The 133887-nt window shown below is 44.9% G+C and overlaps 1 protein-coding gene across 1 annotated transcript; it reads left to right on the top strand.

The window, feature by feature from the left end:
* The first annotated feature begins 53382 nt into the window (after positions 1–53382).
* Positions 53383–114261, top strand: SLC6A1 (solute carrier family 6 member 1). The gene is made up of 15 exons (XM_066195057.1): positions 53383–53464; positions 93545–93949; positions 95273–95404; positions 96773–96873; positions 98298–98407; positions 98525–98657; positions 99925–100059; positions 100177–100280; positions 100633–100757; positions 102737–102849; positions 105482–105613; positions 106619–106721; positions 107999–108099; positions 109538–109705; positions 111828–114261. The coding sequence occupies exons 2-15, from the start codon at positions 93715–93717 to the stop codon at positions 111930–111932; spliced, it is 1797 nt and encodes a 598-aa protein (XP_066051154.1). The 5' UTR covers positions 53383–53464; positions 93545–93714; the 3' UTR covers positions 111933–114261.
* Positions 114262–133887: the final 19626 nt, after the last annotated feature.

Here is a 133887-nt window from a genome sequence, read left to right as displayed (position 1 = left end):
TCCGTGTGGCACTTGAGTCCTCTCTGAATTTTTGGTTCTCAGCTCTGTATGGGGCTTGTTTCCACAGATGTCACGAACATGGAAATTCTGCGGTTTTTATTCTTTGGAGTATTCCAAGATGTCTCTAACTTCCATCCCTGGATTCTCCATTGGTCCAGCAGAGGATCCTCCCCCGAACACACACAAATGAAGACATTTCCCTACTTACGGGAGGCTCAGCTGAGAATTCCTCCTGCATGGCCTTGAGATGATGAATTTTCTCTGAAATCCTCCATGAGGCTGCTTGCAGTGTAAACACTCTTGTCTTTAGCTGGAGGTACACACAAAAATGCTTTGAGGAAGTTCCTACTGCTCCCGCAGCACCACGCTGGGAATATTTTGTGCTGTTCCCAGCAGATCCTTCTATTATTTCTGTAAATATTTGCTCGGAGGAACAGCAAACAAAATTTTGGAAGACTGCAAAGACTGCTATTCAAAATTATGGTTAATATTCAAGGAATGTTCTCTTGAGTCACTATCTGCTCTCTCCTGGCTGCCTCTTTTTATTTCTTGTGTGTGAATCTGAATTCAGGTTCTGCATCTGAGAAATACCAGGAGTCCTGATTTCTGTGTCTGGATTATGTGTAAGTGAAAAAAAAGTCATTTAAAGCATTCCATGCAGCCACTCTGTAACACATCGCAGAAGAGATCATCAGAGGTAAAAGGGGCTTTGACTTACATTTAGCTTATATTATTATTATATTATTTGCATATTATTAACTTATATTTGACTTATATTAGCTTTACCGTGATTTTTTAAAGTATTAGAGATACACGTACAAGCATGAAACTCTTTTCAAAAAGAAAACAAATTCAGTAGTTTCTATTTTATTGTCCAAATTCAAGTTTAGATGTAGAGCAAAAGAAAACCAGGTTGTGTCAGATGGGGTGATGCAGCAAAAGAGCATCACTGCTTGAATTACAAAATGGTGAATTCTCCAAATGGGCATCTTAAAAATTAGATGTTCTTAATTTTAACAATACTATTGGACTTGTTGGGGGACACGCTTTTTAAAGATGTTGCCTTCACACCTTTTAAATTGCAATTAGCATGATTAGAAATTAATGTCAGGTCTTTGATGGAAGCTGAGATTCCCTTGGCTCCTGCAGGTGAGCTTTCAGAATCATCCCAGAAATACAAAATTCCTGGTGCACCACGAGGCCTGGGAAGGTTTGGGAATGATCAGGGAGATCCCTGACGGCTGCTGCTGAATCCCATCATCCTAATCTCTTTGCTGGGAAAAACTCACGCCCAGTGGAAGGGCAGAAGAAACTTCAAGGAGTTCTTCCTCCTTCCGTGAAAACTGACACAAAGCTCTGCCTCGGTGGGATTTTTATCTTGTTTTCTGTTAGAGCCGGGATTAAATGCTTGAGAGACAGATTTTGTGTTCGGACTCAGATGTTTATTAATTCTTATCTATGTCACAGTCTCACAAGAGGTGAGTTCTGGCTAACAAAGTGAAAAACGGTTCTGTCTCTATCTTTCTACAAGGCTTTTTAAGAACTGTCCAATTAAGAAACGACACCTAAATTATTTTTACTTTTAACCCAATAACCAACCACCCAGGGCCCACAATGTGGATTTTTCTATCCAGTTACAAAATCCCACCCAGACCCATAGAGAAGAAGGCGAAAAAGAAGGACTCAGCCTGTGCCCTAAATCCTCCATCTTGCTTTACATATATATTACTATATTCTAAACCCTTAAACTCTAAGTTTCCCACCCTGTGCTATCACACACTTGTATTCAAACCCCACACCCACAATCCCAGCGCTGTCACTCAATTTTGGAGCCTTTTCCACGGCCTCAGGTCAATGCAGTGTTTGCCTGGGGGTCAGTGCCTGTCAGCACAGAGAGTCTGAAATCCTCAGTGCCCGGGGTTCCAGCAGACACGGGGAGCCAGGGGCGGGCACGGAGGTCACCCTTCCCTGGGGGACACCTTTCCTGGGGGCTGGATCCTCTCCATCCTCCAGGGAAAACACCCTGTGGGGTTGTGTCCATGTGGGGCACACACAGCTGGAGCTTCAGCAAGGACAAACGTCTGCGAGAGAAAACAAACTCAGAATTAAAGCTGGATAAAAGTGCAATGACACCACACGGAGCTAATCACCCTCTGCAGCTGCTGGGCCTTGGATGGCGACCAAGGGAAAGGCTTTTCAGAGGTTTTGCTTTTGGCATTTCCCTCCTCTGACACTAACCTGCTTCTGAAAGGAGGCTCCCACTTTCTGCCAATCATTAGGAAAAAAAAATAGGCCTGAGAGTGTTCTGTGCCGAGCAGGTAGCTCATTTCCATGCAGAATCAATATAATTGCAAATGGGATCGTTGCTGCTGGAGGTAGCTGGATTTAATGATGTGTGTACATGCAGAAATGTGTGTGGGCTTGGCAGAATCTACCCAGGGCTCAGCCTGACCCCTGGAATGGATCAAGAGCCCCTTTGTGAGCAGCAGCCTCTGTCAGACCTAAACACAGACACACACCACTGCGCACCCCAAACACCCTCGTGTCACATCAAAGATCCCTCCAATCCTGTGGCTGTCCCGTACAGATGTGCTAAACCGTACGGATTTTAGGTGCCTTGATTTTAGGTTCCTCGAACTGAAGGTTTTCTGAACCCACACTGACCAAAGGTCAGCTTTGTGTGAAATTCTGTGAATTCCCTGTGGATTCTGCGAATCCTCATGGCCCATTTGTGGATCCATCAAGAATGCTGCCCAGCTTGCTCAGCTTCCCCCAGTACAAACGCTACTGAAGGGTTAGGAATTGTGACTTCTCACCCCTTTTTTTGTCCCGTTTGTCACTTTCCAGCCTTGGGACAGCTACTCAGCACCATCAAAAGCCTCTGAAGCCATCCTGGCTATTCAAGGTGAACATATTTCACTGATCATTGCTCTCAGGACCCTCCAGTGGGAGATAACTCCTTAAACCTCTTAAACAATTCCCTGCCAGCCCTGTAAGAAAGGCTTTGGGAACAACAGGAAGTGTCTCCGCAGTGAACAACAGGGCTGCTTCAGCTTTTCTGTGATTTTACATTTAACCATGAGCTGTGGCAGGAATTCTTCACCACCAAGCAGCAAGATCTGCTCCACCAAAGAGAGAGGGCAACTCTGTCCACTAGTCAAAGTGGGAATAAATTTCTGTTCAGTTTTAATCCTGGAAAATGTTCATTCTGCTTCTAAAGTGGCTCTTCAAACGTTGTGCAAAGGCAGAGCCAGGCCTAAAGCTTCTTCCCCGCACCCCTGATCCCACAGGAGAGCAGAGCTCCTGCCAGGGGATGCAGCCACAGCACACAGGAATGCAGAGGGGGGATGCCTTTAGGCAGCTCACAGGAAATCCTGTAGGTTTTTATATTTTAAATACTTCGGTTTTCTTGTTTAGGTTTGGGTTTTTTTCTTTTTTTTTTTTTTCCTTTTTTTTCCTTTTTTTTTTTTTTTCTTCAAAGTGGAGGGTGCTCCGACAATCCCTTAGGATGCAATGAATAGAGCACTGCAGCACTCCTCCTGAACCTTCCTCAGATATTTTCCTGATCTTCCATTGGGAATGTTTCACCTTTTCTACCCCTCTTCCCCTGTCTTTTTAAGGGAAAATCTGATGTGATTAAGACCTATTCTTTGTGAAATTGTAATTGCAACCCTCAAATCAATTTTCAATAAGGAAAATCATGCATTTTGTCATCAATCACTTTGGAGTCTTGGGTCTGTGGTGATCCTAAAGCTGAGGATGAAGAACCATTCAAGGGAGAATTGCTGCAAAACAGCCCTGATTTTGCTCTGTGTTCATTTGAAGAGTTTTTTAGAGAATAGACATCATGCAATTGCAGAGGTCACATTTATCCCAGTTTTTTAGCTGGAGTTGCAAATAATTTTATGAGTTTTCCAGTCCAAAGGAGGGAATTGTTGTTCAGGACTGGACTCACACATTGCTGAGGGGATTGTACAGGACAGAGAGGGGTGGAAGCTGCCCATGGTCAGTGAAAGAAAAACAGAAACAGGTTCCTGCAGCAACAGCTCCTCAGACCTTAAAATAGACATTTAACTAATTGTGCTCCTCTGGGGTTCACAAATATTAATTCTAAACCTGTAGAGCCATTTAGTCCAAGTGCAGGCTTTGCCCAGGAGCTCATTGCTGGGCTCCCTGTCATCCTCACATGAGTTTTACATGCACGTGCCTACATCCCTGCCTAGATTTATAACTAGAAATGCTTAAAAAGTCCCTTTAAAGCATTTTTTTTTCTACTGGTCGTGGATCTATGGCTGTGTGAAGGATGGGGTGAACTTTGAGATGTGGGTGAACTTTGATTTTTAGGGCTCAGATTGTGGGTTTGGCTGAGATACAACACTGGGGAATGAATGAGAGCAAAGTTCCCCCAGTCCCCTCTGGCAGGTTTTCTGTAATTTTACATCCATCCATCCATTTTACTGCCTCCATCACATTCCCAGGAAATCCCCCAGGGATTACAACCGTGGAATACAACCACTGGATGTGGCGGATTCCGGTAGTATCCCTCAATTCCTTAAAATTCCATGGAGGAGAGCAAAGGCTTCACTGCCAGCTGAGCTCTCTGCTTGTATTTAACATCCAAAAATGATAGAAAGTCCATTTACTACAGAAAAAGGAGAGGGAGTCTATCTGCTCCCATCAAACATATTTATTGATTGACAAATATATAAATTGAAAATCAAGATTTAATTTAGTCAGGGGAGCAGCAAGTGCACATTTTCAATGCATGAGAAACGCTGACATAAATCAAACTTAGAACTGAACCCTGCTATTACTTGAAAACAACTGTCCAATATCTCTTTGATCTACAGGCAAGGAGCAGAAAGAAATAAATGTGCCTCTGAGGAATCAGGACAGCCCTAATTATCTTCTTGTAAAGAGTGTATTTCAATGCTGTGCAAGCAACACGTTCAATGAAACAAAGAAATGCAATCACTCCGTGCTCATTTATTTATTTATTTATTTGGGACTTACAAGAAGTATTTTGCAAAAAATTATGGTAGGCTTTTGTTTCTCAGGTTACCTGCACAGTCCCTTGAGTTAAACACTTAATAGCGTGGAAAACTGTCCAGAAAAACATCGGACAACCCTTCTGAATACAAATCATTTCATAAATATGCAAGTGGTGCCTCAATGTGACACTTGGCTTGTCTGAGGAACACTGATAGACTTTAAAAAAAAAAAATGAACTCCATCAAGTGTGAGCACAATTTAATTTCATACTTTTCACGTTGAAGGCAAAACTATGAATTTAGTGGGTTTATAATGATTCAACTCACAGATAGAATGGAATATCCATAGCTTGGCATAAACAGGGTCAAGGGCAAATAGTTGGGGGGAAAAAAAATCAAGATCAAGGCAAGGAGCAGATTCAATGATGTTGCCACAGTCAGAAGAAGGAGGAAAAAAAGAAAAAAAAAAAAAGGAAAAAAAAAAAAGAAGAAAGAAAAGAAAGAATAAAAAACCATCAGGTAAGGGGGCAACCAGTCCGGACTGGGTGTTTCACTTTGGTCTGGTTAGTTTAGAAATAGTGAGGAAAATGGATTTTTTTTTTTTTTCCCCTGAAGTTGAATGGGTGAATCATCCTAGGACAAAGTGCTGTGCACATGGAGTGGTTATCCCCATGGATCAAAGGCTGAGTGCCAGGAAAAACAACTTCAGGAAAAGGGGGGAAAAAAGAATTGCACTGCACTTTTAACTGTTTTCCAGAAATTAATGGATCAAAATCACATTTCGTAACCAAATCTCCCTCGAGCTCAACTTCTCCCCCTTGTATCCCTATTATTGTCCAATACACTCCCACTAGAAGTAATTTCCAAGGTTTCACATCCACAAAATTGCTTTGAAAGTATCAAAAATGACATTTTTCTGGTCAAGCCTTATTGGACTCTGAGCCAGATCCCTAACTTGGTGGATTATTTCTGTGCCCAAAGGCATTTATATCCTTCTCAATCTGCCGCCAGCTCTATAATTCCCTAATTCTCTTCTCATTTCTTGCTGGCAGCCACTACAGGACCACAGAGAGATGCAGACCTGTTTGGAAGGACTGACAGGAAATAAACAGTGAAATGTTCTCCCCTGCTCCAGAAGACAACTCAAACACACTCTGCAGAGAAGAGCACGCAGAAGATAGATATTTCAGTCTGATTATATGGCTTCAGATAGGATCATTTACCCCCAAATGAGTGTCCACAGAAGACCCCCTGTAGAAAACTGGGGGTTAAATGACTTGGGTCTCCATTCCTTGACATTTCTGAGCACTGGTGTCACTTTATCCTGGATCTGAGCTTGTCTTGGTTGAGAATTGGTGAGAAAGTGAAACCTCTGAGGTTTTGGGGGTTTTCTTTCCAACCATATTGCTGTTTTTTGAAGCGAAATGAGTTTTGGTTCAGGTAAATTTAGGTAATAAAAAAAAAGAACAACAGCAACAAAAAAGTGCCTGCAAAGGGCCCAGCAGGGTGAGGTGAGTTCAGCTGGTGTTGGGTCACGGTGTTGCCTTTTTCCCCAACCTGGAAATGAACCTGGAGATAATTTTAGCGAGGAGGTAAGAGAAGAGTGGATCTTTATCTGAAAGCTTCCAGGGAAAGGTGTCCTTACGGAAAGATGTCCACAAAAACCCATCCCCGGAGGGATGAGCACATTTTTTTATAGGTTTCAGGAAATGAGCAGAACTGATAAAATGCACCAATTAGGAGGACAAGTGGTGGTTTAATTTCTCCCCATGTTAAGGCTCTTCTCCGGAGCTTTCTTTCTTGGTATTCGTAGTGCTTTGTTTTTGAAAATGTGAAAAGAGTTGGTTTTGGCCTTGGTACCCCAAGATGGTAGAGGGGCTTTGTATTCCTTGGGGTTTGGAGTTCTGGAGTTTGGGGGGTTTTTTTGCTTTTTATTTTCCCCCCTTTTTTTTTTGCTTTGGGAAAGGCCATGGAAAATTAGCTACTACTATTAGTTACTAATAGTACAGTAGGCTACAGAGCTACAAATATATGTGTGAAGAATACAGGGAACATAGAAAAGAAAAAAGGCAAAACCCAAATGGCAAAATACCAAAAAGGCAAAAAACCAAATTACCAGGCTCTCCCACGAGTCACAAACAGCATCTCCAAAGGGATCCTGAGACCTGAGAGTGGCTGCTGATGGCAAAGGGTGATGGATAATTTCCTCCTCATGAATTTGCACGTCCGTGTTTGGCTGAGAGAAAGCAGGAATTCAATCCCTCACTCAAACCTCTGAGCACATCAGCTTAAACTCCTGGGAGTGACAGCAAAAATCACTTTTTGCACGTGGTGTTTCCAGCTGGAATTTCACATCAAGGGGACAAAGGATCTTTCGCCTGGTGCTATGTGAGGGTGGTTTGGTGCCAAACAGAGCGGACACTGATGTTTATCTCTCACCTGTTTGTTTGGTGTCATCACAAATGTGCTTTGGTGTCTGCTGTGTTGACTTACCTTGTAAAAACTCGAGATTAACCAAGCAGAAGACACAGCAGGTTTCTCTGAAATACAAGGGCCCCATTGCTGATAGTTTAGGGAGAAATTGAGCAGCAGACAGCTGGAAACTGGGATTTACAGCAAGGGGAAATTAATCAAACAGATCCAAATAACTCAGTGAAGCAGAAGATGAAACTGCACAGGGGGTTTGTTTAGGTGGGATTGAATCTGAACCTTCAGGGGTTTCAGTCAAATCAGTGGATGAGGAGTGTGAGGTTTTTATCTTCTTTTTATCTTCTTTTCTTCTGTTAGAGCCAGGATTGACACACAGGAGTCGCAGTTTTGTGTTTGGGCTCAGTGTTTATTGATTTCTCTCCATAGCACAGTCTCACGAGTTGTGAGCTCTAACTAACAAGACAGAAAATGCAGGTGTCTCTAACTCTTTCCAAGGTTATTTAAGCATAAATTATCCAATAACGAGATGACACCTCTATTATTTATACTTTTAACCCAATAACTGACCACCCAAGGTCTGCAATGTGGAGTTTTTCACCCAATTAGAAAAAAAACACCCAACACCAAGAAGAAGAAGGTGAAGAAGAAGGACTTAGACAATGCCTTAAACCCTCCATATTGCCCCATATATATTGCTAAATACTAAAACCTTCAATTCTAAGTTTTCCACCCAGTGCTATCACACACTTCGATCCAAACTCCACACCCACAGTCCCAGTGCTGTCACTCAATTTTGGAGCCTTTTCCACGGCCTCAGGTCAATGCAGTGTTTGCCTGGGGGTCAGTGCCTGTCAGCACAGAAAGGCTGAAATCCTCATCCTCCAGGGGTCCAGCAGAGGAGGGTGTTCAATAGGGATGTGCGGAATTCCCTGGCACCTCCCTGTGGCACTGCTGGCTCAGCTCTTGTTCTCATCATGCCTGAGGGAATTTCAGAGGGAATGAATCCTCCCCAGTCAGGTGATTTCCTTTGCAACCCCTCAAACCCAGGCCAGGTGAGTGTGTAACGCCCAGCAAGGTGTGTGAGGTGAAATTTGGACACATAGGATGTGAAAGGACGGGGATTTATTTCCTTTTTGACCTCAGCATACCTCAACACTTCCCTCAAACACCATGAAGTCATTTAGCAGTGTCACATCCCATTACGCAGCTTGCTCACTCTGGGACATATCCAGTGGCATTTCTTCCTTTTTTTTTTTTTTTTTTTTTAAATCTGGTTCAAAATCTCAGCACAAAGAGGATATTGGAAATTAATGCACAGGCAGAGATTTTCATTCTCAGCAGGTAAAAAATTACACGAGAACTTTAAAAAGCAAAATAAAACTGAAAGTTTTTACCAGAGTTTTCCTTTTGCATTCCTTCAAATCTAAGTGGGAAAAGGCTTCATTTACGTTGCTCTCAGCCCAAGTGACCAGCAAGCTTCCACAGATAAAAGCTGAAGGCTCTTGCATTTTATTGCAGATGTATCTGAATTTCTTTTTCCTTCAGTCCACTTTCTGCTGATTTAATCAAGTTGTCCTGCATCCTACTTTTGACCCTTTAAATCCTCCTTTGAGAGGAAATATGCTTTCCACCTCTAAATCATATAAGAGTGAAGAGCATTTTAAAATTACTTTTTTTCAGAGGCCATAAAAGCTTTGGAAAGCCATGGAGTTACCTATTAAAAATATGAATTAGCTCATGTGAATATTCTCTTCCATCCTCTAGAGAGACCAAGCCATCCTTATTTGTGGAATTGCTGCTGAAGGATAAGAGAAGTCAACCTTCAGAGCTGGTGGCAACGTAGAAATAATCAGCCCAGCCAAAACTAGTTATTGGGAGCCATAAGCCAAAGGAATAAATGTTGATTCATTTATTTATTTTTAGGAGGAGACATGCAACAAAGTGCGGAATATGAAAAGCATCCTGATTCTACCCAAGGGCAAACCTTTCCCTTCAGTGGAGCAGCACAGGAAGATGTCCACGGGGAGAAAAACACAAAATTAAACAGAGGCAGCCAAGAGGAGGCTCCTTTGTGCTGCACCTCATGTATTTCAGAGCCAGTCAGCCCAGATTTCCTCCTTTATCTGCAGCAGCCTCTCACCAGGCAGAACTCTGGCTAAATGTGGTTTTTGGCAGGAGGAAACCAAAGCCAGACACCAAGCTTAGAAGGGCTCTTGAGGGTTTGGAGCAGCCAAGGTGCTCACACAGCAACAAAATCCTCTCTTTTTTTTTTTAGTTCAGTCTCAAAGAGAAAACTGATCTCAGAACCAAATCCCGGGGTGGCTTCACCCCTCACCAGCTCACGTGCACTGAGAGCCAGCCCAGATTTATGCTCAAGGGATTTTAGGGCTGGGGGGAATCTGGGCAAAAAGGAAAAAAGTGCTGCTGGAATGAACCACGGGGAATTTCAGTGCTCAGATGCATCCCTGAAGGACTTTTCATGGCTTGTCTCAGGACCACACTGCCAAGTTTTGTGTCTGGTTTTTCCTTTATAAAATCACCTCTTTGAAATGGTTCCCCTGGACAGGGCTCTGATCTCTCCATGGCAGAGCAGCTCTGATGCTTTTTCCATTCACTTTGGGGGAGTTTCTGGGATTTCCAGCAGTGCAGACATGGCAGAGGGCATTGGATGCGGTGCTGTGTAATAAACAGAGCACTGCAGAGATTTGTGCCGTCCAAAACCTACTCAGGACATTTTGCTCTCACATTTCCCAGTGAACTGGAAGGGAATTACAAGAATGGACACTGGCAAGCCAAATCATTCACCACAACCAAAACCTTTCTCCAGTAAAAGCACAGAATTGAATCAAACAGTCCATGAGAAGTTTTTCTGAACTGAGGGACACCTTTTCCAGCGGTCCCTGCCTCAGACAGTGCGCTGAGATTAAAAAAAAAAATATTATTTACAATGCAAGATATTATCTAGCAGTGTATTTACATAGAAGAATTCATTGCACTGCCCCAGCAATTCATTTCTCACACATAATTCCTGTATAAATGAAACTGCGTGAAGATTGTGGAAATATTGGTGAGAAAGTGAGAGCTCTGAGGTTTTTGGGTTTTCTTTCAGACCATATTGATGTTTGTTGATGAAGAAAAAGTTTTGGTTCAGATTAATTTAGGTAATAAAAACGAAAGAAAAAAAATTTGCAGAAATCACTTTGGAAGCAAAGCCTGGCCCAAAAGTCCCAAACTCCTGAGACTGTTCCTTTATTTTTATTTTTATTTTTATTTTTATTTTTATTTTTATTTTTATTTCTATTTCTATTTTTATTTCTATTTTTATTTCTATTTTTATTTCCATTTTTATTCCCTTGGAGAATTGCCAATACAGTGTACATTTTGTGGATGTACACATGCTCAAGGGAGGGCAGAGGCAGCGGTGGAAACACATGTTTTTTCACTTTAAAATCGTTAAAACCTTTAGAAACTGCAAGCAGCAGCTGGGTAATGCCTAGAAAAAATCCTTTTACCTCCTTAAATCCAAAGCAATAAAGAAATAGCCCATAAAGGTGGTCAAAGATGATAGCTTAGTAATTTCTTAGGGACATTTTGGGATATAAAATTGAGACATTTTACAGAAAAACTCCACTAGAGAGTTTCATTTCATTTGCACTCCTGCTGGCTTGTTGTCGGAGGAGAAACAATACCTCAGACATTAAACTCAGCTTAGCTCCTCTAATAAACGAAGTCGCAGGAAAACCCCGAAATAAAGAAGGGAAGTCGGCAGAGCGGCCGCAGGTCCGGTCAATACGATCCCTGCTACGTTTCTCCTTTATTCCGTGTAAGATGGCAGGCTTTGTACGCTCTAGATAGTTTACACTTCCAGGTACATTCTCATTGGTACACGGCACAGGGAAGAATGCAAACACTCATTGTTTCATAAACTGTTTAAGGTGGCTGCTACGTCCACACCAATTACGATACTTATTAACTACTATGAAACCCTTTGACCCTTGGCAACACCTTAAGTGGAAATTTCTAATGCGACACACTCTTGGCACTGATATTTCCATCTGTGCCACAAGCCCCACAGGCCTCAGTGCCACGACCGAGGGGCGTCAGCACTGTGGCTCAGTCTGGATGATTCAAGTATGCCTCATCTCCTACAAATAAAACGAAAAATTCCAGACCTGACGGCCTCCACAAGGAAGGTTGGAATTTCATTATTAGACACAAACCCAAGTGCACTGGCAATTTCTTTGGATATGGCTGGTCCAGGGTGAACCAAGCACCACAAGAAAATGGCCTCATAAAAAGGTTGTAATTAAGAAAGCAGAGCATGAAAGAGGAGAATGGAGAGAGGATTTTGCTGAGTTCTTCTGAAAAGGAGGGGTAGAAGCTACAAAACCTCCACAAAATGATCAGAGCAGAAGGAGCCATGCTTTTGGTGCAGCCCAAGATGAAATTCCAAAGCAGAAAGCCCTGGAAGAGTGTGGGTCACAGCAGCAGCAGGAAAATCCCAGTGACCACCCCAGAGCAGCTGAACGGCCACAACCCTTCCAAGGTCTGCAAACTGAGAATTCCCTGCTCACTGTCATGGTAATTAGGAAAAAAAAAAAAAAAAAAAAGCCAAATTGTCTTCCAAAACGACATGAAAATCAGCAAAGGGATGTAAAAGGGGCAGTGCTGGATCTGACCATGGCTCTGGGAAGCCCAGTGTCCACTCTCTCTGCTGAAGAAAAACTTCCCTTGCAGAAAAGTTGTCCCAGTTTCCCCTTCAGGAGTACAGGCTTGGTCTTCACACACGTATCTCAGAGCTTGAATTGATGTCTCAGGACATTGTGGTCTTGGGGAAAACAAACAGAACTCTTTTCAGAGAACTGTTTCACTCCCAAAATCCAGAGCTCTTTTCCTTTCTGTCACCACCTCCTTGGTTCCTCCTGCTCTGTGCAGCTCCTGCACCCCAAAATACTGCAAAAATGAAAATAAATTACTGAATTCATTTTCATTTTGAAAAGAGTTTTGTGCTTGTATCTATGATACTTTAAAAATGATGTTTAAAGCTAAATATAAGTCAAAGCCCCTTTCATCTGTTACGATCTCTTCTGCAATGTCTCAGAGAGTGGCTGCATCGAATCAATAAATTCTTTTTTTTTTTCACTCACACATAATCCAGACACAGAAATCAGTACTCGTGGTGTTTCTCAGATACAGAACTGCATCCCAAAGCACAGGAACACAGAATTCCCAGTTTAAAAACCTGGCTGTACCCCCAGCTCCTGGTAAATCCATTAATGTGGGATGATTCAGTGTGGAATTCCAACAGTTCTGGATCTCCTTTCACCAACACCACATAGATAATTAACCTCCAGGTTAGCAAAGGGCCTGCTTTGATTTGGTTTTCCCCACCAAAGCTGTTTGGAGCATAATTGAACGCAACAAACATCTCAACCTGCTGCATGTTAACTCCTAAAGAATCAATTTGGTGAATTCTGCCCCTCTGCTGAGGGCTGATGTCCCCCATGTAGAACACAGAGCGACAGCCTTCATCTGCCCTGGTTGAAAAGCTTTTGGAATGAGGATTAATTAGCACGTTGAGCTCACATCTGGGGAGGAGCAAGTGAGCTGCAAAAATCACAAAGAGATTTCTGTGTGCAGGTCTCCTCTCAGCTTTTCAAAAAATCGCACTCCAGTGAATTCACTGAGAGTTTACCCAGGGCCTTCATCTCCACTGACCAATAATTTCCCTTTTTAGTTATTATCCAACAAAGGGAACTGACCTCCTTCGGTGTCTGCTGCAATTTGCCCTCTCAAAGAAAAAATTCTCTTGATGGTACCTGAACCAGAGCAATTCAAACCCCAGGAACTGCTCAACCCCTGCCGAAAGCTGGATGTAAAACTGACGGGAAGAGCAATTGTATTTGTTTATTCACATCGGGCGGCCAGTCATGAGCTCAGAGAACTTTTGCAGACCCAAAATTTTGTCAGGATGGAGAAAAGTCCTCCTGCTTGCAGATTCATGTCCCCATAAACAAAAAAAAACCCCAAAACCACAACAGGATCCTCTGAGCTCGACAGAGAATGGGCTCGGAGGCAGCCCAGGCTCTAAAAAAATGTTGTTAGAAGAGATTTGAATCACTTGGCAGGGAAAGGCTCCTTCATTTTAGCTCAAAATACCTTCCTTGAATTGTTTATGGAATAGAAAGACTTCTTTTTCTTTTTTCCCCATATTTGGATCCCCCCCCACCCCCCAAACCTAGTTCTTCATTTTAAGCTTAGTGAAAATAGTACCTAGAAAAGACACCTACGTGTGTCAGATTTTTGGTTTGGAGAAAAGTACATTTTTCTATTGATCTCTGATCTTTACCATGAGTTTGATTCTGCGGAATTGGAGCAGAATTGTGTAGTTTGACATAAGGATGAGCCTGGATTCAGGAAACCTTGCCTCTCTTCCTCACATTTAATATTTTAGGCACCTCAGACTGTTGTACAACGAAGGGGAGAGGATGCAGTTGTGTTTTCTGCACCAGAGGGTTTTCTCCCTCTTTCCAAGTTCTGTTGCAGGATATATTTAGCCATAACCGCATTAGAAATGAGAAATACTCCTACTTTTGGAATTTACTTAATTTCCCTCCCACACTGATGTAAAGAGGAATTACAAAGCTTGATCTGTGACTGAGGGCACATCCAGAGGTGACACAGCTGATGGCAAATGACACTGCTGAGGACAAGAGCAGAGTGCAAACCCACACATTCCTGTCCCTCTGCTTCACCTCAGAAATATTTCATACAGCAAAACTTTCCGCAGCAGAAGCACCATTAAGAAATGGAGTTTAAGAGCTTCGCTTCCTTTACAAAGGTCTTCCAAGCTACCACCTCCACAAATAAAATCGGAACCACAGATGTTGATGTTTAATATTTATTTAGCACGTGCATTTTGTTCTTTTTTGCCAGTCTGGAAAACTTGCAACTGTGGGATGGAAACTCTTCAGATCAGCTCAAAAAGCAGAGGAGAAATCAAATCAGTGGAAGAAAAACATTTGAAATCACTCACAGCACTTATTTATCCACAGAAATTATTCCCCTTTAATCTCGGAGTGAGAATAACAACAGAGAGAGACGTAATTCCAGCTCTGAGTATGGACATGGAAAATGATTGTGCTACCAGAGAAAGCGGTGGTGGGGCAGAAAACCCTGTGGGGCTGTTGCTGTGCTGAAACGCACACAAGGTCCATTGTCCTCTCTCTCCAACTTTAGCTGAATTACTCCTCTGATATTTTGCTGCACTCCCCAAAAGCCTTTCAAAGCAGGAACATTGCTGGAATATGTCAGATAAGAATAGAATCACGAGCAACGCTCAGCGAGGGTGGGCAGGAACAGAAAAATCCCATTGTCTCATTGTTAAATCTATTCACCAGGCTGGGGAAGGTGTCAGAACGCTCAGGAGAACTCATCCCAGCAGCAGTGCTGCAATTAGGGAGACACTCCGAGGGCTGGGGAGAGACAACAAAATGGGAATCACAGATGGGAGTGAGGGAAAATCCATTTAGGGTCCTAAATTCTGTCCCCAGTTCTTTGTCCCAAGAGGGATGCTCACCTGCCCAGGTGGGAGTGAGGGCAGTGTGGCCAGAAAGGATCAGGAGAGGCCTCAGGAAAGGGAATGTTTGAGAATTTAGATGGATCCCAACCTGTTTCAAGGAGAAAGTCAGAGGAAACCAGGCACTGAGGATTTCAGCCTTTCTGTGCTGACAGGCACCGACCCCCAGGCAAACACTGCATTGACCTGAGGCCGTGGAAAAGGCTCCAAAATTGAGTGACAGCGCTGGGATTGTGGGTGTGGGGTTTGGATAGAAGTGTGTGACAGCACAGGGGGAAAAACTTAGAGTTTAAGGGTTTAGAATACAGTAATATATATATAAGGCAAGATGGAGGATTTAGGGCAGAGGCCAGTCCTTCTTTTTCACCTTCTTCTCCATGGCTCTGGGTGGGATTTTGTAATTGGATAGAAAAATCCGCATTGTGGGCTCCGGGTGGTTGGTTATTGGGTTAAAAGTAAAAATAATTCAGGTGTCATTTCTTAATTGGACAGTTTATCCTTGAAAAGCCTGGGAGAGAGATGGGGGCCATTTTTAATTTCTTAGGTAGAAGTTCTGTAGAACTCATGGCTTGTGAGCCTGTAACATAGATAAGAATTAATAAACATCTGAGTCCAAACAAGAAACACCGTCTGGAGTATTTAATCCCCACCCTGGCAAAAGAAGATAAAACGTGACACTCTCTCCCCCAGGAGGTGACTGAGCTTTGCTCCACAGCAATCACAGTGCAACGCTGCCACCCTGATGTCACTGCAGCCAGGGGACAGCTCTGGGTGTGTTTGGTGGCCCATGGAACCGGTGAGGCAGGGGCTGTGCCCCTCGGGCTGGGAGGGAGGCACTGGTGGCACTGGTGGCACTGGTGGCGCTGCGGTCACAGGGCTCAAGGGACAGGAGTCAGTCAGGTGACAAAAGGTGATGCCATCACCTCAAAGCAGAGCTTGGAGCAATTCCCTTCTCCTCACCCGTCCTGCCTCACTTTCCATCCTGGCTTTCTACCTCCACATCCATTCCTCTCTTCAGGCCGAACCCTATTCCGTGGTTTTTGCAGAACTCTGATGTTTCATGGAATATTAGGGCAGATTTAGACCAGATATCAGGGAGAAATATTTAACATGAGGGTGGGGAGACCCTGGCACAGGGTGCCCAGAGCTGCTGTGGCTGCCCTTGGGTCTCCGGGAGCGTCCAAGGCAAGGCTGGATGGGGCTTGGAACTACCTGGGATTGTGGAAGGTGTCCTTGGGTGGAACTGGATGGGCTTCAATGTCCCTTTCAACCTAAACCATTCTATAATTTTATTAGAATCTCCTTTAAAAAGAAGCTTTAAAAAGCTGCAGGGAGGTTTTTTTCCTGGCCTCGTTTTGGGCTAGGAAGGTCACTGAACTCATTAACAGCTCTCAACCTCAGAGCCTGCCCAGGTTGTTTTGAGCACTTCAAGTCTTTTGAGAATATCAGTCAGACTGAAGCAGATGAAGAAGCAGCAGTCCCGGGGTCCCATCAGGTCCCAGATGTGAGGAGCATCTTGTCCCCATCACCAAAGTCCCCCCACAAGAGCTCAGAGATACAACTTTCCCCTGCTTTTGGTACCCAGAGAAGTCCTCATTCCAGCTTTCACTGTGGCACTGTGGGGGCTGCCAAAGTGACAGAGCCCGTGGAGTTACCCAATTTTCTCCCGCATTGATGGAACTTGTGCAGCTTGATGTCCAAGCAGTGCAGCAGTTGGAAGGAGTGAACTTGGCAGTCAAGTCCTGCAGGTTTTTCCAGGGGTAACTCTCTGACTCTCTCAAATGCTGTGTTTTTCAGTTCTTTTCACATTTAATGAGGTGAGAGCTGCTTTAAAAAGCTCTGTCATACTCTGGGATATTCTGCTGTCTCCACTCTGTCTTTTAAAGCCACGCTTGCACTTCGCTCACCCCACCCTTTGTCTTTGTGCCTGTGAAATCCCGGCAGTGCAGAGCAGAGAGCAGGACTCCATTCTTCCCAGACAGCCTGTATCAGTAAAAATATGGTCATTTAATGATGCTCTCATCGCTGAGCAATTTTTTATTATTTCAAACTTTTGCTTCAGCTCAGAGCACTCCACGTTTTTACAGCTCTTTTGTCAAGTGAACTGCTCAGCTCAACCCCCGCTGCACTGACGCTGGGATTCACCCACTGCTCATTAACATCTCATTAATCTGCACCCCAACAGTGGCTCTCTCCTCACTGCTGGAAGGACAAGCCTCTGGAGGAGGACTCAGACTTGCAGAGCTCCACTTGTGCAGTTGTCCTGGATAAGGAGAGCTCAGAACACAGCAGGGACATCTCCCCGGCCCAGCTGGGCTGGCAGGGAAAAACACAAAAACACAGGCACGAGACCAGGCACAAAACCAGGCAGGGGCAATTTGGGGATGGTCAGAGACTCACTCAGAGCCTGGCATGAGTAATTACTGGGGAAAAAAAGCCAATTGAGGTTTCTCAGGGCATCTTACTACATCTAAATGAATGCCTTTCCTTCCACATTTCAGCTTCTCCTATCTTTTCATTTTGGCTGTTTCTAAATTTCATTTGGGCTTTTTCTTTTCAAAACGTTTCAGTTAGAAGCTTCAGTTACATTTGTAAAGGGTGCTCAAAAAACCCCCCAAGACCACCCCCCCCCCCAAAAAAAAAAGACCTTCCCAGAACTAAAAAACCCCAGTTTTCCACCCTCAGAGGTTGTTTGCATTTGTAACATTAAAGAACATCATTAAACAAACAGCATTGCCAGCATTAAACACACGTCAGGGCAAAATGCAGCGAGAAAAGCAAAGGCACGGGACACTGACTTCAAAATCTACCTCAGCACCAGAGAGCAGAGGAATATTTCCCTCCACTTCACTCTGACTTGATTTGACAACCTCATTTCATCCCGATGCCACAGGAAATCACAGTCTCATTTTCCCGTGGCACAGTGTTAGAGGCAAAGAGCCCTCTGTGTGTGTGTGTATGTGTGTGTTCTGCATGTTTTGCTTCAGAACAGAGCAGAGTTAACATTTCCAGGGGCTGCCTGGAGCACCAGAGCTGCCTGTTAAGTCCCCTCCCAATTAAAACACAAATGGAGAGGTTTTTACTATTCCTGTGTTCTTTTGCCTTTTCACTTGGCTGAGCATTACTGGATGCTGTCTCTCTGTCAGTCACATTTCATCTTATCCCTTCGCCTCCAGCTCTTTCAGTCTGGAATTGATTTTTCTCACCACTCTGAGCAGAAGCTGTGAGGTCTGAGGATTTCTCAGAGCTCTGTGCAGTGGTGGCAGTGGGCTGCATCCTCCATGCAGCTGCTGAATGTCTTTATTCCCCCTCTGGAAGGCAGAGGAAGTCGCAGACACTCTGATTGTAGCAGGATTTTTTTGCATACTCAAATACATTTTTGATGCTTCTGGCAAGTGTTTTGCATGAATGTCTATGGATAAACCCATGGAAATGTGGGCAGGCTTGTTGTGCATCCTGCATGTAGAGATGCACATGTTTTCTGACTGGAAAATTCTGCCTGATAAATAAATTTGTCTCTCAGCCACAGGGAAAAAATATTAAAAGCTCTCGATGATTTAAACAAAACTTATCAAAACTGCATTCCAATCATATTCTCTCAGTTTATTTTCTAAATAACTGAAATAGCCTCTGATTTAATGCGTGATGGGACTGGAATGACTGATTTCTGCACCAGCCTTGGTGTGAGTGGCTCCAAGGCCCTGCACTGCAGCTGTGTCTGCTCAGGTGAACGGTGCCTGAGATATTTGGGATGCTCCACATCCTCCTGGAGACCATTCCCTTCCCCCAGGACAGCCAGGCATTATATGGTTGTGGCTTCCTTTGAGAGAGAAGCTGTGGGAATTGGGGTGGTTTGGGACACAAAATGCTGCTCTTTGTAACTCTGTGTTTCCTTGGGTTGGTTCAGCATCTCAGTTTGCTCATTGGAGCCTTCCCCCAAAATCTGACCCCCTGTGAGGGTTTTCTTCTTTCCCTCCCTTCACTGTGCAAGGGTCACATTAACCTGGGTGGGATTTCTGTCATACCCAGCACTTTTCCAGCATTTGATTTCTCTGAACAAACAAATATTTGAAGTATTTGATTATTTGAATTGTTTGTTTCCACCAGAAAAAAAAAAAAAAGTTAAATCAGAAAAAATGGGTGGAGTTAATAAAAGAGATGAAGGAGGAAAAAAGATGAGTTAATAAAGATGAAGGGGAAAATAAAGGTGGCAAAGAGCCACCTGAAAGAGTCCTAAACCAAATTTGAAACTGCTTGTAGAGGCTTTACCCAGCAATTCCCAAAGTTTTCTATAAAGACTGCTGGTTCAGTGAGCAGATTTATTTTCTGGTGTTTGTTGAATGTGAGCTGGTGGGGCTCAGCAATCCACATGCCCCCACCTATGGCTGGGCTGCAGTTTAAAGCCCCAGTGGGCTCCCCATGCCCACAGCCCTCCAGAGCCTCTCCTGGGAGCCAGCAGCCTCCAAAGCAAACGAGGAGCTCTAAGGAATGGTGATTAATTCATAGAGCCAACAAAGCAGAAAGCTGGAACTCCCTGAATGGCTCATTAACCATCAGCATATTAAGCTGCTAACACTAGTTAAAGTCACATCTAATGGGGACTGGCACTGACTGGCACATTCACCCCGTGCTCACTCCCCAGTGCCTCAGCTCAGCTGGGCAGGGTGCAGAGGCTGCCTGGGAGGGATCCCTCAGGAAGGTGGAGGGACCCAAATTCCCTCCCATCCCTGCAAAGTGGGGATGCCTTGGAGCGGCTCCCTAGGACAGAGGCTGGGCAAGGTTCACGGAGTAAAGAGGGGATTTATTGAAGGCCTCCAACAGACACGCCTTGGGCAGTCAGGGGCTGCACCCAGCGTGGACAATGGTCATGAATTTTTCAGACAATTTTAAGTTTGATATACAATATATAAGTCTATATACATATACATATATATATATATACAGTATATATAGATAGATAGAATATATAGATATAGATATATAGATATATATAGATATACACCCCTATTTACATATCAGGGGTTAATCCTCCAATTGCAGCTTCAGGTAATGAAGTCACTGACCCCCAGTTTGCTCCTCCCCATTCATTTTTTTTTTTTTTTGTACTTTTTGGTTCCTGAGGCAGTGAGGTGTTCTTGAGTTCCAGGCCTGGAGAGGAATTGTCTTATCTGAATAAAACCTGAAGAGAGTAACTAGCACTTTATGGGGAGTTTTAGTTGTACCCTAAAGCAGCACAGGAATTGAAAAATATAAAAGCCAAAATCCTAAGGCATCAGTGGAATCATCAGAGCTGCTGGGGAGAGTGGCATCACCAGGATGGAAACGGAAATCACAAATCAGGAATGGAATCCCAATGGAAACCCCCAGAGATCAACTCCCCTGTGTCTAACTCAGCCTCACCCAGGGCTTGAATTAAAAGCCTGTGAGACCCTCAGGGCATTTTTGTGGCCAGAGCAGGCAGGCAGAGCTGTTCAGCTGCATTCACCAGTGATTGCTGCAGTTGCTCTCCATGTCTGTGCTGGCGGATCCAAAGCTTTGCTCAGGGCACAGCGCCGGCTCTGCTGCAATTATTTCTTTACCAACCTCGTTGGCAGCTGAGCTGAAACTGGAGTTGACAAGTGGGAGATACTTTGGGTGCGCGACTGAGTTGAAATGCAGTTGGAAATAAATCCTCCCAGAAGGCCACTTGGAGCAGATTCTCGAGGTGTTTTGGGGCTGTTTCTGCACACACCTGGATCTTTGGGACAATTTCTGCGTTTATGTTTGGAATCCTGGATCTTTGTCTTCTGTGCCTTGGGATAAACGTTGCTTCTGTCATGAGGGAAATGTGAAAACGTTCCTTTTTCTACTTCTACTTTTTTTTTTTCTTTTGGAATTTTCGGGGGGGAAACCCAATTACAAATACTATTCTTCTACTTTTTTTTTTTTTTTTCTTTTTGAATTTTCTGGAGGGAAACCAGTTACAAACACTACTCCTTTCTTCAGCTGTACTGGTTCATTGTATCCAGAACGAGGTTCGAGAGTCCCATCAGTGCTAACAGAATATTCCCACCATAAAGTTCCTCCTTTCCCACCCAGCTGCAATTTGTGCTGTTCTTTTTTGGTTCCTCCTGCCCACAACATCTTTGCTGTGTTGTTCGGCATTCCAAACCCCAGCCACTGAAGCTGAGCAGTTTACTTGCCATAGTTAAATCAAATTTACAGCTACACATGCTTGTAGTTTGCTGAACTGCATGCAGAATTCTACTATCTTTTTTTTTTTTGACATATTATACTGCTTACATTAGCAAAATCCTTGCTGTCACAGCACCACTCACTCTTTCTAATACTGATTATTGCCCCCCCCCCTTTATTTTTTTAATCTTTTTGTCTCCTACTCTCTGTTCTGACTAAAGCAGAGCTTGCTTTATTTTACTCTTGCCCACCAGCAGAGCGCATTTACATGGGGAGGACACGGGGTTTGTTCTCATTTTCAGCTAAAATAAACACAAAGAGTGGAGTTATCAGCTGGCTCTGAAAGGCTGGGGTTAGTTGTGTGCCATGTCCTGGTTAGCAGGGCTGTGCTCACTGCCTTTCCCTGGCCACTTGTGAGCACTAACTCACCTGTGAGCAGCATTTCCCGAAATCCATCCCCATTCCTGTAATTGTCAGTGTTGGGAGGGGCTGGAAGCTGCTCCTCTCTCTCACTGATCCAACACCTGCAGCCTCACACAGCCTGGGTGGGTTTCTTTTCCCCCAGCAATTCCCAGGAATATCATCCTCAAGGTAAATCTGTGGGGGCTCTCGATGCTTTTTAACTGGAATTCTTTGGCCTTTGAGCAAGAGAAGGTGCAGGTTGAAGCCCCAAGCTGCGAGGGAAAGGAATTGAAGGTTCCCTCTGGTTAAAGGCTGCTGAAAGATGAATTTCCCTCTGTCAGTCATCAAAAAAGCACTGAGCAAGACTCAAAGGAGAAAGGGACAAACAAAACCAACATCTGGATCTAATTACCCCGTGAAAGCAAAAGGAGTTAAAAAACCAAACTGCACGGGAACATCGGCTCTGCTGCTTTTCTGTCCTTGTTTGCCCTGCTAGAGGCAGCTCCCCGGCAGCTCCGGGGGATGGATGCTGCCTGTCTGCAAAGAATGGAAAATGCAAACGTGGCTTTCAGTCCCTCTGGACTCCCGTGAACCCCGTGGGGACCCTGCAGCCCCCAGGGAACAGGGGCCCCTCCAGCAGGAAGGGTTTGGAGGCGGTTTTTGGCAGCTTTGTCCTCCCTCCAGCAGGGCTTTGCTCTCCGCCGGCTCCAGGTGTGCCTCTGGAAAAGGAGAGTGTGGAATCCACAGGGATGGATTTTCCCCTCTCACCCCCCATCTTTGTCTTACTTTCAGCCCAGAGGAAAGTGCAAGATGCTGCGCTGCATCACGCAGCTTCCAAATCTCCGATGTATTCCCAATTTTCCAATAAAATTCAATCCAGCACACCCCGAGGGCTCGGCAGGATCCCCCTGGGCCATAAATGGGACATGGGAGGAATAAAAGCTCCAGGTCACCTGTACCGTGTGGCAAGATGTGTTCAGGTCTAAGGAGAAGGGTGGGGGAGATCACTCTGCAAGGATTTGGGAAGGAAATGTCATCAAGCCACATTCACAGGCAAAATATTAAAAAAAAAAAAATAAAAGAGAAAAGACTACTGAGCGCTGCTGATGGCAGATGCTGGTTGAGCAGGATGCAAATTGCAATCAACCCCTTACAAAAATAACTGGAACAGACTTTGTCTTCTATTTGGAGAATCATCTTTTTGCATTTGCTGCCATCTTTTTTTTTTCCCCCTCCTTCCTAGGAGATTTTTTTTTCCAATTTTTTTTTTGTTTCAGGATGATCCGTGCTTTCACAGGTCAATTAGACAAATGAAGGCAAAAGTGCAAGTGTGGTGATTTGTCCACTCTTCATATTCACTACAGAGTGAAAAAGAACCAATCCCCTTTTCTTTCAGCACCTGACCCGACCCAATAAATGAAATTAGAAGCACTGAACAAGAATAAACAAACTCCCAACAGGTGGACATGGAAAGTGTAATTCTTCCAACAGAAAGGCAGAATTTGAACCTGAGGTCTCATTTCTTTAATTTAAAAGGAGAAAAAAAAAGGAATTCTTCACTTTAAATGTTTAAAACTCCTATTTTTATGCACAGAAATGTCTGATTTGCTGACTTGCCAAATGCATCTTATTTCTTGCTCCCAAAGTATTAATTCTGATTTTAACTGCTGAGCTATGGACAGGCAAGACTTGTTCCATCGGATCTGCTTGGGAGTGCCCTGCTCAGTCTAAAGCTGCTTGTAAATTTGGCATCAAATTGGGCAAAGCAGATGAGTTTTTCTTCCAGGAGTAAGAGGAACTGAATTCTGTCAGTGTCGTAAAATTTCATTTGGATTTTTTTTGTTTCAAAATGTTTCAGTTAGAAGCTTTAGTTAGATTTGTAAAGGGTGCTCAAAAAACCGCCTAAGACCATCCCCCCCCAAAAAACAGACTTGCCCAGAACTAAGAAAAAACCCAGTTTCACCTAATGCAGACTCCACTGAGTAGGGCAGGTAATAAGTCAGAAATCCCTTGCAGACTCTGTGAGCAGACAGGACCTCTTCACACCCACAATGCAGCACCTTTAGAGAGCACCACTTCGGGAGAATTAAAATCCTTTTTGCCAAAATATTGGTGATATCAGCGGATGGCAACCAATAGCAAATGATGCTGAGTGAAAGCAGCTGCCTAGGGAGGAGGGCAGAGCAAAGGGAATCTGAAAATCAAATTCTCTCCCCAGCTCCTGTCACACTGAGGCTTCCAGCCAGCACCTGGATAAATAAAGAATAAATAATTCTCCATAATAGACTTGGGAATGTACAAAAACATACGTGTTTTGGGCTTCTATTTCTCTATTCCCTCTTTAAGTACCTCGCTTAGATGGTGGTTTCTTGCTGAGTTTTTTCTATTTTCTGCGTTAAAAGCACAGAAATTGCTCTCACTCTCAATAGGAACCACATGCCACGAAACTTCTTGGGCTTTCTAGGAAAACTTCTTCCAACACAACTTCTAAATTAGCAAAAAAAATAATAAAAAATGTAGGAGTTTTGTATTTTCTCCTAATGGAACGTGCAGCCTGCTTTTGGGACTTGACAGTGGGTTGTGAGTGCAGGAGGAACGACAGGCTGGACCCCCTGATATTTGATCTTTGATATTTATACAAAGATTTCTACCTGCTCCTGGTGCCTCCTGCAGCATCCCAGGCTCCCAGCACACCTGACAGGACGTGCAGGGATCACCTCCATGTCCGTGCAGTCATGGCAGGAGAAAACCCAAGTGCCTGGGCTGGCAATTTGTGCCAAGTGGAAACGGGGAGAGCGACTCACAAGATTAAACCCCGCGAACTTTATTGATGTGAGCAATTCTAACTGCTCCACAGCCTCACTTCTCGCCTTGCTGCCTTAATCACAGAGTGAGCCTTTCTCTGGGCAACAAAAGCAGCTCCAGAGAGAGAATTTCGGCAGAAATTCTGTCTCACACAAGTCCTGAGAGCCCTCCAAGGGAGGGGGGGTTGCAGCATCCCTCTCCTCCGCAGCCATTTTGGGACCATCCTTGGTGCTCACTCTTCCAGCAGGGAATGGTTTCTCTCCTGGCTGTTGGTTTCGCTGTGCTTGTGCACAGTTTTGTTTCCAAATGGAGCTCACAATGTGGAATTGAAACCCAGTGTTGTTGGGAATGTAGGGCAGGATGGTAATTTAAAGGCGAGAAAAGGTCTGGAAAGCCTGTAAGGGAATATCAGAGAGGAGAAGTGGTTTCCATGACAACAAATCCACCAAAAATCTTTGCATTCATATTGATTCTAGTGATGGATGAGTCAATTTGGGGGCAGGGAAAGGGAGGGAAAAAAAAAAAAAAAAAAGAGAGAGAAAATTATTTAACCCTGATGAAGAATGCATAATAAATGATGGAAGTTTTTCTTCCTGAAGTCCTCAAGTCAGACCACAGCTAGATGAGCATGAATTCAAAGCCTGGCTTATTTCCCTGCAGCCTGGCCCACTTTGGAGGGGGTTTTGTTAATTGTGCCCCCCATCCGTGCTAGAAAAAGGAGAAAGGGTAGCACAAAAGGGGGCTGAATGAAATTAGAGGGGATTTATCTTCTCGGGGGGTGACAGAACCCAGCACACAGAGGAGGGAACAGGGCAGGGCTGGGCTGGAGCAGCCTCAGGACACCTCTCTGCTCTGTTCTGCTGGTCACAGAAGATTTTTCCCCTTCCCTCTCTGCTTGGTTTGCTGAGCTGATACCAGGCAGAGTGTGCCAGGCTCCCTGCACACAGCTCCAGTGTCCGTGTGTCTGTCATGCCCCTCTGGGCAGCTCTGAGGGGCTCCACACCCCAGCTGCTCCTGTGGCTCTGCCCCTCCTGAGTTCTGATGTCATTTATAATCAGACCCTCAGAGATTTTCACACATTTTGCTGCTTTTTGAAACCTTGCCTTTTATGAAGAGTGCTGAACTGAGGCTCAGTGGTGTCCGTGAGGGGAATGAAACAAAGGCATGGGGATCCATGGGGCTCCAGCCTGCAGAGAGGAACTTAAAAAAAAAGGTATTTTGGGCTGGGTGATCTCCTGTTGGAACCCCAGGCACTGAGGATTTCAGCCTTTCTGTGCTGACAGGCTCTGACCCCCAGGCAAACATTGCATTTGACCCGAGGCCGTGGAAGAGGCTCCCAAAATTGAGTGACAGCGCTGGGATTGTGGGTGTGGGGTTTGGATAGAAGTGTGTGATAGCACAGGATGCAAAAATTAGAGTTTAAGGGTTTAGAATATAGTAATATATATAAAAAGCAAGATGGAGGATTTAGGGCAGAGGCCAGTCCTTCCTTTTCATCTCCTTCTCCATGGCTCTGGGTGGGATTTTGTAATTGGATAGAAAAATCCACATTGTGGGCCCCAGGTGGTTGGTTATGGGGTTAAAGTAAAAATAATTTAGGTATCATTTCTTAATTGGACAGTTTGTGCTTAAAAGGCCTTGTAGAGAGAGAGAGATGGCTCTGTGCTTGCCTGGGCACCTCCTGCCCATGGGCAACAGCACCCTGAGAATTTGAAACTCAGTGCCAAACCTGTCCTGCTCCTGTGCTCCCCACCCCAGTGCAGGCCCAGCTTTTAGGGTCAGGAAAAGCCCTGTGGAGAAGCAGAGGATGGAAACATTCCTTGTCTGTGGAAGGGTTAACTCTGCTCCTTCATTTCCATATTTTGGAGGTCACACTGGCTGGCAGGCTCTGCACTTCCACAGCAAACGAAGCTTCAGTTGCAGCTACAAAGGAATGAGCCATCAGTTCTCTGATATAAATTCACAGAAGATTTATTCCTGTGGCAGGATGAATTTGTGATTTCGATGGAAATGTGCTTTATTTAACTTTTAGGCTCTTCTGAGACCCTCTGGAAGGCCTGAACATGATGTTATGTCAGCAGCTGGCATTGCCTCTGCTCCTCACAGCACAGCAACAGGGAGCATTATTCAGATTTAAGGGTAGAATATGTTTTAAGAGGCTCCTTGGAAAGTTCTCCCAAATCTTTAGACAGAGAAAAAAACTTTCACTCCACTAAAAGAGTTTCACACTATCTTCTGTGATAGTAATGGAAAAGAAACTAAGGATGTAGACGAGAGAACTGAACACCCCAGTGATAACTGAGGGCCAGTGTCCTGTTTTCACTGTCATTTTTAGGAGGAAAATCTTCCCCTTTGAGCAGGGAGAGAGGTGGGCTGGCAAAGCAGGCCCTAGGGACAAGAGAAGAATTCAAGCCCTGGACACCCAGTGTCTAAATAAATTTGTGAACAGCTTTTTTTTTTTTGCTGTCTCCACACGGAGAGTCACGTTCACCTTTAAGCAACGATTCCTCAGAGAGTTTCTGACTAAAGGCAGCCCAGAGCTGCTCTGCTCTAACTTGACACAGTTCCCTTGAAATCAGTGAATTTAACTGGATCTAACCCACAGTCGTAAGCAGTGCTTTGATATTCTCAAATCGTGCTCTTGAAATGGATACCAAAATCCCAGCTAGCCCTCCAGGGAGCAACAAAGGAAAGCTCGGGAAGGAATTGTCCAGTGCTGGAGCGCTTCAGCCTGGTGTGGAACTGGTTCTGAGCCTGTGTCTTCACTTAGGAAGACAGGTATCTGCCAGGGAAAAGCCAGAGCTTCCCTTGGAGTGGAGAATGCAAACCCCCTCCCTCTGAATTATTGTAATTTTGTAATTTGGGGCTTTCAGGCAAAGATATGGGAATGAGATATGGGAATGAGTTCTCTATTAGGAACATTAAAAATACAAATATAGTAGTACAAAAGTGTACTACATAATGTAGTAAATGTACTACAAAAATGTAGTATGTACAAAAAAAAAAAACCCAAGCAAACAAAAAAAAATAAATCCTAGAAACACTGACAGAGTCAGAACACCACCTGACACCCTTTTGGCCAGGGTGTTGGTGTCAGTCCGATTAAATCCTCCTGCAGTGACCGATGTGGTTCTGTTGGAGCAGAGATGATCCTGTAGGAGGGTGAAGTTTTCCTCTGAAGGTCCAGTGGTGCTGAGATGGGTCTGGTTTTCCTCTGGGAATCCAGTGCAAACAGGCTGTGCGGGTGTTCTGAATGCCAGGTTTGATCCAGGTTGGAATGCTGGGCTCCTCCCCCTGGGTGGAGCATCTCCCCATGGGATGATGGGATTGTGTCAGCCCTGCAGTGAGCCTCGATGGCCCATGAACAGCAGATACCCCTGGAGGGAGGACGGGTCCTGGAAGACATAAAGAAACACTGCCTCAATTGGTTTTAACAGCTACCCGTTAACAGAGGATTCCCCCTGGAATTACGAGGGACGGGTCATGGAGGAGATTAAAAAAAACACCTCCCAAACCTGTTTCAACAGATGGCAACAGAATACACACTGCTGGTTACATTTTGCAACCCAAGACAGCCTGCCCTCAGAGGAGCTCCACGGAAAAACGACAGGTTTGCCTCAAAGATAATTGTCCAGCTGGTTGTTTCCCAGCCAGCTGACTCCAGAAAGTGATCCCTGGTTGTGGTATATTCTGTTTATTTCTTCATCTTCAAATGAAACGTAGGAGGACTAAAGATAGGCAAATGTGGGAAAGATTTGGCCCTGGGGGATTCTGTCCTCACAAAGACAATACAGCTGTGTCCCTCACCAGGGCTGTGTGGGAAAGGGGAGGTGAAATAAGACAAAAATATAAACAGGATAATTTTAGACAGCCTTAAATGAGTGAAAAGCAGCCAGCAGAACCAGGAGGAGCTGATGCTCTTGGCTAGTCCTGGGATTAATTAGAGATGAGAGTAAATTGTCTCTTTTTAGGGACAATCCTAAAGCTCTCAGTTCTCACCTTTCTTTGCCAACTCACTCCAGGGAAAAGAAACCCAGAGGTAACTGCAGCAGGAACACCAAGGAGAGCCTGGAAGTCACAAAATCTCTCATGAAAACATGTGAAATACCTAAATAAAGGTACAGTTGTGCCAAAATCCTGCATTAAGAGTACAATTTTTATATTTATAGATATAATGCTGACTGACCATGTGATCCTAATGGTAAAATCCTAGCTACTAAATTGCTAAACTCCATTTTAATGCTAAAAGAATTAGTCTGGAAGAACTTTGTGTGTTTATAATTTAATGTAGACACTAAAAGTTCCTAACAGACCTATTTGAGGGGATTATGAAGTAATTTTTACTGTTCTGCACAAAATACGACAATATGAAAAGCAACCAACATCTCTCACACTAAATCCCAAATATAAACACAATAATGCCAAGCCCAACCTAATTAAAGCAAAGCAGATATTAAATCACTATTTTTTTCCAAGCTAAGTGCCAGTGGATTTGGTAGTTTTGCTAGTGGACAATGCTAAGTGGATTTTAGCACTGCTGTGGTTATTTTATTGTAATTTCAGTGCAGCAACATCTGGCTGAGCCAGGCTTAGCTGGGATGTGCTCTGTGCACACATTACACGCAGAGCGATGGGAGCTTTTCCTAAATAGTCAGTCCTGAAGCCAGCATGAATCTTAGGGAACGCCCCCTTTGTTGTGAAAAAAGGGGAGGAAGCAGCCTGAGCAGACTGCATTACCAAAAAGGAATGTACTGCATGTAATAAATACCATTTTTGAGACATAAAATAGCATTTTAAAGTAGGAAATCTATGGAAACAAAGCCTTGGATGTTGGTGGCGGTAATGAGAGGTTGTCAGAGGACAGTATTTTGAAAAAATGTGTCTGGAAATACTTGGCATTTCCTGTAAAAAGTGTGTGTGTGTGTGTGGTTATTTATAGTTTTTTGACATTCTACCACTGGCACATTTCAGAACCCCTCAGCAGGTGATATGTGACCATCCATGATTTCCAGGAGGCACTTTGGAGCAAAGTGCAAGGCCAATAGAGACGATGATTGCATTAGCACAGCAGATAACGTGAGAAATCTACCCAGGATTCAAATGATTTGAATGTGCTCATAAATTCCTTATGGAGAAGGGAAGAGCAAATCATGGAATCCCAGGGAATGCTGAAATCTGAATGTGGATAATAGATTTGTGAGCAATCTAACCAGGATTTAAATGATTTTTATGTGCGTCTAAATTTCTTACAGTGAAGGAGAAAGGAACAGCACATCGCGGAATCCCAGGGAGCACCAAAATTTTAACGTGGATTTATGAAAAATCTAACCAGGATTTAAATGGTTTTAAGGTGCACCTAAATTGCTTATGGCGAAAGAAACAGGAATGCCAGGGAGCATCAAAATCTGAATGTGGATAAGGGATTTGTGTAAAATCTAACCTGGATTTAAAGGATTTCAACGTGCACCTAAATTCCTTATGACGAAGGAAACAGCAGATCATGAAATCCCAGGGGACACCAAAATCCAAATGTGGGTAAGAGATTTGTGAGAAATCTAACTAGGATTTAAATGACTTTAACGTGTACCTGAATTCCTTTTGGTGGAGGGAACAGCAAATCACAGAAATCCCAGAGGGCACCGAAACCCAAGTGCGGCAACAGGATCGGGGCAGCTTTTAGGAAAACTGCTGTTTTCCTAAATTCCAGCTTTTTGCAATAAAAACCACAATGTTCCCAAACCCCAGGCCCTGAGCCCCCTGTAATTGGGCTGTAATTACCCCCCTGTGAGGGGCTCTAATTGGTGCCTTCTGTGCCCCCCAAGCTGAGGAGGGACCCAAAATGACACCGCGGGCTTGGGGACACAAATCCACGGCCAGACCCTGGCAGAGCACTTGAGTGGAAAGGCATTCCAGATGGGAATTTAAATGCTGCATTTCCTCTCGTGTTGTGGAGCTGGTTACTTTATCCCTCATTTGTTTGCCATCTGTCATTACTTCGGGAAAAAAATGTGTAACTCATCAGCCCACAAACCCAGAGGAGATTCCACCTCCAGTCACCAGGAGATGCAATTTCAGAACAATTACAAATGATAATGATGCAATTTGGGAGAAATTTGGGGGTTGCAGTTGTTGTTTCAGTTAGTAAAATCGGGGCTAACAGTCCAGCCCTGATTTTTTTTTGGTATTGTTTGGGTTTTTCCATTTCTGCACACACAACTGAGTGGGTACATCTGTCCGGTAAATCTGTGAGAGGAGCAGGTCATAACCAACAGGCACAAAAATGGACTGAGAATATAAAATATCCCTCTGCAAAGAGTGTTCTCAACTGCATTTGGGGTTTAATTTCCCTACAAATTGGGAGTGAGATTCTGTCGGTCAAACGCCAGCGTATGGGGATAAAGGGCAGCTCTTTATCTGCCAAAGAATAATGAGCTGCTCTTTGCTCACCTGAATTTCAGTAGGGAGGGAAAAGATGGTGACTTTGCTGAAGAGAAAAAGAATGGAAAACCTCAAAACCCAATAGAATAGAAATACAATGAAACATAATGTAATTTCTGGGTTTAGCTATTCCTCTACCAACAAAAATGAAATACAGAAAACATTAGAAATTATTGCCTATTTTGAAAATGTAGTTAAATAGCATAAGCATTCTTTTAATGTCCTTGTCTTTTTTTATGGAACAGCCAGGGAGGAGTGTAGTGTGTCAGACACTGGGGCCAGAGCATCTTTTCACATCTTGCATTCCCCCAATCCAATGTGGGAATCCTGCTGGATTGAATTTTGCTCTGGTCAGAAAATTCTATTCAATTTATAGGACCAGAGGGACTGTGAAGACAATCTCTTGGGGACTTCAATATTCCATTGAGTTGATTCTCACTATTTCTTGGTCTGCTGGGTTTAAAAAAAGAAAATTCTCAACTGGTCCATGGTCAAACTTTTGAAGTCACCAGGTAACCCCTGTGCTGCCTGACACACAGGAAAATGTTTTGAGTTTTTTTTAAACCACTCCAGTGTGTTCAAAGACAGAAAATCTCAGAGTTACCAGGAGCAATATTTGATAGCAGTCCCTTTGCTGGACACTGGGGAGGCAGCACCCCAAATCCTGGGGCAGGTCTGGGCCCCCCACAAGAAGGGCCTGGAGGGGCTGGAGCATGTCCAGAGCTGGGGAAAGGGAATGGAGCCCCAGGGGTGGAGCTGGGAAAGGAGCTCAGCCTGGAGAAAAGGAGGCTCAGGGGGAATTTCTGCCTCTGCACAACTCCCTGACAGGAGGGGACAGCCGGGGGGAGTCAGGCTCTGCTCCCAGGGAACAAGGGATGGAATGAGAAAAAACGGCCTCGAGTAGCCTCAGGAGAGGCTTAAATTGGATATTTGGGAAAAAATCCTTCACTGAAAAGGTTGTCGAGCACTGGCAGAGGTTGCCCAGGGCAGTATTTGAGTCACCGTCCCTGGAGGGATTTCAAAGACAGCTGTGCAGATGTGGCACTTGGGGACAGGGGTTCCTGGGCTTGGCAGTGCTGGGTTAATTTTTGGACATGAAGACTTTAAAGAGTCTTTTCCATCCTAAACGATTCTGTGATTCTAATTGGGAGAGCACAGTACAAGTGACAAAACAGAATTCAAGACTATTCACAAAATGCAGCTGTAGTGGGATTAAAAAAAAAAAAAAAAAAAGAAAAAAGGAGAAAAAGAAAGAAGCAGTGAGATTTCATCAGCTGCACTTGTGGGGGAACATTTGTAGTGGTTCACGCTTTGAAGGGCTCTGTATCCTCAGTGCTCCTGGCTGGGTTCAAGGGCTGCATGCTCAGAACTCATTTTCTCCTTGCTCCTGTCTGCCCTGCCTTGCTTTGCCTGCCCCTGGGACAATTCCACTGCTCAGCCTCTGAATTTCTGCCCTGTAATTAGTGGGGGGTGATTTACCCTGGGTTGTGGATTCCCCAGTCCCACAGGCAGCTCCTGCGGCTCACACCGAGGGCAGTCAGTGGTGGGGTTATCATTAAAATCTGGTTTTATGCTCTCTGCAGGGGATGGGCACATCAGGGCTGAGGCAACAGAGACTCGGTGCTTCCAGGGGGATTGATGGGCAGGAGAAGTTCAGCCCCAAATCCTTGTCTGCCTCCCACCATTTCAGCAAAGACACGACACAACCCCACAAATCAAAATTTCACAGCTTCTCGCTGGACAAAACCGCTTTGCTCTCTGTTTAAAAACATAACCAGGAGGAATTAATACTAGATTTGCAGGAGAGCTCCTGGGAGGAAATGCTGATCCTGCCATTCCTGTCAAACCCGAACTCTAATGTCACCTGATGTCCTTGGGAAATGAGAAATGGATTTAAGGATCAAAATGTGAGCCCCAACAGGCGTGTAGGCTTTGCCATGTCTCCTGAACCCCTCAGTGCCTCAGTTTCCCAATCTGCGCAGCGCAGGGTGACAAAATTTAGCTGGATCAAGCTTAAGGAATGGGACACAGCCAGTCCAGAGGAGGCAAAATAGAAATCCCTTCCATGAGGTTTTCTGTCAAGCCATACACATTACAGTAATTTCTAAATTAATTCTTGAACGGACAGAAAAGAGCTGATACCAGTTCAATCCACCCTGCGAATGGCAGGATACAGCAAAGGAGCAGAGAACCAGGTGGAAGGTGAAGTGTCTGTGGTTTCCTGGGAGCCGGCCACTGCACAGAGGGCTGCAGAGCCAGGGTGTTGTGTTATTGTGCAAATAAAAAGGCAGAGAGGGGGGTCTGGCTCGTAATGGAAACTGTGCTCGGGGGCCAGGCACTGCTGGGACTCCAGATGTCAGGAGTTCGCTCAACATACCACAAACCAACATGAAATGTGAAAAATGCAGCTGGAACAAAAGGTTAGGCTGCCTCTCTCCATGCTCCGGCTCCCAGGATGGGAAGAACAACAAAGTCCCCTGGCAGCTGGGGCTGCTCAGACCCCGCTGTCCCCACGGCCAAGGCCTTGGCTCACTACACAAGCAGCACCCTGCCACGAAGCAAATAGGGTTTTTCTCTTCCCAGCAGTGCACAAACAGCCCCCTGCCAGGGCAAAAGCATCCTCTGATTTTCCTGCAGCCTGCTCCATTCCCAGCCCAGCACCCCGGTTACACAACGAGTCCCAGGGCCATGAAGGGAGCTGAGGGAAGCATTGCTGAGTTAACAAACAGCCATGAGAGCTCTGCTTTGCTTCAACTTCCTCCAATTTTCCTCCATCTTCACATTCTCCACCCGAGGGCCAGGCTGGTTTTTGACGGGGAATGTTACAGGTGGCACCAAAGGGGGTCCCTGGAAGAGAAAACCTTGGGAGAAAAGAGCCTGCAGGGCCTGAGTGTCCACCTTGCGGTCCAGGTGCTCACCTGGGGCTGCTCTGATCCTCCTGGGTCATCCCTGCCAGGAGAACGCGGGTTATCCCATCTCCCTGCTGTTCTCACAAAGACTGCTCCCTGTCGGAACCCTGGAAACTGAGGATTTCAGACTCTCTGTGCTGACAGGCTCTGACCCCCAGGCAAACACTGCATTGACCTGAGGCCGTGGAAAAGGCTCCCAAAATTGAGTGACAGCGCTGGGATTGTGGGTGTGGGGTTTGGATAGAAGTGTGTGACAGCACAGGGGGGAAAACTTAGAGTTTAAGGGTTTAGAATATAGTAACATATATATATAAAGCAAGATGGAGGATTTAGGGCAGAGGCCAGTCCTTGGTTTTCACCTTCTTCATGGCTCTGAGTGGGATTTTGTAATTGGATAGAAAAACCTGCATTTCGGGCCACGGGTGGTTGGTTATTGGGTTAAAGTAAAAAAAAATTTAGGTGTCAATTCTTAATTGGACAGTTTGTGCTTAAAAGACCTTGTAAAGAGTTAGAGACAGAGCCATTTTTCACCTTGTTAGACAGAACTCACAACTTGTGAGACTGTGACATAGATAAGAATTAATAAACATCTGAGTCCAAACAAGAAACACCATCTGGAGCATTTAATCCCATCTCTGGCAGAAAAGAAGATAAAAAGCAAAACTCCCTAAAGCCTGGACCATCAGCATGGACCTAATTATTGCTAAAGATGCAGAAAAGACAGTATTGGGGATTGTCCCACTGAGAAATCAGGTATTGAGGTGAAAAGAGCAGGACGTGGATTCTCTGCTCTGAAGGACAGTGAGATTTCAACACTTCAGCTCTGCTTCTAAATGAAAAAAAAGCTTCCAATTTTTAAAAATCCTCTCCTGAATCTGGCTCTTTAAAAAGCCTGTTCTCTTCTAAGTCCAACAAAAAATAATGAAAAATCCAAAGGAGCACATTGAAAACTGTGAAATAAAAAATCAAAGCAGGTAAGGAAGGAGGAAATTGCAATAATCTTTATTGTACCAGCTGCCATTACTGGTAAACAACAGGGTTTGGGCCATGCAGCTCCTGCTTCAGGCCTGAAACAGGAACAGTCTTTGACTCCTTCCCAGATGGATCATCTGGGCTAATAAAAGATATTAGGTCTCCTAGCACGCCTCACCTTATTCTGTGGTTGGGCCTCTTCTGCTAGAATAAAAAACAGGAATAGGATATTTCTGTATGAAAATGACATTGCAACAGTGTTAGAACCCCTTTCATCCAAAAAGCACTCGAGAAAAGATACCTGCTTTTGTCAAACTCTCTTCTTCAGCAGGCACTGACTTTCATATTCTGAATAACAATTCAGTTGTGGGGAAATTATCAGTCTTCCAAAATAATACGTGAGTGTTGGTAAAACCCAGCGGTAACAACTTTTCTTTGGCAGAAACCAAAACTGGTTGGAAAAGGGTCAGAAAGAGGAAAACAGATCCGGCAGAGGCACGACATAAAGCCTAAGGTCTGATAACAGGCAGGGCTGAGAATAATGGTATTATGAGAGTCAACTGGCAATTTTTGCATCTACAGCTGAATTTGGACTCCCATATCTCTGGGCACAATCCGGTCACCAGCCGTGATCAGACAATGCTCAGGGAACTTGTGACTAAACATTAAAAAAGCCCCAAACTCAGGGCACTTCCCAGTTTCTGTCGGGTTGCTCTCCATGCTTTGAGAAGATCTACATTTATTTTCCCTGGGTTAGTTCACAGACAGGGCGGGGTTCTCTGTTGAGATCTGTTTCCTCTTCCTGACCCTTTCTTCTGACCAATCTCCCACATCAAAGCCTTGCATCCTCTTTTCTCCATCTGCAGCAGAGATCCAGGCAAACGTCCTGTTAAATTTTAACACTGCTTAGAACCAAATTCCAAAAAGTCATCAGGGCCAAAATCAACTCTCCTTCTGTCACCTCCTCCTGCTCATCTCATACAGCATCAAATAATTTCAGTATTACCCTCAGGTAGGCAGCAAGTTATAAATTATCTGTGACAGTCTAAGGAAATTGAAGATTATTATGGTTATTCATCTAAAATAGGAGTGTACATTTTGCTGAAGAGCCAGAGGACAACACTGACAACAAGAGACCACGTTTGGAAAAGGAAATGAGTGTGGAGAGAGCTGTTGGCTTTGGGAAAGCGTTTCCATTCCACCACTAACAGCAGAGTTGTGTCTCACGTGAAGGAGGGCAGAAAATGAAAACCACGTCCATGTTCCAAGACATTTCAGAGTAAAAGTGTATTTTCTGTATTTCTGTGTTTTCCGTGGCTGCAGTGTTGGGATGGAAGGATGGGGGAAGGACGGGCAGGGGACACAAGGAGGGGCTGTCCCCTCTGTGTCACACAGCTCACCCGGGGATGGATGCAGAACCACCAAGGATCAGGACAGAGGGAGGGCAGGACAGGTGACATTTGGTGGGCTTTGCTCCAGGCCATCTGCCCAGGGAGGCTCTACAGGAGCAGCCTCACCTTAAACCCCGGTCCTTGTGTGGGATTTCAGCCCAGGATCTCCTGGAAGGACACAAGGGTAGGAACAACCCTGGAGGTTTCTGGAATCACTGATGGGGACTCCCGTGGATGCTTTTTGGGGGCTACCTGAAACCAGAGGCCAGACAGAATTAAGGGAACAAAAAGCTGTTCTGTTTACTGAAGGGCCTTCAGGTACATTCAGGGCAGACAAAGCCCCCCAGGGGCTACACCCAAAAATGGACAACAGGTCACGGGTTTTCACACTTTGATCAGTTTGGTCCATTTGCACATTGGGGGTTAATCCTCCAGTTCCAGCTTCAGGTAATGAAGTCGTTCACCCCAAGTTTGCTGCCCCCAACTCACTTTTGTTTCCATCTCTGGGGCCTGAGGCAGTGAGGTGTCCTTGACTGCCAGGCCTGGAGAGGAATTGTTGTGTCTGCCCAAAATGGGGAAGCAGCAGCTCCCACTGTGTGTGGAGTTTGGAGTTCTACACTAAAGAATTACAGGATTTTTAAAACATGAAAAATATAAAAGCTAAAATCTCCTTCTCCAAAGGAGGAGAGGGGCTGGGCCTTGTTCACCGGTGGGAGTAAAGTGCAGCTCCAGGGCAGCCCTGGCTGCCATGTAAAGGGTTTTCCAAAAACAACATTAAACCAGCTTTTCCTTCCCTCACTCTGGTGAACATCCCACACCCTGTGTCTGACAGACTGAGCAACCCCACCTGCTTTCCCTTGCAGGGTTCAGTGGTTTTAGCTCCCAGATTTCTTCCTGATTGTTTCAGTTTCCAGTGAGTTTGGAGATGGCTTTGCCACTGAAATTGCCTCAGTGACTTCGCAGCAGCTGCCTGCTCGATGGTACCATGGGATCCCTGTTTAATGTTTAACCATAGGGTTCCTAATAGGATTTCTAATATCTCATTACTTAGGGCTTAGGACTGCATTTCCAGCCCCAGAAATGTACAGACAAGCAATCCTCTTATCCCAGAGCTTCTATTACAGGGCTCCAGACTGCACCTATTTCCTCAGGAACAACAGTAAAAGAAACTATTGACTCCAATTTTCTTTCTTTTACATATCAGGACCAATGAGGGTGAACATCCAGTTGGAGCAGGTGGAGTTTTGGCTTGTTCTGTGTTATCCCACCTTCAGATTTTCGTTCTGAGCCTCACAAGTCCCAAATAGATTCACTCTTTGAACCCTCAGTGCCTGTGAGGAGTCTCAACACCTTTCTGCATGTGCAGAACCCACGTTCTGATCCCTTGAGACTGGGGAGAAACAAAATCATCTGACTGAGCTCCAAAAGAGCTTAGGGAAAGTATCCTTTGGAAAGCAAGATATCCCCAGACCTGCCTTGCTTAAAGGAAAGCCCAAATATTCCCCTTTCACAGAGGGATCCAGCCCACATTACTGAGGAGCAGTTTACTAGTTAGATTAAAAATGGTATTTTGCAATGAATTTGAAATGGAAGACCATTAAATGCTTGATTGCACACTCAAAGAGAAGGATGAAGCACTGCTCACTTCCTTATCTGTGAGAGCTAGTGGAGAAACTTCCAAGACACAAAACCACATAACCTGCTTTAAATAATTCCATTAATTTGAATAGCAGATGCCTATCAAGCCTTTTAAGAGAGCTCTGAAAAATCCCAATTTCGAGTTCAGCACTTCGAATTTGCTGCAGCGGAAAATAAATTTCATGTCTCCCCCCCAGACCTAAACCAGGGTGTCTTCACCAGTCCTGCAAGAAGCCAGCACTAAAAGTGGTGTTTCTTTAGCCTGTGTTTTTGTTGTCTAATTTCACTGCTCTGTGTTTTCCCAGGAGATGCTGCGTGGGGACTGAATGAGAAGCATCACTTCCAAAACTCAGAGCAATCAGAACTCCATCCTCTCGAATATCCAAGTGCTTCCATGCTGCTGGGCACTTCTCCTGAGCTCCAGGAATGCTGTCAGGGTGCCAGGGGCAGCTTCCAGAGCATCTGTGCAGATGTGCCATCAGCCCTTCCCATCATTAGGACATCTCCATTGGAGAGCTGATGATTGCTATTGTCTCCAGTGCCTGGCAGCATCCCGGAATTACTCTTTATTATTAAGCCTTGTGGTTCTGCCTCTCCTTCTCCGCATGGATTTTCTTACTACAGTGATGCTGAATTTAAACATTCCTGTGTTTTCGCTCACAGCCCTCAGATTAGCATTTCTTGGCTGCTTCTCCAGCCATTTACACCACAGAAAACATCCCTCACCTTATTTATATCATGCCCCCAAGTGCTGAGACATCTGGAGAGGAATTCACAAACTCCTGACATCCAGTTAAAAAAAAAAAAAAACACCAAAAAAACCCACCCTCTCAACTATGACAACATTTATTTTTTTAAAACCTGCCACGTTCTCACATTTGTTTTTCCATCACACATGCACGTATGAGTGCATTTGTGTGTGCAGCTGCTGAGGTCACCGAAGGGGAAACTGAAATATTTTTAACAGCTGAATATCTCCAGTTCCAAATTCCTTGACTTAAGGAAACCAGCCCAAAAGATGGCAAAATAAAAAAGAGGCGAAGCAGAGCCTCAGCATTGCAGGTGACCCTGGTGTAGTGATGTCATTTCTTGGATGGACCCAGCCTCAGGACAATTTTCCTTAAGGGAAGAGCTTTCAGCAGCTTTTGCTAAAACTGGGTTGTTTCTTTTATCAAATAAAAATTTCATTAATGAGACTTGGAGCTTCATCTGAAATGACTCCTTAATCTGGGGTGAGCTCAGGATACTTCCTGCAAAATAATTACAGATGGAAAGAAATTTTAATAGTGCTTTGATTTTTGCTATCACGAATCCTGTTCCCTGTACTACTGGGAGTAGTGTAGCACACAAAAAAGTCTAAACCATGAGCAGGAACGTTGACTGGATGATATTTGCCAAGGTTTCCAGAGCAGCTGCACCTCTCACCTTCCTCAGATTCATCTCCAGAGCTCACAGTTAATAAAATAAAACCCACATGGAATCAAAGAGCTCCTCACGGGCACCTCCCACGAAAAAAATGATGATTTGCTGCAACTTCTTGTTTAAGAAGCTGCCACCACCTCTGTCCTGGCAGAAGGAAGGGTTTCCTTCTCCACAAAATCCTGTATGTTTGGAACTCCAGGCACTGAGGATTTCAGCCTTTCTGTGCTGACAGGCACTGACCCCCAGGCAAACACTGCATTGACCTGAGGCCGTGGAAAAGGCTCCAAAATTGAGTGACAGCGCTGGGATTGTGGGTGTGGGGTTTGAATACAAGTGTGTGATAGCACTGGGTGGAAAACTTAGAATTGAAGGGTTTAGAATATAGTAATATATATATAAAGCAAGATGGAGGATTTAGGGCAGAGGCCAGACCTTGGTTTTCACCTTCTTCTTCATGGGTCTGGGTGGGATTTTGTAATTGGATAGAAAAATCCACATTGTGGGCCCCGGGTGGTTGGTTATTGGGTTAAAAGTAAAAATAATTTAGGTGTCGTTTCTTAATTGGAGAGTTTGTGCTTAAACGACCTCGGAAAGAGAGAGAGACAGAGCCATTTTCTACCTTGTTAGCCAGAACTCACAACTTGTGGGACTGTGCTATAGATAAAAATTCAGAAACATCCGAGTCTGAACACGAAACTGTGTCTCTCAAGCATTTTATCCCGACTCTAACAGAAGAAAAGAAGATTAAAAAACCCCATAGGTGACCATTGCTAAAAGCAGCAAACTCACCCCAGGACTGGGAATTTGTTCTCTGAGCTTTTCCAGCACAGCTCCAGGGCAGCAGCACTGCAGCCACTCACATTTGCAGTGACATTCCCTGGCTGATGCTGCCACCTCTGAGGCCAGAGGGCACCAAAGTGAGCTCTGAGAAATCCCTGTCCAAAGCCACAGAATCCTCCTGATCCTGCTCCCCACAAAAGCGGGGTTAGCTTCCCAGTTAGCCCCAGGAAAAAGGGAAGCTGGTGAATTGATTTCATTTTAGGGGAGGGTGAATAATATTTAATGTGTTATGGGACTAGATTTCTCGACAGCTGGTGTTAGACATCATCCATCACACACTGAAGAGCATTTTTATGAAGTGGGAATAAACTCCTGCAGACATAAACCAAGAGGAGCAGGTGCTTGACAACATTTAGCCTTCTCAGAAAGCTCATGCATTTGCCAGGCCATTTTTTTATGGCTGATTAAGGCAGAGACAAGCAGGAGAATGGAGGAAAGTCAGCAGAGAATTAAAATACCAGCAAAATAAGAAGGTTTGAAAGGAGCCAAAATGATTCTGAGCTCCAAACATCACTGGACAGCAGGAGCTATAGGTTATTTATATGATATAAATATGATTTGTGTTCACTTTGGGTCTTTTTTACGAAGCAAGAAGGCATTTGCAGAAACAGCTGTGCTGCCTCCAGTCCCTTCCCTCATCCTCCCAATGAAATCATGAATCTTTTGAAGTTACAGCTTTGGGTTTACGTGACTTTTGTGTGTTCCTGCTCACTGGTAAGGGCACAAACAATTACAGGGTGACGCAGACCATGCTTAGCTCTCTGAGGGGTAGGATCAATCCCAAACTCTTTGACTTTCAAACCCAGAATTACATTGTTCGTTTTCATCTCAGTTATCACTCTTCAAACAAACCAGTCTCATGAGGATTTTATGCCAGCTCATAAAAAAAGTGAAAAACAGTTTGGAATCTCAACCATATTTTTGTGTTCAAGTTCGGTGTCCTTTTTCTTTACATGAATAGTTAATTAATGTTATCAGCTTTGGGTTTTTTCAACTTATCTCTTACCTACAGGACTTTTATTCTAAATGTTCTTATCAGAGCAAGGCAGAAATTATCATTACACTGGCAATCTCTGTAGTGGGGTGAAAACATTTCTGTTTTCCTGCTAAAACAATTTTTAGTAAGTTGTGCTCTGATTTCCTCAAACAATTCCTAACAACTACTTTGCATCTGAACTTTTGGCAAGTTCTTATTCAAAACGATGTAAAACAAAGACTGCGAGCCTTTTAAAGCTCTTTCGAAAATTACACGGGATACCTTTTCGGAAGAACTTGGTAATTCTGGGTGCTCAGTTTGAGAGACTGACCAGATTTCCAGAGCTCTGCTGCTCAGCATTTCCCAGAGAGAAATCCTTTTCCAGTTGATTGAGGACAGGCACTTGAAATCTCAGATTTCAGCAATCTCAGCTTTTCTATCTCACCAATAAATTCAGTTTGCATTACAGCTCCTGCTCCAGTGATGCTTCTCTGGCAAGAATTGGGATAAATGTCCATTAGTGATTGAAACTGGTTTATAGAATGGAGTAAGGAAAAAGTTTTAAGGGGGAATTGCTCCATCAAGTGTGCTTTAAGCCAGTGGAGAAGCTGCTGAGTAAATGGAGCATCCCCAGCGTGTCCCATGCCATGGAATTCCCGTGAGCTGGAGAAGTCATCTACCTGCATTGCTTGGGACCATTCAGAGGGACAGTGGATTACTGAGACTGCTGAAAACTTTGGAAATTCCAAGGAATTTCCATCCACGCGGCCCTTAAATCCCCAATGTGTGATGCAAACAATCCCAAACAATCCGTGCTCTCTGTGCTCGGGATTGTAGGAGCACGGTTTGGTGATTTTTAAACGACTTTAAAGTTGTTAATACCAGCAGAGCAGGGGGCACAGCTGCAAGTAGGAGCTGCTGTGTGTGAAGGGAAAAAGATGGAAAAGGCCTGGGAAGAGCTGGCTGCTTTTGTGGTGAAATTCATGGCATTGTTTGATGGTTTCTCTGGTCCTTAAGACATTTCTTTCCCCACATCCTCAGCTGCTGGGATACCCCCATCAAATCTATATTTGAAGTGTTTGAACTCCAGCTCTGGCTGTGCTGGGCGAGGCTAAGGGGGTTGTGTTGAGAATGAAGGTCAGGGAAAATACTCCAAAACTTGTGGGTGAGTTTGGAAGTGTTTTAGGACTGCTAAAACCAGGTTTACAGGGTTTACAGCCTCCAGCAGGGGTTGGACCTCGCTGTGCACAGCCAGTTTATGCCATGCTGTTCATGCTCCATGAGGTCTGCAAGGCACAGACACAAACATTTCTGTCTGAGAGTTTCAGTCAGAAGTGCCCTGGAACAAGCTCAGGGGGTCACTTTGGAAGAATTCCTCACTTGCCCTTCCTACACCTCCCAATTCCCGTGTGAGGGTGGGACAGTGATAAAGTGGTGCTGGGGAATAGAAATTTCCTTTTCCAAACTGCTACTGCTACTTTTCCATCTCTGCTACGAGGCTGGAGTGTGTGGAGAGCAAGAAATTACAGGGTAAGGACTGAAGAGACTTTTAAAAATTGATTTTTTAAATTTTTTTTTCCCCATCCATAGAAAAGCAGTGCTGGCTGTCAGTGTGCTTTGAACATTAACTCCTGCTGGGATATGTATTCCTGAGTGTGTGCATGTGTGGCATTTGTTTGGGGGTTTTCCAGCACATGAAATCATTTTTTAATAACTTCATACAAACAGCGAAATAGGTGACACTGTGCTAATGGGACCAAACAATCACCATCATCAGTAGAACACAACTCAACAGAGAAATACAGAATACTTGTTTATTCTCCTAGTGAAAATCAATTCTCTTGTAGCTGCTTAATTGCCTTTCCCCTCTCGCTCCTGTTCTTCCAGCTAAAATTGATTTTAGAACTGCCTTTACAAGGGGGCTCCCCTTTATCAGACACCCATGGCCAGTAGAAAAGAGATCACTGGAATGGTCATAAAATGTCTACAAATATCCCAATTTTGGGGGTTAGGCTTAGGTCCCAAAATAGACTGGAATTGAAAACCCATTGTGCAGGACTTCAATGTCTTTGCAAGGATACAGCCTGGAAAATTTCAGGGAAGGACAAAAAACACCGAGGCACGTTTCTGCAAAACGAGAGCGTCTCACCCTCTCCCCAGGAAATTAATCAGAGTGCAATCAAAATATATTTCCAGCTGCTGGAGTTCACTTCCTCCCTCGTAGATGTTGCTCACATAAACCTCCAACTCAAAGTGGTGTTGGCTGAGCAGCCGTTCTCAGAAGCTGCACGAAGTGGCTTTAAAGCCCAGTTTTATCCCTGCTTTGTGTGCTCCTGCTTGCTGGGACCTCCTCACACAGAAATCACACGAAAAACCACAGCACAAACCCCCCATTGGAGCTGATATTTACACCAAATCAAGCAGCGACTTCCTGAGTGTCAGTGGGAATGATGCCTCAGGATTTCAGCTTTTATATTTCTCATTTATTTGTAATCCTGCAGTTCTTTAGTGTAGAACTCCAAACTCCACACACAGTGGGAGCTGCTGCTTCCCCATTTTGGGCAGACACAACAATTCCTCTCCAGGCCTGGCAGTCAAGAACACCTCACTGCCTCAGGCCCCAGAGATGGAAACAAAAGTGAGTTGGGGGCAGCAAACTTGGGGTGAACGACTTCATTACCTGAAGCTGGAACTGGAGGATTAACCCCCAATGTGCAAATGGACCAAACTGATCAAAGTGTGAGAACCCGTGACCTGTTGTCCATTTTGGGGTGTAGCTCCTGGGGGGCTTTGTCTGCCCTGAATGTACCTGAAGGCCCTTCAATAAACAGAACAGCTTTTTATTGCCTTAATTCTGTCTGGCCTCTGTTTTTAGGTAGCCCAAAAATGCTAAAATGGATCCACCCAGTCCTCACTTGGAGCTGTGGCTTTTCCTGTGGCATTCCCACCCTGCAGACTGGGATCAAAGTGAGAAAAAGGTTGAGATAAAGATGGTTTCAGAGGGGAAACAGCAGCTGAGTGCACAAAGCAGCAGAGCAAGGAGTTCATTCCCTGTATCCCAGATGTTTGGCCGTTCCCAGCAAAGCAGAACTCCATCATGCACAGTTTTCATTGCGGAGAGAAACACCACAGCTCTGAACATTTCCCACTCCATTTCCTCCTTTTCTCTGGCTTTCCTTGCTGACCATGATGCTCCAGGACATGGAATATCCCTCTGGACAACTGGGATCAGCTGTCCTGGCTCTGCACCCTCCCAATTCCTCCTGCAGCCCCAGTTTCCCTCCTGGTGGGCTCAGGAGAGGCAGCCTTGATGTGTAAATATAAAAGTGCTGTTCACCAGTGATTGAACATCCCCGTGTTGTCAAAATTTGGCCACAAGTCCAGAAATGAGCCTCACACCAGGAGCTGTGAGGAAAATTAACTCTGCCTCAGCCAAAAACACGACATGGGGAGCAATCAGAGCTTCAGGGAAAACCCGGGGCAGGCAGAATGGGGCGGAATAAAACCAGAATTGTCGGGGCCTAATGTTCTCCTTCTTGTGAAAGGAAGAACAAAACCCACTTTTACCTCAGCGCCAGGACCTGCTTTGGCTTTTTCTTCAGCACAGCAGCTCCCAGGGCACTGCTGCCAGCATTTTAGTGGCCACAGGCTCCCAGGGAACTGGAGTTTATTGTTATTGGAGTTTCTGGTGTTTATTGCCTTGGGGGGAAAAGCCAAATCAATTCAGACACAAACCCCACGGCACAGAGGTGATTTTCTGCCAAACTTTAGAGCTCAGCACCATTGGAACAGGGGGCTGCTGGCAATCCAGAGCCTGCAGGTGAATTTAAAAGTTGTTTGCTCATCCTACTGGAGGAAAAACGACTCTAGAGAAGGAGCAATAAAAAGAAACATCCGAATATTGGAAATATTGCACTGCTGAGCTAGAACTAATGAATTTGCCTAACTATCCTGAACAGACATTGCAAACACACCACTGAGTGCAGTCACAGAGCCTGCAGAAAACACAAAACGCTGGCAGGCTCCTGAAATGGCAATAAGTCTGTTAAAGGGCTCTGCACACAAAGTCATTGTCAATATTTTAGTATTTTTGGACTGATATTAATGCTGACACGTGGATGAGGGTATCCAATCACTACAAGATGATGGCAGAACTTCCACTGGGGAAGGGTTTGTCCTGCTAATTCCAAGGCAAGGCCTGAATTAAATCTCTGATGGTTTTTAATCTCTGTCCAAAGAGATATATGGGTGTGTTTGGTTGGTAACTGAGGGTATTTTTAGCATTTTTAGCATTCCTCTGAGTGTCCAGCATTGCTTTGAGTGTTACTCAGTTCTGCCCATCAACAAGTTCACCCAGCACAGCTCCTGTGGGCTCTGGGGAAAAAGAGATTGGCAGAGATTCTTTACAAGAGCTGTTAAAGATTTGTGATGTGAGTGATTATTTTAAGTTGGGAGCTCGTTTAGGAGATGAGTGGGGGATGACATTACCTCAACTCTTTGTAGGGAAGGATCCAAGTTTTGTGTGGCTGAGTAACACTGACCTCACTGAGGATCCATTTATTGTCCCGGTTTCAGTTCTCTGGCACTTTCTAGAGATCTGCTCTAGAATGAGGTGGCAGAAAGGCTCCTTCTCATTATTCACACAGCTGCCCCAAACAGTGCCACAGTCCCTTAGATTTAATCCCTAGAAATCGCCCTGTCTCAGAAGATCAGTCCCTGCGCTTAGGTATGTACTTGGGGATACTCCTTCCAACAGAAACTCTGATATCTAAACTTTATAATCCTTTGCATCACCTGCCTTACTGTACCTTAAAAAAAAATAAAATGCATTGATGCTTTGAGAGGAGAACTCAATTCCTTTTTTTTTTTTTTTAATGTGTTGATATCCAGCTCCTCAAGGTGTGCAATCTGGAGGCAGATTTGTCAGTCATGAACAAACACCACCTTCATCTCCATAAACTTGGATGTAGAGAAGTGTTACGGGAATGAGGGGAGGTTTGCTTCCAAGGTCCTGGACAAAGGGAATAAAATGTTGATTCTTGCAGCCTTAAGCCTGTTCAAGAGCAGGTGGAGGAGGGATCTAGTGCTTCTACAGCCATCCTTGCAGGGTTTTAATGCTTTATTTCCCCTCTGTGTGAGCAAGAGAGCAAAACTCATTCACACCAGGAGAGCAAACCTCATTCACACCAAAAAATACATATATATATATATATACACAAAGTTGATATTTCTCCTCAGCAAATCACACTGTCTGAACACAGCTTGCTATCAGTTGCACAACCAGGAGGAAATGCTGATGGGATTCAATGAAGTGGTCCAAAAGAACTCACTCAATTGACTCGGTGCATTCCCGAGCCTATTTCCCACAGATGAGATCCAATAAACCCTCAGAGGACAATGATCAGTGGATTGAGCACAAAGCCCTTTGGGTCTCTCCAGTTCTCAGGGTCTGAAACTGTCGGTTCTGAAAGATTTTTTGGGGAAAAAAAAGTATAAAGAAGAGTCTGCACAAGCCCAAATCCTGGCACAAGCACCCTGCAATCAGGAGGGTTTGAAATATTTGAAATATTATTTGTATATTTCAAATTATGTGTTTTGTGTGGAGGAAGGTCTGAAGTCTCACTGATCCCTTTGTGATGTTCACTAATAACCTAAGAAGAAATTTAAAGGTAAAAGAAAAAAACCCCCTTTGTCCTCTCCTTCCTATGGCTTTGAGGGCTTTGAGGACTTTGAGTTCTCCCTGTACTGTGCCCATGAAGATTTTCTACATTCCTGCTAGAAACAAATTTTATAGATTTTTTTAAAGATTTTTTTTTTCTCCCCAGAATTTGTGTGTCACTGGGGCCCTGGGACATGTGGCTGTGGCCACTTTTGTATGACATCTTCCTAGACAGCAAGGTCCCCTGGCTTCCAAAAAGTGCCCAACACACTGTTCTGGCAGGAGGAGGAAAAAAAAAATTCGAACACAGCTTGTCCCAAACTAATCCGACATGATTTGCAGGATGAAAATAATGTTAACTGCATTTGAAAAATAAATCTCCTCGGCACATCAAGAAAGTGTAGAACCAGTCTGAAGGCAAGGGGCTGCTTTGAAGGAGAGTGTGTTGGAGGAGGAAATTTTGAAAACTTTTTTTGGCCAACAGGAAAGGCTGGCCTTGGCAGCTGCTCTCGCAGCCATTGTCCCTGCTGGAGCTGGCTTTTGCCACTTCCTCAGTCACACAAGGCCTCTTTAGTCCCTTCTCTCCCTTGGCTCAACGCTCTGATGAGAGGTTCAAGTCTTTTGTCCCTGCTATACTTAGTCCCTCTCCTTGTGTGCAAGTTTTATATCCCTTCCAGATGTTAGCAGAGCCCAATAACTGCTCTGCGGAGCCAAGACAGATGTAAGTTATTTTTTAAAACACAATCCAAGCCAACTTTCTTTCTTTGAGATGTAAAAATAAAGACAAAGCCTTATGAATGCCTTTTAATGCTATAGAAATGCAGAAATAAGCGCCGTAATAAGCATTAGATTATTTCTCATCATCTGTCGAGGCCAAATCAGAGCTCTAACAGAGCCACCGTGGCTGGGCTCCAGAGCACTCATCACCAGGGACCTGCTCCAAAGACCATTGTCAAAGTCAACAAGAAAACTTTCTCCCACTGAGTTTGGGGTACTTTGGATCCTTTGGTCTTCCCAGAGCCACAACAAGCACAGAGGGTGCTGCTGGTGGAGATGGTAACTACAGAGATCTCCACAGAAGTTTGGGCAACCAGTTCTAGAGAACAGCTCAGTTCTTTCCGTGTTACTCCCTCTGGCTGGGTCCCTTTCTGCATCCCCACCTCAGCAGCTCCAGTTCCTGCTCTATCCCAGCCCTAACAGGTGAGGTGATGGCAAGAAACCTTCACACGAGGGATGAGGAGCACTGTTGTTGTAGGACACGAAAGAAAGATGAGAGAGTCCAAATATTTCAGGGGGCAAAGAGCATAGAGAAAAGGCTTTTATTGTCTAATTCTTACTACCTTTTATCAGGTGTTCTGATACAGACTTAACGTGATTGGCGAATAGCAGCGACACCTCTCTAACCCCACTGGTTAAACCAGAGAAACAGCAAAACACCACCTGGAGAAAGATTGTTCTGAGAAAGGAGAGTTGATTGCCAAGACTGTTTTGAGAAGAAACTTTCTTGAGAAATTTTTCCTTGGGAAAAAGTCAGCAGCTGCTAGCAGGCTCAGATCTCTCAGACCCAGAAATATCAGGCCCACAGAGCACCAATTCAATTGTAACAACTGAAAAACCTCCACACCAAACCCACCTGTCCCAAAGCAGCGGAAAGATCTCATTGCTGCCTGACCCTGTGAACAGGGAGCTGTGGATGGTGACACACATTCCTGCTGGCTTTAATCCACAGATAATTACCAGCAAATTACAATCATAATAGCGTATTTCATCCCAAAGGCTCCGAGAGCTCTTGATAAGAAGTTGGCCGAATGCTGTGCTTAATTTCAAGATCAAATGGAGGTGGGTGTTCTTTAACCCCTGCAGGGCAGCCCTTCCAGGACAGAAGTCTGCACCTGAAGGAGAATGCCCCTGAAGGAGGAAAATTGGAAAGCTTGGTGCTGTTCTCCTGAGCACACCTCCCTGTGCAAGGAGCGGGCCGTGGGATAAAGACTCTCTGGAAAGTTCAAGGGGAATATTTGGCAATTATTTCTCAGATGGGAACTGTGTGAGTTGGAATGCTGCACAGATGGCATGTACAGGGCCTTGCATGGGAAATACTGACCAGGACCTTGGGATTCACTGGATCCCCTTCCAGCCTTCCCTACCAGCACCTCTCTGCTCAGCCAGCGGTGTCACAGCAGTGTCACACCTGTGGGGTGACATCCCTTATCCAAGTCCTGGCTAGCCATGATCTCACTGAGCTCACATCTGAGGACTTGCAGCCCACAATGACCACAAGCCTTGACAATTTAGCAAATTATCAGCAGCAAAGGCTAATGGTTGCTGCTTGAATCTGGTCCATTATTCAGGGTGTGATCTTTATCTGCTCTGAGTAAATTCCTGTCTGATCTCCAGACATCAAAAGCAGCAAAAATCAAAACAACAGAAAGCAAAACCAAGAAACAGCCACCACTGACCACAAGGACGTGTTTTCCTTTTGGCAGGAAAAAAACAGCTACCTTTTGGGATAAGAGATGACACTCTGGAATTGTTTCAGCAGCTGACAAATGGAATGATCAAAGCACCAGTCTGTTTCTGTGCCGCCTAGAACAGCATCACAAGCACAGCACTGGAGCTGGGGGGGTTCGGCAGCATTAAAACTGCTGCAAACACAGAGACAATAGTCTGGGGAACACACTTACTGTCACAATGGGGAATAAAATAGAAGTGGATTTTCACTGGAGTCATTTACTATATTTAGGTCTAAGTTAAGTTATATTTCAGTATTCTGTTGATGCTGGTTTCTGTATGGTTCAGTTTAAGTTTAGACCTGCCAGAACCAGTGCTGAGGTGCTTTGTGCTTGTCAGAGCCACTGCTCTCTTCCTTCAGGCCTGCAGGGAGCAGCTTCCTGTCGGGTTTTTATCTTCTTTTCTTCTGTTAGGACTGAGATTAAAGCACAGGAGATGCAGTTTTCTCATGTTCGGCCTCAGTTGGTGTTTATTAATTCTAATCCAAAGTACAATCTCACGAGTTGTGAGTTCCAGCCAACAAGGTAGAAAATGGCTCTAACTCATCCCATGGTCTTTCAAGTGCTAATTACCCAATAACGAGATGACACCTCCATCATTTATACTTTTAACCCAATAACTGACCACCTAAGGTCTGCAGTGGGGAACTTTTCCACCCAATTAGAAACAAACCACCCAAACCCTTGAAGAAAAAGGTGAAAGAAGAAGAACTTAGCCAACACCATAAATCCTCCATATTGTTCTATATATATTACTATATACTAAACCCTTAAACTCTAAGTTTTTCACCCTGTGCTGTCACACACTTGTATTCAAACTCCACACCCACAATCCCAGCGCTGTCACTCAATTTTGGGAGCCTTTTCCACGGCCTCAGGTCAAATGCAGTGTTTGCCTGGGGGTCAGTGCCTGTCAGCACAGAAAGGCTGAAGTTCTCATCCTCCAGGGTTCCAACAACTTCCAGTTCCCAGTAATTTTTCAACTGGGAAGATGTGTAGGGTTTCAGCCCTCAAACCCTCAATATTACCTCAGATTGCTGGACAGCGCCTGGGTGACGTTTCCTGCCAAGCCTGTCCAGGTGACACTGAATTCCTGCTCCCCTGAACAGCCCTGTCCCACATGGAATCTGAGGGATTTTCACTGAGCTGACAGTGGGATGCTCCAGACTTCTCCCTCTCTCATCAGCACCTGCAGCCAGGCCAATGCCACCCCAAAAATGTCCCTGAGGGGCGCCAGCACCCAGTCCCACCCCACAGGAGCCAGGGTGCCTCCATATCCAACAGATTCCCGGAGTTTTCTGCTTCTGAGTCACCAGCTTGCCAACACAGCAGGAGAAGCCTGGCACATTTATAAATAATCTGGGGGAAACTCGGGGGAAACCGGTGTTTTCTTCCCTCACAGGAGCTGCTTGCAACAGGAGACAGATATCTTTCTTTTTAGGTATTTTTAAAGAACCCAGCAGCACACAAAGCAATTCAAATCAGGATATTAGGGGACAGGCAGGGTTCCACATGTAGGTACCAAGCGCAGCACCAGCCTGTGCTGAAATCCATGCCATGACTTTTGTTTAAAGGGAGCTTGAACACTTCTCTGGGCTTTCCAAGCCCCCATATCTCTGAGTTAGAATGGAAGAGCTGCAGATCTTTCTCAGTTTCAAACAGATCTTTCCACCGGACCGTGTCACAGCTCTCCTCACAGGTCAGGCTGACAGAGAGATTATGGCACTGCCTCCAAAACTCAGCACAGGCTTCTTCCTTTCCAAATTCCTCCCTGGCATGACTTGGGACTGTGTCCTCTTGTTACTTGGGAAAAAGGACTGACTTCCATCTGACTGTGTTCAGGAAGTTGGAGAAAGTGTAAGATCTCCCCTGGCCCTCCTTTTCACCAGGCTAAACCAGCTCCCTCAGCTCCTTCTCCTAAGACTTGTTCTCCAAGTATCACAACGACAGGATTATTTTAGATTTTCAAACCTCTCATGGACCAGACCAAAATGAATTCAGGTGATCTTGAAGTCTACTGTCTTACTACAGGTGCAGGGCTGAAATGCAGGTCAGAACTGGCCAGGAAAATTTGGGACCCACAGTTATGGTTTGGGGGGTTTGTTCTGCACTTTGGTGGCTGTTAATGTAATTTATTTCCTTAATTCCCTCACAGACTTGATTCCCTTAATGTCAATTCATTCTGCAGAGCTGGAGCTTTCCAGTCTAAATACATCTAGGCTCAAACACTGCATCAAAACCATGAGAAGCGACCTCACCAGTGGCTGCCAGTGCCTCGGTCAAGTAGGTTTGACCTTTTTCCAGGAAATTGTCACCGAGGCAGAAGACAGCCAGCCCCACTGCAGTGTCACCAGAGCTCATGGCATGGCCAGGCCCAGAGAAAGGCACCTCTGCTGCTCCAGATCCATCAAGGGAAAATGCAGAGTCCGACTGTGCTGCTCTGAGGGCAGCTCTGAACAACCGAATATATCCTGTGTTTCTAAAAAGCTGAGTCAATCAGCACCAATCCTTAACCAAAATGCAAAGGCAATGTCACTGTGAAGACAAGGACTAATCAAGTGCTAATCAGTAGCAAAATCTATAACCCTGAGGTAATGATGGGAGTTGCTCATTGCTGCTATAAAAATCAGCTCAAATACCATTTTAGCTATTACCTTTTCAAGCCACGTGGGCAAAGAAAATTCCTGATTATTATGGTGGATTACAGGGCAATCCAATTATTATTCTCAGCATAAATACTCCTTGTAATTAATGGGCAACAAAGTTAAACTCTGCTGACGTGTTTTCTCCATTAAAACTTGTGAGCAAGTCATTGAAGATTTTGAGCACAATTAGCTGGGTTTGGAAATGGTAATTAGCCCATTTTTATGGGATGTAGCCTCCTGATCTGTCTGTCCTAATAAACACCAGTGTTTATGTTCCTGTTGCTGTGTGGTTATCACATGTTAAACATTGGTTCATGTATCATCCTTAAATGCACGCTGAACAATGGAGACATAGAGAAAATAAATATCTGGGATGGGTTCGTGATGGGTTTGTGGGGTAAATAATATTCAAAACCTCTTTCAGGCCTGTTGGGATGGAAAGGAGGAGGCCAGACCCTCTTCACTCAACAAATGTTGGACAGTGTAGTTCATGCGGCTGGTTCTGTTACCAGCTTGGTGCAGTTTTAGACAAAATTTGTGAGTGTTCACCTTCTAAGCTGGGTTTTCATGCCGTGAGGCACAGCACAAGACAAGACAGAATCCATCACTGTGGTGGCACCTTTAATCCTGCTGCAAGAGGAACCATCAGGCAGCACCCTCCAGCGGGAGTTCCCCAGGGCCTGCTGTCCCTGCCTGGGACACTCCTGCTCAGGTCCATGTTTCCTCTCCCTGCTCCTCACCTTCCCTGGCTGCCTGGCCTCGGCTTGTCCCTGGGCTGGCTCAGGTGACCCCACCTGTCCCTGTCTGGCTTTGATCTTACTGAGGGACCACCAAACTGGGCAGGACCCCAGAAACAATACCGTTCTGGGCCACATTTTTGAGGATGCTTGGGAACACATCTGTGTCTCCACGCGTTCAAAACACAGTTCCAAGCGTTCCTGCTTGAAATAAATTCCACACTCGTGACCCAGACCTGGCCAGAGAGCTCCCAGCCTCCAGCAGCTCTCCAGACTTGCTGTTCTCAACCTCTCTGGTCAACTTTGGTCCACTGGGGCCAGGGCAGAACCAGCTGAGGGCAACACATCCCTGGTTTGGGTCTGCCCGGCAGGATCCTTGATCCTGCCCGGAGGAGGATGAGGGGAAAGGGGTGAGCTGGTCACAGGTGTCACCTGGCCCTGTGACAACGGCCCCGAGGGGACCTGCGGGTCACCAAGGGGATTTGCCAGCCCCAAGGGGACCCACCAGCCCCGAAAGGATCCATCAGCCCTGCGGGGGATCTGCCGGCCCCAAAGGGGATCCATCAGCCCCAAGGAGCATCTGCCACCCCCGAGGGGACCCGGCGGTCCCGAGGGGGGTCTGCCACCCCCGAGGGGACCCGGCGGTCCCGAGGGGGATCTGCCAACCCCGAGGGGACCCGGCAGTCCCGAGGGGGGTCTGCCGGCCCCGAGGGGACCCGGCGGTCCCGAGGGGCGGTCCGGGGGCGGGCGGGGGCGGTGCGGGCCCGGCCCCCAGCCCGAGCGGGCGCTGCCGTGCGGGGAGGGCGCGGCGGAGCGGCGGGCGCCGAGCTTTAAATGAACATTAATATCGCTTGGGGAGGGCAGCGCCGGTGGCTCGGGACGGGCGGCTGCGGCGGCAGCGGCACCTCCAGCTTCTCTTCTTCCTCCTCCTCCTCGACCGCGGCGGCAGGTAAGGCTGTGCGCCTTTGACCGCGGAGTCCTGCCCGTCCCCGAGCCCCGCGGGGGAAACGCGCCCTGCGCGCCCGGGATGCTGCGGGATGCAGGAATGCTGCGGGATGCGGGGATGCTCAGGGGTGCCCGGGGATGCGGGGATGTCCAGGCATGCGGGGATGCTCAGGAATGCTCCCGGGGCGCAGAGGAGGACGCGGCGGCCCCCGGGGGACGGAGGCTGAGCCGGCGTCTCCTCGGAGCATCGCTCCCCGCGGAGCGGCCGGAGCGGCGGCGGAGGCGATGGCCGGGAGCGGCCGCCTGTTGCCGGCTGTGGGAGCTCGGGGAGGCGCTGAGCCGGTGCTCGGGGGCCTCGGGCAGCCGCGCCGGGCTCCGCGGAGCCTCCGCCGGCCCCCGTGCGCTCCGTGCTGGGCGGCAGAGCCGGCGGTGCGGGGTCCGGGGCTCCGCGGACGCCCCCGGCAGCTCGGGGATCTCGGAGCCGTGGAAAGCCCGAGCGGCCTCGCCCCGATAATAAAAGTTCTTTGCAGAAGGCGGAGTGGTTTATTTTTTTTCGTTTGCTCCTCAAACGCGTCCCGGTGCACCGCTCGCCCGTGGCGGAGCGCGGCTGCGGGAACACGAAGTGTCAGCCCCAGTGCTCCGTTTCTGGATTGTTGGTAATGGATTTAAAGCTTTAGTTAGAATTTCAGTGCATCTGAGAGCTCCGCTCGGTTGCTTTAGAACTCGTTTAAAACTGTATTTTCAACGGAGACGAGTGAACTTTAAAGAAAATCAGGTCAGCCATAGATTCCGGGCATCAAACCCTTTCAGGTCCCAGAAATAGCCACAGAAGTAGCGTGACCAATTCTTTTTTCATGCACAAAGCTTTGTCTTTTTTTTTTTTTTTTTTTTTGGTTGGTTGGAATTTCTGACGGATACCGGAGCTCATCAACTGGATATTTTCAGCTTACTTTAATGAAATAAGCATGCTTTCTAAGCTTGCATTTTGATGCAATTATATTAGTCTCCCTCGACTATCCGAGGTTTGAGTTTCTGATCGAGCCTGTAGTCCTTAGAATAATAAAGTCTATTTCGCAGGAGGTTTTTCTTTGTGAATTTTTAGGGTTTGCGTTTATGGGAAGGTGAGGAAGAAGATGACTGAGAGGGATACATGGATATGAACTGTTATGGGGTAAAGAATACGCTTGGATATGAATGGAAAAGGTTCAGAGGGGACGTTTTATTTCAAATATTCTGCACTTCAAACAAGGCTGTTCGTAAGTTTTTGCATCCCTCCTAAAGTCTGGAATCCAGGATTGACAAATATTTATCTTGCAGTAAGTGGGTCAGATGATAACATCTTCCACTGGATCTCTCACTTCTGTATTGGACGGCTTCGGTTGCTAAGTAGCTCTGAATTGCTAATCCCAAAGTCAATGATGTCATAATGACATCATCACATCCTTTCACCTGATTGACTCTGAGAAGAGAACAGTAATGAGATTTGATATACATGTCCCATCTCTTTAATATTCTTCCTCTGCTTCAGGGGATTTCCTGACCTGCCTGGCAAATTCCAATGAATCACACTGAGCTCTAGTAAAAAGACGTTTCTTTTGGAGACGAGGTGGAACATTAAAGGGACAGTGGCCGCTCCTGGTCTTTTCAAAAGCTGAGGAACTTGGCAGTTTGTGTTTCAAATGTGGAGTTCTGGATATGGCGGGCAGGGATTTAAAACTCGGACTGATTAAATCCGCGTGCAGGTGCGAGAGTAGCTCGGGTTTCAAAGAGGATCAAGTCACTCAGTGTGTGTGAGTCTGAATGCTGGAGGTGCTGCAGGGGGCACGGAGAAAACAGGAGCAGTTCCAGCTGCCAAAATAAATTGCAGCTCTAATGGTAAATGCATGAAATCTGTCAGGAATTGCCACGTTAAGAATGGTATTGAATGGTACTGAAGACAGCTCAACATTTATTTATCTTTCTAATTAGGCAACATAATTGGGAAGTTTGAAGGATTTTAATAGCAACGCTGCCATCGCAGGGAACTCCTTGCAAGAGTGTTTTAAACCCTTAAAGTGAGTGGAATATGTTCAGAATTGATGGGTTTGCTTTCTTCTGAGGTTAAAGGCAAAAACTGGTGTCATTTGCTGATGATCGGCAGGGACTGCTGGGTTTTACAGTTGGTTTTTATTGTGCGTGTCCATTTGAGCATGGTCCGCGTGAATTTTAGGTGTTTTCCTCCACAGCAGCTTTGTGATCCTGAATTTCTCCACAGACAGCAAGTTTGAAAGACTCCAGACAGGGCAGGGCATATTTTAGGTGTGCAAACCTTCCTGCTTCACACGTGGAAAAGGGAGAAACGAAGCAATTTCCATTTGCTTTGTGGAATGTGTGGTTCTGTTTGGCAAAGCGAAAAGCTGGGCCCATCTCAGAACATTCAGAGGCTGCACAGACCAGTCTCGTTTGCTTGATAAATATCGTGGGTTGCTAAAACATATTTCAGAAGTAAACAATGATTTGTTAGCGTGGATGAGTTGGTGTTAATATATTTACTGAAGGCACTGATTGCTGATTTTATTCCTGCTCCAGAACTGCAGTGTTGATGGCACTATTAAGACTAACAGAGTAGTAATTGAACATGAGGAGTGGGAACGAGTGGGAAGGTGGTGGGGGAGGATGTTTTTGGCTGTGTGTTTGAATCTATTCACCCTGTAAGTGCAATCCAAGCTCCAGATGCAAAAGGAAAATTTCTAAATAATCTGTAAGAGTTCTGCACTCCTCGTACTACACGCAGTGACAAATTTCCACAAGCTTTAGATCCTTTCTGGGATGACTCAACTACGAACAAGTGATTTGGAAAAAAAATATTATCTCTGAAGAGAATCCTTGGTGACAATTTCTTTTCAAGTTATCTTAGGATTTTCTACTTACCATGATTCCTTCTAACTCCTGCCTGCCTTGAACACTGGAGACGAGAAATGAGTTTGGACTTGGCCATAAATCTGTGCCTTCCAAGTGCACGTTAGAGGGTCAGCTGTGACATTTGCATGGTCGTGCTTGGGACGTGGTGACACATTTGGTTACATAAAACGCAGCACCTCAGAGCTGGCAGGGCAGGGGTGATGCTGCAGCATCCCTGACCTCTGTGAGCAGGTGACAGAGAGGGACAGGGCTCACATCAGGACAGCGCTCACACCAGGACAGAGCTCACACACACAAACGCGGGCTCAGCTGGTGCAGAGCCTCAGCACAGCTCAGACCAGGCAGCTGAGCCTCTGCTTGTGGCAACAGCAATGAGAAATTCAATTCTTAGGTTTTAAAACCACTATCAGTCCGCTTCAGAACCTGATCGGGATGTTTTGCCCCCCTGCTTCCAGTCGTGTGGCTGTCAGGGGAAGGAGAGGCAGTGTTTCAGCCCCAGCTTCTGCTCCCATCCTCAGCTCTGCGTGAGGACGGAACGAGACACCGACTGGATTCTTGGATTTACTTTCCTGCTTTTTCAGTGTAGATCTTCAAGGGGAAAATGAGGTCTGTATCAGCTTCACAGACCACTTGTGTGAGCCTTTTAGAAGGGCAAGGCTTGCAGTTGGAGATTTGAAATGTGTAGTGGGATAAATGAATTGATCTACAGCTGGATCTTCTTTACTGAGGGAGAAAAACCTGACAGAACATGGACGGGATCTGTTCCGTATAACTGGGAAGTAAAATAATTTATAATCCCAGTGATTTGTAGCAATCCCATCCCAGTGATCTGCAGCAATCCCAAAGATCTGCAGCAATCCCAGTGATCAGCACCAATCCCAATGAAATAAAACACCCCCTGAAATGAATAGAATCATCCCAGATATTGTAGCTAACATTATCCAAAAGCTATGAAAATTCTATTTAAGACTTAAATTAAGCAACCTGAGGTGTCAATTTTCCCAAAAATTCTTTTCCACTCAAAGTTGGTTCTGAAAGGATTCGTTGTCCAAAAATAGAAGTTATTTGAAAATGATTCCTACAGTGAATAGTTAAGCTAGAAGATTTTGATTTTATTCCAGTTTTGATCTTTATCTATGAGTTATATTTTGGAAGGAAAGTGATGCTGAGAGCAAACTCAGTGCTGATTTTAGTCTGAAGTGCTTGGAGTAACCTCTGTGTAAATGGAATCTTTTCTGTGCAAAATAACAATTACTTCAATGTTTCATTAGAGTGATGTCACAATGAAAAACGTGCAGTGAAAACTCAGCACTTTTTATACCAGTTGTATTCAGGAGTTTATCAAGTGATGCCTGCACAGCTGAGGTGCATTCTGTAGCATTACAAAATTGTGTAAGAGACTAAAATCTAGGATGGGAGACAAAGCTGTGTCACGGGTGCCTAAATACAGCAGAAAATTTTCTTTTGAAAAACAGATGCTTTCATTTACCAATCAATGTATTCCTTTCAATACAAACTAAAATTCCTAAGGAAATTATCCCGATCTGATCCTGAACCCCACTTGTGCAAGAAATTAGGAATTTTTTTTCTCCCTGTCCTTCTGAAGTAAAGCAGACAAAACTCAAACTGCAAACTCTTTTCCCAGAGAGGTTTACTGAGTGTTTTCACCACTTCCCAGCAGTGGGTGAAGTTTATGGGGACACTTTTCACCTGAAATATGACTTCTAAGGCACTCTGGAAGGCAAAGGGCACCAGCAATAATCCAATTAGTTACTCTGAGTTCTGTGCTAAAGCTCAGGGAATCACTTTGCTGTTGGTTGCCTGAGTTTGGGTTTTTTCTTTTCCTGGCTGGAAAGAAGTGGAGACTCATCTGGAGACTCCTTTTTTTTTTTTTCCCTGGATGAGTGGAGACTTCTCTGCCAACCGCCAAGGTGCCCAAAGAGAAGATCCTCTCTTCTGCCAAGGTGATATTGGCATTTAACCCCTCCCTAAATTCCAGCCCCCCTCTGCCTCCCCCCAGGCCTGTTTGCCCAGAGGAGCTGGGATGGAAGGAGGCAGCTGATTGAAACAAGGATCCCAGGAATAAAACCCAGCCTCCAGTGGTGGCCACAACAAGGGGGGCACTGTTTGGTGTTCTTCTCCTCCTCAGCTGTTTTTTAAAGGCCAGCAGAAGCCTAAGGAGACACTCAGACAGTCAGAGCAGCACAAATCCCCATTATTGCACTGCTGCAGCCCAGCCTGGCTGCTGGAAATTTTGCATTCTGCATCTTTGTTGCCTTCTGTAAATGCTACAAATAGCAGGAAGGGATGGATAAAACGACACAGATGCTTTAATTATGATTTGATTACAGAGCAACCAGAGGAGTCTATTCTGAGGAATATGCAATTAGAGAAAATTCTGAGGACTATCTAACCTTCCGAAATTGAAATTAACTGGGATTATTTGAACGGGGTTTGAACATCTCTGAAAAAAGATCTCATTCCTCAAGGATCCTGCTGCTCTTGTGTGCTAGATCCTCTCTGGCTCAGCAGATGGGCTTCAGGGTAACACAATGTCATCTTCCTCAGCTGCACGGGCTGCTTCCTTCACCTCCCAATCCCATTTTATTCCCATTTTATTCCCACTTTATTCCTATTTTAGCATCCCTTGCTGATCTTGTACAGGAGGCTGACAAAGAGCCTGGAAGTGACCAGACCTCCCTGGGTTGGAGCACACAAAAAGGGTGCAGTTCAAGCAAAAAGAGCGGTTTAAGCATTCCTGGGTCATCAACAGAGTTTCTCCAACACGAGCAGGAAAAATGGAGCCGTGCACGCTTGTGATGCACATTCCAAAAGGGAAAGTGTGGATGGAAAATTCCATGCCTTTTCCTCTGGCAAATTATTTCACGGAAGGGAGCTGTATGATTAAATATGTTAAGCTTCTCTGTGGGCTTAAATGGCACAAATGGCCCAAATTTCATTCCATTGATTTCGCTGGCTGCCGAACATGAGCAAAATTCCAAACCTGTCCCAGGGCTGAAGAGCAGCTCCAGTGTAAAACCACAGAAATCTGATGGCAGCTCCACCCTGGCATGGGGATGACGGCTCTGTTCGCTGTCCCGAGCTGAGCTCAGCCAGCCGGACAGGCAGCACAGCCCTGGGGCCGGGCGGGCGGTGGGGCAGCCTGGCTGCAGGGCCACCAGCAGGCTCTGAGGTTGTGCCCTGCACCCAGACACAACCCCTGGCAGCAGCTGCAAACCACTCGTGTTGTGCTTTCCCTCAGTGCTTGACACATTCACCAGCCAGTGGAAAAAGGCTTGTGGGGTTGTTTTTTTGGGTTTGTTTTTTTTTTTTTGGGGGGGGGGGCTTTTTTTCTGGAGAAGTTTTCAGTGTTTATCGCTTCTGCTTGAAAATTGTGTTTGGAGCGTGGTATCAGCCTGGAAGAGCAAGACCTGCCAGGACCCCTCCTGGGCCCTGCTGGGGGTGGAATGTTTGCTTTTGGGGCTAGAGAGGGAAGGAGGATGGCTTCCAGCTCAGCCAGCCCTGTCCCTGCACTGTTTGAATCCGTGGGAAGGCAGGAAATTGGGCTTTGGTGCTCACTGGGTGCTCTGGGGAGGGATGGGGCTGGTGAGAGGGGCACAGGTGCTTCCCTCCTTCTCCCTGCTCCCAGCGGGGATGACTGAGCTTGGCTTTGACCTTGCTCACCTCCAGAAGACCCCAGAGCTGTCCTGACAGGGAATGCGGCTGTCAGAGATGCTGCTCAGCACACTCAGAGAATTCCTGCTCTTCCCAACAGGTGCTGAGCACGTTTAAGCTCAGCTTAATTCAGCAGCCTGTCAGTCTCCTTTGTCACTTGTAAGGACATTTGCTGGCATAGTGCCTCATTTATTTATTTCAACAGCTCTTTTTTAGCCCTCCAACTGTTTCAAACCCTCCAACTTCAAAGCATTTGTGTGTGTTCCTACTGACCCGTGTGTATTTCCCAGGGATGAACCTTGGGCTGGCAACTTATTGATGATTTGTCAAGGGTCGCTTTAATAATTGAGGTTATTTATTTTCTGCCTGAAATTCCCTGGTTGGTGACTAAGAGAAACTTTGTATTAAGCATAATGAGGTTTCTGTAATGCTTTGATGTGGAAATGCTTAAATGCCAAAAAGAGAAAAAAAAAAAAAGAAATTATGTTATTGATGGAGCTTGCTTAAGGTGTCTAGGGATAGTTTATATCAAGCAAATACAGATTATACTATAAAGATTATAGATTTTTATAATAGCCCTTTAAAACTTTAATAGCAGACATCATGAAAAGGTCAAAATCAAATTATTTTCCTGGAACATGGTGCTGGTGCTTACAAGCTGAGCCCTGTTTCAAAATAAAGACCAGTGTGATATCAATTATAGAGGCATTGCTGTTACAATAGATGGGTGGGGAGATCTTTATTTCCTAACGCCTATTCCAAAGCCGTTCCTGGTGAAAAAACTGCCTGAGCAGGCTGTTCAATTTGTGGAATTAAAAGGCTGGAGTGGATTTGCAGCACGTTAGTCTCGCCTAATGAAGGTAGTTACATAAGAGTCCCTTCCCCTTTAGCTGCTGGAACTGTACTTCCCATGCCACTTCTTCCTTCCCATGTTGCTGATAGGTTAGGAAAAAAAAACCCAAAAAAACCCCAGACTTTGCTGCATTTTCTTCTTTTTCTTCTTGTCTCTGTTCTTGAGGCTGATTAGCACAAAGTAGCTCTGAGCCACGGCTTGGGCACCAGAGATTCTGAGAGCCTCAAACAGCCGAAATAATGGAGTTGGATGAAGGATGCTGGTTGCCATGGGAACGGTGCATGTGCCACACAAGATAATGTGAGTGCTGTGGTGCAGGGATCTGTGCTGAATATTGATGGGAGATTTCCTGGATTCCTTGGAAGCGCTGGGCTTTGTGCCGGGTGTTCCACCTGGCAAGGCAAGAGCAGCTCCTCAGCTGGGCCGAGGCCAGGCAGAATTTCCTCCTCTGAGCAGAGCTGGCTTTTTGCACAGGATGGGAGAAGGGGCAGGAATTCCTGGGGGGGGAATTATCAGGGTCACAGCTTTTCCTTGTGGAGCTCACAGAGTCCTGGCTGTTGGACTGGAGTTAATGAAGAGTTGGAATTGAGGTGCACCAGGGGAGTGCCCTGACTTGAAGTGACAATAAAATGCCCCAGGAAGCTGAACTTGCACCTGTGTAATATTCCTTGTGGTGGTTGTCACCTGGACACCTGCACAGTGCCACAGTTCCCCTCAGTGTCCCGTCATTGCTCCTCTTGGTAGCACTGAAAAGTTCATTCTTGTCCCAGCTTGTCAAGGCTGAGTCTAATGAGTGGCAGAACTGTGCAAAATAGTGGGATTAATAAACATCGACCCACTGGCAGCCAACCATTATTATTAGGGCAGTGTTGGCTATTTCCCCGAGCTGAGGGAAGGCAAAACATGAATGTTTTAATTTGGGGCAAGGTAAAACATGAAGGTTTTAACTTGGGGGAAAGTAAAACAGGAAGGTTTTAATTTGGGGGAGAGTAAAACATGAAGGTTTTCATTTGGGGCAAGGTAAAACATGAAGGTTTTAGTTTGGAGAGAGGTAAAACATGAGGGCTTTAGTTTGGAACAAGGTAAAACATGAAGGTTTTCATTTGGGGAAAGGTAAAACGTTAAGGTTTTAACTTGGAAGAATTCTCTGTGAGCAGGATCACACTTGGTCCTGTTTCTAGGTGAGGCTGGGATTTTTGCATAAAAATCAACAAAGCAGGACTGGTTCTGCTGTAATTTTGCAGCCTGAAGTCCTGGCTCCTGGAATGACAAAGAAACTCTAATTATTGCTCCTCTAGCTCAGATCCTCAGTGAAAAAAAAAAAGCAGCACAACTTTCTCAGTGCTTTATCTACTTGGCAAGAGGCAGCTGTGTCCACTGCGGCTCGGGAGGATTGTGCAGATGAGGCAATGCAAATTAAATTCCTGTCCTTCTCATGTTTCCCCCCTGCGAAGGGTGATGCCACAAACTCTTGCTTGCCTTCAGCAGGATTGCTGGCAATTGGCCACCTGTTAAAGAAAATGTTGTGTAATTATTGACCTTAACGGGTTTTGGGGAATTATCTGTATTCTTTCATAGCTGCCTTGTGCTGTTTGGACCTCCTGGTGTCGTCTGAATCAGCCTTAAAAGTACTGGACCTTTAGGAAATGTGAATTAGAGAGGTTTTCTGTGGCAGCTCTAATAAATTGCTTTTCTTGAGGCAGAGATGGTGAACTTAAAAGGTATCTGAGGTGTTATTTGTCGGAAAAGTGTCTGGGAGGACAGATTTAGAAATTCTAGGCTGTTGTGCCCTCTGGGCACGATTTGCAGGTTTGTGTGACTTTGTTCTTCAGCACAGGACATGTCCAATGTGGTGCTCAGAGAGCCATTCAGTTTATTCTCTCCTGCTGGTTTTGGGTTTAAATCCTGCCACCACATCCCAGCAGAGTTCCCAGATTTATTGCCAATTCCAAAACCTGATCGCACGGGATCAGTTCCCCTGAACTTCTGGCGTTTTTTTGTACAGCCTGGACAAACTGAGATATCATTTGAGACATCTTTTGATAACCAGGTCACCTGCCCTGTAAATGTACAGGAAGTTATATTTTAGAGCACCTAAACACACTAGTGGACTTAGTTATGTTTATTTAAAGCGATTGAGGGGGTTTTTTGTTGGTTGGGATTTCTGGGTTTTGGTGGTTTTTTTTGGCAATGCTTTAATGTTTTCTGAGTTTACGCAATAATTTTGCGGGTGAAAATCTTAGTCTTTTTTAGACACAAAATATGTTTTGCATTTAGGAAGTGAACTAATTCATGAACTTGGACATTAGGCATGGCTTTAGATATCAGTAAGATTTCTGGCTGAGTGGAACCTGGCTGGTGGTGGAGCAGTGCCTCACGTGTCCAGTGATCCATCTCCCCTCCATGTGCAGCTGCTGTGCACAGCAGGACTGGGATTTCTGCCAGCTGGCAGGGATCGGGGATTTGTACATTTGTAAATGTACAAATCCACACCCCACCATCGTTTGTGTGTGTGAAAATGTGTGCACTCCATATTCCCCCCTTTTCCTGCGGCAGGGAGGCTCCTGCCCTCACCTGGCAGTGTTTCAGATGATTTCTGGGGTGATGAAGTTCTGCAGTTCAGGTCGAAGAGAACAGACTGAATGTCAGCTGGGGTTTTTGCTGTGGCCTGTGCTGTGCGCCCAGCTGGGAGTGGTTTGTCACCATAACGAGGTGACAGTGTCGTTCTGAGCCAACTTGCAGCAGTGGCACAGCCATCGATTGTCACTCCTCTGTCCTTGGGCTGTCTGGGCTGGTCCTGGGCTAGCAGCGTCTTAAAGAAAGCTCAGCTTTAACTGTGGGGACAAGCAGAAATGTCCATAACCACACACAGCAGCCTGGCTGTGTGCCTGTGGGGGTTAGTGGGGTTTTATGGGGTTTTATGGTGTTGATGTCTGTCAGCCTATTGCTCTGCACCCAGGAATTTTCCGTACCAAAATGGTGCTAAATCTGATAAAACCAGAGACTGTGTTTATTCTGTGATATCTCCTCAAATGCCTTTTTTTTTCTGAAAAAATAGAGGGGATAAATACCAAAGCCACGTGAAAGACAGGGAACCTGGTGCTGCTGTTCCATGGAAAACCATCCAAGTCACCAATTACTCACCTTCCCCCTGACCCCTCAGGTGACCTCTCCTGGCTGAACTCCTCTGACCCTGAGAGCTACCGCTGATTGCTGGGGTGTGATGCACATCATCCTCTAACTCCACCCTGTTCACTGCACAGAAACTGGGATCATAAACTAAATTATCTCCCTGTGGCTGGCTGAGTTTTAGGAGGGCAGGTGTGAGGGGAAAAAAAATGTGGCTGCTGCCCCCTCGCCAAACCCAAAAAAAGGCTCTGCTCGCTGGCTTGAACACAACATTGTCCCAGTGATCAGCCTGTGGTGCTGAGAGGGGAATAAGAAGGAATATTTCTGGAGAAAACAGCAGGAAAAGGAGCCAAGGGTGTACCTTGAAAAGGGCAGGGGCTTGAATAGACCCACAGGAGTTTGCCCTGCTTGTGAATCTGACCCTGGCACCTTGGGCCCTCCCTTGAGGAGCACAGGGAGGGTTTCCCTGCATCTCAAACACCAGCAAAGGGGGCTGGCTGTGGATTAGCACTCAGGATTCCCTTTGGAAGTGCTCACAGCAGCGTTCCAGAGGAGGCAGCTTTGCCTCCCAGTGCAGGGGCACATGGTAGGATTTCATCTTCGTGGCTGGCTGGAAGAGGAGATGATGGATGGCTGTTCTTCCCAGCCACCCTGGCAGGGCCGTGGGGGAAGATTGTTCTCCCACATTTGCATTCAGCCACTCCAAGGATATTAATTTCCACTGAGCACGAGGATGATTTTGTTTCCACACCACGAAAGTTTCCAAGGAAGCACTGGAGTGAAAAAAGCTGTTGCCGGGGGTCTCCAAGGCACTTGACAGGTTTATAGAGTGATGATAAACTGCTGGTGCAGTCCCAGTGGGAATTGGGTTTGATGGAAATGATAAAGAACTGGAGGTGCTCAAGGACATAGTTCGAAAGCAATTTGGAGAGGCCGTGGAAGATTTGGATTTGTCTCCGTGTGATTCCTCCCACAGAAGGGAGTTGAACGGTGACTGGTGGGATTTATTACAGCTTTAAAGCTTTTCATATTGAAAATTGAGCTTCAACACCATAGCCTGCTCCTGTCTTTATGCAGATGACATAAAAATAAATGGGTAGCTGATGGAAGTATTATCTCGGGGACAGGGAAGGTTCAAATGAAAATTCTCCAAGAATGGCTTTTATTTTACAGGAGCCTGTATATCTTAGCCAAAGTGGTTTAGTAATGGACAAATATGTACCTGGAGCATGCTTAGATGGGCCTTTAAATATGTCCCAAAATTTCCTAGATAGTTTTTTAAAGTCTATTTTAAAAAAGCCACACGCTCCATTATGTGCAGCTCACATCTGTGCTAGCACTGACAGTGGTAGAAAAGCAACCCCATTTAGCTTCTTTTGTTCTTTAGATAAGAACTTGCTGCCTTGTCAACACAAAAGCTGCTTTATTTCCAAGGAGCACACTTTCTCAGCGAACCCTTCAAGAGATTGTTTTCCCAGTCATGTAGACCACTAAATTTCCCTTTGGCCACTGTTTCTGAAGTTCTAGAAAACTTCGACAGAACTGCATTGCAAGGACAGAGGTGCTTGTGTTGGGATTTGCTTCAAGAGGTTAAAAAAGGGATTGCTGAGTCGTGCCTGAGGCATGGCAGGTAAAAATGTGAGTACACAAAAATGGTGGTTTAACCTGGAGGTTAAAATCCAATTGTGTTGTGGCCACAGGTGACTTATTTTCATTTACAGATGTGCTGATGTTAGAGGTGAGATGGAGGGGCAGAGCAGTAATCTGCATTTTTGCAGGCAGCACAGATGTTGTTTGAAATTCTTTCTATTCAGGCTCCCTCCAAAGCTTGTGTGGTTTGGTTTTGGCCACAACCTATTGTGAGGGTTGAGTTCATGTCAAAATGAGCTGCTTCCTCCATCCACGCAGACAAACTAAAATCCACATTGGTGATAATAAACAGTCAGTAAAGCAAGCAGAATAAAAGTGGGCAGATTTCTGGGCAGGTTTCTGGGCAGGTTTCCCCCTGGGGGTGACCCAGAGCTGAGCGAAAATTGCTCTAAGTGCCCAGAGATGTGTCAGTGGGGACAGGAGCACACAGACATAATTAACTCTGCAAAGGAATAGCCACAATCAGGGGAGTTCAGCATTATCCTCCTTGGGAAGCAGATGGGAACCATCAAGGCCACCCTCTCTGCCTGCCTTGGCTGACCACAGGAGGTTTTGGCAGCCGTGAGAGCAGCAGTGCAGAAATGTTTGCTGCTTGGTCCTGAATGAGTGGTTGCTCCCTCTTGCATCCTTTGGGATTAAAGAATGGCCAGGGAGCCAAAGCTTGGGCATCTTTTTTGCCCTCGTGCACCGTGTTATTCCACTTGTTCTGTTAATTTTTGGTCACAAGAAGTTCTGCTCCACGTAACCCAGCTCTCCCCAGCGGGTGCAGGGTTTAGGAGCTGGGTCCAAGAGAGGAGTTTGCAGCTGAAGAGTTTGAGCAGCAGCAGCAGGGAACAACCCCAACTTGCAGCACCTCAGTCTGCTCAGTGGTTGCTTCTGGATTAAGAGCATAAACAAGCAAAAAAATAAACTTCTGCAGGATGCTTTAACCATCTGAAAAACCCCAAACAAACCAGACAAAGAGCAAAACCCCTAAGAATTGTTGTTTAAGAGGACCCAAGAGATTACTCTGCCTGGCATCTGGCACGTGTGGCAGGGTGTGAAAGCAAAATAAATGTCTGTCTGCTGCTCATTTTGCTCACCAGGGCTGGGGTCACGCATTCCTGCACAGAAGGGCTGCTGGAGGGAGATTTCCACGGGTGCCATCCGTTCTGCTGGGCTTGTGTTATCAGTGATGATGCTGGGATGGTTTCTGTGGGAAGTCAGCCTGTGGATTTGCCACATTCCCTTGTCCTTTCTGCTGGGTTGGGCTGGTTAAGATCACACTGTCTGTCTGTTTATTTTTTTTTTTAAGGCATTTTGCTGTGTTTGTGTATGAATTGATCACAAGGGGTTGTTCTAAGCTCTATTCTGAACTGGAATGTTTGTTGTACAGCAGTTTTTTCCTGCATGGTATTCCTGCCTTCAAGATGGAGGGTTTGCAAACAGCTGCTGGAAATGAGAGGAAGCTCTTGGAGTGGAATTTGGGCAGCTGGAAGAGAGAGAAATGGGGTCTTTACAGAAAGCCATAGCTCCACTGGCCTGGATACTCTTCCAGCAGTGGACAATGCAGTTCTGTGCTTTTTGATGGTGATGGGGAGCATAAAATGTAGACTGGGTGGCAGCTGGGCTGCTGTGACTTTTTCTGTGGGAGGGTTCTTATTTTCCCCAGGGAAGCTGAATTGGTTATTGTTCTCTCTGGAGGCGGGGAATCACAAAAGAATGCTGCTTCCATTTATTCTCCTTACAGTTTTAATTCAGTTCCAGCTCCTTAATGTCACCGCTGCTTCTACCAAATGTTTCCAGTTCTGGAGCAGCAAATTAAAGTAACCTCCATCTAATTTAAAACACGGCTCTATATTTTGTGTGAGGTGGCAGCTTCCTTAAAATCAGAGTGAAATCCCATTGCTGGAATCACTCGGAAATGCCCAGGATGATTTGTGTGTGAGGGTGTCTAAACTGCCTGGCAAATAAATGTCTCCAGCACCACCACGGTTTATTTGTAGGAGCTTTGCTTAGCAGGAGCAGCAGTTCTCAGTGCCATGTAGCAGCCAGGATTCACAGCTTTCCTGCCAGATCTACTACTCCAGGAATAAAAGAGTTCCTTTGTTTACAGGAGTGCAGGGGGGGGAGAGGCACCCTCCAGGCTGTTGTTTCTGTCTCCTGACATGTGATAGAACACGAGCGTGCCTCTGCTTGTGGGATCTGGGATTGGCATCTTCACAGGGGAGGGGGGATCTTCAAGGGGAGCTGGGAGCTGACACTTTGTCATCTCTGTGCCGTGATGAGCCCTAAAAAGAGCTTCTGAAAGCACTGGAGGATATATAATAGGAGTGGAGTGCCAGGAGAGTTTGTATTCAGAGCTGAATTCTGTGGAGCGCTGTCTTGTGGGGAGCACTCGCAGGTACTGGGAATTTCTTGGCTAATAAAAGGCTTCAAGCTCTGGTCTGATGGATCTTAAAAGGGGTGTCGTTCTTTGTGGGTGTGATGGGCAGCTGTAACCCCTCTCCTGCCCTCACCCACATCATTCCCTCCCGAGTCTGAGCCAGCCATTAGACCAAAACGTAATTAAACCTGGTATTTCCGACCCAAACTTGGCATTAATCAGTCAGCATAGGGTTTTGTAATTTTTTTTAGGAGTCCAAGGCAGACAGACGCCTCAATCCCACTGAAATGCTCACGTGTGTATTTTTGAAACATTTAGTCATGCTATTTAATATCATCCAATGGTGATCTTTCATCAACACATCCTGAATTACATATAAATATCTGCTATGTAATATTCCCATTGCCCATATAATGTTTTAAAACAATAATGCTCCCAACAGGTTTTTTTTTCTCTCTATTTAATTTTACCACTTGATGGTATTTGATTTTGATTGATACATCTTGATTATTTGATTTATATCTTTGATTGATATTTGAATAGATTTGCTTTGATATTTCTCTATTTAATTTTACCACTTGATACCCACAAGTGGCTCAGGAGAACCCAACTTTCCTCAGCTTCCTCCTTGTCTCTCACTGAGGCAGGCAGTGAATTGCTGTGGACCACACAAGTTTTCTTACCCTGAACAAACCTGAAGGAACAGGACACTGTAAAAACGTGCAAATAGCGCTGGCCCTGCTGGAGGGTGATGAGGTTTTGCCTTCCTAAGCAATGTGCCAACTTTGCCCTGGGTGTTGTTATCCCTTTGGGATTATTGGGAGAGTTTGATACTTGTGCTGGTAACACAACATAAAAGGTCCTGTGGTTTGAAGACGGGAATGATGGAAGTGCAAAATTGGAGATATCTGAGTGCAGCCTCTCCTGGTGGGAGGCATTTCAGCCAATGTTTGCACCAGGAAGAAACAGTATTTGGAGCCCATTTGTTCTATTAATAAATAAATAAACAAACAAACCAACAAATAACCAAATAAGTAAAGGCAGGAGGATTTATTCTGCCTTCCCTTATGGAAATCTTCATCCACAGCAGCTGTTTCCATGGGTCTGGCATCCCCCAGGATCTCTGGGCCACATTAGAGGTGATGGACATCTCCAAAATTCATGGTGCACCTCACAGAAAATTTGGGAAGAGCCTCTGGAGGTCATCAGGCTTATCCGGGAATGCTGTGTGAGCTGGGTTTGGCTGTTTGTCGGCATTTGACTGGCTTATAGACAAATGGCAGTAAATCAATAAATTATGCACTTTCTCTGCTTCTTCCGAGCACCCAAATGTTTGTAGCTACAGGGTGATGAAGATTGCTCTCCTTACTGTAATAACTTTACGCCATGGTGTGCTGTCTGTTTGTTTAGGTTAAAACTCGCTCCCTTTAGTGAAATTAATTTTTCCTTCAAAGGAGCGCGGGCTCCCAGTGGAGGCTGAGGATATTCAGTGCTTTGCAGAGCCAAGGCCCCCGTTTGCACAATCCCTGCAGTCTGGCAGGATATTTGGAGTAGCTCCATTGCTGCTTTAGATTGGCTTAGAGCTCAATCACAAGGGAGAACTCTTAGCTCAATCTGTGCCATGCAGATAAGAACTGAGATTTTTCTGTGGAGAAATCAGACTTGTTTTGTTATTTTATTGCACTCACAGGGTATGGATTTAACTATAATGTGTGTTATCCTTGAGGAGTCCCCATTGCCTGGTTAATACCTGGAAGATGAAGCTCCAGAGGAGCAGGGATGTGTTGTTCCAACTCAATATTGTGCGATACAGAAAGATTTCTGTCCTTCTGGAGAGCCAAGGAATTTCTTATTGTCCAATGGACAGAAACACAATTTATTTTGATTTCTTTGGGGGAAATGCATTTTGGAACGGAGGTGATTAGTAAAGAATAAAGAAATGTGGAGTAATATAAAAGAGAGTGTTATTATTTCAATCCAGGTTTTGTGGTGTTGGGCTCTGGTAAAAAAAACAAACAAACAAACAACTCTGTGCCTTGGTATGAACAGGTGCAGCAATTGCTTTTGAAATGAGTCCAAGCAAGTAACATTAAGTCCTCATTTTACACCTCAGTGAATGCTGTGCAAAGAGCAGAACTTCCCAGCAGCATAAGGAGATATAATCCCATTGATAGCTTTGGCGCCGGGCCTGTTCACTTAAAGCAGCGGAGTAGTATCTGCTCACGCCTCAGTAAACAAAACCTATTATATTATATAGGTCAGGATTTGTTTTGGGACAGTCCTCAGCCTTTTGGAAAGCTTCCCTTCCCAAGGTTAATGCCGGGTTCCCAAAAGGAGCTTCTGTTCCTCCATCCTCCCGTCCCCGGGCCTGGAGGAACCGCGGGGCCAGCGCTGCCTCCCCTCGGCTGGGACATTTTGAGGCCCTGAACAATGGCAGCAGTATTTGGCTTCCAACCCTTCAGAACTTCCCTCCCCGAGTGGAGAGGGAAGGGCTCCCGGGACGGACGGGTGAATGCACTCCTGGGACCGGAGCCTGAGGAACACTTTCAGCTCCTTTAGAAAACGCAGGACGGCTCCGTCAGGCCACAGTGTTCCCAGCCTGAAATCCAGGGACAAAAAGGGTCATGGAACCTTCCAGAGCCGAGCACTGCTGAGGGGACACAGCTCTGCTGCTCCTCGGGAGGTGCACGAGCTCCTGGGGAATTGTCTTTAACTGGGGGATAAAGAAACAATTTTGGAAAGGAGCCAGTGCAGGGTTTTGCGGAGTCGTGGTTGATGGGGCAGAGAGGTGGTTTAGTCTCAAAGTTGTGACAGCCTCTTGTGAATGAGGAGCCGCCTTGGGATTCTCTGTGGCAGGTAAGAAATACATCTACTATATCTAATACATCTACTACATCTAATATGTAAAATATAGTGTGTATATATATATATATATATATATATATATATAAATACATACAATATATATTATATTCATAATATATTATATATTATATTTTACATAATATTCATTATATATACATATATACATAAATATATATATAATATGTTATATATAATATGTTATATGTATATAATCTATATTTTATATATACTATTCTGCCTGCTCCCTACTTCACTCCTTCCTTCTCTTCCCAACCAAGAGCCAGGGACAGTGGAGGGAGTGGAAGAGAATTTCCTTCTCTGTTCCCCATTCCTGTAGCTCTCCTCCAGGAGCTCTGCATGAGCAGGGCAATGCTGCTCAGTGCTCTCAGCATTTTTTTTCAGAAATGTTGGTACTGAATGTTTTTTTTACTGAATTGTTCTTTTTTGTTTTATTTTAAAAATTCATCCAAGTGAGATTTTATGTTGAATATTTCTCTCAGTGTTCCCGGTCACAGGACCCAGAAAAGTTCAGCGCCCACTGGGGTTCTCTCAGTTTCTGTGAAACCTTGAAGCTGTTGGGAACATCTCAGCTTTTTTAATGTTTTCCTTTTTTTAATGGAAGCATTTGTAGTGAGACAAATAAAAAAGACATTTCCAATAATGGAACCATCCCCTCCCCGGCAGGTTTCTCACGGAAGCATGGCTCAAAGTTTTCCTCCTGCTATTCAGCTAGGTTAACCTTCTGGGGTGTTACCTTAATTTCAAGCATCAATCTCATGGGTTTAAAGCAAAACTTATCCATTTTAATATAAAGAAAAAAAAAAGCCACAGAGCTACATTTAAAGAGGGAAAGCACGTAATTCTCATCAAGTGTTGATTAAAGTCTTGAATAAAACACATTTTTCCTGTGCCATCACTGCTGTAGGTTGTTAATAAAAAGAAAAGTCAAGCTCAGCTGTGCTCTCCTGGAGCTGGAGGAGGCAGCAGTTATTTGCTTCCCATTAGGAAGGTGACATTCCCAGATAGATGGCCTAGAAAATTGCTTCCAGAGGGTGAGAAAAATTAGTTCAGGAGGGTTACTGAGCATCCATCTCTCTGCTTTGCAACAAATGGGTACCTGGGAGTACATGGCACTGTGACAAGTGCTCAGCCTGCGGGGTGGTGGCAGGAGAGGGGATGCTCCAAACACCTTTTCTCTTTCCCATCCTGGCTGAGCTTGCAGAGCTGGCCTGCAGAATTCCCATGTTTGGGGCTTTTTGTGGACATTGATAAGCTGAGCAAGGATATTCCATTGGTGGACAATAAATATGGTGCCTCATCATAACACTGGGCTTGGGTTTCTGGGGGTTTTTAAGTGCTTTTGATAGCATGTTGTGCTCATTTTCAAATTGTATGAATTAAATGGACCCTAAAACACAGGATGGAAAGAAATTTGCATTTGTGGGGATTTCTGTAGCAGCTTTCATGCATGGTGGGATTTTTTTTCTTACCTAGAAGAAGGTGTTTTGCAATTGGTGTTTTGCAAATCAAATTTTTTTTGGTTTACTTTTGCTCCTAAATATGACTATGCACCTTATAAAACCAAATAAATCTGAATTCATTATCCCAAAACACATTTCCCTCCCCTTCAGATCTGTTTGTCAGTATTTGGCACTGTCACCCGTGTGGCTGTGGGACTCTCCCCATTCAGCCAAGGCTTGGAAAGTTTTAAATGGGAAGTAACTGAACACTCCCAAACTGCTGCTGCAGGGAGTGAGGGAAATGAGGTTTCATGTGTCATTTGTATTCCCCCTGGGTTTCTGACCAGCATTTCAAAGAGAAAGTGAGGAAGAGATTTCCTCCTGTGATTCCTATTGAGCCCAGCTATTGTGAAGGGATTGTGGGAGCTGAAAAGGAGCACAGAAATACCTGTAAGGACAGATCCATGAGAAAAATAAGGCTGGTAATTATGGTGCTCATTAGGAAGTTTGTTCTCTGATTTAACAGCTGAACCTGGGACGGACTCCCAGTCACATCTGGGATGGGATTCATCAGCTGTTTGCTAGGAAAGAGCTACTACAGGCCCACAGAATGCAATTACAAAGCTGACACTTTGCCAGGGCTCTGGATTTATTTTTCAGAAGGTGCCAAGGCATCTTTCACAGTCACAGATCACGACTCCCACCTTTTGGATGGGACACGAGGCCGGTTGCATTGGGAAAACACGGTTGCAGAAATAATTTGCCCGGTGTATAAATAGCATCTGCATGTGGTTGTGTTCCTCAGGAGAAGAAGGGGAGCCAGCTGATCTGCCAAGCAGCCCAGATAAATTGTATCTGGAAAAGAAAAGTATTGGTTGCAGGAGGACAGAGGTAATTGGGACCATATGTTGTTCCAAGCTTTTCCTCAACTGAGCAGTCATGTATTACAGGGCAAACAGCTGAAACTGCTCCACACTCAGCTCTGAGTTATTTCAGTGATGGCCTTGAGTTCTTTGGGGTTGTGAAAATCCAAAAATCTTGGTTGTTCCCTCAGCAGGAGCCCGTGGCTGAGGTGGAGAAACCAGAGCCAGAGGTGAACTCGGCTGGTGAGGCTGTGGAGCATCAGGGAGCCAAAAGTGCCTTGAGTATTGACATCCAATAGCTGCATAAGATTCAGGAGAGATGGAAAAAAAGGAGTTTCCTTCACTTCTGTGGGAAGGAACGGTGCTCCAAGACCTCTGGAAAGGGAATAGGGTGGAATGGGACTAGAGGCAGAACACAGGAATGCCAGAGGTGGCACAGGAGTGTGTGGTGCATGTGAGGGACTCTCCAGCTGTGCTGCAGAGAACACATTTGTTCCAGAGAGTTACTTGAGAAGGTTTTTAGCAGGGAGCAAGGGAATGTTCAAATATGAGCAAGTATTCAGATTATTCTATGTAAATTTGACCTCTGGCTTTCTGAAGGCCAATGCAGCAGGACTTTGCAAGGCCCAGGAGGCACATTAGCAGTGAGCAGCATCCAAATGACATTTCAGACACTAAATACAGCAACTCCCTCTCCTCCTATATCCCATCCGTCATTGTTCTGTCTATCTGGCTAAATTACTGGAGTCTTGTCATGTGACAATTTATTTATCCTCATCACAGACTTATTTCATATCTCTAAGGTTTCCAGTTTGGCCGAGGGAAGGAATATTGCTGCAGTGCAATTCTCCACTTGCCTGAGAGATAAGCTACCAAAATCTCCATGTGCTCCTCTGGAGCAGTGTGGTAGTACCCCGAATCAGTTCTTGACCCTGTGCCTTATCATCAAAAGCCACAAATCATCTGTCTTCCTGATCTGAGAACTGAGAGTCTGCTGTAGTGAGGGGTCAGTGTTGTTAATGCCGCACCTGTCCTGATAAAATGTTGTTCTATGATGGTAATTGCACATGTGGGGCAAATTTACTTTTGCTCCCTTTCCTTACTTCTTTGTTGCTGTTGTCTCATCACTGCTTCTTGTACACTTTTCCTGCTTGGCTTCATAAAATGAGATTCACAAGGGGCTGGAATGTTCCTTCCAGCCTGGAGAGCATGGCCAGGCTGGGAGCTGGCTGGGGAGAAGGAGCTGTTTGTGCTGCATGATCCACTTGGCAAAAAAATGCAACAGATGCTGCTCCTCTTTATCTGGAGATCTTCCCAAATTCAGCAAGAAACAGGGACAAGGCAGCACCTTTGGGGGAGAACCAACAGGTGAATAATTCTATTCAGGACAGTAAATTCATAATCCAAGGGATTTCCCACACCACAAAACACAAACTCTTAGTCCAGCATAAAGCCACCCCTGGCCGTGCTATCCCAGCACACGGGGCTGTCTCTGGACGTGTCTCTGCCTGACAGTATTGCTCCTGCTCCCGTTTTTCCGTCACTTTCATTTCCCAACGGCAGGAGAAGTGAAGAATTGCCATCCCAGCTGCCCCAGGGAGGAGTTCATCCTCTCCTCTGTGGTGTGTTTGAAATTGCAAAATGGAAGCAGGGGAGAACAGGAGCAGAGTTTCAGCAATGAGTGTTCTGGAGGCTTTTATCAGCAACGTGGGGATTCCTCTGATGAGAGACCCCCCTTTCCCTCCCCCAGGCTGCTGGGACGTGACTGCCTGTGGGAGTCTTTTCATGCTGCTCTCCCTCAGCTGCTCTTTGTGCTTGTCTTCACCAGGGTTTCTGAGGGGCCCTCTGATCTCACACACAGGTCGAGCTTGCTGATGGAAACTCTGCCTGGGAGCCTTCAAAGTGTGGCTGGCAGTGGCAGTGTTCATTATGATCTTTACATCATAAATAATGAACATTTCCCAGGGTAAAGTTTGGGGAAAGTGGGTGGAGGTGAATTTTTTGATTGAGAGAAGGAGAGTGTGTACTTTTGGTTGGTTGTTTTTTTGGGTTTTTTTTTTTCTTCTCTGCTTTTCCAGAGCACTGTGCTGCCTAACTGGAAGATATAATGGCTGTATGAATTGCTATTTAATCAGGGATGCTAATTAAGTCTTAGCTTTTTACTGCTTTCATGGGAGAGCTGTATATGATTTGCAGTGGCTGGAGTTGCAGTTGCAGGCAATTAAGTTCCTCTTGGCTTTGTAGGCCCCCTGAAAGTGCAATTTTCTGAGGGATATTTGGGGCTTGGAGAGATCCTGTCACCTTTAACATTTCCCTTGGACTGAGGGAAGGAGATGTCTGGAAAAGGAAATATTCGAAAGCAGCGAGGCAATGAAACAATACACTCATTCCAGGTTTTAAGCAGCCTTTTTTGTGTGTGTAATTACAGTAGTACATCCACTTTTATGGCACAGTTAATATAATTGAAGGTTAAATATTAAGCCCATTCAGAAAAAGAAATTTCACTCGTTTTTTTACTTGTTTAGTTTTATACTGAAATCGAAAAAGGTTTTGAGCTGGGGCTGTCTGCTGCCTTATCAGATGGCAGCAAAGAATTCCCACTTCTGGGTCTGAGCAATCCTTTCCAAACAAGTTGGTCCCACCAGCAAGTGAATGGAGACATTTAAGAATTGGGACAAAATCTGTGGAACACTTGTCAGGTTTGTGAAATACAGTCAAAACCAACCCAGGAGCTAAATTTTCAACAGAGAGCAAGAAGATCTGTTTGTGATAAGGAACAGGCAGACAGAATTTTTAGGGTTTGAGGGGTTTTAGTCCCCCAAACTTTGTATTTTGGCAGCTGAGATCAACAATACAGTGTGGTGGTCACCTTAATTTTTGATCCTCTGGGAGCTGGCTCAGTTAGTGTGTCAGAGCCTGGTATCCAAAAAGATGCCATTTCTGCATGGCAAAAGGGACAGAAGGGAGAAGAAAAATGAAGAAAATCATTCATATTTCTCTTTCTTGATTGGAATATTCCTTGGGAAAGCGGTCTGCCCTTAGGAGAAGGGTAATTCAGAGACATTTCAGGCACTTGAGGCCTGAGAAGAAGAGGACAAGATGGATTTTTTAGATTAAAAGTGTGATCCATAATCACAGCTCCTGAGCTTAGAGGGGTGTTTACTTTACCTTTGGCAGAGCCTCCTCTCTTTCCCCTCTCTGCTGTGGCCGCCACTTGTCAGCAGAGCAGAGGGAAAGAGGGAAAGGGAAAGGTGAGGAACGGCAGCAGCCACGTCCTCACCAGCAGTGCCACATCCCCCTGAGCAAAGCTTGGTCTTTGCCTGCTCCCTGCAGGTCGGGCAGGTCCCTTTTCCCTTGGCTCAGCGTGTTCCTGCACCGCTCTGTCATCTTCCAGCTGGGCTGAACATTCCACCACGGAATTCCTTCACGCCACAGCCCTGCCGATGATAAACTGGCAAATACTGATGGAGGGAACAGATCCCACACACTGTGGCCGTGCAAATGGGGCTGAAATTCCCTGTGCCAGCCCAGCCAAGCAAATCCCCCAGCTCAGCAAGTCAGCTGGGCCACTGGAAATGCTCCAGTGGGTAATTTGATGAGCTTATTCAACAGGGTTGTGTGTGGCAGCTGAGCTGGCATTTTCCCCGAGCCTTTTTAACCACCTGGCTGCTGGAATGTTCTGCTTGGTGCTGATCTGGGATCTTTCCACCAGCACTCTGGGCTTTCTTTGTGAAGGATTTGAAGTGGTACCACCCTGCCTTCAGTATACCCTGAAGTATTTTCAATCGAATTCAATCGAAGTATTTTCAAATACTTCAGTCAAAGTGTTAATCAAATACGTAAAATAAAACGTAGGAAAGCAGAAATGGTGGTTGATAAAGGGAGGCTCTTTTTGCTTTGCATTTTCAGCCTGTGTCGGAGCTGGGATTAGCCATGTCCTTCCAGGTTTATTCTCTGCAGAGCTTTTCTATGCACTGGGATGATGTTTTAGCTTTTTTTGATCCAACCCCAGAAGCGAAGAGGGAAGTTGTTTATGGCACAGACAGTCAGACTTCAGATGCTAAAATGTCCCCGAGGATCTGGATACCCAATTGCTGCTGAAATGCTCATTCCAAAACAAGACGAATCCTCTGGACGCTGCAAATTGCACTCTGATTTTGAGAGGGGAGGAGGACAGGCATGACGTCAGCTGCTCTTTTGAAGTTCACGGTGATATTTGGAAACTTGAATATTCCCCTCCACAGGAGTTCTGTACGGGGAGAGGCTGCCCTTGGAGGGGTTTGCAGCCACCTGACCCTCCAGAGCCTGTTGGGTGGGGAAAACTTGGTGAAAATGTGGAAAATTTTGTGCTCTGCAGTCAGATCTGCTCTTCCTGAAGAGGACCAGGTTCCCATTCCAGCTTAATCAGCTCCTGTTAGATCGTTGGGCCCATTTCACCTCTTTTGGTTTTTTGCCTTTGCTGTAAAACAGACAAATGTTCCTCCATTGATTTTTTTGCCCTCTGAAAGCTGCTGTGTGTAACATCCTGGCAGGAAGGAACTGCTGCTGCTGAGGGAACTCACAGGCATCATGCAAGATCAATACCAGCCTCATTTGTTCCAGTGTGAGAACACATGTTTTTCTAAGATCTGCTCCATGGATTTACCTGGAAATGTGCTGCTGCTTGGAAAGGTTGTCTGGGCGGTCCTGAGGTGCTGATGGGAGTGGAATGCATCGATCCCAAGGAGCCCCTGTGGTGGGATAAAGTGAAATCCATGAAGGGAAAAGCATGGAGTAAAACATGTGTGTGTCAGCAAAGGAACTGTTGCTAATCCATCCTAAATATCACTGCATGCCTGCTGATAAATAACACTCCTCATCTCTTACCCAAAAGCAGCTGAGAAGACGCATTCTCCTGATTGTCAAAAAAATTACACATTTTCAGGCTGTTTTCTCCAATAAGTTAATTTGTTATTGCATCTGTGATGGCCTGAGGGCTCTCTTCTCACATCTCCACTGGAGAAACTCTGGCACAATAATCTAATTTGGACTCGCTGAGATTAGGGGTCATTTGCAACACCTGAATGGCAGGAGCGTGCTTCCCGTGTTTGTGCATTCCTTTCTTCCAGTGAGGATCCTCTCTGCCAGCTCAGGGTCACAGGCAGATTTTAGAGGTGGTTAAAGGTAGGATTTCCAGACGTGTTTCAGGAAACCGAATTTTTGCTGATTATCACCTACAGATCTGGCCCAAAGCAATGCCAACAGAGAGAACTGAATGTTGCTGTTGGGTGACATTAAGGTTTTTGTTTATTTTCATACATATGTCCTTTACTGTGAGTTGCAATTTAGGGAGCTTGAGGAATTTTAAGGAGAAACACTAAGAAATGTCATTTCTTGGGTGAATCTGAAGCACTGATTGAGAACTAGGGGGTTCATTGCTCCTCCTGTTGTGCTGCCTTAACCCAAAATTCAGTCCAGCTGGAGTTCTTGGAGAAGCCCAGCTGTGGGGGAAGCTTTAATCTGTGTTTTTATTACTGCTAATTTCATTAATAACAGAGCTGCTGTCCAGGAAGAGACTGGATTCCTGAACCAGAAATGTGCTCAGCTTTAAATGCTTCAGTTGCAAGGTGGTTTTGTTTACTCTGAGAATGTATTCCCCACCATAGCTGTGCTGCTTCAGATATTTTAATGCTGGTTTTATGTGTGCTCACAGTCATTAGTTTGCAAATGATGATTGAATTAACAAATTAGATTCCTTCACCCTTGGCAAGTGCCACAAACCTTGCAATTGGAAGGCTGTGAAAGTCTGAGGGGGAGAAAAAGCAGTTCCCAAAAAAAGGGGGAGATGGGGAGAGGGAAAAACACCAAACCAAATTATTTGCTGCAGGAAATAAGGTTTTAGCTGATATTACAAAATGTATATAGATGGGTTGGGCTTTTTTTTTTTTTTTTTCTATAGAGTCAAATGAGATTAAAGTGGTGTCAGTATGAATGTTCAAATCCCCGAGTGTGGATGTGGAAAAATGTTTCCTGATGTGCTCTATCAGGGCAGGCAGATGAAAATAAAGCTGTCAGTCCTGCAGATTGCTGCAGACTTATCCATTTTGAGAGCAAGGCAAGCACCGTGTGCACTCTTACCTGATATGAAAACACATTTTTCCTCCTTAAACTTCTTGCTGATGAACTGTGTACCTTTGAGAAAAAAAGGCAAGCTTAACCTAATCTCCTCCAGGGGAAAAAAAAATCACACCTCCCATGTGTCATGCATTTGCTCAAGTGGTTTATTATTCAAACAAATGGTGTGGGGGGAAGGTAACTTTGCCTCCTCGAGGAAGGTGTTTGCCCCCTAAGGCTTTATACTGCCCCCAGAGATCAAGGAAAACGTGTTTTATCGAGGCTGAGAGTAAATAATTCAATTCCTGCCTTTAAATGAGTAGCTGTCCCCTTAGAACAGAGATGGTCAGTGGGCTCAAAGTGAGAACTTAACACTTTGGACAAGACCTTCCATGTCACCAGTCAGGCTCCCCGGGAACCTCTGCTATTCTCAGAACATTTTCTGGCCCTTGTCAGGAGCACACCTGGCACTGAATTTACCCAAGGGACCTGTTCCCTCTGGGACCTGCAGCTTTTCTCCTTCTGCTGCTTGCCGCTCTGGGCTCCTGAGCAATTATCCCAGTTAATTCTGCTCCAGTGTGGCCTCAGCCACCCTGACAGAGGAGTTTCAGAACTCCAAGCACTTCTTCTGGGGCACAGACCGAAGGGAAAATTATCCCAGCTGTTGACATTGGCTCTCAGGTTGTTGCATTTTATCTTCTTTTGCCAAGGTCGGGATTAAATGCTCAAGATGGTATTTCTTCTTTGGACTCAGATGTTTATTAATTCTTATCTACATTATAGTCTCACAAACTCTGAGTTCTGCAGCACTTCCAGCTAACAAAGTAAAAATGGAGCCCCATCTCTCTCTCTACAAGGCCTTTCAAGGATAAACTGCCCAATTAAGAGATGACACCTGAATTATTTTTACTTTTAACCCAATAACCAACCACCCGGAGCCCACAATGTGGATTTTTCTACCCAATTACAAAATCCCACCCAGAGACATGGAGAAGAAGGTGAAAACCAAGGACTGGCCTCTGCCCTAAATCTTCCATCTTGCTTTATATAAATATATATATTACTATATTCTAAACCCTTAAACTCTAAGTTTTTCCCCCTGTGCTATCACACACTTGTATTCAAACTCCACACCCACAATCCCAGCGCTGTCACTCAATTTTGGAGCCTTTTCCACGGCCTCAGGTCCATGCAGTGTTTGCCTGGGGGTCAGAGCCTGTCAGCACAGAAAGGCTGAAATCCTCAGTGCCCGGGGTTCCAACATCAAGTTGCAGACTTAACCTTTGCGTCCAGATTGTCTGGAGTTGTCCTTGAAGCCCTGGTGTTCACCAGATGGTGCCTTACCCTTGTGTTTGGTAAGAGCAGCAGGCTTTGGGCCATGACAGAAAGCAGCTTTTGGTGCTGTGTGGCTTCCCGACCCTTTCAGGTTGAGCAGTGTCACTGCTGGTGCATGGATGTCTGCTGGTAAGTTTGCTGAAAATAATAATAATTTTAAAAAACCCCCACAAATCAATTCCTTCACGAGGCAGGGAATTGTTACTCTGTGTTTTAGCAAAGTGGGTATTTTGTCTTACATTTGAAATGACTGGCTTGCTGTGAGAGGCTCACATTTGTAATGGTCCCAAGTGTGAGAAGCAAGGCTCACTGTTAAAGGAGTTTTATAAAAGTTTAATACGGGATAAAAGGGACAATATCTAGTGCTGGGGTGCTTGGTAATCTGCCTAAAGCACCCCATTAGCTTAAAACAATTTTTTATGTACTTTTCATGACATGGGTTAAATGCATATTAATGAGGGTTATACACATTCAATGAGTTATACACTCACACATGTGAGTTTACATGTTCTAGGAACTCTTTGGCTTGGTTTTAACCTTTGGTTTGTCTGCATGCTATCTTGTAGAGTGAATCAATATATTTTCCTTCTTTTCGAGGTTCTATTCTGTTCTTTTGACACTTCTTGATAACTGGAGAATAACTAGTAAATTTTTCCTCTCGGTGCCCTGGTTCTTGTCACTGTTATCTTATCATTCAGGGAAGACAGTCCACAAATGTGAGAAACAACACAGCGATTTCACACCATTATCTGAGTTAGTTACACAAAGAAAAGCATGTTAACACTACATAGTCTCGATTTTAATATCATGCTAAGGCCTAAACTAGAATATATTTATCACACTACTATTTATATAAGCTATATGGTGCATACATAAGATGACAGATTATACTGTACCAAAAAGCAGTTAGAAGGAATTACAAATTGTACCATATCAAAATCTTTGTGGTCAATAATAACTTGCAAAAGCCAATACATAAATGTGAAAGTCAATATTATATTGTCATTTATAATACAAGCAAGAGGAGTTGTTAGTGGATACTCAAGGCATTCCTGAGGAGGTTGTTCAACATATTTATTTTGACCAAAGCAGCAAAGCTTCAAAGCTTCTTTGCAGCCAGAAAGCTCCAGACAGGTAAAACCAGAATTCTAGTGATGGTTTTCAATGCACGTCCTCCACACTGGAAATCTTTCTATGATACTTCCCCATATTCCAAATAAACCTGTTTAAACCATTGATGTAATCAGGTAAAAAACCACCCAGGTGCACTTTGAACCTTATAAATAAATGCCACAGCACAGGTATGACTGCCCTGGAGCAAAGGGTGCCTCCAGGGGGGGATGCCAAGTCCCCTCACCCAGGGCTTGACATTCCAGAGAGATGCAGGGAAACGTGAGCAGGGGTTGCACCCAAACCTCAGGTACCACCTGACAAATCCAAATTTGAGCTCCAAAGCCAACTAGAGACTTCCTGCGGGGTTTTTATCTTCATTTCTTTTGTTAGAGCCGGGATTAAAGCACAGGAGATGCAGTTTTGTGTTCGGATTCAGATGTTTATTAATTCTCATCCATGTTAGTCTCACAAGACGTGAGTTCCAGCTAACAAAGCAAAAAATGACGCTGTCTCTAATTCTTTCCAAGGCTTTTTAAGCATAAATTACCCAATTTCGAGATGACACTTCAATTATTTTTACTTTTAACCCAATAACCATCCACCCATGGTCCACAATGCGGATTTTTCTACCCAATTACAAAATCCCACCCCGACCCATGACGAAGAAGGTGAAAGAAGAACAACCTAGCCAACACCCTAAATCCTCCATCTTGCCTTATATATATTTCTATATTCTAAACCCTTAAACTCTAAGTTTTTCCCCCTGTGCTATCACACACTTCTATCCAAACCCCACACCCACAATCCCAGCGCTGTCACTCAATTTTGGAGCCTTTTCCACGGCCTCAGGTCAATGCAGTGTTTGCCTGGGGGTCAGTGCCTGTCAGCACAGAAAGGCTGAAATCCTCAGTGCCCGGGGTTCCAACAACTTCCTGCCATGAGCATGTGAGAATTCAGGAGAGGGTTTGCATCTCCTAAAGGCCAATTAGTTCCAGGAAGTTGATCTGAGGTGCTGCTGAGTTGTTGTTCCGGGAATTAGGGTTGAGATTCATGGTTCCAAAATCCCCCCAAACGCGTTTGTGTTCCGTTCCGAGCGATGTCAGCGTTTTAGAACAGACTCTGAGCCCAAAGCTTGTCTCGGAGGGAGGCTGGAAATCCTGCGGGACAGGCGTGAAGCCTTGCCCTGCTGGCATTGTCATGCAATTGAGACATCAGCCAAAGCCAGCAAGGGCTGCTTTTCCTGCACTGACCACTTGGAAAATGCTCGAATTTCTCTGAAGCTTTTTACTTTTATTATTTTTATATTTCCCTTTTTTTTTTTTTTTAACTGAAAAGAAAACAAATTGTTCTATTTATGTCCTACCTTCAGAGTGAGTGCCCTGATTGTTTGTCCTTATCACTGCAAGCCAGGAAGTTTTATAGATTTGCAAAGCACCTCGACATTGCAGCTTCAAATTCCTAATTTGGCAGGAGGGGTGAGGGGGGAAAGAAATTCTTCTTTCCATTTAAACTGCTTTTAGTTCAGACTGAAATCCCATTTAAACCTGAAGGTTCAGATTGAAGTTTGAGGATCAAAGAAAACAGAACAGATAGAAAATGTGGCTTTAGCTGGGAGCTATATCTGAAAAGGGTAACCTCAGACTCAGGGCTTCTCTTCTCTCTACTGCACCCCCTCCAAAATGCTCTGATTTTCCCAATTTCTCTTGCCAAGAGTCTTAACTCCATTAACATGTGCATGTGCCTGCAGCCTTTTTTTGCTTGCTTTGCTCTGTATGATAACTGCATGTAAGAATCACAAATGTAAAGTCTTTTCTTATTCAGAAAAGAGGGCCTATTTAAAAGAAGCCACGAGCTCAAACGTAGAGGAAGCCCCAAAATTAGAATCCCTTGGATTAGCAGTGCTGGCAGCTGCTGTTGCCAGTCGAGAGGTTTTGTAAACCAGGAAACAGCATCTGCCAGAGCTGCCTCCTCTCCACCAGGCTTGGGGAAGTGCAGCCCTTGAGCTGGGCTCAAAAGGGACAAGGAGCTTTGTGGGAGTTGTGGGGGAAAAAACAAACAAACAAAAAAAATTACAATGAAATGACAGAAACTGAAAGAAGTTCAGCTTGCACAAAGGTGGCACAGCCAGCCTCTAAAAAAAAGGGAGATAATTCCGTTTGTCAAAATGTGTTTCTAACCCTCACTCTGATGTTGGAGCTCTGTGGATCCTGCCTGGTGGGTGGGTCTGGGTGCTGCAGACAACTTCCCCCTCTGGATGTCACCCAAAGTGACTTGCCCAGTCACACGGACAAAATCTGATCTCAGATGTGCCAGGATGTCATCCCTTGAACAATAATTCGGCCCTGGCACTTTCAGGCAGCGTTTTCAGGTTTAAGAAAAGCTCAAATATCCCCAAAATCTGCAGCACTCACTGGAGGTGGACGGAGAAACACCAGAACAAAAAATGTTGTGTTTTTGTGGCCCAAATTCTGTTGGGTTTTTTAAATGATTTTGAAGCTCTTCTTGAGTTTGAATTGATCTTCAAAGCTCTAATTTTCCTTCGGCATTGCTTTGCAGAAATTGGTTTTTCTTCTCCTTGTGGCTTCATTCTTCAGCATGAAATTGAAACTTGGGTAATATTTTTAAATGTAATATAGAGAATTGTAAAGACTGTTAAAACTTTATTTCTCTCCCTCCACCTCACCGCCACAATAGTAAAGGTGCCCCTTTTCAAGGATTAAGAGTTAACAGACTTTTCAGATTAGAGATCCATTTTAAGACAGTGTCTGGTCTAAATTTGGCCTAATTGGGCATTGGGAGCTATGTGGAAAATGAGAGGCTGAGGAGCACCAAGCCTTCGGTGAAAATCTGGGTGTTTGGGTCAGATTCTGTGAATTTTGGCCTTGGAATCTTGGTCAAAGCATTCAGTGTTGCCTTGGCTGCTGCTCCCCATCAACATTGGGCTCTGGTGTGGGATGTGGGGCCTGACACAGAACAGGAGCCATCCACAGGTTGCTCATCTACAGTCAAGGTTTCCTTTAAACACCAGAAATTCAGGCTGGAATGATGTTCCTTTTGCTGCATTCTGACACGTGGTTCTACCTACTCTCACCCAAAACCATAACACTTAAAAAGAGACAGAGTGACAGATGGGAGCTGCCTCCAGTCCTCAAACAAACCAAAATCCCAGAGGGACTGGAGCAGCACCCACAGAAGGCAGGCAGAGTGTTTGATATCACGTTTGCATGTCATGTTTTCACCAAAGGAAACGTTTTACTTGGGGAAAGTGGCACCTCCAAATAATTTAGGCAGTTTGTTGGTTCTCACAGGCTTCCAAAACCACTGGTGACCCCTCGTGCTGAGTGCCCGGGCCTGGCCCTGGCAGATTTAGGCATTGGCAGAGCAGATTCAGGGCAGCAGCACCACCTTCTCCATCTCTTTTCCCTCATGGAACACTGCCTGCCAGCAAATTTGGCTCTGGCATGCCAGGGCACTCTCTTCTTTGGGAAGAGAAATGGCACAGAGCTTACAGACTGGTAAAAAATTAAATAACAAACACCACCTCCAGTTACACAGAGATATTTTTTTTCCCCCCCCAGAGTCCATGATCCTTGCTGGAGCTTTTATGTGCTTTTATTTGCCTTTATTTGCTTCCACCAGGCAAAAAGTCTTTCATACTTAGTCATTTGTACATGCTGGAGATGAAAAGAGGCCGTCAGGACAGAGTAGCGGCATTATTATTGAAGGTTAAGGGATTGCACTGGCACGCAAAGAAACTCTCCTCTAAATTCTGCTCCAGCCTCCTGCTTGGGCAAATTACTTTGCCTTTCTGAGTACTTGCTGCTCCCTTTTTCTGTGCTGGCTTCCTGCATTGGTGTGTCTCCAAGGACGGGCTTTGTGCAGCTCCCGGGGCCAGCAGGAGCTCAGTGCCCCCAAGGCAGGAAGTCAGAACTGCCCAACTCCTGCCCGCAGCAGCTCCCCGGGCCACAAACGCCAAAAATGTCAAAAAAAGAGGTGCAAAACAGCAGGGAAAAGGAAGGAGTGGGCGGGCTCTGGATCACCCTCATCTTCTCCCAAGCTAGGGGGTGGGAGAAGGGAAGCAAATCTTGCGACTGGTGGTAATTGCGAGTGAGAACTTTTAATTTCTGCAGTTCAGCAAAGGGCAGTAAATCCATTGCTCTGCTAAATTTGGATTTGGCTTTATTCCAGCGGCCAGGATGGACCAGGAATGTTGGGGTATTTCCTGGGTGTCAGCAGAGGAGTAATGGACCCTGTTGTAGCACCAATCTCAGTGCTGACTGGCACCAGTTGTGTCCTTTTTAGAGCCTGTGTTGCATTTTCTAGGCACCAGTTGTGTCCTTTTTAGAGCCTCTCCCTGATCTCCAGGTGTTGCATTTTCTAGGCACCAGTTGTGTCCTTTTTTGAGCCTCTCTCTGATCTCCAGGTGTTGCATTTTCTAGGCACCAGTTGTGTCCTTTTTTGAGCCTCTCTCTGATCTCCAGGTGTTGCATTTTCTAGGCACCAGTTGTGTCCTTTTTAGAGCCTCTCTGTGTTGCATTTTCTACCCTGCAAACCAGTGTGGGCTCTCAGGGAAGACCTTGGGGTCTGCACAACAAAAATTAACACCAATTAGGGCTAAAGAGTGACACCCAGTCAATGTAAGGAACAATGAACAAACCCATTTTTGGGGGAGTTTTTCGGGTTGTTTTTTTTTTGGGGGGGGGAGGTTGGTTTGGTTTGGTTTGGTTTTAGTTAATGCAGCAGTAACTTGTATTATCACCCTGCTCCATTAAACTTCAGATGGATGGGAGCACAACCAGGAGCCCAAACAAATATGGGAATGCTGTCCTTGCTTTTCTAAAGCAAATCCTATTTACTGTGTGGGAGCTAGAAGGAAACGTGTGGTTGCGGGTGATGGTGATTATTATATTTTACTGTACTTATTAACTTTTATTATTTTTATTTTTATTTATTATTGATTCTCTTTATTATATTTAATCAGTCTAGAAGCTAAAAATAGAAATTGTGACAAAGACCTTAGTGCAGAGGAATACAACAGTGCAAACAGCGAAGGAAACACCATTCCAGAAGGTGGGAATCACCAAAGCAAGCAGGTACAACCAGAGCCATTTGGTTCTGTACTAAATTGCTAGAAATGTATCTGAAGTTGGACCCAAAATGTTGTGGTGTGTAAATATAAAGTAGTAAGAGCAGATGGTGCTAACGTGGGCTGAGGAAAAATACACTCAAAATAGTTTATGACCACCCCCGGCCTTGGTAGAGCTGTTGGGGTTGATTAGGAATTGGTGTTAATCACTGTAAAATCTTTGGAAGGGACTCATTATCAATTCGTTTTGATATAACTCCATGGTGAGTGGAAGAAGCTCCTCCTTCCAGCATCTATTGTCTGTTTCAAACAAAAATCTTACAAGGTCAAGAAGGGAATATCGCTGCATGTTTACAAGAAAATATTGTAGATTTTGCGATGGGCCTCATGCAGACTCCCAAGATCGTCAGGATAATTTTGCAGTTGTGGTTTAAGTGTGTTGTGCAGATGTTAACAAAAAGAACAAAACCCATTGTCTTTCAGAAATAACCTTGCTGTGACCTATGGGGCCATCACTTTCATGAGTCTGCATCTTACATTTCTTTTTCTGTTTCTCTTTTCTTTTAGTGCGGTTTTTTCCTTAATTTTACTGTGCTTTTTCAGACTAATTACAGAATCCCTCACCATTGCAGAACTGCACATTTGCTAGTAAATTCTTTAGAAATAGGAAACTTTGGGGGTTTTTGAGGATTAAGTGATTAATATTTATTTAAGGATCTAACCAAGATAGCACCACTGTATAAGAGACAAGCCCTCTCAGCAGGTTAGACCTTTATATCTTTACATCAGGAATTTCATGCCAGGAGAGCTGCAGAAAGTTATAAATCTGATCATTTATTGGGGAGTAAATACCTGTTCTTTGGGCTCTAAATTGCACAGATGCCTCCTCAGGAATTTCTGTGTGCCACAGAAATTTGGACATTTCCTGGTCACGTTTTGTGGCTTTTGGGTTTCATCTTTATTTCCGGAGAGCTGAGTTACTCTTGCACGTGAAGATTGGAGAACTACAAAGCAGCTGCTTTTCCTTGCTGGTGGTGGTGGGCCCGTTTCCAAGCCACAGTTAAATACGGCATCCTTATGATTCCTTTGGATTCTTGTGGCAATTTGTGCATCCCATGAGAGACAGATAAGTGCTACAGGAAAGCTGGTACCCTTTAAGGAGAGGCAAGACAGGCTATTTTTAGGAAACTATATTCTTCCATCCTTTCACATGTAGACTCTGCTGTGTGGCTAGAGAGGAAATTTGTTTCCTTAGGGGCGGCTAGAACTGGGAGACAGCAGATGAGCTTTCCTGACCTGCCTTAGAGCCTGAAGGGAAATTTGTCTGGCAGGAAGGGACCTGGGGGTGCTGGGAACAGCAGCTCTGCACCAGCCCAGGTGTGCCCAGGTGGGCACGAGGCCAGCGGCCCCTGGGCTGGGTCACAGGACCAGGGCACGGATTGTCCCCATTCCACAGGAGTGGCCCCTGTGGCCAATGATGTCCACATCAATGCAAAATTTGTCTTGAATAAAAATACTTGCTGGATACAGGTTGGTTCTGCTATCTGGCTTGAACTGTGCAAAGATCTGCATGATCACGTAAAATAAATGAAACAAGGAATTAATCTGGATCCTGAGCTAGCAGGAGCAGCAGGCAGTAGAAAAGGTGATGATTTATATTGTCCAAGTTGGCCCAGTACCTCCTTTCTGGCCTGCGACATCTGCCTCAAACTGGAGCCTTTCCTGCTTTGTCCTGTGCGGAGAAGGGCAAAGATGCCTTGGAAGTGTTGGGGTTTTGATCAGTGGAGAATTAATTGAGAAGAGCTTTCTCTGTGCTCAGACCATGGTGGTGCCTTCTCCTGATGAATATTTGGCCACCAATCACCAGCATTTTTGCCTGTGACACTGAGCCCTCCCTCTAGCCTAGCCCTGACCTGCCCTGTTAGATTCCTTTCTGCAGGGCTTGGGGCACAGACGTGCACAGGGATGTGATTTTGAGGTTCTGATGCCTTTTCTGTCAGCACAGCTGGATTAAAAAGCTGTGCCAGAAGAGAAAAGGTTTTCCCAGGTTTGACTCTGCAGTTCTGGTTGTTTCACACATTTGTAGTCTTTGGAGTCTGGTGAGGTGATGTTTTGCAGGTGATTTTGAAACCAATGAGCTGGGATTTCCAGAAGTGGACATTGGATCCCTGCTCTTCAGAAGTTTCAGGTATCCAAAATGGAGAATTCTGCTTTTCTCAACACTAACATCTATATAGACATGCCAAAAATCAGATTCCACATCCTACTTTAGGCACCACAGTCTGGAGAGTGCATCTGATGCATTTCCCTCTACTGCCCCACTTCCTGGCCTGATCCTGAGCAGAAACGTTTGCACAGCTGCTCGTGCACAAATAGAGATTTCCCTGCTTTTTGCTGCCACCAGCAAGAAAACCCGTGAAAGATGACAGCAATATTGCTGTTCACTTCCATGAGCTCAACTCCTCCCATCCACTTTTTGTGCGGTCCAGGAGGGAGAAAAATGTTTTTGGGCCTTTGTTGCAGTTTCCCTGGTAGTGCCCATGCCCTTGGCTGCTATGTGAGCTTGGCTCTCCCAGGCCATTCTTCTCCAGCATGGTGGTGCTGCGGGACAACCAGCTGGGATCCTGCCCCCTGATCCAGAGGGCTTTGCAGCCCTTGGCTCAGCAGCCTTAGTAACTGAAGTCAAGGAAGCTCTTTTGTGCCCTGAGGAATGTGGTGGGAAGCTGCTGTGCCCTCCCCAGCACGCTCAGGGTTGGTGTGAAGGGATGGGGGGAGCAAAGGCAGAGTCTTTTAATGGATTTCTCAATCTCCTTCCCACAAAGCCAGCGCTGGGGAGTGAATGCTGTACCTGCTCTGCTGCCTGACAGCTGCAATTTGTACTTTCTCCTGCCCAGGCCAGCCCCAGGAGCTTACATAAGTGTCTTTCTGTCCCATTCCATGTCAGAGCAATTTGAAATTTAAGTCCCAATGCTGTGGGATAGTGCCTAATCTGATTAGAGAGCATGTACCCAGGATCTTTGCTGCTGCACTGCCAGTTCTTCCAGGTTTTTGTAAGTCATGAAGCACTGCAGAGTGTGGAGAGTGTGGACTGGAGGTTAGACTCCACTTCTGTTGTTGTCATTCATTATCATTATTTCTTAGGCTTGGGAAAAGTTACTTTTCATAGTTTGGAAAAACCCTACTTTCAAAACTGTGGAATTGAAAGTATTTGTTAATTTTCTGATGCTGTATGACCATAAATGCACAAATGTCCATGCACAGATGCCAGTGCCAGTAAAACCTGCAATAATGGCACCAGCAGTGGTAGGGCAGCACAGAAACAAACTGGTCAATCCCCACCTGCATTCTCTCGAAAGGAGCCTCTGGGTTTGCTGCTGGCAAAGTCTGGGATGCTTCTGGTGTGTGCAGTGGTTGTGTTGTGTCATAAACGCAGCACATCCCTAGGTGATTGTTTGAACCACTGTTCTCAGTATCTTTTTAATATAAAAAGCCCCAGGCTGCCTGCCAGCCACCCCTCAGCCTTGACACAAACGTGCTGGGCATTCTTGGAAAGTCTCAGGTCCTTCCTCCAGGAGGTTCCTTGCTTTATTCCTGAAGATTTCCTAACTCACCCTCTGGTTTGTCTTTGTCACAGAGTCTTGCACTGGGCCGAGTTTCTCTCTGCTTTCAGCAGAGGTCTAATCCCACCAGAGCTCTGCAGAACCTGGGAGGGCTGGAGCAGCAGGACGGAGTCCATACCCAGCACTCACCTGCAGAGCCTGTTTGGAGATCTGAGAGGCTGAATCCCTGTTCTTCTCCATCCCTGTTCCTCTTAATCCAGGTTCCTCTCCATCCCTGTTCCCCTCCATCCCTGTTCCCCTCCATCCCTGTTCTTCTCCATCCCTGTTCTCTCTATCCCTGTTCCTCTCCATCCCTGTTCTTCTCCATCCCTGTTCTTCTCCATCCCTGTTCTTCTCCATCCCTGTTCTCTCCATCCCTGTTCTCTCCATCCCTGTTCCCCTCCATCCCTGTTCTCTCCATCCCTGTTCCCCTCAATCCCTGTTCCCCTCCATCCCTGTTCTCTGCATCCCTCTTCCCTTCAATCCCTATTCCCCTCAATCCCTGATCCTCCTGGCTTGGTTGCTCAGCTTTGATTCTTCCCAGATCCCTGGGAGCAGGATTTTCTGCCTCATTATGAACCAAACATGAGACGCACATGTAGATCCCTCCATGCACTGGCAGGTTATTGGAGGGTGATTTTACATTGGTTTAGGGTTTTTTCCCCACTCATCCTCAACACATTCACCCTCTTCCAATATTTGGAAACCCTGCTGATGACAAAGCCCAACCCAAACACAAATTGCAACAACGACAACAACAAATCTAACCTGGTGCAGGACTCTGAAGTCCCAGGACACCCTCCCTGGTGGTTTGTTTTGGGTTTTTTTCATCCAGGCTGTGTTGGCTGAGAGGAGCCGCGTTCAGTTCTGGCTGTTGAGCAGCAGATGGAGCTGCCAAACTGCACATCTGGGGCTGCAGCCTGCAGCTGGCTGCAGCCACCCACTCACGGTCCTGCTGCTGGGCAGGGCCCACAACAAGAGCCCCCTTTTGCCACCGCGATGCTCCCCATTTCCTCCTGCATCGGGAAATGCATTTCCTGGAATGCTGAGCACAGCCGGGAGTGGTGGGGTTTGGTGCAGGAAATTGGACAGGCTTGGGATGTGGAAAACTGGGGTTAAAAAAGGGAGATATTTGCACACAGGGCTTGTGATGGATTTTCCCTCTCTGAGCTCCATTCTGAAGTGGAACAGAGAGGAAAGAAGGTTACAAGCACCATCCTTGTTCTCGCCTCACCCCAACCACACCTACAGCTGATTCTTCTACAGCTTCCAACCAAAAACTTTCCTTTTAATAGTTGGATGTGGCTTTATAATGATGCAGTGACCAGAAATGAGAATTCGAAGAAGAAACCCACAGCCTTTACATATTTTAATGTATTTTTCGTATTTTTTTTAAATTAGAAGTGAATGGCTAATAAACTCAATCCTCCCTTACAAAACTCTGTAAATAAAATTATTGTTGATCTCTGCCTGACCTTGTGCCCAGTGTCACCAGCACAAGGTTCAGCTTCTTCACCCTGGCCAGTGTTTCACGTGTTGCAGCCTCTGGTTTGAGCACGTGGCAAAAGGAGTTACCAGGAGACAATAAACTGGTTGATGATGGGTCACGGAAGCCATGAAAAGCATTATTTCAGTGTGGTTTTTCCAGCTGAAGCAGAGCTGTGGGAGTTTGTGGGAGCCACAAGCACTTAAGGGATGACTAAAATACCCCAGGTCATTTTTTCATAGTCCATATTTCCTTCCTTGATTATTCTTTTATGTAGATTTTGAAAGTGTACCTAGAAAAAGCAATGGTGTTTTAAAAGGTCCACGAATGGCTGGAAACAGAAAGGAGGTGTGATCACTGCAGGCTCTCTTACTGTGCTTATAATTTAAGATTCATGAAACATTTGTCTTACATTAACTGCTAATTATAACCACATGTAAAACTTGACATCATTACCCGGGATTATGTCCCATTGCTTGATCTGGTTTATTGTTTAATTCCTTTGGGAGCAATTTAGGGAAAGGTGTATAAGATAAGAGAACTTTCTAAAATCACTGTGAATCCACTATTAATGGTGGCAACTGCTATTTCTTGATTTACTTTTTCTAATTCTTTCTGCAGATTCATAAGAGATCTATAGGGATGAAACAGAATCACTGGGTCTCGGAGATTGTTTTGGTTAATAGTGAATATTCTAAATTTAGTATTGATCCACTCTTAAAGGTGAAAACTCTATTACTTGGTTGGTATTTTCTGAATTCTTTTTTGTGCAGGCTCATAAGACATCTACAGGGAAAAGGGTAATAAATGCTCTTGGACATTGTTTTGGGTTAATTCTGAACTTTCTAAACTCACTAATAATCCATTATTAAAGGTAGCAACTGATATTACTTGAATTTTTGTTTAATTATTTCTGTAGACTCATAGGAGATCTATAAGAAAAATTACAAGTGGGTCTCAGAGATTCTTTTGATTAATAGTGAACATTCTAAATTCAGTATTAATCCACTATTAAAGATGGCAACTGCTATTAGTTGAAATTGCTTTTGAATTCTTTCTGTAGACTTGTGAGTGATCTATAGGGACAAAATGTAATCAGTGCGCCTTGGAGATTGTTTTGGATTAACAGTGAATGTCCTAAATCCAGTATTAATCCACTATAAAAGGTGGTAACTGCTATTTCTTGAATTTCTTTTAATTCTTTTCTCTGTAGACTGATCGGAGATCTATAGGAAAAAAATAATAAGTGGGTCTTGGAGATTGTTTTGGTTAATAGCGAACACTCTAAATCCACTAACAATGATGGCAACTGCTATTCCTTGATTATTTTTTTAAATTCTTTCTGTAGACTTGTAAGTGATCTATAGGGACAAAATGTAATAAGTGGGTGATGGAGAATGTTTTGCATTAATAGCGAACAATCTCAATCCACTATTAATGGTGGCAACTGCTATTCCTCGATTTTTTTTTTTTTTGAATTCTTTCTGAATGAAAAACTGTAACCAGTGGATCTTAGAGCTGGTTTTGTGAGTCCAGAACAAACCCCTGGGGCAGAGCCCAGCCCTCCCACGGGGTGTCTGTGGGTGTCTGAGGTGTCCCCGTGTCGTGCAGGTGGCAGCGGAGCGCGGTGAGGCTCCGCGTCCCGGCTCTCCCGGCTCTCCCCGCCCTCGCCGTCGCTCCCGGGTGGATCGCCACGAGCCGCAAAGCTGCTGTCCACGTGGACTGGTGCTGAAATCTCCCGCCCGGCCGCCGCCAGAGCCTCGCCAGCCAAGCCCAGAGACATGGCCACCAACGGCACCAAAGTGGCGGACGGACAGATCTCCACCGAGGTCGATGCCTCCATCACCAACGACAAGCCCAAAACCTTGGTAGTAAAAGTGCAGAAGAAGAAGACGGACCTTCCAGATCGAGACACTTGGAAGGGGAAATTTGACTTTCTTATGTCCTGTGTAGGTTATGCCATTGGCTTAGGGAATGTGTGGAGGTTTCCCTACCTGTGTGGCAAGAACGGTGGAGGTACGTTGGCCGTGTTCGTGTATTAGGATCAAATTACCAAATTACCATCAACTAACCAACAAAGCAAAACTTGACCTCAATAGATTTTTTATGTATGTAGTTGGTTTAGGTTGGGAATTTTTTTGTTGGTATTTTTTTGTTGGGGGGGTTGCAGTGTTTCCTTTGAGGGTTTTCTTGGTGGTGTTTTTTTTGATAGGCTGGCTGATTTAGTTTGGTTTATTGGGGTGGGGTGGAGGGGTTTTTTTGGTTTTTTGGGGGTTTTAGGCTTTTTGTTTGTTTGCTGTGGTGTTTTTGGTGGGGTTTTTTTGAGTTTTTTGTTTTGTGTCTTTCGGGTTGTGTTTTGGTTTGGTTTTCTGTTTGTTTGCTGTGGGGTCTTTTGGGGTTTATTTTGGTTTCTGTTTTGTTTTGGATTTTTTGCGTTTTGTTGTTGGTTTGGTTTGGTTTTTTGGTTTTTTGTTTGTTTGCTGTTGGGGGTTTGGGGGCTTATTGGGGGTGTTTTGTTTGGGGTTTTTGGGGTTTTGATGTTTTGGGTTGGATTTGGGGGGTTTTTGTTTTGTTTTTTTGGGGGGGTTTTGGCTTTTTTTGTTGTTCATTTCGTTTGGGTTTTGGTTTTGGGGGTTTTTGCTGTGGTTTTTTTTTGGGGGGGGGGGGTTGGTGTGTGTCTGAGGGTTTTTTGTTTGGTTGATTTTTGGCCTTTTGGGGGATTTGTGGGTTTTTTTGTTGTTTTGGCTTGCTTTTTTTGGGGTTTTGGGTTTTATTGCTTTCCACTTTTCCAGGAGGTTCAGAGCCATTTTGGAGTGTGGAGCTCTGCTTTGAGCTCTGCCCTGAAGTTTATTCTAACTCCTAGCTGCCAGTTGCACTTAAAAGACCATAAAGTATCAGAGCAGAGCTAAAGCACATTGCCCTCCACCCAACCCTGCAGATCCCTCTCTTTTGGGCTGAGTTTTGAGAGGATTTCATGGAGTTTTTTGCTGACTCTGAGCTCCCCATAAAAGGCTGGAAAACAGCCAGGTCTGGCTAAAGCCTTTGTGCTCTCCGTGAGAGATGAAGTGAACAAAACCCAAAGGCTTTTGGATTGCAGCTTTTTACTTCAACAGAAAACATTTAAACGATGGGGAGTTGCGTTTTTCCCGTTATTTTTACCTCTTGAGGTGCTGGATCAGAAGTGCACGTGTGATTTCCATTAACATTTTTGAAAAGTTACACCTGAGAGGAAAAAAACCCTGTGGGTTTCTTTTCCTATACAACAGGGATGGAAAATGGAAATTCAGTTGTGGTTTTCCCTACTGTAACTGATCTTTTTTTTTTTAATTTTCTTTTTAGGTGCATTCCTGATTCCCTATTTCCTTACTTTAATTTTTGCTGGAGTGCCACTGTTCCTTTTGGAGTGTTCTCTTGGTCAGTATACATCTATAGGAGGCCTTGGAGTGTGGAAGCTTGCTCCAATGTTCAAAGGTACAGTATGGATTCCAATTATTTCTCATTTCTTTCCAAATTGCAGCAGTTTCCCAAAGTGCCAGGGCAAGGATGTTTCTTGGTGCCTTTCATTTCTATTTAAACCATAATTTTTCTAGAGGAAACATTGATTTTCTGAGGTGTAACTGATGATTTTGAAACGTGCTGGGCTATATTTTTTGTTCCCCATTTAAAGTAGCAGGATTTAGGCATTAGAATCACAACAAACTTATTTTTGAACTTCAAAAACTCTTGGGTTTTCTTGTAGAAATGCATAGAGTGTTAAAACTAGCATGTCCAGCAGCAGTTGTCTGAGCAGGTTTGGAACTGTTCACAGCAATTTGGTGAACTTTGGTAAATTTTTCTGAGCTCACAGAGATTGGCATCACCTTTTTTTAAAACTGAAATTCAAAAGCCAGACACTTTTGGCAATTTCATGCTGAATTCCTTAAGACAAACTCACTCCACACTTTGAGTTTGAGGTTTGATTGCCAGAACCCCAGGGTTTTAATCCCAATTCTGCACAGACCCACAAACCTCTCAAACGATGCTTTTCAGCCTTCTAATCCCAAATCCTTTGATACTTCCCAGCTCCTGAGCTGAGTTCTGACCCAGCAGAGCTGCACGTGGTGTAATAAATTACCTCACCCGGTAGGACTGACAATTAGCACAGGGGGAGCTGAAAGTTTGTTGCGACTGGATTATGCTCTGGGAGGTTTTGTGCTGGGAAAACGCAGAGAGACGAAATTGTTCCTCACAGAGAAGTGTTTTTGCTTGAATTGCTGCTGTTGATAGGGGCTGGTACAACCTTGCTCTGCACTATCCTGATTATTGTGAGCACTTCCTGCTGCTCAGGGTGGTGGAGCAGCTGTCCTGAAGAGTTTAGAACACCCCTGGAGTGTCCATGTGGAGCAGAAGACATCCTCGTGGTGGAACCCTGACATTTCTTTATTCTGATGTGCCAGCAGCCCTGTGCTGAGCACCAGGCACTCTGATCTGTATCCTGAGTGCCCTGGAACATATTCTCATTGTGTGTGCATCTGCCACCAGGTCCTGTGGGGCTGCTGTTCCAGAGAATGAGCTGATTTAGCTCTTTTTCCTGGGAGTAAAACTCCCACTTTTACTGGGAGTCAGGGAACTCTCAGCAGCAGGGTGGGACTGCACCACAGAGAGAGTTGAATGCTGGCAGTGAGTTCATGGGTAGCTGAGCCATCACCCAAATAATGACCTTTGTGTAATGGCACTCCGGAAATTCTCACTTCTGCAATATTTCCCTAGAGGTGCCCACCCCAAGTGATGCGTTTGCCCTGAACTGCAGCTCTTCAATTGAAAGTTCCCTTGTTTCATTTCTCTTTGTTTTCCTTACAGGTGTGGGACTGGCTGCTGCAGTCCTGTCCTTTTGGCTAAATATTTACTACATTGTGATTATTTCGTGGGCCATATACTACCTGTATAATTCCTTTACCACTGTAAGTGTGTGTCGGAGGGGATGGGGAATTGTTTCTTGGATGAAAGGCCAAGTAAAATATTAACACATCACTAATCTGCCTCAGTGTAGACGTGTGAGGTTAACATAGCATGCACAGTGATCTGTAGGATAATCCACTCTTACTGGAAAAAAAACCTGTTTTGTAAAAAACCCTTTAGTTTCTTTTTTTTTTTCTCCACAAGAAATTTAGAGCAGAAAACTGAGCTTACAGTCCAGTCACTCCCCCAAGAAAAATTCTAGTGTACAACTAATTATTTTATTTCTTCAGCAGCAGCCGCACAAACGAGTTCTTTGGGAAATAGTATCATTGCAATGTGGTTTAATGATGGAGGGGTTTATTAAAGAAACCCCCATGGAATGGAAGGTCTGTGATTTGATTAGCTCTGAACTTCCATTCATTGTTGTTATTTTTTGCTTTGTTTTCTTTCGTGTTTACTTTATTTTTAGCTGCCTTTTTCCCCCCCTCAAGGGTGATTCATCAGCTGAGTAAGTCTTGTCTGATTTGTGGGGTTTGGCCATCTGAGGAAGCATTCTTACATAAGTTCTATATAATTAATGCATCATTGTTCAATTGTCTCTTCTCTAAATTTTGCTCATGCCTGCTTGTTCTTGGCTTTAAAGAATTTTGCCTTGATCAAATTTGCATTAATTACTGTCTGGGAGTGACATGACCATTTCTGCTTTGTTGTCCTCAGAATTGTTATTGATGTGAAAGGTCAGGCAGAGTCTGGAAGTGTTTCCCGTGGCCCATGTTAAATGAATATTGACTTCTCATTCCCTTGAAGCCTCTTATCCTTGTGTATAAAGCATGCAGTGCCCTGATACAACTGTTCTGTGACAGGATTTTCCAACAATTGCCATCAGAAGGATCTGTAAATTATATGTAAATTACATGTAAATTACATGTAAATGAGGCTTCTTCTAATGGATACCATGAGAAACAGGTTCTGCACCTTAGAACTTCTGAAAGGTGGGATGGACACATACAGAACATGCACGTAACAAATAGAAATTTTACCTTTTTCTAATTATCTCCTGACCTGAGGGGAAAATGAAAATCTCTGATTGATAACCATCACAACTTCATTATCCCTTGTGCAACAAGAGGTACCAGGACCTCCAGGAGGTCCTTGCTGCTGTTTCAAAGCACTCTCATGGTGAGAGTACTGAATCCAGAGAGTTTGGGCTGCTGCATTAAAGAGAAGAAGGAATATTTCCACACCTGCCTTCCACAACTGATAGGAATTTAAATAACTTTTCACCCCAGGGAGATCAATGTCCGCAGAGCTCCAGGTGCTTTAGCTCTGCACTCAGCTGTCAGTTCTAGCAAAGAAAGAGACACTTGAGGCAATTCTTGCTTTAAAAGTGTTTGACTCCAGGTGTTTGGTTCTCTTCTTCCACCAGACCCTTCCTTGGAAACACTGTGAGAACCCCTGGAACACCGACCGCTGCTTCTCCAATTACACCTTAGCCAACACCACCAACATGACAAGCGCCGTGGTGGAGTTCTGGGAGTAAGCTCAGCTTTTCCCTCCCTCCTTGCCATGCATGTCAAGAGATCACCTTGGTGTCCTTCCTGTTTTATCTCCTGAATTCTTTGCCAAAAGCCCCGTTCTGTTGGCTCGTTCCAGACGCAACATGCACCAAATGACCGACGGCTTGGAAAAGCCCGGGCAGATCCGATGGCCGCTGGCAATCACCCTGGCTATTGCCTGGATTCTGGTGTACTTTTGTATCTGGAAGGGGGTAGGCTGGACTGGAAAGGTAAGATTAAAAAGTACTGTGAATACCTTTCAAATAAAAGCATGCCCGTTTTGCTCAAATATTCTGAGAATTCTTGAGGTAAGAGGCACTGGGGGCAGTTTGGCTGTCAGAGCTCTGTGAGGTGTTTAATTTGTGTTTGCTTGGATTGGTACAGCCCCATGTTTTAGAAAGAGCCGGCTCCTCTGTAGCTAGGTCAGACCACAGCCTCAGATGCTTCACTTAGAGGCCTCTTGGCATGGCCAGGTACAAAATCAGCTCAAATTATTCCTGCTTGTTCCTGGGATGAATATTCCAGCTGGTTTGCACAGCAGTAGAGTGAGGATGAAGTGGTTTGGTTTCAGCAAGAATTGTGCATTCATTGCACAGCTCTTGCTGGACCTGGAGATGGAAGGAGGTGTGGGGAAGAACTGCTCCCACCTTCCCTCAGGTCAGTGAGAAACATTTGAGGTCCTTCCACAGGATTTCACACTGTGCTTCTCAGGGTCTGCCTGGCTGTGGACAGAAATTAGGATTTACTAAACAATATAGGAAATTATATTATTGAGAGTCCTTGCTGAATGAAAGGCGAGGCAACATCTGACATTGGCTCGTGCCTTTCCCTGTTGGAAGAAATCCTAGGGAAATGAAAAGCCATAGCAATGGGGTTTGGTGTCAGCTGAAAGGTTGGGTTAGAAGACCTCAGGTCTGGTGCAGAGGACTGGGATTTATCCGCACTGAAGGAATGGATTGTTAGCTTTTGGCAGGAGGTTATAAACTGTGACCCACACCAAACTGCGTGTTGAACAGGGCTTAGCTGCGCTCAGAGCAAACCATTTCCTTTTTCCTGTCCCCAAAGCACAGAGAGGGAAAAACGAGGGCTGAGTCTGACTTCAGAAAGTGTTTTTTATAGGACCTTTGAAAAGGCAAGAAAGTGGAAGCCTGTAATATAGAGGAGAACAGAGTGGGAGAAATAAACTGCATGATGTTTTACAAGCAGGATCCTGCTGCCATGATCCTTGTGCTTTTGGGACTACCCTGTGTTAAATACAAAAAAAAAGTGTGAAAATATCCTAGTTCACTCTGTTCTCTGAAGAAAAATAGGCAACAGCCACCTGCCTTTAGACCTGGATTTCAGGACATTTTGCTGTAGGTACTTCCCAAGCTTTTTCATTGAGAAATGCCTCAATTTTAAGAGCCATCCTCAGTTGCTGCTAGAGTATTTTCAGGGAGCAAATATTTTTGATCATTCTTCCTCACACACTTATACTGTCTTGTTTCTTCACATCAGGTGGTATATTTCTCTGCTACTTATCCCTATGTTATGCTGCTTATCTTGTTCTTCCGTGGTGTAACACTGCCTGGAGCAAAAGAAGGCATTTTATTCTATATAACTCCCAACTTCAGTAAGCTTTCAGACTCTGAGGTAAATATTCCATCCTGGTAAACAAAAGTTTCACTCCTCACTGTTCCCCTTTCAGACATATGACCTGCTCCTCAAGTGCAGAAACAGATTTTTTAAAAAATTGTTTCCTGCAATCAGGTTTGGCTGGATGCTGCCACACAGATTTTCTTCTCCTACGGTTTGGGTCTTGGTTCACTGATTGCCCTTGGAAGTTACAACCCTTTCCACAATAATGTTTACAGGTAAGCAGATGACTGCACATATTGCAGTGGCACTTGCCTGTCTCAGCTGGAGCTGAGCTCTGTCTCTGTGTACAGATAATTGAAATAAAATTTAGTATTGAATATTAACTGTTCTGTCTGGCTGGGGGGGAGAGTGTAACTGCGTTTACACCAATGGGAGAGACTTCCCCAACATGAAGTGGAACCCAAACTGTGAAATCCTAAATCATGAAATCCTAAATCATGAAACCTTTCCACAGGACAGAAAAAACAAACGAAACCCACCAAAAAAACCAAACCAAAACACAAACGAAACCAAAAAGGATGAACATTTGCTTTCCCTGCTGCCTAAAGCTGCTTCCCTTTGTTTCAGGGACTCCATCATAGTGTGCTGCATAAACTCATGCACGAGCATGTTTGCTGGCTTTGTCATCTTCTCCATTGTGGGATTCATGGCCAATGTCACAAAGAGGCCAATTGCAGATGTTGCAGCATCAGGTACCCGATGTCTTTTCCTCTAAGCTGTGCATCAGTTTTGTTCTTTGCTTGTAGGTTGTTCCTGCAGCTGCTCCAAGTCCCTCCTCGCAGCTCCTCAGCTCCCTGTCCCCTCAGTCCCCCGATGGCACAAGGAAGTGTTGTCCCAACCCACTCCAGGCAGAGCAGGAGGCATGCTGGTCATTATGGGGTGCTTTTTAAGCTAATATTTTCCAATTCAGTCGAGTTTTAATTCCTTTCCCCATTTCTTGAGGTTAAACCCTTCGAGGCAGATCCATTTCTCACCTGTCCAGACCTACACCTATTTCATGTGACTCTGTATCATGAAAGACATTTTATTTAGGGCAGGGAGATGTCCGTGGGAGGCTCCTGTCACTCTTTGCAGTTATTTCTTGTCTGTCTTCCAGCTGAAAAAGCTGAAAGCAGCAGAGCAGATGGCTGCCCTAACCCAGCTGGTGCGCCAGATACTCGCTTAGCAGTTCTGGCCACAGGGAGGGATCTCATAACTCAAAGCTTGGTTGGAACTCACTGGTGGACAAAATCTGGATGGCTGCATTAGCAAACACAAACCCACTGAAATATCTCCTTCATTAGAAAAGGAGCGAATTTAAGCCCTAAAAATAATCTTCAATAAATTACACATACAAAGAGATTAGGTGCAAAATGACGATGGCAGGCACTGTTATTAAAAGCTGCTCTGGAAAGGCAGTGGTGTGTGAAATAAGCTTTTTGGATTTATGTCTTTGACACAGATAGAGTTATATAAAGGCTACACCTGCACACACGACAATATTTTTACATCATATTAAGTACATTTGATAACAGACCTCTGAAAGATGCCCACGACCACTAATTACAAAGGATTTTTGAAAATTTGACCCTTTAATTAAGAATTCTCTTTCTCCTAGTAAGCTGAGAGTCTGATTCCCGATTTTACCACCATGAGAGGTTGTATTGCCTTAAAATTGTTAAGACTAATTTTATATGGCCTTATAAAACAAATAATATTATTAAAAGGTGTAGCTGCATTTCTGTGGAGTGCAAAACAGAGTAAAATGAACATATTTATCTGACGTTTGTTTTGCTTTTAGCACTACTATTTGGAATGCTTTCTGAGCTGCTTTCCAATCATATCTGCTCTTGTTAGCGATTAATTGCTTCCAAATCCTCATTAGAATTTGACAATCCAGGTGTTGATGCCACCCTTGCTCCACTGGTTTGGGAGCTGCGAGCAAGCACTTGTCACTGACAGACTTTTAATGGAAACTGAAAAATCAAAGACACTCCTGAAGCACAGGAGCTTCATTTCTGTGTTTATTAAATTTTCTGACATCCAGCTATGCCATGAGAACAAAAAAAAAAAAGAAAAAAAAAACTCCTTTTAAATAGGAATTCATATTCTCCTTCCAACACTCTACTCCCCATCAGCAGTTAGCAAGAAGAAAAATAAAAAAGTTTGGTTGTCCGCAACTACAGAGTTTATTAAAATAGTGTATTTTGAGAGAGTGAATGGAATGGAAGAGCAAATGGGAATGCTGGAAATGCTGGAAAGTGTCTTCTCCATTTCTGAGCTGCCTCTGTTTCTCTTCTGGATGGTGCAAAGCAGGAGATTGCAGCTGCCAAAAACGGCTTGAGGGGAGAGGGTGCTGAGCAGTGCCTGAAGATGTGACCCTAGCCTAGGATAACACTCCTGCCTTGGCTGTGCCAAGGGGTCTCTCAGGAGCAGCTTCTGAACTGCATTCAGTATTCTGGTTGGTTGGCTTTGGGAGGCTTTGGGGGGGTTTTGGTTTGGGGTTTTTTTCTTTCTTTTGTTTTTTTGGTTTTGGCTGGTTCATTTTCAAAACCAGGTCCTTGCAGTGCCTCCGAACACCGAACAGCTGAATTTCCTCCTCAGGGGCTGCATCCAGAGCCACCCAAATAAAACAGAGAATCCCAGCCCCGGCCCTCCCCACTGATGTTTTGTCTCCTGTTTCTCCCCCCAGGCCCTGGACTGGCATTTCTGGCTTACCCAGAGGCAGTGACACAGTTGCCCATCTCCCCTCTGTGGGCAATACTCTTCTTCTCCATGCTGCTCATGCTCGGCATTGACAGTCAGGTAAAACTGAGCTGAAAACATAATAAAAACACAGATTTTTCTGCCACTGGGAGGGACAAGGTTGGGCTCTCCCTGTGCTCTCCACTGGAAGTGGGGCAGGATGGTCCCTGGAATAATCAGATAAAGAATGGGAGGCACTGAGGAAAGACTGAGTAAAAAACTGACACTTAAACCCTTCTGCTCTTTTATGAGCCGTTGGAAGCACATGAAAAATGGGCAGAAAATTTATTCTGCAGGCAAAAAGGAGCTTACCTTTGAAATATCCCCTGTTAAATCACAATATTAAAAATGCCTGTGCAACGTTCAGCTGTGTAGGAGACACTGGAATATGTTGTACAAGATTTAGATGCCACAGGTACTTCTGAAAGGCAGCTCCAGGTCTCACCACTGGAGCACACATTTCATTTTAACATCTGGAATTAATTCAGTGGGTGATGGGATGGTTACTGAGGATATTCCGTGTTTTGATGTGTTCTGAAGTCACTTCCCAAGGGGAAAAAATCACAAATTTATTGGTTCAGGCCTTACCTAAGCTCTGGGTGGTATCTGACGGCTGGAATGAATGAGGAGGCTCAACCCTGGGGTTTTGCAAATCCAAGAGATTCTCTGTCTAGATTAAACTATTAAATAATTAAGACATGGAATCATTAGAAATGTTGATTGTGACATAAATAAAAAAGCACACAGCACAAGAGAAAACCCTTTAGAAATAACTATGTCCAACAAAATCTTTTGTTAATCTGTGCAAATTTTAATGCAGAGAACAACCCCAGTGGTAGCACTCAGGAGAGCACCCTGCCTTATTTTACAAGGAATAAATACTTGGAGGACTCGGTCAGGGGAGTCTCTCCTGGCTGCTGAACTGTTGGATCACTTTTATGAGACCAATCCTAGGCAGATGTGTTCTTTCACTTGCAGTCAGCTGCAGCTGGCAGAGCAGCACCTCCCAGTTCCTAGCACAGCCCTCCCAGCATGTAAAGGAATATGGGATTTACCGCCCTAGCGCTGCACCAGCTTTTCAGGAGAGAAAATCCATCATTTTCTATAAATCCAAGCTGCCTCCAGCCTGTGAACACAAAAAGACCAAGAGGGCATTTTATCCCGGGAGATGAGAGAAAGTTGAAAATTTACACTTTGTATTTCTTTGTTTTTTCACTGAGCTTCAGGCTTGACATAAAAACCCATTGCTCAGTCTGGGGGGAAACTGCTGTGAAATTAATTGGGTCAAAAATATTCTCGAAAGCACTTGTCTCTAGGCAACTAACAGCTGAGGAAGGTGGTCTAATATTATTAAAAAGAATTTATATCTACAGGCTGTCATGCTTTCTGCATTTTCTGTCTGTCATTGAAACACTTCAGACACTGTCATTTACAGGAGCTGTAACCATTGGTTGAATTCCGCTTGCTCTGCTGAAAATTGACAAAACTTTACTTACCTTTTGGTTTTCACTATTTCAGCCATCATAATGATAAAATTTACCTGAATATATACACACAGGAGGATCCTGGAGTGTGGCCATGATTTCCAGTTGGATGACACGGCCTCAACAAAAATGTTTTTGGGAATACAAAGAATATTTGATTTATTACATATGAAAATCATATGAGAATCTTTAATCATCTGCACGAAGTACCAGTCTGGTTAGACTTTCTCTGTGTGTTGGCTTTCTTGTATGTGAGTAAATCACATTTTAAAAAAATTATTTTGTAGGATTGAGGGCTCAAATCCTACAAAGATGATAAAGTAGGTTCATCATCTTTAATACAAAAAAAAAAAAAAAAAAAGAGCAGCTCCTGTTCACAGAGCGAAAGCAACAGTTCATAGCTTAGAATTTCAAGTGTTCCTTGAGCTGGAAATCTTTTTGCACAGATCTCTTTAGACAGAAACAGGGATATTCAGGAGCAGAGCTTCCACTGCCGTCAAGTGAATTTTCACTTCTCGTCGGACAGCTGCAGCCTTAGGGCCAGCAAAGGGTCCAATTACAAACCGCTCCCCAAAACTCCACCCAGCCATGGCAGGCCTCTGGATTGATGTGGGTTTTTTATCTTCTTGTGTTAGAGACGGGATTAAATGCTTGAGAGGTGCAGTTCATGTTCAGACTCAGATGTTTCTCAATTCTTATCAATGTTACAGTCTCAGGAGTTGTGAGTTCTAGCTAGCAGAGTGAAAAATGGCTCTGTCTCTATCTCTTTCCAAGGTCTTTTAAGAATAAATTGTCCAATTATGAGATGATACCTGTATTTTTTTTACTTTTAACCCAACAAACAAACACCTATGGTCCGCAATGTGTTTTTTTCTACCCAATTACAAAATACCACTCAGACCCATTAAGAAGAAGGTGAAAAAGGACTGGCCTCTGCCCTAAATCCTCCATCTTGCTATATATATATATATATAACTATAGTCTAAAGTCTTAAATTCTGTTTTCCACCCTGTGCTGTCACACACTTGTGTTCAAACTCCACACCCACAATCCCAGCGCTGTCACTCAATTTTGGAGCCTTTTCCACGGCCTCAGGTCAATGCAGTGTTTGCCTGGGAGTCAGTCCCTGTCAGCACAGAAAGGCTGAAATCCTCATCTCCTGGGGTTCCAACAGCCTGTGTTTGTTTTGTGTGCCCTGTCCCTTGCAGTTCTGCACCGTGGAAGGGTTCATCACAGCCCTGGTGGACGAGTTCCCCAAGCTGCTGCGCAACCGCCGCGAGCTCTTCATTGCCGTGGTGTGCATCGTGTCCTACGTGATAGGGCTGTCCAACATCACTCAGGTACTGCTGGGCTGAGGCATCTGCATCAGCATCAGCCTTTTCCCTTCCTCGATCCAGCCAGGAATCACTGAATGGTCAGGGATTGATGCTACCCAGGGTTTATGGTGGTTTAAGTGTAGACCACCCTGCGGTCCCTGAGATGCCTTCGGGTTTTAGCTTTGATATTTTTTATTTATACTTTATTTATTTGTGTTAGGGTTGTTTGTTTTATATTAGGACTTTAGCTTTTATATATTTAGCTTTTATATTTTTCATCTATTTGTAATCCTGCAGTTCTTTAGTGTAGAACTCCAAACCCCACACACAGTGGGAGCTGCTGCTTCCCCATTTTGGGCAGACACAACAATTCCTCTCCAGGCCTGGCAGTCAAGGACACCTCACTGCCTCAGGCCCCAGAGATGGAAACTAAAGTGAGTTGGGGGCAGCAAACTTGGGGTGAATGACCTCATTAGCTGAAGCTGGAACTGGAGGATTAACCCCCAGTGTGCAAATGGACCAAACTGATCAAAGTGTGAGAACCCGTGACCTGTTGTCCATTTTTGGGTGTAGCTCCTGGGGGGCTTTGTCTGCCCTGAATGTACCTGAAGGCCCTTCAATAAATAGAACAGATTTTTGTTCCCTTAATTCTGTCTGGCCTCTGTTTTTAGGTAGGATGTCCCAAAAAGGCATCACCTGGGTATCCCCTGCAGGGCTCAGGGGACAGCAAAATGCACATCCCCACACTCTTATGGTCCAAAAAATGGCAGCTGGAGATGTTGACTTTGCAAATTATTTGAGGGAAATGATTAAATGATGATTAAATTACCAAACAAAGAGCAAAAAGCAAAATTAAACTCTTCAGCCTAAACCGCAGCAATCTCAATTTTGTCAGGACTGACCTCAAGCCTTAAAAGAATTTACCCTGTTTAATTGACACTAATAGGCCCCTAACCTATCCACATTTATATCTTCCATTTCAAAGCTGGAGGCCTTGCTCTGTTTCTAATACTTCCTTTTCTGTTTCAGGGTGGAATCTATGTGTTTAAGCTTTTTGACTACTACTCTGCCAGTGGAATGAGTCTCTTGTTCCTTGTATTCTTTGAGTGCATCTCGATATCCTGGTGCTATGGTAAACAGCCTGGTTGTGTTTTTCCCCTCAGCTTTAGTCACCCCCAGGATAAGTCCTCCTCTGATCTGTGGCTCAATGTGCACGTGCTGGGGGTAGAACTGAAAGTGCCCTTGGTTTCTGTGGATATAATTCAAAGTTGGCTTGTGGAGGGTGCTGCTGCCTTTTAAACACCCTACCTAGAGGCCTGAGAGCTGTGAAGTGTTTCAGGAATATTAAAAAGGAGATGTTTCATCTCTTTTCCTGTCCCACTCCCTTGGAAAACCTGGATCTTCAGAGGTGTTGGGTACATATTGCCTCAGGGCTCTTGAGATTTGTAAAATTTCATTTTTTCAGAAATTCTCTCACTCCAGGGTCCTGCAGGGAGCCAGATTCCTTGGTCAGTTAGGGAATAATCACCTTGAAATATCCAGAAGCCTGGGCTGGCAGTCTCTGGAAGGATTAATGGTTCTGTGGGATTTTGTCACAGAGGATTTTTGACCTCAGGGCTGTGTCAGCTCCTCTGAGGAGCTGCTCCCATCATCACTGAGGCACTCCAGCTGCTCCGGAGCTGGAGAACTGGAGAATTCCTGCTGGATTTTAGTGGGCCTGAGAGGATGGAAGAGCATTTGATGAGGGAGAGGCACTGCTGGTGAACCCAACACACGGAAAAGCACCCCAAAACAATCCCAGAAATCACAGAATATTCTGATCTGGAAAAGACCCAACAAGGAGCTCAAGTGGATGCTCCACACAGGGCTTGAACCACACCTCGGAGTTATCAGCTCCAAGCTCTGACCATGAAGAAACCAAAGCCATAAATATGTGACAAACAGAGCTTTGTGAAGCTGATGGGGAGCAGCAGCAGCAGGAGGGACTCTCTGATTTCAGCTCCACTCCTGCCCATGCATGGTGTGCTGGTTAATGCTGGGATGGGTTGGGGGTTTTCTGGTTGTAAAATACACCTTGAATTTTTACTATGATCTACTGAGCTGAAATCAATCAAGGGTGTTTCTTGCATCTCACCTTGCCGTGTACAATTTCCTCATTTTGCATGGGAATAAGTTTGCTGCTCTCTGTTTAATTAGTTATGACATGGAAAAGTGAGAACAGGTGATTTTTGGTGCTTCGGAGCTTGCACACTTTTTCCCCCCATCCAGACAGAGGAAAAGTTGTCTTGAGATCTTTGTAGGGCTTCCAAATATAATCATATTTATGACAGTATCTCTCAGAACCTCTGAGCTTCCAGCCAACCCCATTACCTGATGTGTTCCTGTGCTGTTTCTTATTTCTGTATCCAGGTGTTAATAGATTTTATGACAACATCCAAGAGATGGTGGGCTACAGACCCTGCATCTGGTGGAAACTCTGCTGGTCCTTTTTCACTCCTATCATTGTGGCAGTAAGGAACCAACTTTTATTCTCTGGTTGAAAGGATGTAAATGAGGTGGCCTGGGTGCTGCAGCCTTGTCATTTCCACCCCCACAGGTTCATATTAGTTCTGCCCTCTCTCCTTTTTTAAGGATTTGGGCAATCCTGTTGAAGGCAATAAGCGAAAAGCAGTGTCATTAGAGGAAGCTTGTGCCCCAAAAAGAGAAGCCAAGATTTTTATTAGACCTCTGGAAATGCTCAAGAGGTTGATTGGCAGAGTTAGAAAACTGTAAGGAATTAATTTTGACTTTTGTTTTTTTCTTTTGGAATTCTAAAATAGAATTTAGCCATCTAAAACTTAAATTTTCCACATACACAAAAATACCAACTCTCTGTAAACTTCTGAATTCCTCCACAGGCACTTCTGGTGACAGAGCAGGCTTCTAAACTCGTGTTCCTCCCTCATGGGATTCTGTTGCACATATTAATCATTTTTTACTACATTGCTGTGGGTTTTCTGGCAAAGTCTGCAAGGAATCTGTACTGGAAACCACAGGACAGCATTTTCCTGATTCTAAACCTTACCCAGTTAATCCCATTCAGCACCTTGTGAAATAATAGGCAAAGAAATGTAAATTTGCTGCACATACACTGAATCCAGATGCAATGTAACAAACTAATCACTATTACACACGAGCCAGCATTTAACCAGAGAAAAGCAAATGAGGAACAGTAAAGACACACAGAAATGTGTTCAGGCTGAAGGTTCCTTGAGTCATCCCTTCCCCGATCAAGGCAGATTTCATTTTTGTAAAGACAACAGTTCAGGAAGGCCTGTGAAATACTTTTTATTTTAGTGGCACAGGAGGAAGATGCCCAGCATTGTAAAACTGGCCAGATTTGTCAAGTCCTCAGCAGAATGTGCTGCCCAGCCCGATTCAGAGCAGGGATAAAAATCTGCCTCTGCATCCTCCTCTGGGATTCTGTCCCTCACAAGGCCTCAGCCTGCGATCAGAACAAGCCTCCCTCTCTCCTGGCTCACTTTAGCAGCTTTTCCTGGCTGGTTTAGACATTTGAGACAGGCCAGGCCAGGAGATTTTCCTGGGAATGGCCTATGGAATGCCATGTGTGCAGGGCGTCATTGGAGAACATCCCAAAAGCAAGGCGTGGGCGCTGCTGCTCAATGGCACCACGTACACATCCACAGGTATTCCCAGGATCCCTCTTCCCCCCAGCAGCCCCCTTCCCTCTGGCTCTGCGCAGGTTATCCAAGGACTTTGCTGGCACCAGCAGCACACCTGGAGTATCTGAGGTGCAGGTTTATATGTGAAAATGCAGCATTAACCGGAAATTACAGCGTTAGCCTGAAACACTCATTTGGTGAGAGGTGTCTTGGGAAGCTCCAGAAAATTCTGGAAGCCAAACACTCTGGGAATCTCACCCCAAACCCCTCCCTTCTGCTTTTGCAGGGAGTGTTCATCTTCAGTGCAGTGCAGATGACCCCGCTGACCATGGGGAGTTACGTGTTCCCAAAATGGGGCCAGGGGGTCGGCTGGTTTATGGCCCTGTCCTCTATGGTGCTGATACCTGGCTACATGGCATACATGTTCCTAACCCTGAAAGGCTCCCTAAAACAGGTAAGTGTCGCTGTAGGACGTGAAAGACCCCAAATATTTCAGAAGGCAAAGAGCATAGAAAAAGAAGGCTTTATTTTCTAATTCTTACTACCTTTTATAAGGTGCTCCCATACAGACTTAACGTGATTGGTGAATAGGAGTGACACCTCTCTAAACTCCATGGTTAAACCTGAGAAACAGCAAAACACCGCCTGGAGAAAGATTGTTCTGAGAAAGGGGAGTTGATTGCCAAGATTATTTTGAGGAGAAACTTTCTTGAGAAATTTTTCCTTGGGAAAAAGTTAGCAGCTGCTAGCAGGCTAAAAATCTTTCAGAATCAGAAATATCAGGCCCGCAGCTAAGTCTGCCTGTCCCGACCCCCTTGGCACCTGTGCAAGCAAAGGTTGTTGGGCACTTCTTTTCTGTCATCCATTTCCCCCTCAGTTCTTTTGCTTTGAGCTAAAAAACCCACAAAAAGTGCCAACTGAGAGACAAGAGAGTGTCTGAGCCATCTGTTGCTGGACACAATTCCCCACGTTCCATGGGGTCCTTATCTCCGCTCTGGCAGCTGCAGACACTTGGCATCCCAGCTCCTCACACCTAGAAAACAGAGGAGCACTTTGCAAAATATGGAAATTGGTCCTGATTAATGCGAGACACGCGTCCCTGGATCAAGGCTGGGGATGCTCTGGGGAGCTGGAATCAAAATCAGGGACTAATCCACACAACTCTGGGTTTGCATGCTCAGTGACCCTGTTCTGCAGCTCCCTGATGGCCCCCAAGGCTTGAGCTCCTGCATTTCACCTGCTCTGGGTCACACCTGCCCTGCTCTGCTGCAGCTGGGAGCGAGGATGTGAAATATCTTGGGAGCATTTCCCTTTAGCCTTTCTTTACGGGATTTCTGTCAGCAGTCACTTCGTGAAGAACATTAGGGGCTTTTTTCTCATTGCTCTCAGACTCTCCCTGGTTGCTCATCCCATTATTTAAAACGAGGTAGCACTTCTCATAGAAGAGAATTAGAGGAGTTTTTTTCAGTCAGGTTTTATTTCAGTTCTGAGGTCCTCAGAGATGTGCTGCTAAAGGATCGGGAAATATTGACCACGTTAGTGTCCCACACACTGCTCAGGAACCACCTACAATCACCACACCTCATTTCTTAAATCTGGGTGGATCCTCAGTTTTGTCTCTCCAGCTCCTCAGAGCCAGCCCAAGCACTGAAACACTCTGTGACTGAGGGAACAAAAGACTGTCAAAAGGAATTTGTCAGAACTTCTGGAATGTTCTAAAATCAGCTGACAGAGCCATCTTTGCAAAGGGCTGGGTGATCTTAAGCAGAATTGACGAGTGATGCCTCATGAAATGCTCTTATCTTGATCCAAATATTTGTCTTCAGCAAATTTTTGAAGGACTCAGTGAGGCTTCAAAGAAGTCTGCAAAAAATATCTGGGTTTTCATTTTTTTTGTTTCCCCCCTGCCTGTTCCTAGCTCTCCTACAGTTTGAATAGATTTCCCTCGGTCTTATGGAAACTAAGGAGAACTGTTGCCCAAAACTGCAGCTGCGGTTTGGGCAGGGTTGTGTGAGACCACGGTAAAAGTTCCTTATCTCAACCTCGTTGTGGATTAAGGTCTCATTTTTGAAAGCATTGACAAATGATTATTGATGGCAGGAGCCAAACCGGGATTTCTTTTGAGATATAAACGTGAGCTGGGCACAGAAGCTGAAGGAACAGAGGACAAACAGACGAGGAAAGACAGAATAGGAATAAAACACTCTAAAATGCAAGTGTGTTCCACCTGTTTTATCCTTGGAGGAGCTCTCAGTTCTCCTGGGGAGATGCCCATCACCCTGGTGCCCAGCCCTGCGGCCCCTGTGCTGGATCTTGGGCTCACAGCAGAGCCTCTTTTCTTCTCCCCAGGAAAGCTCCTTGTTGCCATCCAGCATTTGTTTTGCAGCTCCTCCTGTCACGTTCAGGCCAGAGCTGCAATTCTGTTTAGTGGAAGTGGCTCACTGCTGGTCCTTGGGAAGACAGGCAGCTGTAAAGAATTGTCTTTAAATATTAAAAAAAAAAAAAAAAAAGAGAGAGAGAGAGGTTAGAAAGAGGTTTTTTTGGCTGCCTCACATTTATTGTTGTCCTTTGAACAGCGCATCCAAGTGATGATTCAGCCAAGTGAAGACATCACCCACCCTGAGAATGGGCCAGACCAGGCCCAACAGAGCAACTCTGCCAACAAAGAAGCCTACATCTAAACTCCTCTCCTGTCCAAGTACCGCTCCTCGTCCAGAAAAACAAAAAATATGGTTGAATATGACCACAATTTCACATCTGAGAATATAATTACCTACCTCTAGTGGCAAAAAAAATAAAAAAATAAAAAAAAATTACATGTTAAAAAAAAAAGGAAAAAAAAAAGAGGAAATAAAAAGGAAAAAAAGCACCAAGGTCATCTCCGAGGGAATCGCCGTGGGTTTGATCCAGCCGAGCTCAGATGTTTGACAGTGTTTTTGTGTTCTCCGGCAATCCACAGACTGTTAATGTTTTTATCCTTTCACAATGGTAGTTGCATACCTTGGAATTTGTAAATTGATGTGCCAAGACCTTTTTAATCTACCTTTTAGCACGACTATTTGAAGTTTTGTGCTGCTGATTTTTAGTAGTTGATCACTATTTCTTACCACTGAATCCCAAGACTGTTATTTCTGACTTTGCGGGGGTAAAATTGAGTTTGGAGTTGTTTTGTACAAAAAGAATGGAGTCTTTTGTAAACAAGTGATTTCCAGTGCAAAAGTCTGCCCTTAAAATTTGTTCCAGCTGAGGTTATTTGAGGGGGGAGAGGTTCTTCCCTCAATTAACAGCAGGCACAGCCTTTATAAACATTCCCAGTGCAAAAATTGAGTTGTCTGTGGCAGAGCAGCCCAGGCCAAACTCACTGGCTGCGCTCAGGCTTTCAGGGTGATTTTCAAACAAGGTCATAAATTCCTTTAAAAACACATCTCTTGCTTCTTATAAAAAGAAGATATCTTTGTGAATCAATGTTAGCAGAGGCACGAGTACGACTTCTAACTTTTTTAGCAAAGTGATAGCCAAGAGCTCCTAAAGATTCCCAGGGGTAAAATACAAACTATTTGCCATTCAAGCTCAGATTCCCTGAGCTTTTGTCCCTCTGTTACCACTCCACTATTATTGCATTGCCACCGAAACAGAAACCAAAAGAATGGTTTAAAAGATCTCAGCTTCTCCTCGTGAGTTCCAATTTAGGGCTCGATTGGACAGAACTTCCCCAGTTCCCAACCCCAAACTCCGTGTGGTCAGCACTTTGAGGGCAGTGGATTCCCATGTCCAGGGGCTGGGTGGTGCTGAGGGCACGAGGGAGAGCTCCTGGATCCCGATGCAATCCCGCTCTGGGCTCTGTCCTGCGTTTGCCACACGGCCAGAGAGCCCCTGGAAGTTTTCCCTGTGTGAGGAATGCAGCGGGAGCCCCAGTTGGCATTTCTCGTTTGGCAGCTATAAGACAGGCACAGAGGCTTTTTTTTTTTTTTTTTTTTTTGGGAGGGTGATGTTTGATTGTAAATGACTGTGACAGAACTGTGCAATGAAAACATGCTTTTCAGCAGAACTTTTTTTTGTGCACCGTACAATGTTAGATAGCACAATTTATGTAGAACTACAACGTGGAAAAAAAAAAATCATGTTACCTGTGAATGTTGGGTTTTTTGTTGTTCTTGTCTGAAGGTGACAAACATGTTCTTGCAATAAGGTATTATTCTCAGAATGTCAAGCACATTATGTAGAAATAATATATATATATAATACACATGTATTTCAAACTACATCCTAAACTCTTCAGAGTATGTTGGGTAGGTTCTAAACTGTTTCATACCTAGGTCAAATGTAAAATACTACGAGATCTAAGCTCCATCCTAAACGGCCATAGCTGAGATGCAAACGTCCTGTTAAGTCTTTGGGATTTAGAGGAACCCCTACATCCTACACAGGCATCACACGATACATCATACTTGTGAATTTCATTAGACTAAGGATAAAAAACTCCAACTTTCTCTTTATTGTTTAATGTAACCGAGTCCCATGTTGTTCTAAGAAAAATGCAGTATTTAATGTTTGATTGTAAACAATTATGACAGATGTTTGACAGACCTGCTCTTTAGCAAAAAGCTGTACAAACGTTATCACATAGCACAAGCTAGTGTTGTAGAACTACTGTGTGTAAACTGTGAATAGCTGTATCTTTTTTGTAGTACTTGCCCTGAAAAAGAAAGATTATTGTATGATCATATATGCTTTTTGCAATAAGGAAATATCCAACACCAAGCAAATCTATCTCTATATAAAAAAATATATATGTAATATATACATATTCAAAAATATATACAGAGCCTGTTTAAAAGAGTACAGTATTATTTAGTAAATTGCAACCTGTTCTATGGACCAAATGTAAAATATTTATAAATTAAGATGCATTTTAAATGTCTATAAACGGTGTCATAATTAAAGCACGATTGTTATGTAAGTTTCCAAGAGTTTAGAGGAAAAAGAATAAAGGTTATATTATACATTAAATTCAGAATTTTGCAGTCTTTCATTGGACAAACCTAATCTGTGCTATTTTCAAGCTCCAAATGTGTCATTTCTATAAAAATATCCTTTAAATACCAAAACCGCTGTTATCCCACTTGTGATGTGTATAATTAATCCATGCTATTCCTACGATGTAATTAGTATGTGCATACATTATACAGGGAGCTTAAGGGGTGACAGTTAATAGCCCTTCCTGGCATCCTGCTGCTTTAATTCTCCTGCGGGAAGATGGCAGAGCGAGCTCTGGGAGAAGTCAAAAAACCCATGGATTTTGGATTGGTTTGGACGGTTCCTCCTTGCAGCTGCTTTGGGGTGTGAGCTGCAGCACCTCCCTGATTTTGGAGCCACTCCAATGCTGGATATTCTACAGGCAGATGATCCATGGCTCCAACAGCTCCGTGCTCCTGTCTCAGCTGCCCTGGCAGGGTGGGAAAGATGCGGAGAAGACGCAGAGAAGAAGTCGGGGCGCAGCTGCAACGCTGCTCCTGGGCTCGGGATTTAATTATCTGCCCGCAAAATTGGAGCAGGACTTCATGCTGGGGAAGAGCCTGAGCAATTTAAAGGACCTGATTAGAATGGAAAACGCTCCTGAGAGAGGCGTCTGGAATCACAGGCTTCAACCGCCAAGTGCTGACCTTCAGGAGAAGCGCGCAGCGAGGGCACGGCGGGGAGGGGAGGTCCCAGATTGTTCTGGAAAAGGGGAAGCTGCAATTCTGGGAATGCAGAGGGAAATGAGAAAGGAAGAGGCTGAGGGCTGTCCTTGCCGGCTGCGAGGGGTGGGAGGGCAGGGGGGCAGCAGGGGCTTGAGGAGCAGGAAGCTACTTGGAGGATATTGCGTTAGTGCTGTGATATTTCCATGTTCTCCTGGAGGAACTTGCTCTTGCCGTGCTGCAGAAATCCCAACAGCAATTCAACAAGAAAAATGCAAATAAGGTCACTTCTCCCCTAGAGGACTGCAGGATGCCCTGGGAGAAATCCATGTCCTTGCTCGTCTATTAGTTCAGCTACATGTGCTTTTATTCCAAAATAACACTGTGTTGCTTTTGGGGGTTTTTTGTTTGTTTTAAGCCTGATTATTTCTGTTTTGTCCTGCTCAGGCCACAATGGCATTACAATTAACTGTTAGAACTGCTCAGCCCCCACTGCTGGCTGATTCTCGAGGGCTGGGACCCAAAGGCAGAGTGATCCCACGGCACAGGGCAGCAGCTCCTGCTGCCAACACCCCTCCGTGGGCACAACCCAGAAGGCAGCAGCACAAAGGGGCTGCACTAAAGCATTTGGACATCCACCTCTTGATCCCTTTCCCTCCAGGATGGATTCGCTCCACTCCCAGGAAGAGGAGCCAGTGAGATGTTGCACGGTACGGACAGACATCCACGGACAGACAAGGCAACACCAGATCCTCCCTCCCAGCACCCTGAAGGGATCAGCTGGGAGCTGCAGCAGCTGCCAGCCCCTGCTTGACTCTGCCAAAGCACCACAATTACCCAATTTCACTGGTCAGGAAGGAAGGCACCAGCCTTTACACCCTGAAGGCTCTTTTTACTCCCCCCTCACTCTTCTGTCCCAGCTTCTCGTCCTGCTCAGGGTGTTTAAAATAAACCCAGGAAAAATGAAGTGGGAGGGAGGGAGGGATTTACCCAAATACCTTTTTTGTCTGCAAACTAAATTACTTCCTCTCTTCTTCCTGTGAAGTTGAAAAAGTTTAAAAAAAAATCAAAAATTATTAAAGTACAAATGCGGTGAAGTGAAACAAAATATCAAGCCCTCCACACAGCTTGGTATCTATCCTTAAGAAGCTGATCCAAGTATTGCCACTTCTCATTCCTGCCTTTACAATTTGAGGCCAGTCAATAATTACATCACTCTTTTCCTGCTGACAGTTGATGGAGAATGGGCAAATTTCCTCTGGTTTCCCAGAAACCCCGTTAACTTTTAGAGTTGTATTGTTGTGGCTTGTTCTTCCTTCTGACCACACACTACAGCAGCAATTTCTTTCAGGATTCGTTGTTATTTTAAAAACGTATGGGTTGGCGGGAGAGAATTTTTAGCCTATTAACAAGAGCCTGGAGTGACAGGACGCAGGGAATGACACTGACAGAGGGCAAGGTTAGGTGGGATATTGGGAAGGAATTCCAGCCCTGGCACAGGGTGCCCAGAGAAGCTGAGGCTGCCCCTGGATCCCTGGAAGTGTCCAAGGCCAGGCTGGACACTGGGGCTTGGAGCAACCTGGGATAGTGGAAGTGTCTGGCCTATGGGATGCTCTTTAGGGTCCTTTCCATCCTAAACCATCCAGTGATTCCACAATTCCATGATCTGATCACTTTTCCTCCCAGGTTTGTGGAAGGTCTCACATTGAACTCAGTGGCAAATCCTGAGTGATTATTTTGGAATCTCAAGCAGGCTGAAGTAATCCTGTGAGTTATTTTGTGAGTCATAAGAACATGCTGGTGCTAAATGTGTCCAGCAGTGCCTAAGAGAAGGACAGGACGGATCAGGCACTGTCACCAGGACAAAAATTAATGTGGTTTGCCAGCAGTGGTACTTTAGTCAGGCTGCTAGAGCTGCCTGCTATGCCTTTGGGCATCAGCAGCTGAGAGGTGGCCACAAACAAAGTAACAGAGGGTAGAAAATAGCCCAAATGTCCATGGTCAACTGGAGTCTGGAGCTTCCTCTGCACTTTTTCCAAACTGCAAACCCACGTTGTGCTGGGAGGGGAATAAAACTGAGTGGAGCCAGTGTCTGCCTCGTTCCTTCACATCATGCAGTTCCTGTTCCTTGTAATTATTCTAAAGCAACCTGGGAATGTCTGAAAATGTTTAACATAAGAAAAGAAGCCTTGGAGGCCGGGCTTAGTTTAGGAAAAGGTTTTCCAGGCCCGACTGGCATTATCATTTACTGGCCACACCACGTGCAGACACAGAGCTGCTGCTGCATCCCAGGGCTCCCAGTGGATGGAAAGTCACTAAACGTTAACTCCAGCTGCTGCAGGGCAGTGACCCTGGTAAAACCCTAACCAGACCTCACAAACAGCAGTCTCCCCCACCCCTGGCTGTGCCTGAGGAGCTGCTGTTCCAGGCTTGATTCCCAAAAAATCAGCTGCAGCTCCTGCTGCTGGGGCTCAACCCCTGGGCAGGTCTCACAGGGCTCCTCCAAAGCTCCATGGGCAAAAATTCTGTCCCAGTACATGAGCGGGGAGCCACTGAACATCACCTGGTGGGCATTAAAGCTGTTTGGTCCTGCAGGAATGGCACCAGCTTCCCTGGGATGACTGAGGAGAGCTTTGATGAAGATCCCCCCTGAGCAAAACAATAAATCTCCCTCGGACTATAAGCCAGAGCGTCAGGTTGTGTTAGGGAATTATTTCTAGGTCATTTCAGTTCACTGCACTGCACTGCAAACACTTCGCTGAATGAATGACCAAAATAATTAATCAAAACACTGGGGAGAAACACCAACTCACACTGCAGGCAACAAACTTTGCCCAAAAGTGACAGAGCTCAGCGCTTTTTAACCTGCTCTTTCCCAGCAGTCACACAGCAGCAGCACATGACCTTTCCTGCTGATTTCCCCCAGATCCAGCCTCCCTCTGAGGGGCTGAGGGTGACCTTTCCCAGCCTGGTTCCTCCTGTTTTGAGCACCCTGTGTCGGGACAGAACTTGCCTGTCAGGATCTGCTTCAAACCCACGAATTTAGGCTTGGATGTGCAATGAAAACCATCCTGCCTCACTCCTCCCGTGGTGCTGAGGGGAAATGACTTCCAGCCCACCTCCCACTGAGCTCCCAACAGCTGCTCCCAGCCGTCCTGGTCCTCAAGCCCAGCTGGGATAAGAAAACGCAAAAAACTGGGAATGAGCCACAGAAAGGAGATTTGTTCTTGCCCAACTCAGTCTTCATTGTTCTAACTTTCTGTGGAGGAATTCCTCCTGATGTCCAGTCTGGGACAACCTGAGGCCATTCCCTCTCCTCCTGGAGGCCCCCTGGCTGCTCCCTCCAGTTGTGCAGAGGCAGAAATTCCCCCTGAGCCACCTTTCCTCCAGGCTGAGCCCCTTCCCCAGCTCCCTCAGCCCCTCACAGGATATGCTCTCATCACTTGCTCTCTTTACGCACTATTTTATTGGGCTGCTGTTGGGGTTTTGAGGAGAGGAAAAAATACATAGATTTGAATTAAATCTATGCAATTAAATTATAAAATTAAATAATAAAATGCCAGCTTATAAGCAAATAGCACAAAAAAAACAAGTCTAGAGAACATCAAGGAATAAATCCACTGCCTTTTGCTGGTGGAGAAGGGGAATTTTGCTCGGCTCCATCACTCAAAGATGCTCAAGTATCAGCCTAAAACATTGTGTGTGTCACTTTTGAGCTTCTCCCTTTCACAGAAAACTCACCCAAATATGCTCCGAAAAGTTTTTTTTTCTTTGTTCTTTACGTGCTCTGTGTTCCTTACCATCCAATATTTCATCATCTGTTGTGGGTTTGGCTCATCTTTTTCCTCAGTAAGCCACACTCATCTCCAGGGGTTTCTGGCGCTCTTGTTTTGTTCTTCCACATTCTGCTTTTACTTTTCCTTGTCTCATGAACCTCGATTCCTCAAGATTCTGAAACTGTGACTCGTGGATGGGGGGTTATTTTTATTTACTGCCAGCTTTTCAGGAAACATTTCATTCCAAATTCTCCAAGATAAGACACTGCTGCAGGAGTGGCCTCGTTAGCAGCTTTCGTTAGCACAAAAATGCAAGTGAGAGAACAGCACCAGCACATCGCTGTCCAAGTGTTGGGAATCCCCATTTCTCCCAAGGAACACTCCCTGCTCCAACCTTTTCGTTGTCTCTCTTTTTTTTAGCATTTTACCGCTTCAGCAAAGGCCACTTTCCCCTCTGTAGCCCTGGTTTTGTGCCTGAGATGTTTTGGTTTCCTGAAATTCTTCTCCCAGGGAATTTTCTGCAAACAGGAGAAATGTTTTTGTAGACTCTACCTATGTTTTTCATTCCTTTTCCTAGCAGGGACTTCTTCTTGATGTCCCTCTGCTCTGACCAATGTGAGTGAAGAGGTTTCCCTTTGTTTCACCAATCAGATTGGCCTGTGTAAAACAGTATAAAAGGGAGACACATCCCAGAAATAAAAGAATCATTTTCAGCCTTTTGAAGTCGAAGTCTGTGTTGTCGTGGTGTAAAACAGCGTCGCCACCCTGCGCAGATTTCCCCTGGCAAAAGGAGGGGAGGTCAGAAAAATCCCGTTCCCATTCATGATCCCATTCCCCCTGGGTAATCCCAGCTGCCAGGATCCATCCCAGGGTGGGTGTGCCAGCACCTCCCGGGGCCTGGAGTCGGCACAGGGAGGCAGGGAGCAGGCCAGAGCCCATGGTACATTAACCAGGAAGTTTGGGAGTGTAAAACTCACTGGGCTGTCAGAACGATGTTCCCGCGCCGCTCTGCTCAGCCCAGCTTTTTGTCAGGGCAAGTACAAATGCCACAACTGCCTAAGCCTTCAAAGCAGGCAGAGACATCCTTTGAGGGACTGAGGGGAGCCAGGGGAGGCAAAAGAGGATGTAAATTCTTCTCCCTTCAAGTCCCTGGTGAGTCCATATGCTGAGAGCTGGGTGCCCGGCGGGCTGTGGCTCCTCGCCTGCATCCCAGGGACCAGCAGCCTCAGCTGGGACAGAACGGACAACATCCCCCAGTTAAAGCCACCTCATTCACCCCTCCTGGCCACACACTGCCCTCACAGGGCCCTGGGAACATCTTGATGGGTTTGAAAAGGTGGAAATTTGCAGGTTGTGTGATTACATCAGAGCTCGGTCAGTTGAATTTTAACTTCACCACCGCTTGTGAGGTCATTGTCTCTGTCTGCTCAAGGACTTATTTCCTAATTTCCTTGACTTTTTTCCTTATTTCCTTATTTTCTTATTTCCATTACTTATTTCCTTGACTTATTTCCTTATTTCTCTATTTCCTTATTTCCATGACTTATTTCCCTATTTCCTTATTTCCTTGACTTACTTCCTTATTTCCTTATTTATTTCCATTACTTATTTCCTTATTTCCTTATTTCCTTATTTCCTTATTTCCTTATTTCCTCATTTCCATTACTTATTTCCTTATTTCCTTATTTCCTTCACTTATTTCCTTATTTCCTTCACTTATCTCCTTATTTCCCACTGCCACAGGAGCAGTCCAGGGGTCTTGGCTAAGCCCAGCTCTCATTCCTTCAGCACTGCACAAACTCAAAGCCACGAGCAGGACTTGGTGTTTCACCTGGGCTTTCGAGGCAGGGCAGAAGGTTCCCTCCCCAAGCTCAGTCTGTCTGTGAATAACAAATCCAAATTCTGCACTCCCATGGCAGGGAGACATCCCAGGCTGGGTGACGGCAGGGTCAGGTGACATTCCCACCAGCTGCATCCCAATGGACAAGGAAGAGAAGCCTCAACACAGAAGGTGCTTGGCATCTTTTAAACATTAAACCCCGCCAGGTCCAGCTTCCAGTCCTGTTTTTCACAAGGATCTTCTCCAGAGCTTTGAATTGTGCTGTTTCAGACAAGTCATCTTCACACACCTCCCTCCATGAAATGTTTTTAAGTCCACGAGATTTAAGCCACCTGTGTGTGGCAAATACTCAATATTGCTGCACACCTCCCACATTCAAGGGAATGTCCTTCCCAGAGACATCACTGGTGGCTGTGATGGCTCAAATCAGCTCCTTTTTCCTCCCATGACTCTGAAAGGAACATCAGGCTTTTCTGCAAAAGCAGCTGTTTACCCACTCAAACTGCCCAGGAAACTTCAGCAAAAAGGCACTGCTGCCTCAGGATTTTAGCTTTTATTTTTTATTAATTTATTTGTAGTCCTGCAGTTCTTTAGTGTAGAACTCCAAACCCCCCACACAGTATAAGCTGCTGCTTCCCCATTTTGGGCAGACACAACAATTCCTCTCCAGGCCTGGCAGTCAAGGACACCTCACTGCCTCAGGCCCCAGAGATGGAAACAAAAGTGAGTTGGGGGCAGCAAACTTGGGGTGAACGACTTCATTACCTGAAGCTGGAATTGGAGGATTAACCCCCAATGTGCAAATGGACCAAACTGATCAAAGTGTGAGAACCCGTGACCTGTTGTCCATTTTTGGGTGTAGCCCCTGGGGGGCTTTGTCTGCCCTGAATGTACCTGAAGGCCCTTCAATAAATAGAACAGCTTTTTAATCCCTTAATTCTGTCTGGCCTCTGGTTTTAGATAGGATGCCCAAAAAGGCATCAGCACCAACACCTGGCCCCTAAATTCAGCAACGAATTGTGACTCTGCAGCCTGATTATTTTACACACATGCAAAATAAATCTGCTTTAGGAACTGCTGGGCCGATTTTTAACCTGGAGGTGCCTGCTGGACTTCAGGGGCTGCCATGAGCTGATTTAAGAGCAATAAGTATTTCCTAATGAGACACTAATGAGACAGGTCTTTATGATTCTATTTCCTAAGGCTCTCCAGACCCACATTTGCCACAGAAGGCAAAGCAGCAGCGCCAAAAACACAGGGAGACGCGTGGCTGTGTTTATAGGGATGAGGTTCTCAACACCTTTCCCACCATGGGTGGAAAAGTTTGGGTCTGGCCTTTGAAAAAAAGAACAAAGGAGTGACCCGTTTTCCTTCTCCCAGGGCTGAGCACATCCCCTAGGCAGCTCGATGGAAATTGTAATTATTCCAGAGCTAAGAATGGCAGCATTTATGATTAAAAATGAAAGCCAGTTTGATGCAGAAGAATGGGTATTAGATCACTTTGTACTTCTCACTAATTATTACATCATGAAGGGCTGATTTTATTTTTAAAGGAGTCAAAACTACAAAGATTTCCTTATGCAAATATTTCCTAACACTTTAGAAATTAATTAGAACAAAAATATTTTGAATAAATTATTGCAGATGACATACTTTTTAAAAGATTTATTTGTGGCTGAAAAGAACCTTTACTTTCTTTTCCCTTGAAGAATCACAGATAAACATGCTTTTGATACACGTCTTCATTTCAAAGTTAAAAATTACTTCCATAAAATCAAATTGTTCAGGTCTTTATTAGGATGGGCTGCCCTGGGAGGTGGGGGAGTCATCATCCCTGGCAATGTAAAAAAATTAAGTATATGTGGCACTTTGCACCATGGTGGTGTTGGTTTGAAGGTTCTTGGAGGTCTTTTTCAACCTTAATGATTTTCTGATTTTCCTCTCTGCTTAGCAATGAGGAGAACTATGAAAATGTTAATTTTAAAAGTATATTTTTAATCCCAAGAACTTTCTAACAGAGCACCACGTTCTGCTGGGATACAGAAGATCTCACAGGAAAAATGGAGCTACAGAGTGCAGAGAGGGAGGCAAGGTTGAATTGAGGAGCTTATAAATAAACAAGCTTTTCCCTTGAAACCTGGAAATTTTCACCTGTGCTAAACAGGGAACAGGAATTCCAGTGGGCCTCCATCCAGAAATTCCCCCTCTCAGGGTAAGGGTGTTTTCTGTGCTAAATGCAGAGGATCTGCTGTGTGGGCAGGTGATGACAGCAAAATCCAAACACAGGGGAGCACCAAATCTTCCAAAGAAACAGAAAATCAAGGGAGGAGGAGGGAAATCTGCTCCAGGATCCTCCTGGCTGGTGAAAACTCAGAACAAATGTTACCCATTCCTATAAACAACCTTTTCCTTGAGAGCAGGAGATGTGGTTTGGGGTTCTTTGGGCTGGTTTGTGAATAATTGAAGATTTCCTTGGATGTTTTCTCGACCCACATGCAGATTTTTCTTCCCTTGTGCAGCCTTTTCACAGGGTTTGCCTCAAAGGATTTCAGTTTGGGCATCTTTAGGAGCTGGATATTCCTTGTTAGAAAACCTACACTGATGGATGGATGCTGTCCAAGAGGTAATGATGCCTTGGGCAGGCTGACCTGAAACAGAGACTGACAGAGCTGGAGAATAAAGCAGATATTTATTGAAAGGCCTTTAAGGTACACCTGGGGCAGGACAAGAGCCTGGCCAGGGCTACACCCAAGGTGGACCCAGAATGGTCACAGAATGGACAAAGGGTCACGAGGTCCCACACTTTGATAAGTTTTGGTCCATTTGCACATTGGGGTTTAATTGTCCAGTCACAGCTCCAGGCTGTGAGGTCCCATCCTTCTTGTCCCTCCCTCCAGCTCACCCTTGTTTGTGCTGTTGGGCTGAAAGTTGTCCTTGGTGTGCAGCAGGAGAAGGATTTGTTTTGTGTCCCTGCTCTGTGCAGAGAGATGAGCGACGCTGACTGTGAGCTCAGAACTGAACCCCTGGGCAGCACAGAATCTGAAAAACATGGAAGCTCAAACTTAAGGCACCATTTCCCCGCTTTAGAGGGGGAAAATATCACCCCTAAAAACACCTGCACAAATGAGGGGTGTGTGCAGGCAAAATCTGTGTGGCCAAATCCCCTGATTTGAAAGGAAATTAGGAAAACACACTGGAAGTTCTTTTGTGTAAAACATGATCATTTACACCAGCAGGAAGAGGCCTTAGGAACTGGATTTTTTGGGCATTTTCTCTGTTAGTAACAAGCCATCAGTTCCATGCAGGGTTTGCAGAACCTCGGGGCTGCTCAGTCTGAACTTCTCCTGACCTGCCCACAGCTTTGTTTTACTTGGTTTAGCTGTGACAGCAATTCCTCCAAATGACCAGTTATCTATGGATAATCTGGTTTATTTTTGTTATCTTGGTGTGCTACAAACATAGTTCTGTAGTCACAGCAGTAATTCTATGTGAAAAGGGCTTTTTAATGACTGTAATGCAAAGATAAAACGCAGAGAAACGCGGGCCTGGTGCAGCAGTGAGAGCTGGAGCCACAGGAGGAGGAACACACACGTGGGATGGGAAAATCTGGGCCGCCAGAGACCTCCAAGGCAATAAACAGCTCATCAATATTGAGAAATGCAGACCTAGAGAGGGACAAAACAACAACAAAAAAGTGGTATTTAAAATACGTGAAAGGCGGCACGCCTAGTAAATTCAGATGAATTGTGGAGCTGCAGTTCAGGGAAGAAGGAAAATAAAAATGCCAAAGCAGGTTGGAAAACATGAAAAATGACCACAAATTAATCCTAGAGTGAGGCAGAAGAAATCATCACCTCCATCTAGGCTGCTCATGACCCTGGAATTGAGATCCTTGGGGTTTCAGTTGTACCAACAGCACATTCTGGGCTGGATATTCAGGGTATGGATCCCACCTACCCATAAACAGGATTTTAAAAGATTAAACAGTCCAGCAGCTCCATCACTGCCCTCCCCTCCCTGTGCAGTTGCAGACCAAGGCCAGCACTCCAGAGGTGTTGAATTCCCTGGGGGATTCTGCTTTGGGTCACCCCCAACACGTCACTGCCTGAAGGACACCCGGGAAAAATCCCTTTCCTCAAAATGTAGTGAGCAAAGGACCGGAATATTCCTTCCTGATGAAAAATGAAGAGTGCCTGGAACTTCTTCTTTTAAAATGTATCATGGCTCTTAACAGGATTAATGTTCAGAATTAATCGGGGGGGGGGGGTAGGAATTTAGGAAAATTGAGATTTTTTTTTTTTCCCCACATATTCTGCAGAAGCTGAGTGAATCCATTTCCCACAAAGTGTGTTCAACTGGCCCCCGCAGCAGCACAATTGACTTCATTAGTCTGTCTCAGAGCCTTCTTGTTTTGCCTACCAATTAAGATAATCACCCTGTCATATGAGTTTTGCAGCTGGGACAAATTGGAGGTCTTGGGAAGCAGCTGGAGATGAAAACCAAACCTCCACAAAAGCTTCCTTGGAGTGTGTGCCTCCATCAGTTCTGTCCTGCAGTTGGAAACGAGTCCAAAAGGTGAACAATTTTCATTTTCTCCTGATTTCTCCTTGCTAGAGGCAGTTGCACTCATCCCCGGCTCTTCGGGGGAGCAGAGAATTGTGCTTTGACCATCAGATATTTTCTGGGATATTCAGATATTTTCTGTCAGTCTTGCATCAGCTGCCCCAGCCCTTTCAGCCTTGCTGGGAGCAGGAGCTGAGGAACCTCAACTGCAGAAGCAGGCCCTGGGATCAGCCCCAGCAGCACCTCTGGAGTCTGGGCTTTGAGAGATTTCAAGGCATTTCCCACAAGATTTTTGGGCAGCTTTTCTCAGATGCACAAGATGAAAGTCACAATCTGTGTGGAGAGCAGAGAGGGAAACAGAAAACACCTTTTCCTCTCACAGAAAACACTTCTTTTTTTTCTATAAACCTGTTCAATACTATTTTTGTAGTGACAAGGGGCTTCACTACCCCCCCGGAACTGCTGACGTGAGAAATTCCATTAATTTCCCTCTCTCTGTAATAAATCTTGGCTTGAAATTCAAATTCACACACAGGAAGGCACAGATTGCTTCAAAATGTTCATAAACTCTGTGAAAACCTGAAAAAAATTTCAACTCCTAATAAAACACAAACCAGGCAAGGGAAGTCTAAGATTCTTCTGGTTCCCTTGTGCTGTTCCCTGCAACTTGCAGTAATTTCCCATGGAAAATCTCAGTTTTTGGTGACCTGATGCAAGGACACAGGAAGGAAACCGTCTTCAGACTTTGTCCAAATTCCACTGTTTTTATACTTCACATTCATTTATTTCAGAAATACTTCCCTATGTTTGGAAATGCTTGCCCATGCCAAGGTGCATTTCCACTGCAGCCAGTGGGAGCCGGACTGTGGAAAAAAATTCATGGAAAATAACTTCACAAAGCATTACCTGGCACCTGCATCTCAGGTCGCAGGGCCCGTTGGAAAGGACTCTTCCCTTTCCCCACATCAGACAGGCTGTGGTGATTTAGCCAGAGCAGCAAAAGTGGGAGAAAAACCATTTATTTTCTGCTCAGGTTGCTGTTTTGCAAAGTCCCAACACCAGAATTCTGCCTCACTGTCATCTCTGGGGTTGCTCATGATGGGGCAACTCCACAGAGTTCAGCACAAATTCAGGTTTCCTCATCACCAGAATTTGTCTGCTTGAGGAAAGGAAAATAATCTGGTTGTTTCACAGGAGCTCAGCAGAACTGAGAGCACAGAGACAAACATTAAATAGCACAACCTTTTAAAGTGAAGTGAAATTTCCTAAGATGTACCCAGAAAGCTCCAGGAGAAGATGGACATTGCCCATTTAACTCTGAGGGATGATGAACTCCAGCATGCTGGGATCAGGCAGCCACACGTGGAATTTATAAAACTTTCTGATCTCCAGCTTGTGCTCATGTCTTTGATTTTAAACCAAATTGTTCTATTTTTCCTGGCAACCCTTTTGTTTTAGGTAGAAACCTTAATATGGCAATGTGACATGTATTTAAAAGAAATGAATGGCAGATTTATTTAATCCAAGAGAGGTTTATGGACAGAGCAGATCTCACTTTTTAGCTCTTATTATTTGATCAGCCAACTTAATCTCAAAGAACAACACTTGCAGCTTCTTACTGCATCTCCTTTCATCTTTCTTTTCTTTTTTCATTATTTTTAATCACAAGCCTTTTGTGTTTTATAACCTCTCCTGCTAAGCAAACCATAAATACTTTGAAGAGTAATTTCACATATTTCCTCACAATCTTTTCTGCCCCTGTTCCCATTTTGCTGCTGATTTCCTCCTTCACGTCTTGGCAAAATCCAAAACCCAGCGAGGGAAATTTTTTTTGTTGTCATGAAAGAATATTTTTTCAGAAAGCCTTTCAGAGGAAAATCGAAGTGTTCTTCACCTTCCAAGCCTTCTGGCACGGAGCTGCCATCACATACATGAGGTTCTTCACTCAGACGAGCCTCCAAGCAATCCAGCAGTGTCGCCAGCAAAGATTGAGGACACACCAAGGTCAAAAGAAAGAAAAGAAAACCCAAATAAAATAGGGCCAGCAAGACTCACTCTGTTCAAGCGTTTAACTGCAGACAAACAATCCCAAAACCTGGAGAAAAATAAGATATATCTGGATAGTCTCGGATTCAGGATGCCCTCTGAGAAAAAATTTTGGTGCTTAATTATTTCAACTGCAAAAGGCAGTTTAGATAAAGCAGAGTGTGACATCACTCAGCTAAATCTTTTAATGATATCAACTCTACAACAACTGTATTTAACAGAGCACACTGGGGATTAAAGTGATTTACTGGAGTTATTTCTGAAAATACATGGCTTGAGTTTAAATCTAAAGTGTTTATATGTAAATCTGGCAGAAAAAAAAAACTTAACAAGCGAGGTTTGCAATTTGAGACATTAATGAAATTGGATGTCCCGTCACAGCTCTTAGATGGCCCAGAGTTAATGGCTCTGTGCCCTTCTGCAGGTGCTGCTGCCTGGTTTTATGGTGGGATAAAGGGATGGGAACAGGAATCTCTCAGGTGGCAAAGAGGCATAGCCAGGTAAAGCCCTCCAGGAATGGCAGCTGGGTACAACCAGCCTTTGCTCCGTTCGATGCTTTAGGATTGTAGCTTTTAAATATTTGAGATCCTGTGCTGCTCTAGTGCATAACTCTGAAGCCCCATAGCCTGTCAGCTGCTGGCTTCACATTTTATTCAGAGAAAACAATCCCTCTCCAGGCCTGGAACTCAAGGACACCTCACTGCCTCAGGCCCCGAAAAGTACAGACAAAAATGAAATGCAGAGGAGCAAACTGGGGGTCAGTGACTTCATTACCTGGAGCTGTAATTGGAGGATTAACCCCTGACATGTAAATGGACCAAACTGAGAATTGTCTGAAAACCTCGTGCCCATTGTCCATGCCCTGGGTGCAGCCTCTGACTGCCCAAGGTTGTGCCTGTTGAAGGCTTTTAATAAACCCCCACTTTGTTCTGTGAGCCTCGCCCAGCCTCTGTTCTAGGGAGCCGCTCCACGGCATCACACTCTGCACACAAATCCTTGCCTCCCAAAACTCCAACCCTGCCTGAGCTCAGGGCTCCAAGGCAGGCAGTGAACCCAAAGTGCCAACCCGAAGTCTGGGCAGTTCCTGTCCTCATCCACCTCCCTCTCCTCTGCCCGCCCCCCCTCCCTCACAAACATCTGTTTGGTCTCCTAAATCCTAAATTTGTACCAAAATTCCAGGTAAGAACTCAACACCATTGTGTTTTCCCCTTGGCAATTCCCAAGTCCAACAGTTGCCATCAGGGAGAATTCCCTGCTTTCACAAATCAGTCTGTGGGGAAAAGCTCTGTGTGTGAGGGAGGAGGGAAATGTCTTAGCGTTGTCTCCTGGTAAGATGCTGCCCTGGTGCTCCCCGTGGAGAAAGGGAAGGCATAGAGCGGAAGGAGTTCCTCATCTCCCACCCTTCTCCCGTGCAGGCCTCCAGCACCAAAGCAGAGCTCAGGCTGCCTCAAAACAACCTTAATTTAGAGTGCAGCAGAACATCATCCTAATGCCCCTTTCCCTGCAGTTGCTGGACATTGTCTAGGGGTGGAATTCCAGTTCACACACACACACACACACACAAAAACAAACAAACAAAAAAATGCAGCCACGTCCAGCGGTTGTCTTCTCAGGATGTGGAGTTTCGTACAAAATTACATCCTCTGAAATGTTCTGGTGTGGATTTTGCCCTGTTTTGGGGTGACCCTTCCCAACACAGGCTCTGGCCTCTCTGTTGAGAGCCCTTCCAAGCTTCTCACAGAGGGCAGCACACGCATTTCCACACACGTGAAGACAAATTCCAGCCCTGGGAGGACCTGGAGCTGCTGGAGAGAGCCCAGAGGAGGCTCCAGGATGATCCCAGGGATGGAGGAAAGGCTGGGAGAACTGGGATTGTTCACCTGGACAGGAGAAGCTTTGGGATGAGCTCAGTGTGGCCTTGCAGGGCCTGAAGGAGCTGCAGGAAAGATGGAGGGAGATGATTTACAAGTGACAGGACAGAGGGAATGGGTTCAAACTGCCAGAGATCGGGGTTGGATGGGATCTTGGGCAGGAATTGTTGGCTGTGAGGGTGGGCAGGCCCTGGCACAGGGTGCCCAGAGCAGCTGTGGCTGCCCCTGGATCCCTGGCAGTGCCCAAGACCAGGCTGGACACTGGGGCTGGAGCAGCCTGGGACAGTGGGAGGTGGAACCCATGGCTGGGTGGCACTGGATGAATTTTGAGGTCCCTTCCAACCCAAACCATCCTGGGATTCCGTGGAAATAACCTGCAGCTCATCTGTACAATTGCAGGACTATTCTGGACTCCATGGGAAGAAAAGAAAATATTTATTCTGACATCTCCTAGCAGGCAAAGAAGAAGTGGGGCTGATGCCACGGGCTGAGGAAGTGTTTGATCTCAGCATTAGGTCATCCTGCTTCATGGCCAGCCAGAGCTAATTGTTAATCTGCTCAGTGCTCCCTCCCAAGCTCTGTCAGCACCAAGTGTCCTGCATGCGAATAAATATTCTGGGCAGCCTCCTCTCCCACCTCCTGTTTCTGCCTCTTGCAGGAGAGCACCTGAATTTCAGCTGCTGCATTCCAAAAAGCCCCAAATTTCAAACAGCAGTGCTTCATGGACTCACTGCCCACAGAACCTGCTGGTAAAAACCCAATTTACAGCTATTTCTGCAGAGTTTTCCAGGCAACCAGTGATGTTCTGTGCCATCAGAGGCCAACTTAAACCTACTATTTCTGCTTACGTTTGTAGAATAAAAGTTGAAGTAATGGGAATTTTATGCTTTGAGTGTGGTTTGGATGGTCTCAGCTGTGATTCCACAGTTAAAGTTGTCTGATAATAAAGAGCCTGGAACAGATACTGTGCCTGGCTTTCCTCCCAAAATTCCCAAGGGGTGAGCCAGATTTTTGCTGTGAATCTGGCAGGGTGACAGAATCCGGCAGGGTGACACACCACCCCTCTTTTTGGTACTTGAGACAAACCAGAAGAGAGTGATGAAGATAATTCCATGAAATCCACACCCCCAGTCCTGACTCTTAACATGGGATTTATTAACCAGATCCATCTCCTCTAATACCTGAGTCCGTCATCCCACTACTTGGTGGGAGGAATCTCCTTCCTTTGCTACCCCAATTAATTCCAGACTTTGCAGAGTTCAGCCCAAGCCACTTAACCTTTTCCATTCCAGCAACCAGAATTTCCTCCAGTGCATTCTTGCATTTTATCCGCTCTGGGAACTCTAAATTTTTATGATCTCCTGATGCCCAACCTCCCTTATCACAACAGTTCATCAGCTGGGTGCATCCTGCCGAGAGAGAGCAGTCACTTGTTTGGGGAAAGAAAAGCAGAAGAAAAAGAGCTTCAGCAAAAGATTTCCTGCCTCAGTCCTAAAAGGAGCAGCAAGGGCCATATCTATTCCCTCTCCCTTCTCCTCCCCTGCTGCTGTTTCCCTGCTCGGGTTGCTCCCCTCCGGTTGCCAGGCAACATGCCTGTCTCACATGCTCTGCATCCCAAAAAAAAAAGAGGGAAAAAAAAAAAAAGATCCTGCGGGGGCAAAATTGTGCTGACAAGTCGGGAGCGTAAACTTTTTGCTGCGCTGCCTCCCCTCTCTCCCGTGCTCAGTGCCTTTCACAGCACATTAAATCATTAAATGCACATTAAATCTCACCTCTGCTCTCTCCAGAGCAGCACAGAGCTCGGGAAACTGGAGCACACTCAGGACGGGCTCGGGAAAACAAAAAAAAACAAACCCAGAGAGGAGAGAGTTCTCAATTCAGATCCCTTCCTGCTGCAAATGCTGAAATTCCCTCTGAACAAAGGGCTCCCACAGGATGCTGCTGCCACAATAAATCCTGCACGTGCCACACTAATCTAGGACAGGTTAGAGACACAGAGCTTTGTGTATTCTGCAGCAATGGCAAATCCATTTTCTTTACTTTTCTTATTATCAAAGGCTTTAAAATTTGCCCATAAAGCAGAACTCCTCCAGGCTGCAATTTATTCCTAATGCAAGGTCGTAGTGCTGCCTGAACTCCCTCTCTCTCTCTCCTGTTATCCACCCACACAGACTACGAACATCTTAAAGAAATAATAAAGAATACAATTCACTTAAGCCATTCAGCAACTTCCAAGTTAACCTCTTTATATGCTCCTCAATTCCTGTGTAATCCAATTATTCGAGGGGAATCTCAGAGGACTACACTTGGGAAAAAAAAAATAAGTTTACAACTTCGTGTGTAGAGATATGTTTGTGTAGAAAAAGACCAGTTGCACTGCTCTGCTTTTCTTTAGCAATACTGATTCCAAATTTTTAGGAAATCCACACCTCACTCCCACCCCTCAGGACTTCCTGGAAACCACCACAGTACCAAGCTTCCTTTAAAACTCCCACAAAATGCAATATGTTTCTGTGCTTTGCTTCATGCCAGCGCTGGCCCCTTCAGCAGAAGACTTGTCCTGGTTCTCAGCCCCCAGTTTGGAAACAGGCTGGAGCATGGCTCTGGCTCTGAGCCTCAGTTTACCATCAGTAAAACACATGGAGCCCTTTGCTTCCCTCCTTCATTCAAAGCTTTCAGCAGAGAGGGTGCCTTTGGCTGCTACAACAGCTCCATTTCCATCCGATAATACATATTTGCCACCCAAACTATCTGGTAAAAAGTCAAACTTGGTGGCAGGTTTCCGCCAAATTAAAAAATAGGATTCAAACAAGTAAATATTTCATTTCAGAATAAAGCCGACTGAACATCGAAACAAAGACCCAAAGACAAATTTATCTAATTCAAGCTGCAGTTTTCTAAGGAAACAATGAGATTTTCAAATCTTCTGGAATTTCAAGGTGAGGCAGGCACGGTTGAATGAAATATTTTTTTTGGCTCTGAGTTACTTCCTGAAAAAGAGCAGGCATAGTGGCCCTGGGCCAACAGCTCAAAAAAAACCAAAAAACATACAGCTAGAACTCAGAGTATAGATTTAGACAAGCCAGTGCGAACCTAGAAATTATGGGTATGTTAAGTCTCTTCCAGAAAAGACTCCAGAACCACGATAAGAAAATCCATTCCAAGTGCTTCTTACCACATTCACCACAATTAAGGTCAAAGAACAAAGTACACAGATCCATCACACTCGAGTAAAGAAAGCTCCAGAGACCGCCCGGAAAGTTACACCAAGTGATGACAAACTGAAATTAAAAATTACCCAAACAAAATAAACACATTACAGCTAGGCAGAATGAATAATTCAGCCTGTAGAAATTTAATTAAGAAAGTTGTTTTGTTTTTAATCATGATAATAATCCAGAAATTGGGAAATACCACTAGTCAGAACAATGTTGAATGGCCTTGGTCCCAAGGTTTTATTTTATTTTACACTGGATCCATGGGAAGGTGTTCTGAAAGAAAAGATCTAAACCTATCAACTGTGCTCATGCATGAAAACAAAGAATATGAAAAGCAAGAATGGTGAAAGCAAGGGTTGTGGTCACTTCAAGGGACTACAGGAAACCCTGGAAACACAAATCCCAGCCCGTGATGTTGTGCAGAGAACTCCCAGCTGTGGCTGGATTATCACTTCAATTCCTGTGCAAAAATCCAAGGGGGAAACAAGCAGGGACAAGATTTTGGGTGTTTTGCCCACAGCCATGAAATGAATATATTTTGTTTTCAGCCTTCAGGCCCAGAGAAACATTGAATTCTGCAGTGGTTGTTCTTCTTCAACACAACACTGCTGTGCCTCAGCTGCTCATTCAGTGAGAGGGGAACACAAATCTCACTCGAAAGAGAGGAAACAGAATTCCGTTCTGAGAGGCTTGTGGTTAAAAGTGGTATCTGCAGGGGAAAAATGTCTTTTCGAAGCCACAATGCATTGTGCAGCCTGGCTGGAATGCTCTTTAAAAGCATCCAAAGCATCAGTGATGAAGACACGAGACCTTCAGAGCTAATTTAAGGCGATTAGAGGATTAGTGGCTTTAGGCTGGGAGAGCTGAGAAACACACAAAAAGCAGATTTTTGAAGGGGTGAACGTGTTTTCTTAAAACTGCCACCCGTATCAGCGCAACAAAATATTAATATCCATCTGAACTATGCTCTGAAATCAAATTTGTCAGGAGGACAGTGCTGTTCAGTAGTGCTCAAAATATTGGTTTGTTCTTAATTTTTTTTCAGTTATTAATGTAATGTTCAGCAATGGAAGGGCAACATATTTTTTGAATTTTTAGCTTTTATTCGATATAATTTGATCATATTTTGATTTCATAGAATTTATTATTATGTTACTAATTAATATACTATATGAAATAAATTATTCATGTAATTTATTTATTATGTTTTATTATTAAAATTTTACAATTCTTTTTATATTAAATATACGTTTCATTAATTGCTGTTGCTTGGTTTTTTATATATTTTAGGTGGCTTCTATTTTAGTAGGATGTGGATGTGTTAGGACAAGAGAAATCGTACATTTGATGGCCGGGTTGATGGTTGGGTATTGACACTGCTTTTTATCATTGCACTTTTTTTGGTTTGACGGTTGAGTATTGACACTGATTTTATTTATTGTTGCACTTTTTTGGTTTTCACAAAATGTATTTGACCTGAAAAATATTTAGATAACTAATTCCTAGCCTAAATATTGTGTACTTTCATTTACTGAGTTGTTCGGCTGCTCAGTTATAAGCCCCTCAGACAGATCGGGTTCTCTTGGTGGGATGTTGCTTTCCAAACTTGAACAACTTGAAATGCTCCAAAGTGGGTTAAATCAG

The sequence above is a fragment of the Chamaea fasciata genome, unplaced genomic scaffold (genome assembly GCF_029207755.1).
Source record: "Chamaea fasciata isolate MVZ Bird 193981 ecotype frontalis unplaced genomic scaffold, bChaFas1.0.hap1 SCAF_13, whole genome shotgun sequence".
In the NCBI taxonomy this organism is placed as follows: Eukaryota; Metazoa; Chordata; class Aves; order Passeriformes; family Sylviidae; genus Chamaea; species Chamaea fasciata.
Note: the sequence above shows the minus strand (reverse complement) of the source record. Positions and strands in the feature narration are given on the sequence as shown.

Coding starts and splice junctions, on each gene's coding strand:
- SLC6A1 (XM_066195057.1), top strand. CDS start 93,715: ATGGCCACCAACGGCACCAAAGTGGCGGACGGACAGATCTCCACCGAG. Junction 100,758..102,736: donor TGCAGATGTTGCAGCATCAG/GTACCCGATGTC, acceptor TTCTCCCCCCAG/GCCCTGGACTGGCATTTCTG. Junction 102,850..105,481: donor TGCTCGGCATTGACAGTCAG/GTAAAACTGAGC, acceptor TGTCCCTTGCAG/TTCTGCACCGTGGAAGGGTT.